This window comes from Falco peregrinus, chromosome 7 (genome assembly GCF_023634155.1).
Source record: "Falco peregrinus isolate bFalPer1 chromosome 7, bFalPer1.pri, whole genome shotgun sequence".
In the NCBI taxonomy this organism is placed as follows: Eukaryota; Metazoa; Chordata; class Aves; order Falconiformes; family Falconidae; genus Falco; species Falco peregrinus.
This window is the reverse complement of record NC_073727.1, coordinates 4,329,995-4,472,649: the sequence shown is the minus strand read 5'-3', so window position 1 is coordinate 4,472,649 and position 142,655 is coordinate 4,329,995. Positions and strand designations below refer to the sequence as shown.

The window sequence follows — 142,655 nt, the reverse complement described above, 5'->3', positions numbered from 1 at the left end:
GGTTGCTCCCAGCCCCGTCCAGCCTGGCCTTGGACACTGCCAGGGATGGGGCATCCACAGCTGCTCTGGGCAGCCTGTGCCAGCGCCTCAGCAACCCCACAGTAAAGAATTTCTTCCTAATATCTATGATCATAGAATTGTTTAGGTTCTAATTCTAGGTTCTAATATTACCTGGCAGCAACTACTTTTATCACACTTCTTTTCTCCATATTGTTTCTATTTCATCCTCAGAGCTCTGCTATTCCTTTTGCCCTTCTACCTTACGTGTCTGGAACAATTCTTTTAACACTGAAGGTTGGTTTCGTTTATCACACATCACCACAGGAGAATCAGCACTTCATCTTCCCCCAGGCAGAAATGTGCTGATCAGCTAAATCATTCCCAAATGGTCCTTAACCACGCGGTGGCCATGGCAGGCGTGAGGGACAGCCTGGACTGCTGATGCACATCATCTGTGTGCAGCCATTCCGAAGGAGCAGCACTGGGCATAAGAGAAAGGAAGAGCTGTGTTTCTTCCAGCTCTCCACAGAGGGGAGGATAAAGCTTTGTTTGGCAGAAAGTGGAAACCTGCTACCACTTACCCTGTTCACCCCATTTCTGCCTGAAGGAGGTAAAGGGGTGTGATGCTGGAGTAGCATCTGTCACAACAGCACAAGCTGCCACACAGCTGAGCGTCTTAGCTCATTTTACTGGTGACATGTATTCTTGTACGGGAGATCTTGCTGCTCTAATTCCTCAGAAAATTCTGGGGGTTTTCTGCTACTTCAGGGTCCACTCCTGCAAGCATTAAAAAAAAATAAATAAAAATCAACCGCATCTGTCTCAGCAAGGGATCTAGCTGAGAGACCGATGGGCGTTTATACCAAAAATTGGAACCATATCTTTGCAAATAAAATGTCAGCTGCGAGGAAGACAGTTTCTCAGCTTGTTACATCAGCTTCACTGCGCGCTCTACTAGCCCTTGCGTAGCTGTTCCTCAAATGTGTTTTCTGCACTGTAAATGCCATAAGCCCACTCCATCTGCAACAGAACACATGAGCTCTCTGTAAACATGCATCTTTCCAGCAAATCAAGCTGCATTTCCAGGGGAAAGTAAACCAAATGCTATATATTCAAAATTATTGTCCACAGGGGAAAAATTATATACACAAGTGATTTGCAAAGGTGATAAAGACTCAGTCCATCTCATAGTTCAGCCAAACCCTTTCTCACTTCTGCACAGAGGCAGAGGTCTCAAAAGAATTACGGTATTAAATAGAGCTGGCAGGCGCAAGTCTCAGCACAATTCACTCCATATGGAATCACGCATGTGGCTATTTTTAGCAAATGAGAGATTGTAGCTTTGCATCCACTTCTCAAAAAGAAACCGAAAACCCAGAACATTTCCACATTTAGCACTGCGTTAAGAAGGAATCAAAGAGGGGCAAGCGTGCAAAGGCTATTGCAGGTATTGTCCACGTCACCTTGGAATTGAAATGCTCTGGGTTGGCTGTCGTAAACGAACCCTCTCGTTCTGACCTCAAGGCACATTTTATACTTGTAGCTATTGTGGAGCTGTGCAGCAGGATTAGCGCATTAACTTGTAAGTGGGAAGGCCGGCATAAATGGTAATGCTGAAAAGCTGCCGTGGTCGACATATTATCATGCTGGGAGAGATCACATTTAGTGGATGCAAATCCATTTCTCCAGAATGTTTTCTACGTAAATTGGACCAGCACAAAGCACAGGCCATGGCTTATGTGCGTATTAGCTCTGACTTCTCATTGGATGGATCGCTTGTAACGTACTCACCTCCCCCACAGTAGTTCCCATCGGTGATATACGCAGGCAATGCAGCCACAGCAGGAAAGGCCTAGGCATGAGAGAGAGGTCTCGGAGGATGAAGCTGCAGTCTGAGAAGACTTTCCTAGTTCTGGGAAGAAAAAAAGGGACGAGAACAGGCGAGCACGCTGGCTGCAGCTCACTTGAGGGAGCTCACAACTCCCCTCAAAAGCACTAGGGGGTTGGCCAGGGCACAGGGGAGGGCTGCAGTGCTCCTGCCCCAAGGGAACAGAATTAGGTCAATGTACCTTGCTGACTCCAGGCAACAGGTTGGAAAGTCTCAGGTACCAGGGGAACAAAAGGTAAATTTGAAGAACTTAAAAAAAAAAAAAGCCAACAAAAAAACAACAAAGCAACCCCCCAAAAAAACCCAAAAGCAGTTTTGCACTTTACAAAGTGCAAAAAGGTTCCAAACCCCACCCCTCAAACCTAGGTGTAGAGAATGAAGGAATAGACACAAATTTATCTCTTTGTTCCTGGGAGTAAAATACTGCTGTGGCTTAGGAGAAATGGGACCTTGTCCCAAGTCTATGATGTTCTCTTTAGCTTTGGATCTTGTAAACATCAGCACATTCGCTCTGTGCTCCTGGCAAAAAACACGCTGGTTCCTTCTTCCTCCAGGCATTTTGCTCCCTACAGAACAGCAAGCAATTAATATCAGGTAACCATGCCACAGCCTGGGGGCTGGGACCCATAGAAAATCCCTGTGGGGACTGAAAGGGCATGGGTTTCCCTAGCCAGGGCCCACCCCACCTCCCTCAGCATCGGGCACCTCCGTGGGGATGGGCTGGGGTCAAGCCATGCAGTCAGCCTGCACGACGAGATCAATAGCACGCATGGCTAATACGTCTGCAGCAGAGACTGAAGGGCCAGGGCTGAGCTGGAACAGGGCCCATGGGCAGAGGTGTGGGTAGAGGCCTCAGGTGAGACTGCTCAGGGCCATTAAGGTGGGCAGCAGCAAAGCTAACCTCCCAGAAAGACTTAGCAAAGACAACCCTTCCTCTTGATCTACACTGATGAAGAGCATATGGCAGGATCAGATGAGTAAATGCATTAACACATGCAAAGTTATCAGATTGATAAAACAAAAGGCAATGCCTACAGTTAAAATTCCTTCTTCGTAAATGTTCTGTTCTCACCACATTTCACTTTCACATGGTAAAACAGTTACTCAGCCTATGCATACATAATCCATAACATGATGCTTTTTAGTCCTGCTTCATGTTTGCCACTTTCTGCCATACTGGTCTGGAATAAAGTCACAGCCTGGGCTGTGTCCAGAGAAAGATGATCATTCAGGCAGAAATAATAAGAGAAAAAAAGACTCGTTATAGATCTGACCTCTCATGTACTTGGGAAACTAATTGCAGTCAATGTTTTCAGCTACACACAATTTACTACAGCATAATATGCCTCGCCCATGAGGCGAGTAAAAGTGATCCCTGGCAATGGCCATTATTTTTCACGCACCACTTTAAGCGATATTATCAGATTCCCCATGTGTAAGGCCTCTGTGATTTCATACTGAATTACATTTAAACTTACAGAACTAGGAATCGCTGCAAGCGAAATGGCAAGCTACAACATGCAGCAGTTTCAGCAAAATATAATGAAAAATGAGAAGTCTCTTGCAATGAGTAAAAAAGACTGGGAGAAATGCACACGTGGAGCTGTACTGTTATTAGATACCTGACTATACATAGCAGCTGCTTCCTCATGTGAAAACCTGTGCATACCACTCGATTATCTGATAATTTCCAAGATATTTTCAAGACCATTCATTGCTGACCTTGACAGTGGGTGGAGGGATTCATTTTACCGAACTTTCTGTGACTGCTTTTGAGGACCTTTGAAGTTAGCAAAGATCTTGGCAACAAATCAATGGAGTTCAGTGTATGATTCGGGATCAAATGTTGTTCCCCACTGTGGGATGAGTTGCTCCTGCAACTTCATACTTGATTACATGCAACTATTCTTTGATTAGGTGTCTTTTGACAAAACAAGAGTCTTAGGTGAGTCACCAAACCCAAAGGATTCGTCTCATACATTAACATTGATAATGCTGGTACCTCATCATACACAGGGAAATGTGGGGGGGTTAAATAGCATTTGTTTCATTCTTGCTGTTCTGTGGGAGAAGTGATGACTGCACTGTGTAAAACTTCCCTACAGGGGAGTCCCTGCTGCCGGTGACTGCTGTTGAAGGTAGGATGTTCCTTACAAACCTCATCACACACGCAGTTTGAAGAGACAGGGATCATGGCCTGCTCTTACCTTTGTGCAAACCTGGCCGGCTGGACACATTATGAAGGCTGTTCTTAGCTGGATACCTAATCAAGGCAAATACAGTAGGATTACTATTATTTTTTTCCAGAGGTTAATTTTTCAGCAGAATGTATTCTTTTGCTTAATGTCCACAACAAAATTCGCTAACTTGCACGCACAAAGAAATGCAGCTGAATGATCCTGTATTTGGCTTATATACATTCACCCACATGTGCATCCAAGCTTTAGAAAAACAAAGAAAAGATCAGGTCCAGCACAACATGTAGCTGTGAAATTCTCCTTACAAAATCATTAACCCTGCCATGATGTCCATTAAAAAAAGATAATGTTTGTGGCCCAAGTCCCGTGTCAGCCATAAGAACACTGCAGCTTTAACAGCAAAGAATAATAAATAGAAAAGAATGGAAAGGACACACCAACCTGCTCCTGGGTTAAAAGCAATCTGTTGAACAGGAGAGTTGAATTATGAGATGATCTCACGTCAAAGATCTTTCTCCTTGAAGAAACGGTACCAGCTACAGGTAAAAAGTAGTATTAGACTTAAAGAAATGAGATTCTGATCTGATACTGCAATGACAAAAGGATTTTTGCCTATGAAAATAAGAAGATTGCAATAAAGTGCTTCTAAACAATCGCAACAGAAACCCCAAACCAAATATTGACGTGGACCTCAGGGAGCCGACCCTCGCGGTGTCCCACAAAAACCTGCTGCCGTACAGGGGGGGAGCGAAGAGCCACAAACCCGCACCTTTGCCTCCCACCCGCCTCGGGGAGCTCTGGCCCCTGCGTGCAGCGGCGCCGCTGCCCCGGCCCGGCGCAGGGCCCGGCCAGGAGAGGGGCCAGCGGGGGGGGGCTGCCCCCGCGGGGCGCTGCCGGCCCGGGCCGCTGTCCGCGCCCGTGGTGCTGAACGGCGGCGGCGCACGGTGGTACGGCACGGCTCGGCTCGGCTCGGCACGGCTCGGCACAGCACCGCTCGGCACGGCTCGGCACAGCACCGCTCGGCACGGCACGGCTCGGCACGGCTCGGCACAGCACCGCTCGGCACGGCACGGCTCGGCACGGCTCGGCACAGCACCGCTCGGCACGGCACGGCTCGGCACAGCACCGCTCGGCTCGGCACGGCTCGGCACAGCACCGCTCGGCACGGCACGGCACGGCACGGCTCGGCTCGGCGCAGCACCGCTTGGCACGGCACGGCACGGCTCGGCACGGCACGGCACCGCTCGGCACGGCACGGCTCGGCACGGCACAGCACCGCAAGGCACGGCACGGCTCGGCACGGCACGGCACAGCACCGCTCGGCACGGCTCGGCTCGGGCCCCCCGTGCTCCCTCCGGGCCCGATGGCGAGATTAAGGCTGCCGTAATCGGGGCCGGATTAACTCCCTGGAAACCGGGCGCAGCCTGAGCAGCTGTGAGCGCCCCCCAGGCCGGGCTGCGGGGCGGCGCGGGGGGCGGGAGGGGGGTGGGCAGCCACCGCCCAGATGCTGCGCCGCGATTAGGGGGAGGGAGAAACCCAAATATCCATCATCCGCGGCCTTTGGGAAGGGCTGGGCTGGCGAGGATCCGCAGCCCCTCCTCTTCCTCCTCCCTCCTCCTCTTCCTCTCCCTCGCAGCCTCGCTCCGTCCCGGCCAGCCGCCTCCCGCGGAGGGGGACGCAGGAGCGCAGCCTCCCCTCCCCCTCCCCCGCTGACAAGCCATGGACGACATCCCCGGCCTCGTGAAAATCAGCGTCTCCCTCAAGATCCAGCCCAACGACGGGGCGGTCTATTTCAAGGTGGACGGGCAACGCTTCGGGCAGAACCGCACCATCAAGCTGCTGACCGGGGCCAAGTACAAGATCGAGGTGGCCCTGCGGCCCGGCACCGTCCAGGCCACGTAAGTGCAGCCCCCCCGGCCCTCCCTTCCCCGGCGCTTTATTTTTAGAGGTTTAATATTTTTTCCTGGCAGGCTGACAACGCGGCGTTTCTGTCATTTCTCCCTCCCCGCCCCGTGTTGTGCTTTGGTGGCCCCGTTTCTGGGTCCCTGGCCAGCTGTTCCCGGTGCTCTCTGCCCGGCTGGCTCGGGGGAGAGGCTGCGCTTTGGGAACCGCTTCCTTCCCTCTCCCTGCCCACCTTCTCCCGAAGCTCTTCCAAGCCCAGCTCCTTTTCTCCCTCCTTCCCTGCGGTTTGCCCTGCAGACAGGGGAAGGGGCGCCTCTGGCCCTGCGTGCCAGGGATGCACCGAGCCCAAGCCTCACTGCACCACGGCAAAGCAGGGCCTGGGACCAGTGAGGATGCAGATGGAGAACCGGTGCTGGGTGGAGAGGCAGCCCTGGAGAGGAGATTCAACTCGCCTCTCCCCAGCTGCTGGAGATCAGATCCCTCCTGCCTTTTCTTTCTACACCTCCCCCGGGTGACTGCAGAGCCCTGACATTTTTCAGGAGCCCCAGTGAGTCAGCAGCACCTGCAGGTCTGCTAAAATCCCTGAGGCATCCCCCCGCACAGAAGCTGCCAGGCTGCAAGCCCACGCCGGTTCCAAGCTGCCAGGGGAGGTGCCGTGCTGGGCTGCTGAAGGTTGGATCCCATCCGTCTCTTTGCAGGACAATGGGCATCGGGGGTGTCAATGTCCCGCTGGAAGAGAAATCGAGGGATGCACAGGTGGCCTCTTACATCGGGATCTACGACACAGAAGGAGTGCCCCACACCAAAAGCGGGGAGAGACAGCCCATCCAGGTCAACATGCAGGTATGAGGTTCTCCCAGCCTGGCATGGGAAGATGAGGGAGGGCATTAGGGGCTTGTCTGACAGAGAGAGGTGTGGAGGTGAAATATTCCAGGGCGGAGCTGCTGCCCTCCTCTTTGCTTTCTGTCAGTAACACCACTGGTTATAACCTAGCTGGAAAACACAAGCTCTGCTTCCCAAGGGGAAGCCAAGAGAGCAGCAAGGGCCAGGATGCAGTAGGGGGATTTCTAGAGACGTGCAAAGCCCTTTGGGGTGCTGCAGCAGAAAGAAATGTGAGCTGAACCTCTCACCCCTTCTGCAGGGCTTCTTACAGACTTCAGGCCACCCCCACCAAGGTCCCTGGCTAGGAACCAGGCAAGCCCAAACCCAAGCCCTTGGTGTACAGCACCACCAGGATTTTTGGAGCAGAGCATGCCCCAAGCACAAGGGCTGATTACTCTCCCCTTCCACCTGTCATCTGCAGGATGCCAGAGGCCAAAAGCAGCCATGAGAACACGCACCACCCCACCCCAAAGGCTGTCTTCTCCCTTTCCCCATATGCTTCCATTACCACATGATCTCTGCATCCACAAACCTAAGTTCTTATTCAAGTGGTTCCTCACCCCAAGCTTAAAGAGAAGTTCCAAGGGCCAGAATCAGTATGTGCCATGGCCCCACAGTGAGATGGCAAAAGCTTCAACCTGAAAGGCAACAGAGCTGAGATGGAAGACAGGGAGAACCAGCAGTAAGATTTCCACAGCACTCTTTGGGTGGTAGGCTCGGGGTGCAGAGGGAGATTTGTTTTGCTTTGGCTTTGGTTTGGTTGTTTGCGGGTTTTTTCCCCCTCTCCTATTACTGTTGTGAGGGATTTCTGCTGTATGTTCTACACCTCCTGTGCCAAAAGGGGAAAGAGGGCAGTAAGCCATCTTCATCTGAAGCTCTCTTAAGGGTCTGTTCCAACTTACACAAGTTTAGAACCTTGCCAAGCCCACCAGATTTCAGCTTTCTCACTTTTGCTCCACTGCACACAAGACTTTATCTTGATCTTTATCTTCACTATTTTTTTCTGGAATCATCATTTAGCATGGCAATACCCTTCTGAATAAGAACTGTAATATCTCCATTTGGTGTTTCTAGTAATTACAGCATGCCTAACTTTATTTTGGAGACCTACATCTCATTAACACTTACCGCTTTATAATCTTACGTTAATAAGACTGCCCTGAAGTATTTGTTCACGTTAATCACTTTTCTATACGGTCATCTCCTCTTAACACCCAGGAAACCCAAACCCCCAGTATGACTTCTCAACCAGCAGAACAGGGCTGCTGGGTGCCGTTGTTTAGTATTACAGTTATATTTCACCATGTCCTTACACCAGGAGGTGAAAGGGCCGTGCTTCCAAAAAAAACCAGCTTCTTTGACTAAAGGCATCCCTGTTTTGATAGCCACCTTTACCCTTAAGTGTAGCACTGATGTGAACTCTGAAAATCTGGAAGTTTGACTTTTCTTATGGAGAAACCAAGTCAGTCAGAAATACAGTAATTCCAAGAAACGCCTGGAGGGTCTGATTTTCAGCTACAAGCTCTGCCGTGGTTTGTTGTGGCATCAGGAGGGGTAGCCACAATATTTGCCCAAAGAGATGTTGTTACAAATGGAATCCTGCGGTACTAACCATGAAGCTAATAGGATTTTCAAGCATTAAGCAGGTCCTCAACCCCTTTTAGGATCTCGTCTTGATAGAGAGGTTCTTCAGTACAGACTTGTACATCCACAATTGATACTTCTAAGTATTAAGTATAGGAAACTCGATAGGGATTTAACATGTTTAACTCATCATTTAGCTGCTTAGCCAGACAGAGCCGTAACAGATTTAGGGGACCAGCCTCAGATACCCCAGTCTAAAAACTGCTTCTAATACCTACGTCCTGAATCTTCAAAACTGGGCTTATCGCATACAGCTTTAAATTTTCCTATTTCCTTCAGCTATGAGGAACTTCTGCCTCCAGTTCCTTTTCTGGAAGAGGCAGGATCCCGATGCATCCCAGGGAAATAAGGACACTATTGAAGGCCTAAGATCTGAACTCACATTAGAAATAGATTGTGAGGCCAGTCTTGCAGTTAAAAACCAAACTGATACAGCCTGTCTAATGCTTGAAAGACAGAAGGTCCATAGAAGTCCATAATAATTTATTTCCCATCCATTTCAAAACTTTAGACAAATAATTATTTGTGGTCCTACTTTAACTGACTAGTAGACATCTGACCTATTACAGCATAGTTTATACACATAAAACAACAATCCTGTTTGTGAATTCAGAATCAGAGGATGCATTTCTGTTACCTGAATGCTCAATTATGCGTGTTCTCCAGAAACTGCTGAATTGTCTAACAAATACTAAGTTAGAAACCTCTCTTTGGGTCTCATGTTATTCTTGGTCAGTCTAAAGTAAGATTGAATAAAGACTTCTACTCCCAGTAATAACCAGACACCAAATCATCCTAGCATGCAAATTCAGAGGGAGTGATTAAATAACTATTCACACCTATAGCACTGGATGACAGAGGACAGCAGACAGGGAAATAGGCTTCCAAGGGCCATCCCCCCTCCCTGGGGAACCCCGTACACAGTCCTAGCGGAGAAGCCAGGATTCAGTGGCAGAGCCATGGGAATTCAGGGGAGCTCTAAGCATGCAGGATGCTCATTATGCCACAGAGCTGCTGTATCTGCTAAGTACTGGGCTGGGGCGGGGTGGGGGGGGTGGGGGCACAGGGTACCAGAAAAGCTCTGCAATTAATTCTTTCCTTCTCCTGGAAATCCACAGCAGTCAAACTGCTCAGGGTAGCTCAGCAGACTGGGTCATTGCGGGTAGATAGAATTTGTTTTCTTCCTCTATCCTGTTGAAATTCAGATCCTCCATACATTGATGAAATGCTGCTCTTGTACCATATCACCTTCTACAAATGCTGTTAGAAAAGCTTTTTCTTCCTCAGTTTGCACACTGAGGGTGGCTGATGCTCCTCTGACAATTGCTCTTTGTGGATTGCGCACCGTAATACCCAATGTGCTTAAGCTTTACTATCTTGCATTATGAGTGTATCAGGGTTACTAACAGAGATGTTTAATTAAAAAATATATCCTTAATTAAGCTTTTAGATTTAGGGAGAGATAAAATAGCCTGTACATCTCATCCTCTTTTAGTCAAAGGAAGCGGTAGAAATATTTCAGCTGCTCCTTTAAGGTAACACTTGGAACTGGAGATGAATAAAAACCTTCCACTAACAGCACACAGCAACTCCTGCTGTTGTCATGGCTAAATTTAACTTACCACAGTGGTCTGGGGGAAGGTTTAAAGCAAGGTCCATTATGCAGCAGCAGCTTACAAACCACATCTTGACTTAAAAAAAATAATTAAAAAGATGTCCTTCTGAGAAAACTGGATACAGAAGGCTCTGCTTGCAACTCGGGAAGAGTCACTTTGTAAAAGGGCTTTCATACTGACATTGCAAGTGTGATTAAAACGGGCAGATGATCAAAGGTCAGCTCCCAGACACATGATGGGAATGGAAAACAGTCAAGTGAAGAAGCTGTCATTAAAGTGAGTGATGGAAATATTCAAAAGGAAAAAATGTTGAAGAACAGTGCTCTTCAGTAGCGCTGAATCCACTGTGTAGTATCTTCTAACAACATAACACAATCAACAAGCCATACTACTGGGACCAACAGCAATATGTACAGGCTTCACACCCACACTTCAGAATCTCTGCAAGGTCTCAAGGCACAGAAACCCACATTTTACATCATCATTATAACTGAAATCTATCCTTGAAAGCCTCACTCATAAGGTTTTTCCGATATTCTAAGGGTGTCCAGCAGTGCTTAAAAAAACAGAAAGGAGATTTTATTCTACAGAACTTAATGTAACCATAGTCTCATTCACTTCAAAGTTGCAAGCACAATCAGATAACTTACCGTTAATGTCTACTCCTTCACTGTATTAGACAGTTACCGGCTAAACACACTGATTATCTCCTTCCTGGCTTCTGTTACTCCTATCTAAGTTTGAAAAGCTGCAGTATCGTAGTACAACTAGCAATTAAAGAAATGCACAAAGAACTTCTTTTGCGTAAGTTTCATGTAACTTGCAGAAGAGAATTCCAGGGAAGAAGTGAGTGGTCTCATAGCAGCGTGTCTCAATCAAGACTCTGCCAACGCAAGCCTACAAAATATAACAGAGCAAATAAAATACAGCAGAGAAAAAAAATACAATTAAGCAAAAGAAGGAAACTTACCAATGCTAACTGCAGCCTCTAGGTAGGGTATGAAGGTGAGGTGATGACCTGTGTCATTACAGATCAGTACTGATTGACCTACAGCATATGCAAGCCAAGATCATCAGGCCAGCTACTGCTGTGTCATCTTAAGAAGGATTGCAGCTTTGATTTTTGCTGTCAGTAACATTTATCCAGATGAGAACTTGAACATTTTTACTCCCTTGCCTTTCCCAGATATCAGTGCAAGAGGACAATACGTGGAGAATCTGATCCTTTATGTTTTACGTATGCCTAAACATAAAAGACTTTGTGACTGCTAAAGCAGGCTTTATGGGTCTTTGATTTATTGACTTGAGGAACAATAATCCTCCTGTCAGCTGCTTTACGTTCCACGGTTTCATAAGAGTGTTGTTTCTCATTAAGGGAGAGAAATCAACTAATCAGCTCACTAACCCTGCTATTCCCTCTTCCTTGCAGTTTAACGACATTGGCGTTTTTGAAACAGTCTGGCAAGTCAAATTCTACAACTACCACAAACGGGATCACTGCCAGTGGGGAAACAGTTTTGGCAGTATTGAGTACGAATGCAAACCAAACGAAACGCGCAGTCTTATGTGGATCAATAAAGAGACCTTCCACTGAAGAGAGTGAAACCAATACTGCTGGACAATCTCCCTAAGGAAAAAATCTACCTTTTTAAACCAGCAAGAAGCCTTAACAAAGGCATACCGTAACATTGCTGTGTTCCATAAGGTTCTGATGACTACGCTGTATATACAGCTGGTGCCATTGAAATCTTTGCCTATTACTGTATTTTAATTTACCATGACATCTGCAACGCTCTTTATCTATCACCCTGAGAATACTGAAAAGTTCATGGTAAAGAATATTTGATAGCTGGGTAGAAAGTCATACTGTCATAATACTGTTGTAAGTATTGGATTATTCCCACTAGATGTAACAACTTTTGTGAAGTGTTTTGCTTTATTGCTTAGAATTTGGATGCCACATCACATCAGTGATTTCTGTACTTACAGTTGTGTTTGCTCCTAAATCGGTGTGCACTTTAAGCATTTTGTGTTACATGTCATCCCAGTGGACAGCAAAAAGTGCAGATTATGGGTATGTGTAGGTTTAGCTAAATGGCAGCTACTGCACTGTTGATATTGTGCTCTCATACCGGGGGTTTGGAAAATCATTCTCCCTTTTGTTAAGTGCTGTAAGACATTCTGTGAAGTTTACTAATTTACCAAATCTCTCAAAATAGGATTCTTTGTTGTTAAGTTTCCCAGTCTCTGAAATAGCTTTAGGAAACTGTATAAAACGTGCTAACCTGAATGAAGGAAAAGCAATAAATCAGTTGTGGTATCCAAGACATCTAACAACACGGCTAATATCTATCTTAAGATCACATAGTATTCTTGAAAGATACAGCAGCCATACTTAATTTAGTTCTTAGCGTTCTGGTAGTAATCTACACATTTGTTTTAATGACACATTGCTCAAATCTGCTAAATCCTACAAATCAACTTTCTCAAGCCTGACCGCTGTATTATACCAAAACCAACAGGATTTCTGACCAACAAACACTCAGAAGCGTGAAGAGTGCAGATCCCAGCACATGTTTATATGTGCATTGCACTCTTTCAAATAAAGATAAGCATGTAAGCATTTGCATGGTTAAGATAAAGGTGCTACATAAACACTAGATAGTGTTTAACACGTACGGATGACAAAAAACAAACATATATTTTCTTCCAGTAAATAAAGCAGGGAAACAACTACACTGTCCCACCCCCAACTTGGGCTGAAGCAAGCTGTCAGTTCTTGCGTATCTGGTATTTCCTTTGTGTATAATTTGTAAATTGTGTATGTAAATGGTAACAATGACTTTTGATCTTTGTAATAAAGGACTTAAACAATTTCTTCTCTAGTCTGACCACCTAAATGACTTGAAAATACTGTATGAAAAAGGAAGCGGTTTTAGAAAGTCAGACAGCAGAGGTTATGTAGTCGGTGCTTTCTGAGAATCCAGTCCAAATTACCTTATGTTCTTTACCCAAAGCTACTGTTTCTAGGAAATAGAGATCCAATACACTAGAATGCAGACAGTTAATTTAATAACACTCAATAGAGCTTTTCAACAGAACTCAGCTGCATTTTGTTGCATTAACATAGTGTGGAACGTAGAGATTTAGGACAGAAGTGAGACATCAAAGAAATATTTTCATCCATTGACTTAGTAATCAAAAAGCTTGACTGTTTGCAGATTTCTACAGACAAAAGAGCCTGGCAGTAGCACTGAAACAGTGAGCTAGCCAGCTGCATCCCTGCTCTGAGGCAATGTTACACAGGCAGATTTAACTGCAGTGAAATTCTAGAAATAATCTTCTTTCTTAAGACTTTTCCTAGACTACAGAAAGAATTCTTCAAAATGAAAAAAATGAACTGAGCAAATTTGAATGAAGTCTGTACTTCAGACAGAAGTGTTATTGCCGGCACTTTAGCAGAAGTTTCCAGATAACAGGTTTCAATGATAGCAAACTTCCAGCTGTCAATCGATTCTATGTCTGCACTACTAGAAAGTGATTTTATTCTTCAACAATTGGCATACTTTGGTGTATTTTGTTTGTACACGTGAACTGAAAGCACATCAGCAAGAAATATGTATGATACATAACAGAGAAACTTCTGCCCTAGTAAAAACAAAACATCTAAGGTAGGCCTTCACTTTGACTTCAGCTTCTATGAAATCCTTGGCCCACAACATCTGAGCTCTTCAGCATTTAGGAGATGTTACAATGGATACATCTAGCCTGTGCTGGCACAGGAGGGCTGTTACACTCTGCTAGCTGGATGCACGCCCTTCCCGAGATAAATACTGGTGCCTGTATTAATGCCAAATGGGGCAGCCCTGTAGCAATTCAGTTCAGAGGGTGGTCAAGAAAGAGCCTGCAGATGGAGGAGCTGTTTTCCAAAGGAAGGAGAAGACAGCAAGCCCAAGCTCCATATCCTGAGCCTCAGCATCGCTGCCCAGGATTGCAGCACCCTTTTACAATGGCAATGATAGAAAGGATGGCTGGTTAACAGCTTCTCTAGGGGAAGGCGTAAATGGCATTTATCAGGTGTATATCCTTCTCCCCTAGATGAGGTTTAAACATACAGAAGTGTGGCTTGATGGCCTTGCATTGCTCCTCAATAGAAGATTATTCAAGTGGTGTTTGTTGCATATCCACACCACCAGCGCTGATGCTCTTCTGCACATGTAAAGCAAAATAGTCCCATCGGTTTCCCCTTGCTCAACAAGTGCTTTGCTAACAAAGCAAACATTTGTTCCTAATAAAGGAGACCCAACACTCCAGCAGTTCCCTGGAAAATAATGTTTTGAATTTCTTTCATCCAGGACAACTCTGGTAAATATTCATAAATCTTGAGTCACCAAAAAAACTGTTGCTGTGACAGTTTGATGCATTATTCAATCAGCAGCGTTTAATCTCCAGAGAAGTTTGTTCGTTACACAGCTTTTTCTAATTAGTATTTCCATCTTTGTACCGAACTGAATGTTGATTCAGAACAGGAAACAATACACTAAGCTTAAATATATATTTATTTTTATTCATTACAATGTCAGAAAATGCTGACAGTGTGTCAATCCAGCTAAAACCACAAAGCACTCATATCTGAAGGTTTTATACATGAGAGACTTGAAGATTTTTCTCCTGAAGTGTCCAGCTTTTTTTTTTAATAAGATTGAAATAAATATACTGAATCTTTCAGAGTCACTTTTTCATCTATATTTCAGTAGCAGTTAGCACTTTCAGACAGCTGAGTAACAGCATCCAAAAGCCAGTTATTAGTCATGATTATCACAGTTGCAACCCTGCACAGGGCTTACATTAGAACATTAAGGGTTTGCACAACGCTTTGTGTTTATTACAGCTACTACAGGCTTCTACCATCCAACAGTATCTGAAGAAGAAAAAATACTGCTAAAGTCTCCATGCCCTGCTAACATAAGGTGGGGAGGTTTCACTGGCTTCAGGTGAGGCTCTGCCCATTGGTTTGCGGTGCAGTGTGACCCTGACTGATTCCAGACTAGCAGAGTCTCAGAAAACCTTGTTCATTACAACTTCCTATAAAAGATGTGGACAGAATGTCTGTACAATGAAGCTGTAAGCTTTGTAATACAAGGCTTTTACATGCCAGCAGAGGTTGGTCTCTGCTGGGTTAAGAACACCTGTCTCACTTCCCATGTTAAATTTTGATGCACGTGTTATGTTGAACCATTCTACTCTTCTAGAGCCTCTCTGTAAAACTTTGATTAAATAAGGACATGGCATGTTTTAAATGCTAACCTCTTTTTGAGATCTGAAACAAGTGCTGTGGCTTCCAGAATTCAAAGCACTAAGCATTGCCTTAATAGCCGTGTCAACTCCGAAGCACAAAGCAGCAGTATAATGAGCCTTGCAACATTCATGCTTCCCCTTAGCTCTACAAAGCTCACAAAGCGCTAAGTGGAAAGTCCCCTCAGTGCAGCTACTCCAGATCTTTGGCTAGGAGAGACAGGCACTCCTGGCCACAGGCCTTCCCTGCTGCATGCTTGGCAGCTTTTGCCAGCATTCCTTGGACTGCTTCTTTTCCTCCTCTCCCTGAGACCAGCATTCAAGGCTTCAAACCCCTGTGAGCCCTGGCTTCCAGCCTTAGGAAGACAAGGCTGCGTCAACCCAGGAAGAGCCAAACCAGTCCGCTCTGCATTGCTTTTGCTGTCCCTACCTCAAAGTTGTTGATTATTTCTCTTATTAATCAACACAGCTTGTTCTGTGCGCTCAGGAAGGATAAACCCGTGACTGATCTTATACATGACATACAAACTTCTCTGCCTCTTCCTGCAGAAGAAATTCACAGGCATTCCAACTATATCCTGACTGTAAATAAGAAAAAATGTCCAGTTCCCCAAAAAATTAAAAAGTGACATTGGACTACAGAAAGCGCTGCTGATGGTCAGTGGTAGAGGTCCTGCAGCATCAGCTATTACTGTGCTGCAGAACTGAGACAACTACGTAGATTGCTTCTACAGTGCTCTGACACTCCTGGAATTCCTCTGTATAGTAATATATACACAAGTCAAGAATCGTGAGCTTTTGCGGGTTCTCTCGCTGTTATCATTGGAGTTTGTAATCTTTTGACCCGCAGTGAGCTGCACCACTCCAGTATGAGTGCATAGATACAAACAGATCTCCATTGGAGACAAGGCTTAAAAACAATGACAGCTTTTCCATCAATGTTGATGCCAAAAATCTTAAATTAAAAAAATAATTCATACCAGCACATCTGCATTGACCAAGTGTAAGGCTTTGATATTCTTTTTTTCCTTATTTAGACAAACTTGAGTCTCAGTGTTGCCATTTACAAGTGCTTCATGTGCTATCTGTAATGGCTTTCCCTTCCCCAGAGGACAGACACTTCTACTCCCTTTATCCCAAACAGCGAGGAACAGCATGGTATCCCATCCGGTAACTTCTGCAGCCTTCGAACAGTCCTGAGAGAAGTGACAATAAACTACCAGTTGATGATGATGGAGGCAAGAACCATACGACTGTGTCGGAGGTAGGATGGACCTTCTGCCCATTCCCAGCATGGTAACTGCAAGGTTAGGTGCCATCCTGCTGTTACAGGAGTGACTGTGGTAACACTGCTGGTAATATCTACATTAAGCTACAACATATGTGCTACAGGGACCAAATGTTCTCAGAAGCTCAAACTGAACCATTATGAGTTTAATGTGAAGCCCAGAGGGCACTGTCTGCAGAGAAGTGGTAGTAGCATGCAATAACATCACAACACACACTATTTATTGCTCAATCTAAGTCGCTGTGCCAATAGATTCAACCAAGGTACTTCCACCTTTCAGACTTATTGTAGAGAACAAGCCCTGGCCAATTCTACATATAGAATATATAGTCTAAAGCTGGTGTGGTTTGGGTTGGGTTTGAATTAACTTCATTATTTTTACTTCTGGCTTCAGAGACATCTCAGCCTAAATACTACACTACAGGCAAGCTGAGCAAATGCAAGAAATGCTACTGTGTGAAAATACAACTGCAGTCACCCCTGTTCCATATGAAAACGATGTGACTGCACTCCAAAGTTTTAAAAGCATTAAAACAAAACAAAAAAACTCAGACTTCATGTGTCTTTCAGTTCTGTCACAGACTGAACACTGTTCAAGAGGCTTGCAACACTCTGTCTATCAGAACAAGGCAACAGTCATATATAAATGCTGATCATTTCATTTTCAGATGCACAATGAACTTTGCTACCCTTGAGGTGGATGGCTAAGAAACCAAGAAAGGGTGCTAATGCACTCCTGGTGCAAAGTCCCACCAAAGCGTATGGAAGAACAAATTTGCCCCAATATGCTAAAACATGGATTAACTGCTCTTGCTTAAAACAGAACTGTAAGAATTTAGACCCAACCATTTTAATACAAATTCAGTATTTAATACAAACTCACTGAGGAAATACTTCCAGGGATGATGTTTGTTTTAAATACAGTGAAAATATTTCCTCTACAGATCATTTGCCCTAGCTTAGAAAAGTGCTTATTTTTCACTAGGGATCTAGAACTAACATTTTGTGCTTGCATACAGGTACAGAATCAGTTACATAATGAGCTAGCAGAGCTGGAAAATTTCTTGCAGGTTTGTTTTGGTGGGTTTGGTTTGGTTTGGTTTGGTTTTAATAAAGCAAGCTATCAATTATTCCTTCTGCTTCAGCCCTGAAATGCTAGCAGCAGCAGCCCTCAAGCACAAATAAGCAAGCAAAGAAGGAATGCTGCCACATACTTAGCTCCAGGATTAAGATATGATCCAAACAGCACAGGAAAGAGAGATTACTAGCCACCTTGTCAGTCTTCCCATAGCCTTTCCATTCTTGGAAAACCATGACTAGGACAGGTAAGTACACTTCTTCCTCCCATGCACTCCATTCTACAAATCCACAAGTGATCATGCCTGATCAGGGACACCAGCTTCTGTCCAGGTATCTAAAGGGAAAACAGCGGAGAGGCATGAGCTTGGAGCCATGGTACTATAGAAACAGCAAGAGAGACAGGAGAATCTCAAAGTGTATTCAAAGACACTGAGCTTTTGACACACAGGCAGCAGGGGAAACAGTCACTAGGAATCTTCAAATGAAAATACAATACCAGCGAACCCACAAAAAAATTCCTTTGGTAGTCTCTATCTCAGTCACCTCTTCTTCCGGGTTCTGCTAGAAAGATTGCTCCTAACCTCAAAAATCTCCTACAGAACTTCCTGAGTTTTATTGGTAAGTAGCTTTAAGCTTCTGGCTCACTAAGTTCAGCGTCAGTAACTTTCTACAGATTTCATACCAATCTCAGAACTTTCAGATCTCACTAGACCATTCTCCAGGCAGTCAGCAGTTGCTAGTGAATACTGTCATAGCTTATCTACCATCCCCTAATGTTCTGTCTCATCTGTAACAGAGAGAGAGAAAAGGCTTTCTCTTCTGTCTCACCATTTGCTGTTAATCTTTTATTACTCCTTTGCCTTGAAGGCTCTGCGTAAGGTCCCCAGTCATTCAATAACTTCTAATGTAATAATCCATGGGGATGGGGGAAACAGCACTATACTGCATATTACAGGATGGGCAAGGAAGCCTTGTATGTCCATCAATACCCTGCGGAGAAGCACCACTAAGAGATACAAGGAAGCACTCAAAGCAGACGTTGGCACAGCTCAGCCTGGCAGGGTTCATTGCTCTGATTTTGTGCCACTTCCTACTCTGTTCAAGTAGCAGTCTTTGAGCTGCATTCCTGTGAGGCACAGCTATGACAAAAAAGAACAAGTGGCTAAGGGAATCAGAGAGCACTTGTTATTCCCCAGGTCCAGGGTACACACCCCGTCTGAACCCAAATTCAACACCAGGATAAAGTGTGGACATAGAGCAGTCTCCTTGCCCTGACTGCTGCATCCTGTTTTCCCACATAAATGAAGTCCAGGTGTAAACCAAGGGACCTACTATATTCTTTTAAGGAATTCCACCTGGGTAGAACACAGTGTTTAACCTGTATCACACCACAGCCAGGCTAGCCTCTTAGCAATTGTCACCCATCTTTTTTCTAATCAAAATACAAAAATCTAGACATTAAGCACGTTACCATCACAGCCTTCTTACCTGCTCTGCCACTACTGATTCTCTTGAAGAGCAGACTATGAAAAGGATAACTTTCTACTGGGAGAAGAGGCACAGATCCTCCCTGGTTAGCGCACACTACTGGCTTTCACTTCTCTGGCTCCAAAGAAAACACGTATCTAAACTGTGTTTTCTTAGCAATCCACTTTCTGACAAGTACTTCATGAAGCTACACTTGACTGTGAAAAATCAAGAAACTGGAATCTTAAAATCCGAAGTGATTATTTCTTCAGACGGCATCATTTTTAAATTGTTCTCCCTACAAGAAGGAAGTGTTTGCTCTGTCAAGACAGTGTAAGGTAGCCCAGAAAAACTCATGGATTTCACTGTCACTGTTCCTGTTTGCTTGTTCTAAAGACTGTATTAATTTTCTTTTTATTTTTCAGATTCTTAATTTCTGCATACTACAAATCTTGATGTAAGCTAATAATTTGTGTGGATAAACAATGCAATCGCTTAAATAGCCACCTAGTTTTCTCTTTTACAGTACATCTGGTACAACAACCAGTTCTTACTTTCTGGAGAGAAAGATGAGAAGAACTCACATACTCATATGTATATTCACACACAGAAGCACATGCAAAGAAGTGTTTTAATGTGTTGAACATAACCCCAATTTTAAAGATTATTTTACAAATAAAAAGGGCCAAAACACAAGTTAACCACAAGTTCAAGTGCCAAATCCAGGAAATCTTTCTCCTTTATGTACTCATCACAAGTGCCATGCTAGAATTTTCCATTCCACAAGATTCAAGCTTGGTTTACCCCACATTTTATTTGATACTGGAGAACTTAAATTGAGGAGAAAAAAAGGTAGAATCAATTTCAGTCCATCTACTTCTATACTTTCTGGGCTTTTATTAAAAAGTCATAGAAATAAAAGATTAAGTGAAGTAATGGTCCTTAGGATGCTGTGAAAAAGTAGGCTGGTTCTATCAGCTCATTTATGAGTTACCTGCTGCATAGCCCCTTTGATGCAAAAATCCTGGAGGAGGACAAGGCTTTAGTGCAATCTGCATCGGGTAACCCAAATCAGTGTTTTAAACTGCTGCAAAAACACAAGAACATTTATCTTCAATTCTGTTTCATTCATGGACTACAAATTTTCAAGCAAAGCTTTATTTAAAATGAGCAGGTACAAATTATTAGTCATTACAGTCAAGAATAAATGCCCAGCTCTGGTAAGATTTCTCCTCTGTATTTTCATGATTATTTCAATTCCCACAGCTCCAGTAAAAGCAAACTAACTGCTGAGGATTCAGGGATTTGAAGCAATTTTCTTCCAGCTCACAGCTGCTTCACAGAAATCACTACCATGTGAATACTAAAAACAGTAAAACTTTTACTTTTGTTGTCAGTAGTATACCACAATGAACAATGGAACTTACAGAGACTAATTTCCTGTACATCTCCTATGGATTCTATGGTGTTTTAATATTATGGTTCAACTCATTTTGTAGCCCCTCTTGTCATTACGGACACTAATTTCATCCATTGTACTCTGTCCAGATATGTAATCTCATAAAACGCAAAGCAACTCAGTATGGGACCTCAGTCTCGATTTTCACGGAAAATATGTAACATTGGAGGTGGAGACGTGCAGAGAAGGAAGAAAAGCAGGACAAACATGCCTAGCACAAGCTTCAGTTTCTTAAGAAACCAGACTAGAATTGCCAGAGGAAAAAAAGCAGCAATGAAAATTACTCCAGGCAATCACTAGATGGTGCTACTAAGGGCAAATAGGCACCATGAAGGAGCTTTAAAAACCCAGGAGCCATCTGTAAGGTGTAAGCCTCTTGCAAAAGACTCCCCATCCCATTTGTAACTCCGCAGGCCACTTCTCCTCACATGCAAACACGCTACAATCTTGCAGAACCTAGTGCAAGTACTTATATGCAAAAGCGACTCCCCTTTGCTATTGATGAGTCTCTTTGAATTCAAAGCTGAAACTTCTCCTGAGGAGCAGCTGCCACGGAGCGCTCTGGGGTGCAGGAGCAAGTCAGAGGCAGACAGAGGTCTGGGGCACACACGGTGCTGGACCTCCTTGACAGGCCACGGCTGCCCGCAGCCCTCACCACCCTGCCTTGAGCCTTCGTTGTGTGCAGCCTCAGGAGAAGTTTCTGCTTTCCCACAAGTTCAGGAGCTTGCGTTTCTTGACATGCACAATCTTACGGACTACTCACCCAAACTACAACACCTTCACAGTTCTTATAAATAAGGATTCTTCCTTAATAGAGCAACTATTCCCCACTTCAGAGATAACTCCACACTGGACCAAAATAGGCAGGTATTCTGTAAATTTCTGAAGACAGAACTAAATCTCACTTCAGCACTAGATACTACAAAGAACATGCCAAACCACAAGCTTCTGTAATCAAATTTATGTCCATGTTGCTGTGTGCCAGAAGCTAGAACCGAGCTAGCTCTGAACAAGATAATAATCTAGCATTTTGCCAGTTAACAGGATTCTAATACCCAGTCTCAACACAGCATTTTTCTGCAGTGGGCCAGTGCACACTCTGCTGTCTCAGTCCTCTACCTGGCAATGAATCTGAGTTGGCAAATTTAAATCTCCACTGTAATGTTAAACGATCTGTCTCTCCCCACCCCCTCCAAAGTGCTTCATTCTCAGGGGAGTAACATTAGCATTTATGGAAGTAAATGCCTCAGGGTTTTGCTTATGTGCTAATGAGCTAAAGCCTTCCACCTTCAGATCACAAGCATGAATCCTATTCAGCTCAAAGGTAAAAACACCGTTTCTAGCAGAAATTCGATATCAGCATGAGTTCTAGTTCCAGCTCCTCCCTCACAAATTCATCTTTATGCTTTCTGTGCAGTTGTATTTTCCAAGTTAGACAAGGCTTTGAGCTCAGCAGAGCCTTCTGCCAAGGACCAACTGCAGCAAGATCCAAAGTCATTTTGATACAGATCTTCAGGACATACAGAACAGATTATCACCACTAGAAGGGGGGGGGGGGGGCAGGGGGAGAGAGAATTAAAAAAAAATATATATGTAATGTAAATTCTATGAACTGGAATTCAAAGAAGTGCCCAAAATACTGAGTTGTTTTCCTGGAAAACTACAGAAAGCAGTATTTGTATAAATACCAGCTGCTTTAGACCCCTTTAACACTAAAGATTCCGCTGTGGCCACACTATGTTATTTAAACTATGCAATTTTGCTTACACACAGCAAACAGCTACAATCAATATATTTTTAGAAAGATGTCATATAAAATCTGAAGAACCTGCTTTGGGAAAAAATAAACAGAAAAAAAAAGTTTTGAATTCTAGCATCTGCAAATCCTCCTACAGGGCTTGTGCCCCTTTATCCTGCTGATTCACAATCACAGTATTACGCTCCATCGCTGCTCCTAGCCACTGCAGAGGTTCTTCTCTTCCGCAGGAGGGAGCGTTTCTCTTGCAGAGAGGACTGAATCTCTTTCGCAGGTCTCATTTTGGAAACGTGTAGGAGCTCTAAACGGTTCTGGAGTGCCCCACGCCTGACAGCTTCCACACAGCATTAGGAAAGAGGATTCAGAAAATGAAGAAGAAAAAAAGAAAAAACTAGAAAATGAAATCAAGCATTTATAAGCAAAACCATTCTTGGACCTGGTGTTACCAGCATGCTATTACTCCTTCCCATCAACCCCTAATGCAATTATTTATATAGCAGAAAAACCTGAGAATATCAAGTTCAACACCATTTATGTCCAGACATATCTGACATACATACCTTCAGTCACATGAGTGAAGTTTATCAGCTATCCAGACAATACCAGAAGAGGAACAATAAATCACAGTAATTCAAAGAACATAACATTCTGAGAAGAAATCTGGCCTAACAGCTGAAAGAAATAACTGAATACAAATTTGAAAATATATTTTAGAGGACACAAATCAGCCCTCTCTCTGGACAACCATTTATTAATCCAGCAAGTGACAGTCAGCTTTTACTAGGGTTAACTTGGGTGGCTGCTTTTTCCAGAAAAACAGCTCACTTCCATCATTCAAGTTCTGTGCCACACTTGATCTGCAGCTCTGAGCTGCAATTTCTACCAAGGTAGCACTGTGCTATCATCATGTTTCACAGCTGCTACTTCCACTACTGTTTCCTTAGCAAAAAAAAAATCACAAAATGCAGAGGTGACAAGCCACGTGGGAGTGATGCTTAACCTGTGCTGTTCTCACCATCTAATAGCTGGGGGATTTCATATTCCCTGCTATCTAAGTTCTAGTCCAATGGGTATCTCCCCCTCCTGATGTGTATAGCTAATTGCCATCGTCAACAGTGGGAATAACATGTGCCCACAAAGGGGACAATGAGCCCTTGAGGCCTGTTGTAGCAGTAATTTCAAAATATCAGGGTAAACATATTTTGCATGTGATAGGTAATAAGCCTGGGCACCAGTTTCTGTGTTTAAGAACACATTATAGGTTTGTACACTCAGAGCACTAGGGATACCCTACTCACCTAGTTTCCAGCTTTGTGCAAGTTTCAAGAAACGGTTCTGCCATGAATAACTAACTGCTATATATACAGATTTATACACACAAATTAATCACAGATCAAAGGTCTGTGGAGCGAAACAGGGTAGAAAGGATTAGGCAAAATACATCTGCTCCAAAGGTCTTACAATCTTGATTTATGACTAGCCACACAAAAAATAGCTGCTCAGAAGTCTTTCCTCCTATTAAAGTCATAACAAAAAAACACTACAAGTCTTCCCTGTCCTCAATACTTGCTATTACTTCAAAGCCAACTATGGTATAAGCATGCAGGCTGTGTTTTGGCTTACACATAATCAACTCTACAAAGATAGATTCATCTGCCTGCCATGGTCAGCTAAACAGAAGGCTGAATGTTAAGTCAAAAAAGCCAGTTCTAGAGTGATTAACATAGTGGTGTTCAATTTTCTCCAATCAAAGCCCTATCTAACATTCCAGGGGAAAACAAATACATCCAAACAATCTGCAGACCACATCAGATCACACTCTATACTCAGGGTAATTTTTCAGAAGAAAACTCTCCCTGTTCACAGGTAATAAAGCCTGCCAAATTATCATGCTATATGGTACTAAGTGAATTACCAAAAAAACATTAATAATGAAACAAAACAGGCCAGACAGCATAGCTTGAGAAAAGACTGCAAGTCCCAGTACAAGCAAAGGCAACCAGAGAGTCTTGTTTGTATAACACTTAACAAGTCCCAGAGGGAAAAGGGACAGCTGTGTAAAGCTGCCTTGGTTGTCCCCTTTTTTTTTTCTTCATCATAATTACATCTGTTGCTGATGTTTTATAAAATGAAATATCCAGAGAGTCTCCTGAAAGTTCAGTGTGAACGCTGATATAACTTGAACACAGAAAACAGAGGAAAAAAGCATCCTCAGTGATCCATTTTAGAAGTTAGCCAAGATCATCTTGGAAGGTTAAATCTCCTTAGATCAAGTAAAAACATTTACTGAGGAACACTGCATTTTCAGCACTCACTTTACTTATTTTGAGTACAAGGACTTAAAGTGAACTTGACCTCAAGTTTCCCAGTAGGACTTGGAGCTTACAAAGACAGTATGTCAATATTTACACTCATTCCATGACTCCTGTCTAATTCTTTAAGTCGATTTTTTTTACTTTTTTTTTTTCCCCTACATTTGCAAGGGAAGTATGGACTTTTTAAAGATCCTGAAAAGAATCACTCTCTTACAATTTGAAACTGCAACTAGAAACACAAAACACCAGAGCAGATTTTACTCTAAGATAAAAAAGCAAAGGACAGAGTACAAGGTGGGTAACTAGAATTCAAGTCTGGGAAATAATAATTACTTGGTTTCACTCCAGTTCCCATAATCAGTCTTAGAAACTGATCCAGAATGTTTTAACCAAAGCTAGATACCTGGATATATAGCCTGAATTTCAGAATTGCTAAGCATCTATCTGCTTTACTTGACTTGAAAGAAAAAGGGACATGAGAAGCTGTAAGAATCAGAAAATTCTCAGGCAATTCTGAAAAGGGAATAACTGGCCCTTCTTATTTAAAGTGTTTCTTAATATTAAAGATCCTTCAAAAATTACTTTTCAAATAAAGTTTAGAAAAACACATGCCATGCAGCTAAAACCTTATCAAAACCTTTTAATTTTCAAGCATTTTTAGCAGAAATGCAATCTTTACAAACAAAAAGTTAACTGGAAGTTTGGGATGCTTAATTTTTTTGATCTAGTAGCTGAAAATTTTGTAACAGGAAATTTTCTACAAAAACCTGTTTTGGTCTAAAGAGCTCCATAAGTAGCATGCTGTAACTACAATTGTATACAACTAATATTACAGACTACTTACCTCTGTGTCATGCCTGTAAAATAACTATGGCTCATAGATACAAGACTAACAGTCACCAAGGGTGATGTTTTTTCCCCTTTTAAGTATTGCTTTCTAACAAGATGAAGGGTTAAAATAATCATTTGGCTTTCTAAGGTTCTCTTGGCCTCAATCCTTTCTCTTATTCCAAATTAGCAAAAATAAATGGTAGGGTATGATCCTTACTAAGCTACATATCTACTTAACCCTGAACATTAATGAGTACCAGGTCTTTTATCCCAATATGGTTCCTTTTTGTGCTACCCTTGCATAGGAGGCATACCACAATTTTAACTAAAGGGAATGTGACTGGAGAGTCCAACTGCAGTCTCCAGAGGGCATGATTTAACTCCTGCCTGGCAAAGCAAGCTCAAGCAGCAAGCGCAGAAAACCAGAACAGTTATCGGGACTTTTCTGCTTCAATTAGATTGCTATTTGAGTGTGAAATGAACTTGGGCAACTACAGTGCCTCCAGCTTAGAAGCAAAGTCAATACATTGATTTGGAAGCTCACTTTTATGGAACATGAAACACTCACATGATGCCTCGACATCCTTACAGCATATATGAAGCTTTACAGAACTGCTTGAATCCTTTTAAAAGTTTTACAGCCCAGAAGGGCTTTATTTAAGGTACCTGACCTGCCTGGTAAAACTGCGTTTACAACATTCTATGTGACGCGCTGCCATTTCTGAGTAATTTGCACCTGTAAAATATCAATGGACACAGAAGTGTTCTTACTTTGCATCCTTTGAATACAACAATTAAGTAAGAGCAGGAGCCCGCAAAATGCCTGCATTGAAGTAGAAGTGTAACTAACTAAAAATTAAAACTCTCCACAAAAATATTTGATATTTAAGAAAAAATATACAGAAAGCATATGGGCATCTTCACTGAGGTTTGAAACATATTGATCATATTGAAGCAGAGGAACCAAAACTGATCCCTTTTTGGTAATTCAGTTCCTCCTTGATACATGTGAGAGTACTGGGTTTAGAGTGGCAAGGTGTTGGTAGTGGGGGGAGCTACAGAGGTAGCTGCTAGAAGCTTCCCCCCTGTCCAACAGAGCCAATGCCAGACAGCTCCAAGACAGACCCATTGATGGCCAAGGACAAGGCAATCAGTGATGGTGGTAGCACCTCCGGGATAACAAATATTTAAGAAGCGAGGTGGGGGGTGGGGAAACCAGTGCAACAGCAACTACAGCTGGAGAGAGGGGTGGGAACATGTGAGAGCAGCAGCCCTGCAGCCCCCAGGTCAGGGCAGACGGAGGCAGGAGCTGCTCCAGGTGCCGGAGCGGAGGTTCCCCTGCAGCCCGTGGTGAGGACCATGGTGAGGCAGGCTGTGCCCCCAGCCGGGGGGGGGGGGTGTGTGCGTGGTGGAGCAGATCCCCACCCCCAGCCTGGGGAGGGACCCCACACTGAAGCAGTGGGATGGCCAAAGGAGACATGACCCCATGGGAAGCCCGTGCTGCAGCAGGCTCCTGGCAGGACCTGTGGAGAGAGGAGCCCATGTTGGAGCAGGTTTGCTGGCAGGACTCGTGACCCCGTGAGGGACCCACGCTGGAGCAGTCTGCTCCTGAGGGAGGAACCCACGCTGGAGCAGTGCATGAAGAACTGCAGCCCGTGGGAATGGCTCGTGCTGGAGAAGTTCGTGGTGTCTCTCTTGTGGGAGGGACCACAAGCTGGAGCATGGGAAGAGTGTGAAGGATCCTCCTGCTGAGGAGGAAGGAGCAGCATAAACCGTGCATGATGAACTGACTGCAACCCCCATTCCGTGTCCCCCTGCACCACGCAGGGGGAGGAGGTAGAGAAAATCCAGAGTGAAGCTGAGCCCAGAAAGGAAGGTGGGGGTAAAAGGCAGGTGTTTTAAGATTTGGGGTTTATTACCCTACTCTGATTTAATTGGTAATAAATTAAATTAACTTTTCCCCAAGTCAAGTCTGGTTTTGGCCATGACAGTAATCGCCGAGTGATCTCTGCCTGTCCTTATCTCGACCCACAAGCCTTTCATTAATTTTCTCTCCCCTGTCCAGCAGTGGAGGAGGAGTGATAGAGCAGCTTTGACGGACATCTGGCATCCAGCCAGGGTCAACGCACCACAATGAGTACTGCAAATTTTCCAAATTGTTTTTAATCATGTCTATAATGGGAAACAATACTAAAACAAAAATAGATCACCAAAGTAATTGACAGTAGAAAAAAGGGCTGAGTCCAGACAAAAGGTTTTAGACTCCATCAGGTTCACTGGGATTTGAGAGTACGCAAGCCATGCTGAGTCAGGCCGTAACTCTACTGTATCTCCAATTCTAACACTGTTCCATGAACTTCTGCACCTGTATTTGCAACACACCAGAAAGCTAGCACAATCATCCCCCCAAAGAACAGCTGCCTCAACTTTTCAGTAACTGAAAAGTGGGGAAATAATCGGTCCATAGCACCAGAAATAAAGAAGTTTTGTTTCCCATGCACTAATATTCTATATTTGTTTGACTGGTCTTTAAAAAGTTGAGACCTCAGTTGAAGCTTTTTATATAAGCGAGATAATAAGGAGTTGGGCCTCAGTGGATTTTTGGTATTTAACAAATATTAGGTTTATACATTTTCTCTCCTATAAGGATAATTAAAAAAAAAAAAAGTATATTTCTCCTCTGCTCTATGGCCTGTTTTCACACAGAGAACTTAGTATTTTGGAGAATTTTGCTTGTCAAATGCAGCTGGATCATCACTGCATACACCTTGTTCCTTAAAGCAAGCTATAAAAGGCTTTGCAAAGTGTCAGTGGGAGCAATACTTCTTCCCTTGGCGATGGGTTTTGGTTTTTTAGGTTTTTGTTTTGTTTTTTCTAAGCTCAAACAGTTACTGGCATTCACACCATTAAAGATGCAGCTATCGACAAGATTTTAAACCAAAAAGGGGTGTGTGGGTGTGGATGTCTAATCCAGAACACTTACAGCCATGATGTACGCTCCACTGCAGCTCACTGCTAGCATACCTTAGCCCTCATCTGGGAGGACCACATTTAGCCTTTGTATCCATTCCCTGGAAGAGTAACAGGAACTCAAATGTTCCAACAGCATTCTTTTCATCAGCAGTGCCAGAAAGTCAATGTGCACAGTTCTTTTAGGAGGCTACCAGATCACTCAATCTGGCTAATAGATGAAAACCTTGCACGGTACTAACACCACATATGGAGAGCTGCAGACTCCAGTTTTCTTACATCTATGTTCTTTTTTAAACAGTACTCAGAACACGCACAAAATGTTTTTATTAGAGCTGCAGTCAAGGACACATCAGCTATAATGAAACAGTAAAATTTAACTGCTGCCAACAACATTCTGCTTTGCTCTACAGTCAGTCTGAGCTCCTGCCCAACATCCACTTGCTATCAGGCTCCCACAGAGTGACACGAAGCTGCTTCTTCAAGAGTCCTAAAGTTTATTTTGCTTTTACTGCAACTCTTCACTATGCAGTTACGCAGTAGTAAACATGACCTTAACATCAAGTGGAAGTTTGGCAACAGCTTGATTGCAAATGTAATCTACAACAGCCACAGAAGTTAACCAAGCCAAAAGCAGATACAGCTCTTAAAACCTCAGACTATAAATGGCTATACAAAATCACATTTCACACTGCAGTTTGCTAGCGTGATTAACTGTAATTTGCGTTACACCTGCAAATCATTTATCTTTTTGCAAATGCTGCAGAAGTAACGTAGATGCCTCAGTACCTGATTGCCTTCAAATCAGGTAACAGTACAGGAAGAGGAATAATTCAGTGGTACCAGCTGAAATATGCATCATTAAACAAATGTGCAGGTCTCCATAGGATCAGGACCTTGGATTGTGAAGTGATGATCTAAAGTGCACTGGAAAATAGAATGGCACCATAATTTTAAAGACTCAAAATGAAGGCCTGGTTAATGTAGCAGATAAAAAGTAAAAGGTTTCATCTGTTTTTAGGATAAATGTTTTAAAAGTTGAGTCCGTAAAGATTTATAGTTATAAAACACATCCTATTGCAATGTTTTATAAGACAGCCAGAAAAGAAATATATGTCAGATTTATTTACAAATAGGCTACAGAAATAGCAAGCTACTACCCTTGCTGCTGTTAAAAAGAAAGCTGAAGTAAAAAGAGGAGGCTTCTCTGAAAGTAATTGTCTAGGTACAGACAAAAAGAAGATAAAACTGAAAATAAAGAGATGCAATATGCTGATTGTAACAGAACTCCTGAAGTGAACATTCTGATTAAATACTATGGCCACTTTTCAGACGTCAGCATATGAGAAGAGACATCAGTTTTCTCTCCATTTAGCATTTTCCTTTCTCAGAACAGCACTTTGGTATAGGCAGTAGGTATACTTGGCTCCGGAATATACTGCTGAACTCACAAAGCTACTTCAAGTTTAATACGGGTTAGATCATTTCCTCACTTGACCTGGTTTAATTTCCAACCCAATACCTGTTTTCCAACGATTTCAGCTACGGCATTGTCAGGCCCTAAACAAGCAGCTTTGTGAACAGCTTAATTGGTAGCTGTTTCTCCCCACACTTATCACAGTCATACATTCCTGACTCTTCCCAGTGCCTCAATAGTGCTCATGCAGTCACGTGGTCAGCCAGATCGGAAGGTCAATTTGGTGTACACTAATTTGGGGGAAGGTTATTTTTCAGTCACACTAGCTCCCTGTTTCCACCACACTTGCAGCCACAGAATACAAACGGTGGCACAAGGAAGAGGTGAAGAAGGTATAGCAGGGACTGGCTGTGCCTCAACCAAAAACGAAACCGTGCTTTCATACGGGAGCTCAGGCCTTGGCTCACTACAGTGTTTGCAACCCTGCTGAAAGCAGCACACTGACTTGAGACCTCAGTTACTATGGTGATGAGCATTGAATAAATGTTTATATATCATTAGATAAATCCTCCCTTCAAGAAAGCAGTAGTCCTTCTTACATGCAGCTACTAATTTTTTTAAATAAACAGATTTTAAAAAAGTATTAACATTTTAAAGCTTAACGATTGCTACTATTCAAGTTAATGGCAATTTAAACCTATGGCAAGAATTTTAAAAAGCACATGAAAAACTGGTCAATGAGAATCCCATTTCTTCCGAAGTCTAAACTACTAAACTCCCTAGAGATTAAGTTAATGCTTGTTTTTATACATTTTAGGTTTTTGCTTAAGAAAAACAGGAATGATTAATAAAACTACCTTATTTTTTATTATTGTTTAAGCTTATGAAATACTTACTCAATAAAAAATGAATGTATGAGTCCTTTTCTTCTATGCAATCACTTAACTAAATCACTTTTATTTGTAAAATACAAGCAGTATTTCCTAACTCTAAGCTTACTGTAAAAGGAGTAAGCCGATATAAACAAGCTAATTTAGTTGAAATGCTTAGTTCATAAACTCATGAGTAGCTTACTTCCTTTTACAAAAGATTATGAATCAGTAATTACAGTAGAACCATCTGCCACAAAGATTAATATTCTGCTCAGGGTTTTGAGGAACCCTTTGCCACAGCATTTATGTATAACTTAAGACTTTTTATTATTATTAAGAAAATCCAGTCCTAACACGTGATCACTAGTCATATTACGTAGCATCTAAAATTGCTTTAAATTTAAGGAATACTAAACTCAGATTAGACAAGATGATTTCCTAGAATCAATGAGTATAAAAACTAATGACAAAACTTAACCAAATGCTGAATTCCTACTTGAAGAAAAACAAATTGGCAAAATGCAGCAGAAACGTTGCCAGCTGATGAGCTGCCTCATTCTTCCCACTACGATGCCATCTGTTGCCAGCTCTTCCCTGTCCACATGCACTACGCTCCCAGCCTGACCCAGTTCCAGCCCTGATCTCAATTCTGATAGCAAAGTCCTGCTTTACCCACCTTACGGGTGTCAGAAACTTGACAGCAGGCAAGTAAAGATATTTCTACTCCCAGCCATTTATTACAAGCTCTTTTCTTTCACTGAAATTTTTCTCCCTTCTCCCCAGCCTGCCAACTACATGTGTATTTGCTCCCCAGGTCAATTGTCAGAGTAATTAATTTTAGAAAAAACTTCAACCACATAAAGTGTTAAGCTAAGAGGGATAGCATTTTAACTGAGTTAGGAAGCAACCACATGCAGGCTCATGCAAGTAGATCATATGTGGGAAACTTCCAGTAAGAAGGGCAAAACCAACACCGTATACTCTTCCTACAGCACAGCAGGAGCATATGTATGCACCTGGCACCTACCCACACACTACAACCTACTGAGAATAGTGAGATCTTAACCCTAAAAAAATCATTGACTAAATTTAGTTATCCTTTACATTGAGGCTGTAAATTCCTCCAAGGCAAACACTTGCTGTGCAAGAGATTAGTAGGAAGATGTACATTTCATCGTGAAGGAGAGTGTAATTTTGACTTGCTCCAAGAACAGGCCAAACCCTTCCTCCAGTTTGCACGCAAATTTAGTACTGAAAACAACGCAGGTATTTGAGGGAAGAAACTCAGCTTAGAATCTGAATATCTCCTCAGGGACCATCCAAATCAAAAACAGATCTTCACAAACACCAAGGTTTCCAGCTTTACCACCTTCTATCAAAGGATTTTTAAGTGACAAACATTTACATATTTACAGAAGTGATCTTTGTTTCAATTGAGTATTTAGCTCTAGCTGCAGCCAGCAACATGTTATAGCAAAAGACAATAACTAGATAATTAGGTCAAACTGAATCTCTTTTTATCCTTAAAACCCATTCACAAAACATTCATTTACAGTTACCAGATAATCCATAGCATGGAAGCAGACATCCCCAAACACTGACACTAGAGCTATCAGTTGTGCTGAGAGCCAGGTCAATTACTTATTGTTACAGCTAAGACATCTTGAAGTGGATTTTCTTATTTAATACCTTTAACATTTTAAACTCGTTTCAAACTTTAATGGCACACAGTCTTAAGAGATCCTGTTTTCATTTAAAGATGAAAGAGTAAAGAGTTTAGGTGAGTATCTTTACTTAAAAAACTGGATTCACCACAAATTTAGATTGTAGCACTGAAACAATGAAAATATGCAGCTTTTAAAGATTTTTCTCCCTTTTAATACCCAAAATTGTATTAGTGAGCTATTCTGTTTCTCTTTTATATGGATTTTTGCAGCTAATAAAAAACCCTCACCTAACACTTTGAAACTTTTATAAGGCAAAAAGACTCCTTTAATATTTTTTTCTCATTTTTGGTCTACAAATAGTATATAGGTTGGATGTGTCAAGCAAAGTTGGATTTACCATATTTGAATATCATGTACTTTTTTGTAAGTAATTATGGATTATACCACGCAAATATCAATGCACATATAAATATACCACACATTTGTGTAAGAATTTCTGAATCTTCCACCTAACTGTGCTATGGCCTTTCAAAAAGGACATTTCAGAACGGGCCTTAAATTTTACACACCCACCTGAGATACCTAGTGCGTATGGTCACACAGCAAATGAATGACAAATTTGGTGGTAAAAAAATCCGCTAAACTCAGTGGTGTGAGCAATATATTAGTGGAGGTGTTCCCAAAGTGATACCCAGGAAAGCATGTACGCTAGAAAATTTGTCTTAGACTTTAGAGTTAACACTAACCCACCTCATGGATGTTAAAGTGACTGATTTGTTAATAGCTGTAGCAAAGAATCACTGTGGTCCTGATCAAGGTTTGGCATCCCTAACTCTACAGTAAACTTACTACTTAAGTGCTTAGTAATCCCATAAACCAGAACAGAAATAACAGGGTGTAAGCTAAACATTATGCAGATAAGAATGTCTGGACCTGTTCTGTGGCCTTCATCACCGCAACAGCCAGCCAGGAGCACACTACTACACATTAGGAGACATTGGCCAAGGTGTGGCTCCTGAACAGGACCACACACCGCATGGAGACATTAAGGATGCCAAAGAGCCTATATGCTAGCATTACCGGAGTGGCAAGAGGGGCTGCTCACAGCAACAGCCTTCCGTTGGTCTGCTCAGTGATTCAGCATGCTTCCAGCTGAATCTCATAGCTCAGCAAAACCAGACAGTCACTGGGAAACTATTTTCATCTCTTAACTGGAAGTTATCTGCAGATTAGCCCCAACCCAAACTCTCTCAAAATATAATTATCCCAAAATCGTTATGAGATACACAGGAGAAGACTCAAAGCTGGCTTCTCATGAATGGAGATCTCAAGCAAACACTTAAAGTGGCGGCTATCATGCCAAGAACAGAGTATTTTAAGCTTTCATTACGTTCTATAGCATACATCTATGGATGAATGCAGCCAGAACGAACACCCACATATTCAAAAGAAGATAAATGCACATGTTCACTAACAAATTAACCATTTGAGCAGTGAAATGTGCACTGAATGTTACTACAGTAACAATAAACTGAAGGACATCACTGGGGAGGTGAGTTCTTCCTTAACGATTATACAAACCAGGTACCTAATTGAACACTGTTCAATAAAGCTCTTAATTCTTAGTACTTAATTAAACAAGCTATATTCCCAAACCTGGAATTACCATACTGCAAGTTCTTTTTTTCTTTTTTTTTTTTTTTATTCTTATATACATTTCACTCCACATTAACAGGAATTAGATGATGGCATAGCCCCTGGTTAAATTGTATTTTAGTTTGGTTAAAGAACTCCTAAGAATTTAGTGCTTGGTAGAGTACCATGGGATAAAGCCCTGAAGAGAAGAGGAGCCCAAGATGGCTGGTTAATATTCAAGAATCTCCTCCAAGCTCAGGAGCAATGCACCCCAACAAAGACAAAGTCAGGCAAAAAATCCAGGAGGCCCCCCGGATGAACACGGAGCTCCTGGACAAATTTGAACACAATAAGGAAGCCTACAAAGGGTGGAAACAAGGACAGGTAGGCTGGGAGGAATACAGAGAAATTGTCTGAGCAGCCAGGGATCAGGTTAGGAAACCTAAAACCCTGACAGAATTCTGGCCAGAGATGTCAAGGGCAACAAGAAAATCTTCTATACGTACACTGGTGATAAAAGGAAGACTAGGAAAAATATGGGCTTTCTCTGGAAGGAAACGGGAGACCTGGTTACCTGGGAACTGGAGAATGCTGAAGTACTCAACAATTTTTTTGCCTCAGACTTCACTAGCAAGTGCTCCAGCCACACAGCTCAGGCCACAAAAGGCAAAGGCAGGGACTGGGAAAATGACGAACCAGTCACTGTAGGAGATCAGGTTTGAGACCATCTAAGGAATCTGAAGGAGCACAACTCCATGGGACCTGATGAGATGCATCTGCAGGTCCTGAGGGAACTGGTAGATGAAGTGGCTAAGCCACTATCCATCATATTTGAGAAGTCATGGCAGTCTGGTGAAGTTCCCACCAACTGGAAAAGGGGTAAGATGGAAAAAAGGAAGACCTGGGTAACTGCAGGCCACACAGTCTCAGCTCTACGTCCGTCAAGATCATGGAGTAGATCCTCCTGGAAACTACGCTAAGGCACATGGAAAATAGGAGGTGATTGGTGAAGCCAACATGGCTTCACTGAAGGCAAATCGCACCTGACAAATCTGGTGGCCTTCTATGACAGGGTAACAGCATTGCTGCATCAGGGAAGAGCAGCTGACATCATCGACCTAAACTTGTGCAAAGCATTTGACACTGTCCCACATGACAATGACATCCTTGTCTCTAAACTGGATGTAGATTTGGTGGATGGACCTTTCAGTGGATAAGGAATTGGCTGGATGGTTGCACTCAAAGACTTGCAGTCAAAGGCTTGATATCCAAGTGGTGACCAGTGACAAGTAGTGCTCCTCAGGGGTCAGTACTGGATTGAGCGCACCCTCAGCAAGTTTGCCACCACCACCAAGCTCTGTGGTGTGGTTGACAGACTAAAGGGAAGGGATGCCACCCAGAGGGACCTGGACAGGCTTGAGAAGTGGGCCCATGCAAACTTCATGAAGTTCAACAAAGCCAAGTGCAAGGTCCTGCACGTGGCTTGGGGCAGCTCCAAGCACAAATACAGGCTGGGTGGAGAATGGATTGAGAGTAGCCCTGAGGAGAAGGACTTGGCAGGATGTGTGCACTGTGTTGGCAGATGAGAAGTTCAACATGAGCCAGCAATATGTGCTTACAGCCCAGAAAGCCAACCACATCCTGGGCTGCTTCAAAAGAATGTAGCCAGCAGGTTGAAGGAGGGTGATTCTGCCCCTCTACTCCACTCTCATGAGACCCCACCTGCAGTGCTGTGTTCAGCTCTGGGGCCCCCAGACTTTTTCCAAGGGCAGGTAGTGATAGGACAAGGGGCAGTGGCTTTAAATTGAAAGAGGACACATTTAGAGTATATATAAACAAGAAATTCTTCACTATGAGGGTGGTGAGGCACTGGCACAGGCTGCCCAGAGCAGCTGTGGATGCCCCATCCCTGCAAGTGTTTAAGGCCAGGTTGGATCGGGCTTGGAGCAACCTGGTCTAGTGGTAGGTGTCCCTGCCCACAGCAGGGAGGTTAGAACTAGATGATCTTTAAGGTCTCTTCCACCCCAAACTATTCTATGATATGATTCTATGCTTTATCCACAGATCCCAAGTGCTTTAGAAGATTCCAGCTCTAATTGCTTCAGTGATGGATTTTTTTTTTTTTTCTTAGTACCACAAGCTTTAATGGCTTTAGACATTCTCAGCTCTTTTTTAGCACCTTCAGAAGCCCTCATCAGGTAGCACCATTTCCTCTTTAAAAAGTCCATCTGCAGGGTCACTCAGACTTTGCAGGAACTGGGAGGCTCTGAAAGCAATACAGCTCTCAGATCAGGAGAATTTTTTTTGTTTTGTTTTATTTTTAAAACATTACTTACTCCACACAACTATTTCAAAGGCTTTGACCTCCCAAGGCTTGCAACAAGCAGTTTTCAGCTATATCCAAGCTGAAATGTTCTGAGTGTTGACAACCAGGTTATGCTGAAAATTATTTCCCTGGAGAATTCATCTAAAATATGCTCTATTTATTGCACTCAGAACAGCAGTGCTTAAAAAAACCTAACAGCCCACACAAGAAGAGCTGCAGGTTGTTCAACGTGAAAGGTAGATCTGCATTTATGTGTCTGAGGAAAAAAAGGAAGCCTCCACACACACTGGACAAATTCTCTGACTGTACCAGATGTGGGTACATCTGGCATGCTGTCAAGACTGTCCTGGTCAACAGAGGGAGAAAGGGGTTCACTCCCAAGAGGATTACATACATGCTTCTCCTCCATAAGAGCAGTCCTCCTCTCTTCCCTGACCCTAGGCTAAATCCAGTAGTAACTGCTGCTGTATTTGATCAGCAGAAGACTGACTGGCATAATTAGTCCCTTTCATCCCAGGGTACGATTACAGGATGCAGGCACAGGGAGTGAAAGCTTTCAGTTGCTTGCTACTGAGGTCTTGCTCAAAGTATTGCTAGAGCTGAAGAGCTCATATCCAGCAGGGCAAGACAGCATCAATTCCCCGTATTTATCCTTTGCTACGTATGCCAAAATCAGTAAGTAGCATGCTGCCTCACCATGCCACAAGGGGCGTTTCTCAGAATGGTTTCGATCTGCAAGGGGGCCACAATATAAACATTTCCCAGACACGTCCCACACTTTTAGCTCTGCTGGTTAGCAACAGGAAGGTAGCAAAATACTCCTGTGAGTAGAAGTCAGCCAGAAGACTGCAAATTACGTTGACCAAAGAGCCACCACAGCGTTGTTTATTCTAGTCCAAAACTGGCACGAGCTGTAACAGGACAAAGGCACTGACTGCAACTACACTAAGAAGGTTTCTCAGAATGGCAGCATTGCCTCATCCACAGGTCCAGCAGAACTGTATACATCTCAGTAAACCTTTGTCCAATTTCCAATCCATGCAGTTATAGCATTAGTCGGAGGCAACATGCTTATTACAACACTAAACAAGCTTCCATACTTTTTTTAATACTAAGATTTACATGCATTACAGAGCTCTCACAGCATTGCGAAGTACACTTGCGTACTTCGCCTACCTGTGCATTAACTCTCCATTGCAGTTTTACCAGCTATCCCTATGTCTATAGAAAGGGCCATGTGACAACTCTAGCTGAATGGGAGGAGATATAAAGTTGAAGTTCTTTACACACAGATATGTTTTTTTCAGCACAAATAGTCTCATCACATAAGTATTACCCTGATAACGAATAATCTGTACTATTCTTTTTTGTGTGATACTGTCCTCTTAAATCTCCATTTGTTTTTTTATGCATAAACATATGCACCCATGTCACAAAATGTTCTGTTGAGCTCCCCACCAGCTGAAAAGCATTAGAACTAGTACTACTCTTATTCTTCCTGCCACAGACAAGGCTTAGAGGAGCAGGTCTTTTGAAACTAGACTCTACATTGAGGAGTGCCTGGAGTATGTCTTGTTGTATGATATGTGGTGCTTAAACTAGGGACAGCACATCTGAGGAGATTATCATCCAGTGGTAAAATTGTTTGGGCTGTAGGAAAATTCCAGTGGTGGCACTTCATAGTACAAAATTCAAAGCTGTTTTCAGTGTGCAAAGCAGGCTGCAAAATAAAATGCACAATTTCCAGAAAGCAGAATTCTTTCTTGTTGACTGAGAGGGGAAAACTAGTACTGTATGACTAGCTCACCCGAAGTGTCATGGTATTTACTTAGGAACTTCACTTTCATTATGCATACCTTTGGTCTGCAGGGAAAGAGAAGTAGCGGGGGAAGTCTGATATGATAATATGAGCAAATGCCTTTATTCTGACTTTTGAAATCTCCTCTGGAAACTCTGCATGTCCTTCTGGAAAAGGAAAATCTCTGTTTTTTCCTTATGGAGAATTTCTTGTGGGAAGTTCAGTGACAGGATGATTGATGAGAAGCTAATGCTAAATCCACTAAAGTTATAAATCCATTCCACACCAGGAAGTAAATGGTACTTTGTCAAATAGGTATGAAGCAGAAACATCATGATTTACAGCATATCACAGTAACAAGTTGCACCTCGTCCCTGGCAAGTGCCCCTTTTAATTAGGCACTCTTTTGCAACCTGAAGGCCCAAAGATTTAAGTCACACAAAATCTTCAGATTACAACTTGGCTGGACTGGCTGTTAATCAGTGTTAATTCCTGTAAGGGATTCTTTAACCTCTGTGCAAAGCAAGAGCTCCCAGCAGCTGTATTGACTCTGCACAAAAAAAAAGTTGCCGTCTTTCAACTGTTGTTTCTCTAAGGAAGAGGAGGGTGCCAGGAAGCTACATCTTTTATGATTCCTTAGGTGACCATACTATGCTAAAAGTGCAAAGTGTAAGCATTCAGCAGCAGTATCTATCCCTTCTGGCATCGAGGGGAAAGGATAAAACCTAGGATGTCCAAACACTTTGGATTCAGGACTTGAACCTGCTTTATGGGAACAAAAAACAGAATCCCCATCCAGCAGCGCGAGAGTAATTTCACTCTTCTACTGAAAGCAACAAAGCAGGACTGAAACTTCACCCACCACCAAAGAGCTAAGGCAATTTTCTAGTCCTGTGCTGCAGATCCAGAATATTTAAAGTCTACCACGGTATGAAAAAAACAGTATTCAACAGTGATCCAAACACTGGCAGACAGGCACAGGTGACAGACTAGGTGCTTTGCACTTCAAGGAAACAGCATCACCAAAACCAGTTTCACCATGTCTAAAGTAGTAAAAACCTGTTATATACACACAGGTTGTATTCTGTGTTAGCATCAAATTAGTTCCTTGGCAATTCTTAGATGCACTTCTGAATTCCTGTGGCAAAAAAAAAAAAAAAAAAAAAAAAAAAATCACATCCTGTGGCAAACAGACCTAGTTGACATACGGGGTTACACTCTGTCCTGTGTCTCAAACTGAAACTACAAACCACATTGTCCTCAATATACACTCTGTTAAAGGCAAAATTCACACAGCCATGGGTATCACTAGGCTTATTTCAATCACAACTCAGAGTTGGGCCACCACCTCAGTGACTGGCAAAGAACAAAGGGATACAGCACAGCTTATATACACTTATCAAATCATTAGCCAACGTCTGAAGTTTTTAGAAGTTTCCTTTGGTCTTGTCAGTTCTGCAAATCCATCACCTGACCCTGTCCCAGTTGATTTATCTATTTGGTTCCAGTCTCTGCCTCAGTTCCAAAGTCCTCCTCGGATCACGATCTTCTTTCTGCCTGCTTTAACTCACACAATCCTTCAAGCACACCTAGTTTTTGAACAAGCAATTCCTACTTACATATACTAATTTTTTAAAAAACACCTGTGTTTCTGAAAGCACCCGTGTATACAAATTGATCATCTATTTTTTCTCTATTCTCCCACTGATTAACTTGGCTGAGTTTTAAATCAGCCTTGGATTAGGGCCATACAAGTGACAAGGCCTGGTTCTGCCACTTGGCAGCTTCAGCACTTTACATTTCTTCATTCAAAATACATTTTCTTTAACACACTCCTAAGAAAGTCTCTGCATGGAACAGAGGCACACAGTGGAGAATCACACACGCATGGTGCTTACCTCAGTCTGGTCTCATCTCCTCGGCTGAGGGGGCCTTGAACATTTACATGAATACATCTGATCATGCTGCATCATGTTTTCCTTGACAGCTCTAACAAGCTGCTTAATTTTTCACACAGATGACTGCACTGTAAATGAAAACAGATTACATGAGTACTGAAAGCACAGCAATCAAAGCTATGGAAAAATGCACAGCTAAGATGGATGCAATTTACCATATCACACCACAGACAGCATTTGTTAATGCAATTCTTTTTCTCTTACATGAAAACAAAAAGGGTTAACAGACACAAAAATTGATGCTACATTCATTAAATTCCCTGCAACGGATATTGATACATTAAAAGGTACTCCACATGACAACAACACCTATTTTTATTAGTTTTGAGTCAGGTTACTTACTGGTTTTCAAAATTTGTCCCCAGCTCAAACTGTTAGGGGATCAACAATCAAGCAATTCTCATTTTCTCTCTACCACAAGAAAAAAAAAAAAAAGAACTAGAACTTCTGGCATTGTTTCAGTTCAGACTCCACTGTTTCACTATTAAATTATAGGTCTAGTTTGCTACCTCAGTCATCATCTTCAGAATTTATACTGGCCCAAACCTGAACCTGTCAGCCAACATGTGACCAGTAATAAAACAGGTACCAACTTAAAATAATTCAAGTAATTGTTTCCACAAGATTGAAGTTACATACATTAATAGCTCATTAATATCTTGTGCAGGCCAATCTCTACTGCCTACTCAGTTACTGCAGGAAGATAAGAACTTCACAAGTCAGACTGCCACATGTGTATCTCTAGCAGAGTTAAACAAAAGCAGCAAGCCGTTAAAACAGTGGTAGGCAAGCACACCAGTGGAAGAAAAAAAACCATAAATCACTGTATTTCTGCTTGCAGCACTTACCTCAGTTGTTACAAGGTCTCTGAGCAGTCAGCCCACAGCTCTTAAAGGTTCCCCAGAACAAAAGTCTTCAGGAAAAAAATGGCCAATTATACCAAGCGTAGCTACAGCTGGATGCCATCAAGAAATCTTATCAGCTGCTAGGCAAATAAGATCACTACATGAAATTATTATGCAAACAGCACAGTCTCAAGAAAAATGTAACCTTTTAGTCTCAATCTTTCTTGCAAATTGTTTCCATATATTTGTTCTGTAGGGAGCTATCTGATATCTTCTGCCATTATAGGCACAGTGTCAAAGATATCAAATGCATTTTTATCCCCAGTTTATCCTAGCCAGAACTGGCAGTAAGGTTAGGAAATCAGAAGACCACTCTTTATAACCCAGTTAAAAAAAAAAAAAACCACCAAGTTTCATGCAGTGATTTTCAGTCTCTAGCTTCAAGTCTCTGGGGGCTGTTAATTACCACCGAGAGCTGAAAAGGGTACCCGAAACAATAATCCTGCTATCAGGACTTTTAATTCACGCCACCTTGGGCAGCAAGATCCACAGATCAGAAGTATTTACAACCACTGTCTCAGTAAAAGCACATGTGCTAGAGACAATCATACATCTGCACATGCTCTAGCAATTTAAAATCCAATATCCTGCAGTGATGCAAAATGAACCAACGGTTAACCCAAAACTACCCTATTAACCTACAGCTTCACAAGGCTTCTGTGACCCACAGCTTTCTTCTGGTCTTAAGGAGAGCCGTATTCTTTGTTTTCTAGGTAAAGTGAAAAGCCTTCTCCTGTGTCCCTACCCTCTCATTTGACCAGTTCTTTCAGCTGTGCCTTACTGGATCTGAAAAGCATCATCTCCCTCTCCTCCCAAATCCTGGCAATTTATACATACTCTCACAAATATGCAAGAAAATAAGGGCAGATTCCCTTTGATTTCTTTCGACTGAAACGACAGATGTAGGTGTAAAGGAGATATAATGAGGCACGCTTTATCTTTCCAACCATTTGTCAGTTCTACTCAGTATTGTATCTTCAGATTTGCTTATTATCCTACCTGTTATTACAAATGAAATGAGAGTAATCAATATGGTGCATCGCTTTTACAGACATTAGAGTTCAAGACCTGCACTAACAGGGCAATTCACAGATGCTGAGAAAGGACAGTTTTAATTTCTATCTAAAAAGGCTTCCTCTTGTGCTGATAAAATACTGCTTCTCCCACCCACTATAGATGAAAGCACTTTCCCTCAAAGCCAAAGACGGTGGTTTTCCTTTTCTCCTTCTAGAGCATCAAAGAAGTGAAAGAATTTACTTATTTTTATAACACACTACTGGAGCCCATGAGAATATGCACATGCTTAAAAATCATGTATTCTGAAGCTTTACTGCACTGTCCCAAGAGCCTACCTGCTTTGCTAGGAAAAGCTGCTTACAGTCTGTAAAGGGTTAGGGCAGAAGATTATTTAATTAGGTGGCAGCCCTCACCTTGGGTTAACAGAGGGGGGGAATGCTTCATTCAAATTGCATCCAGTTATGTTTCTGAGTAAGGGATGTTTATATGGAGACCAGCGCAAGGCAAGTCAAAGGAAGATATGCTTGGGGGATCAAAGAGACGTGCTATATTATAAAAAACTCAAAACTTGAAGACAGATAAGGCATCACAAATAGCAGTTTAAAAGAAGCGTGCTATCAAAAGAACTGCAGCTGTAGTCCAGACACATAAGCAGAAACACAAAAACTGTTTTCCAGGCATTAGGTCAAGCACTATGTAAGCCAAGTCATTACTGTTAATAACACTGAAGAACCGAAACAGGTACAGTTTACATACCTGTTTATTTAGCTGTAGCTAAACAGGCTTACAATTACATGAAGATACATATTTATCCTAGTTTGAATGGTTGCAATTATGTTGCAGATGAGCTTTACTAAAAACCAGAAACTGACAAAATACAGACTTGTCTGAAGCTTACTCTAAAAAAAAAAAAAAGAAAATTGAAATACCGGTATTTGCAAAAAGACTAGTCAGAAATATAGATAATATAATGCAAAGTGTTAAATGCAAGTCATGTTTTTATATAGACTCTTATCTATACATTAACACATGCCATCTTGCGTTTTTAACTTTTAGAAGTCAGAAAAGAAAAGCAACTTCAACACATATGCACAACAGAAAAAGAAATTAACAATGAATTAGCTCATCTTTGTACTGCATCTAGAGGTTCAAAACTACTAGCAATGACATAACTGCATTACAAGGTAAGAATTATATTTTCTAAGTTCTTGGCTGTCTCTACTTGGAACTTAAAAAGGTAACAATTAAGGTATTGTATTCCTCATTCCTGCTTATTTCAGTCCATTAACATTATGCAATAGAAATTCTAGCCATATTCAACTTAATTTAGTTGATTTTACTCCAGAATTGCATCTGCTAGATAAGGCTGCAGTGAGAGAGATGTAAGCAGCAAAACTGTTTTACATCAAAACTTTTTTTTTTTTTTGAGATCTTAAGTTATTATAATTTCATTTTTTGGCTAGAGTCCAGTTAGTTTTAATACAAGTTTTAAGTGAAATCTAGGAATGTTTTATTCCCACACATCCTAGCAACTAGATTCTGCAACCCCCACCCACCCCCCACCCCCACCCCAAAAAAAAGAAGAGTTGTCCTAGCCACACGTGTCTGTTAATAACAAAAGCCAGGAGATTCCTTCCTTAGATCAGACTATTTTACAGTTTATAATCTCTCACTGAGGCCAGGCAGAGGATCTTACCAACAAGGCCTTTTTTGCTGATTTGCTATTAACTCAAAGCTTACGGTTATGCATTAGTGGTTGGTTTGTTTTCTTCTGTTGAAAATTACCTTTTATTCATAACCATTTAGTTTCACTCATCACCATGTTCTTTTTACTTATTTTTCCCAGATTTTTCTGTGCAATGTCCCTAATCCAGTCTTACTTCCTCCTGGCCAGCCTCACCCCGTTCTGCAGACGTGAAGGCATGCTGAATATCAGTTTCCAAACTGAACCTGCATCAGTCATTAACAGTTTCTAAGATCTGCACATTTATAGCCATGCTTGGCTTCTATCTTTCAGATCAAAACTTCTAATCTGTTCTTGATCTTCACAGTCTCCCTTTATTTATCTAGGTTCCTGAGCAGGCTTCCCACGGAGTATAAGAAATTCCCCATTCCTCTTAGCATTTGCACATTAGCATTTGATTTCAAGATCCCAGGTTTCTCCAGGAATTCTTAAGGTAATTTTTGCTAGCCTTAGACCAGCTCAGACTCCCACAAACAAGCCAACAGTGACAAGGCAGTTCCTTTTACAGAAGCTGAAGAGAGAAGAAATTACCATTTTAGACTGGAAAGTTCATGCTCGGCTATGGTCCTAAAAAATTAACCTGGTTTTAAAGTAATAATCCAGCCTTCCCTTCCCCCACAAATGAGGTTGCCATTCACCTTGAACTTGGCAGGATTGATTTGCATTTCCCTGGCAAAGTTTCTAGCTATTGTGAGCCAGATAGCAAATGCCTGAAAAACAACATCAACATCAACTGAATCTTCTCTTTGGCAGTATTAACACAACAGTATTTTATATGTAATTATTATTTTCACATCACCACTTCATTTGTCAAGTGTTATGCGCTGTGTCATGGTGCTCCAAAATAAACACATTCAGCAGATCGAGCACAGAGAGAAGGGCAAAAACAGCAAAGGGAATGTGAAATCAACCCATCATTACTCACTATCTTTCTTTACCCTTCACAGAGATTTTCAAAGGTGTCATCTGGCCTACTTAAAACTTTACAATACAGAGATCACTCCCTGAGGGTCATCCTTCCTTATGCAAGCAGTTGCATTGCCCTAAATCTTGCTTCAAAGGGCTTACTAAGACCGAATCTTTCATCTTTGTTTGCATTCAACTGTTTCAGTCATTTTATTTTGTAAACTATCCAGGATACCAAGCACACAAACATACATGTAAATGCATTTAAAGAATAATCTAATTACAGCACAATTCCTTTCCTTTTGTGTAATTAGCACTACTGAAACACAATACCCTAAAATCTGTTAGGTGCTGGAGCACCTTCCAGCCTGGATGGCCTCTTGAGCTGTAAGGTTAAAAACCCCTGAGGGAAGTAACAACTAGAACATCAGGAAAGCAAGCACCACTCCCACCTATGCTGAGGTTTCTCCCTGTCTGCATTTTTTTTATTTTTTTTTTTTTTTAGCAAAAATAACCTGTGGAAGAAAGCTAGAGCAGCAAAGACTCCAGCAACACGGCTGATGAAGTAGTTGAGAGAGGCCAACCTAAGCAGAGGGCACGTAGGAGAACCAGGGCAACCAGCTGCTTGCTCTAATAGCTCCTGAACACCTGAGGGAACCTTTCCCTAGGAGGAGACCTGAAGAAGCTAGCACAGGCCTATCTTGTGGCAACAGATAACACTCAACGCCTTACAGAGGGGACGTCCTAGCAGCAGAGCCAAGACCCCACAACTCTGCCTTCACAAAGGCTTCTCCCCCACCCCGTACCCTTGGGGAACCCCGCAGAACAATCGAAACCGCCCCCACATCTCCTCTGGCCGCCATTTTGTCCTGCCCGCCTCTGCCTTCCCTCCCCCGCCTCGCTGCCTGACGTCACGGCCGCGCCCCGCCCCCGGCGAGGGCGGTGCTCGGCGCGGCGGGTGCCCGGATGTGGGAGGCCCCGCCCCCGCTGCTGAGCGTTAGTGCCGCTCGCGCCCCCTCCCTCGTTCCCTGCGCGGCGTTGCGGGTCAGCGCGAGCCACTGCCGCAGTGAGGGGAGCCGGAGCCGGCGGCAGCGGTGGGCCCGGGGCACGGCGGCGGCGACGACGCCGAACGGGCACAGCGAGGCCGGGCTTCGGTGGATTGAACTGCGGGGGAGACGCCTGAACGCCCACCCGCCGCCATGGTGAGGACCCTCCTTCGCTTCCTCTCCCCGCGGAGCCCCCCGCTCCCGCCCCGTCGGAATATTCCAGACCGGGCCAAGCCGCGGGGGTGGGGGGCGAGGCAACGGCCCCGCGGCCCGGACCGGCGGCCGCCCCGCCTCGCTGCCGCTGCCCTGCCTCTGACCCGTCTCCTCCGCCTCCCGCCCCTCACCGTCCACGTCCTCCCGTGGGCGAGCGCCTCGCTGGGCTCCCCCCCCGCCCCCCCCTCCCCGGGCCACCGCGCTGGCCACCCCGCCTCTCCCCGGGGGCCGGCACGGCCCCCCGCTTCCCCTCCGCCGCCCACGGCCGCCGCCTCGGCCCCCCGCGCCCCGCTGCCTCCCCGCCTCCGCCCCCCGCCCCGGCAGCGCTTCGCGGGCCCGGCCTCCCCCCCCCCCCCCCGCCGCATCGCTCTCAGGCCCCCCCTCCCCTCACCCCCGCCCCCGGCGCGCCCCCTTTCCCCAGGCCGGGGGTTCGCGCTCCCCGGCCTGCGCTTCGGCTGCTCCCCGGCGGCGCCCTGAGCGAGCCCGGCGTTGTGGTAGCGGTGTCTTGCGAGGGTTGTTCTGCCCTCTCGGGGGGGTGCCCCCCTCCCCCCCGCGCCCGCCGTGCGGCGGCGTTTTGCTGTTCATGTGCAGACCGGAAAGCTATAATGCACGTAGCCCATGGCAGGGAGAGGGGGCACATAATGCATACGTTAACGGGGCCGGGTTCGGAGAGCTGACGCCTCAAATGGGATGGGGATGTGGGCTTTGAGGCTGCGGGGAGAAGGTAGGGCCGTACGGGCAGGTGTGTGCATTTGGGTTGCTTTGCTTTTTAAATCATGATGGTTTAAATTTCCCTTCTACTGCCGTAAAATTCACCCGGAGATACAGTATGGAGTCCTGTAGTATTTTACGTCGACACTAGGGGTGTCTCCTGCTTTTCACCGCTGCCAAGAAATCTACGCCCTTTTTTAATAAACATTTATTTTAGCCTAAATTATCCAGTACCCTGGCTGCAGGAAGACTGGCAATATTTTGGTTTTACAGCGGAGAAATACAAGTGGTTTGAACTTTTTCGTTCTTAAACCTTTAAAAACAAGGCCAGCTGTTTATCACATTTCATGTCAGACCTCACAGGGCCTGGGAGCCAAAAATGGGTTTCCTTTTTGTTTTTAAGCAGGGAATTGCAGTCGTTCTTCTGAAAAATAAAGTTATAGCAGAAACCAATGCGCCGTGCTCCTACTGTCTTAGTTGTGTATGCTTTAATGTCTTGTTAAATGTGCATTTGGAGAAATACTTTGAAATGTCTACAGGTTTTGGTTTCAGCTGGGGACTAAACCAGCGTGTTTACTGAATGCCTTCATGCAGGCTTGGAGTATGTTAAGACTGAGAAAAGAAGGCTTGTATTTTGAGAACAAGATATTAATGAAGTGGAGACTTTGAAAAAAGTTATGATTAAAAATTACACCGTGGTTGCGATACCGCTAATTGCTGTCAATATATAGATGAACAGTGATCGCCTTCCATATGACAGTTGTGCTCGTGCTGCCATTAGGTGGTGGTTCTGTGAAAGTTTTGTTCTCAAAGGCTTGCCTGACAAGATGTGCTAACATGCATGAAAGGAAAGAAAATGTTGTTTAACCATGATGTCCGTGTGTGTTAGTGTCTTGTAATGAACTTTCATGTATGATTAACTTCAGTTACTTTTTCTTGATTCTGCTGTAACTAAAATGGTCCTAGCATATTTTAATGGTATAATCATGACTGATTTTGTGTATGATCAGTTGCAATGTGTAAATGCAGATGCTAGGAAAAAGTTATGCTGGATGTTATGTCTGCCAGTAAAGGTGTGTGTTTGCTCGCGTAAGCAGTAACAACACCAGGAGAGTTGTCACCCTAGCTGTATCAGTACACTGATTCTGATAACACCTGATCTTAGATGCCTTGTAGTCTGAAAACCAAGCTAAAACTAAACAGCTGGTAAACATTAAAAAACAAAACCCCAAACATTTCATTTCAGTTAATTTAGTTATTTTTACTGTCATTACCTTGTGGATTTTTCACTGAAGGAGTTGACTTTTAATGAAAGAGTAGACCTTGTTTCAACCTTTACTTTATTAAATAGAGCAATTCTCTTTCACAGTTTGGTGTAACATTTTTTCTGTGTTCTTACAGGGCCAGGGAGATGACAGTTACAGTGAAGAGAGATGAACGTATTGTTGTGTTCCTAGTAGGTAGCTTAAGATAACACATAAACGTCTAACGAGTCAAAGAATGTAGTTCTGGATGCTTTGGTATTAGCGAGTTCTAAAATAATCGATCAGGCAGAGCATAAGATGAGTCCATTACATAATGCTAGAAGTAATGTTGATAGGCTACTTCCGTCAGAGTTGACGTAGCAAGTTTTTCCTATGAGTAGTAATTTCTAGGAAAAGGTAAATAGCACAGATAGATGCTATTCAACAAGTTTTGGGTTAGGGTAGATAAATCTGTTTTCTTGGTATGGTCTGTATTCTGGTTTATATCCAGCTCTTGAGATTTATAGTTGTAGGACAGAAGACAGAATTCCACAGGAGTCACCCAAACAGTGTTATGTAGTGCACCTATCTTCTTAGACTATTCAGATATTTTAACTTGTTTTACTTGAGTGGTGGTGCTTCTGGTGCATTTCTTCCAGCTGAAGCTGATCTAACAGTGTTTCTAAATCACTGAAGCAAAGAACTACCAAAATATTTTTTGCAATAAAACCCTCAGAAGACCATTTTTAAGCATTGCTTACTATTTAGCAGGGAGGAGGGTATTAAATAAGTTGGTTTTAGCTGAAGATGACCCTAGTTTTACCATTAACAAATAATAATCTCACCGCTATCATTACAGATATCTGAATAGTCTATTCAGTGTTGTAACAGGTGGCAGGAACTGAGAGGCACTCACATGGTCCATCTTACAGCTTACTGATGGTCTTCTGCTGCAGGTGGAATGACTTGATTGAGGATTCAAACTGTGAAGCTCATGTGTTGGTCTTAAGTATTTGGTAGGCTTATTTAAGCCAGTTTGTTTAATAAAAGTTTTTATTTTGGAAGTAATTTTCAGAGGAGTAGTTCAGAGGCCAGTTTGAATATGGAAGTTTATTTAACTCTGTGATCTACAGAGGAAGAATCTTCCTGTTGGTGAAGAGAGAAGAGACTTTAAAAAGTAATCCTGTGTCACTGTGTGGTAGAAGTAGAATTCTGTATTTTTGTGGTTAAACTATTAACAATAGGGAGGATTGGAAGTTGGGTACTTCAAGAGAAAGTGGTTTGTGATGGGCATGCCTCGGGAGCTTCAGAACCACCCCTCTTCTAAGGCATGTGGCTTAACACGAAAGGGGAAGCATTAAGGGATTGAGTTAATAACATCTAAATTGAGAGTTTATTCATATTTTAAGAGATGGGAATATCTTCTGTTGATCAGTGCTAGAAAAGGAGCCTTCAGTAATTCTGGTATTTCTGGGGGGACAAATGAGGCAGAAATGCACATTTTAGTGACGGTTTCTCAATCTGCTTCTGCCTCCTTGTTTCCCTTCTTTTTGTATGTCAGAAAGACATACAAACTGATGTTGAGTTGTAGACCAGACTGCTATGAGAAAATTATTTATCAGTTTTGATTGACATAATACATACTTTGAAGAAGAATCTAGCAACGAAGCTCTTAACAGCTTTCTCGTAGCTGGATGTTGAATCAGTGCTTGCCTGACAGTGTTGCAGAAAGAGTAGCTTTTTTAAATTGTAGGTGTACTTAAATATTGTATTCTCCTACTGTAGTTCATAAATTACACTTGCATAAGATTTTCAGCATTGCTTTGATTTCCCTGCTAAAAAAAGAATTTTTGCTTTCCCTCCCCTTTTTTAACAAAACACAGCTAAACACAGGCAGTAATGACAAATATATCCGTATGGTAGTGGAGCATGAAAGTGTTAAGACTTTTTTGGTTTAGTTTCATGGAGTGGTGACCAAAAATTGTGTTCATAGGACAAACTTTTTGTAATTTGAGCTAATATATAACTTGAAAGCAATTTGCTCTTGTTTTCCTTGCCCCTCCTCTTTCCTCCTGAGCCTGTTCTCCCAGCTTCGGGTAGTATCATTTGTGAACTTCTGACAGGAGAAAAATTTCACTGCACTGTTCTTTGTTGATTAGCAGCCAATTCATTTAGTGACACATTTCCCTGTTTTCTGTCCTTTCCTTCTTCTGGCCTGTAGGTTTTTATCTTTTCCTAAGCTTGTTTATTCCTGTGTGTTTCCTATAGAAGGACCACAGGGGTAAAGCGGGCTGGCTGTTCCCACGCTTCCTACGTGCTAGTTCTTTGCCAGAATCATCATCAGAAATAGGCAAGGTGCTACTGTGTGATGTCCTTGTCACGATAAAACTCCTCTGCTTCGGGGAGAGCAAGCATGGGAGGGATGGGGGAGTAAAGATTGAAGTGATGGGGAAGGAATGATGGGAGGAATGGGTCTACGTCAAAAGAGAGGAGTGAAAAGTGCTTATGCTTAAAGGTTACACAGCTGGAACCTTCTGAGCAGGGTATTGTAAGAAAATTAGTATTTTGTTTTACTTGCATGCCTCTGTTAATTAAAACAGAAAAAAGTTAGGACTCCTGGAAGCTGTAAGAATTTTATTGGCTGACTTTATTATATAAATTACTTAAACATGTTTTTTCTTTTCCAAAGACCATAAGAGCTTGTCTTGCTGTGCTCTCGTGAAGCTGGTAAATATTGGCCTTGTTCTACAAATGAAAAAGTTTGAGGTCGTGGTGGGATAATAACTTATCCGAGGTCCTTTTTATTGTTTAGAAGTTAATGTTAGTATGTGATGTAGGAAATGGATAATGTGTTTGTAGCTCTGAAAATAAGTAAGTCTAAATCTAACTGCTATAAATTTTGAGAATTTGGGGCTGATAAATTGTTGGTGCAGCCACTAGAAAACGCGTTGCGTGTGTCCGTTTGGCTTAAGGCATGTGATGGTGTGCAGCGGTTGAAAGCTTGGTCATACACTGCCTTTCAACATCGTTGTAGCGTTGTGTTAGCCACTTAAAGTGACTTCTTTTAGAGATTAGACCTGGAAATGGGCCTTTTATATCTCATAAAAGCGATTCAGTTTCTTAGATGTCTTGGCTTAAACTAATCTTGACACCAGCACTTTGAGAAAGATCTGCTGCAAAGATTGCCTTCATGTGCTGAATGAAGTGGGACAGACTTGAATATGGACCAACATCTTTTAATCTGGAATGGATAAATCTTTCAGTGTACCAACTCAAGTATTTTGGGAATGTTTTCACTGCAGTTTCCCTGGATCAATGATCTTAAAAGACTTGAAATTCGTGATTTCTTAGTGATTTAAGTACGGAACTAGAAGCAATATATTCTGCTTGACGTATGATGTAGCTAGATTATTTTGGTCACTATGTGAAATACTATATTTCCTTAGTAATATTGAATATTGAGATGAGTTTAACCCAGGTTAAACTATGGCTTGTCTTCCTATACAGGTCTGTTCTACAGAATTGGAATGGCAAGTCTGTGGAGAGGTTTGTGTTTGGTGGTTTTTTTAAACTTGCAAGTGTTTCTAAGAATAAACCCCACATTTTTCAAGTGAAGTGATTTTTGGAGTGATAGTTCTTTTAAATAGGAAAATTTAATCTTGACATTTTATGTAACTTTCTGAATGTGTATCTTGAAAATTTTAATTTAGTAACTATTGTATTAGGCCTTTTCCACAAACAGAAAGACCATTAAAATGTTTTATATATCACTTTTAGATTATACCTAGCACAGTCACTAGGACATTGTTACTTTAACTGCTTGGGAAAATTAGGTAGTTGGTGCAAAATGGGCTGGAGATGATAGCTGACTTGCTTGTAACTTGGCAGTCAGTTGGCCCTGCTATTGATACTCCATTCCACAATTAAGAAGAATCCCTAGTGATATAAATAATCCTTAACTGCATTAAAGAAGTCTCAGAAACCCTTGAAATGCTTTGGATTGAAGGATGGCATTCCTCATGAACTGCCAATAAAAATCTTGGCATCCAAGCTGTGAACAGGTTGTGCCAGTTAATACACTCAGGTGAATATTTGTGAAGTTGCTGTTGATGGACACTTTTTAACAAACTTAAGGCAAAAAACCGGAACTCCCCCAGTAAGCTGATACCATGCCTATTTTAAAAAGCTTATGCAGTCAGATTGAAGTTCACAAACACTTTAAATCATTGTCTAAGGTGAAGTAGGAATTAAAAAAAACGTACCAAGACATTTGTTAGTTGAAGAACTTCAGTCAGCATTCAGGAGGGGCAGAGAGGAAGGGGTAGGGTCACAGATAGGAAGCCCGGGAAGGAGGGCCAGGGTTAATATGTTTCTGGGAAGAAACTCAGCTACTGGGAAAGTGGATTCAGCTGTGATTCTTACAAGAATATAATCTTCAGATCATCTTTAAATGCCGTGGAAATACTTGTCTTCCTCCAGTATATTTGTGACAAATGTGGAGGCTTTTTGCCCTTTATTTTAAGCAGCTGGAAACTTGGGAAGGAAGACCTCTACTGCTTCTCTGTTATCCTGTGAATAGCTCCTCTATGTATGTTTACCAGGTGTTTTGGGTTTTTTGTAATGGGTAGTAAAAGATAAAAAACAACTGTTGTTCCACTGCTGAACATGTAAGTTCTGAATAGCATCACTGAAGCTGAAAGAAGTCACTTGGAATTCCCTCTGCTCAATGATACTATGGCTAGCAGAGGGGACTGTTTTTTGAAATAGACTCCATGAATATGGCTTTAGGCCTGAGCTTATGAAGGAGAACATAACTATGTACTTTGCTAGCTTGATGACTGAACAGCTTTTTCAGTGTTGTATCTGTAAGGATGTTCCCTTGGGCAAGTTTAATTTAGTATTGAGCTGCTGCTTAACAGGCTTAGCACCTCGGTATCTGAGCAGTCATGGGTCCATTTTGTTGGTAACACCAAAGGAACACTTCAGATGTCCCAAATAAGTTTGATTGCATGTAGAGCTGCTAACAAGTCTAGAAAAAAGTCATGATAATCATGACAAATAGGAAAATGTTTAAATGACAGTAACAAAAAGTGCAGTATAAATAGAGACTTGATTTTTATATTTGACTTTAAGTAGGCTATCTTAGCACTCTAACCACTGTTCTTCATGGGGCATCTAGTGAAATATCTATACCTTGCTTAAACTTTTTCAGTGATTCTTAAAAAAAATGGTACTTTCCTGAAATATTTTATTGGTTTGGTTATTTTAATAATAAGATTAAAGCATTTGCATTGGGTGCTGCTGCTGTTAGCTTTTTATTTCAGATAGTGCATTGAAAAGTCAGATTAGTGATAAGTGCAATTTACAAAATATGGAAGGTTAGCGAGTTTGAACTCATGTAGTTTTGACTGTTAGAGTGCAACTCTGGTGTTGGTGCAGCTGAGTTTGCCCGAGTTCGATCCGAAAAATTCTCTTTTGAGAGGCCTTGAAAAAACGAGCTAGAAGGCGGCCAGATTCCCTTCCTTGGTGAGACACCAAAATTACATAAGTGAAAGACTAAAATTGAGGGGAAATAGAAGATGGTGATTTAAGATTAAGGCATTGTATGTAATGCTGTAGTAGTACTGTAATGCTCTGTAGTAGGGGACAGAGCAGCTGAAGATCCCGGAAGAACTGGTAAGAGTTGGTTTGAGCGGGAGTCAGTGGTTTTTAGTGATGGTTTTATCTTGGCTACTTTCTCAGAGGTGGTGTTTAGCCTATGTGTAGGGTCATAAATGTTTTGTGTAGTCAATTCATGTTACCTAGCATCTCACAAAGAATAGTTAAAACACTTTGCAAATCAAAGAACATTTTTAATTTTAGTTCATACTACAGACTGGTGTACGAACGTATGCATGTATGTTGCCTTTAAGGTTTCCAAGCAGTAAATGTAGCCTCTGAAGAGAGAAGATGGGAAGTAGCAGAAAGATGGTAGCCTGTGGTTCTGTGGTCAAATTGTGTGTACGTGCACAGTTGTCTCAGTCCTTGGGGGATGAATGCAGTTACTTGTGCTGAGTCTTGGACTAGAATCACTAGATTGACTGTGAGGCTCCAGAGTGACTGGTAATTATTACTGGAAGTCACCAAGGCTCTGCAGGGGTGCATCCACTTGACTTATTTTTGGGACCTGTGGACCCTATAAATAGCAGTAATTTTTCTAATGCTGCTTTGTGTGTACTTTTATGCTTGCTTTTATGTACGTTTACAACTCTGGAAAACTTACAGCTCTTCAGGACAGCTGGTTTTAATTTTACAGCGATTAATAAGCTTTGATTTCTGACAGGATGAAGGAATATTTTTTTTTTAGCAAGTGCTATTAGTCTTTACCAAATACAATGCTAACATCTATAAGTAAATGAGATGTAAAATGTTTGAAGAGTTATCCAAAATATGATTCTTTATAAGCTACTGAGACTGAGTTGGAATTCTAATTACTTTGAGTACCCTTTTATTAGCTTGTAGCAAAAGTGCTAGGTGTCTCTATGATACTCAATGTTAAATATTTGCATTCCTTTACATAAATACAAGAACCAAGTCAGTTCCTGCCCTAAAGAACTTAACATAAAATATTCTATCTTTTTAATTGCATTTGAATATTACTTCATATAAGCAACTCCCGAATGAAAATCACCTCAGCATTATGATTAAAAGAGTCAGTATTTTCTCCATGACACAGGTCACGTAAAGAAAACAGTTTCAAGATTTTGGAATATTCCATAGCAGTGAAAATCTTAATTGAATGCAGTGTGGTAGTTTTCTGTCTTCTACTATGTTTCATTTTGCTTTCCTTTGATGGGAAGTCTGTGATAAAGATACTCAGAAGACTTTGGAAATTTGCACTGCATCCTTTTCAGAAAAAAAAATTCCTAATTTGCTGTAAATTAAGTATTCACTTAGAATGGAAGCTGGTAATGCCCAGAAGACCTGTTTAATGTTTTGTAAAATTCTTGATATTTTAATTACAAGGCTTTTCATAGCTCTGTATTGGATCACAGTGCTGGTAGAGCCTGTTTTCAAACCTTATGACTCATCTTTATTCTTTGCTGAATTCTTCATGAGTCCTTGAGTGGCATAAAGTATCTCAATTTAATAGCTGTAAGTTCTGATGAAGTTTTTTTCTTTTGAAATAATAATAAAAAAGGCACTAAGTATTAAGATTAGCATTAACTATTAGAGATGGTTAACAATACTGGAATACAGTCTCTATTTTGCAGATTCTCTGTCTATGCAACAATTCCCCTTCTGTATGGTCTGCTTCTTGCTTCGATTTGCACATCTTGCCTAGTTCTGTCTGCATCTTTGCCTCCTTGGTTATCCTCTGTTCTGACTTTGTGAAATCAAATCCCATTTTTGAGCTGTCTTCTCTTTTCAGATATGTCCTTGACACAGTTATTTGCAGTGTTCTTCAGTCTCTTTTGTGACAGACCCTGAATGACATTTTAGTAATTGTCTGCTTTCATTTATGATTTTTTTTTTGTACTGTACTGTTTCCGTCTTCTCTCTTCTTGTTCGGCAGCCATAAGATGCTTATCTGCTTTGTTTCAAACTCGGCTTTCCCTTTTTCATGCTAAGTGGCATTGAACTGTTTGTAAGTTTCTTAAATGGGAAGAAGGGTTGGTGATAACATCTATTTATGCAACCTGTTTCTGTGCTCTTAGACCCTTTGATCAAGTAATGTATACTGACTGACCTGTGTGACTTCCTTAAATCTGTTTTAAGTCCTTGTGTTATAGCCCATGTGAATTGGCAGTATTTGCTGAATTGGCACTTAAACTTCCCTGCTCAAGGGTGTTTGAGTCTTTCAAACTGTTGGTAGACTTGTATGCCATAGAGCTGCATCAGCTTTCTTTTTCCTCTAGGCCTTCTCGGATCCATTAAAAAATATCTGTATAACTGTTCCCAAAGCCTTAACCTTTGCATTAACTCATTACTGAATACACTGTTAAAATCTAAAAACTTGAGATAATCAGTTGGTAGAGAAATATGAACTGGTCACATTGTTATTGGATATTTCCAACCTATTTCTGTGAACAGGGAATTATATTCAACTGTAGTATATAGCCTTGTGTACTTTATATGATGCAGTATAATGTATTTTCTTAATTTCTAGAATGTATCTCTACTGTTTGCTTCCCCTCTTCAAATACCACTTGCAGCAGTACAGTGCATCTGTTATGTTGAACCCCCCTGAAAAAATGAAACCTTCTAAATTACTTCCTAACTGATACTGATCTCCCATTCTTTGCTTGCACAAGTTGGCGAGCAGTTTGTGGCAAGGAAACTTTACCAGATACGTTGGAAACAAATAACATCAATTTGTACATTTGTCGGTTGCTGTCAGAGGATAACATGCTCCATTTCACTTCCAGCTAGCTTCTCACCTTTCATATTTGCCTCAGCCTGATAGATATGTGAGATATATCTGATCAGGCACAAGCAGGCCTGTAGCCATGTCTTAAAGAAGTTAGGGAGTAGGTTTGTTTTCTCTACTGAGGGTTCTGTGGCTACGGTAGGTCGTCTTCTGCTTTTGAAAAACCCTCTGCAAAGAGAAGTATTATTACTCCTTTCTAAGGCTCACAGCGTTGCTGAAGAGTAGTAGTATGAAACCTATCTAATGATTATCGGTTTTCTTCCTGCCTGTGGAGTCAGGGCGTTCAGTGTTATTTCTGATAATCTTGGTACAAGCAAAATAAGGAAGTTCAGAAACTTCGGAAGAGTGGGCTACTCTTCGGTTTACTTGCTTTTTGTATTTGGAGTGTTACAAATTATTTTTAAGTGGTACAGTTTTTGGTTCCACAGATGTTGGCAACACTTGCCCTTAGCTCTTTGAAAATTATTCAAAAAATAAGTTTAAATTTGCAAGCATGGTAACAAATACTATACCTTCAAGTGACAGTAACTTCCACAACATACTGAAGCATGTTTTTTAAACAATGCAGAGAAAAGAAAGCCTACCTTTCACATCCCTCATCAATCTAGTGGCAAGAGTGCTTGATGGGAAGTATTACAGAGAATATAATTAACTTCTTGACTGTTGCTGTTAATTTTGGAGGGAGGTATTGAACTACCAATTAATTTGGCAGAGTTTTTTAATGGGATTGTTCTAGAGGACTGTTTGCTCAAGCTTCCCAGTTCTTTTTTGTTTCATTGTATCTGGAAGTGCTGAGAATTAAATTGGCATAATTGAAAGCAGCCTCATGAGAGTATATATATATAAAATTGTATTTCAATATGGCTTTAGGTCAAGTTAATGTATTCTTGTAAAGTAACTGTTCTGTCCCTATTTCTATGTAGGTCAGCCAGTGGTTAATTCTCAGTTTTGCTGGATAACTTTTATTGTTTTGTGTTGAAGTTTTGAATGTTGTCTGTTTTCTGGGAAGGTGCTTTGGACAAAACCTGTTTCATCTCCAAGTTATTGCAGAGAAAGAAGAAACTGAAGGAGGCTTAATTGCCTAGTGAATCTTTTACCTGTAAAATGGGTGTTTGGACTCTTTTGGGGTAGTTTTGTCTTCATTTGACAGACTATAGGATGCTAAATGATAGTTTATGTATAATATCTTTTAATTACTGGCAAACACTCTGATTTTGTTCATAGTCCCTCCAGGTTCTCAGTGATGCTTGCATAATTTGGCTTAATGTTTTGAGTGAAGTTTTGTTTCTTTTGTTCTGTTATTTACTTTTCTAAATTTGAAGTTGTTACTCCACACAAGCATGACACGATTTACTGTTTGTTCTTGTTTGGATTTTCCATGTTAACATTTGCCAATGAAGGGAAAAAAAATCCTTATTAATGAAGTGAATAAATGAAAAAGATAAGTGGACGATATCCGATGTGTATCCATCAGTCTCCTGAAGAACAAGATCAGTACGCTTTGGGTTTAGTTTCCTTTTAGGTATCCCATTAAGTGTAAGTTGGTGTCATTTCTTTGTTATTAAGATGTTGACCCTTAACTGATACTTCCATGATGCTTTTAGTCATTGTCAGTCATGTTTTATGCTTCCTCCCATAAAGCTTTTGCACTATACTTACTTAAATTGTCCTCTTTGAAATGCTCTGTAAAACTCTTCGGCTCCTTTTTTGTTATGCATAAAGATCTATATTTTGTTCTGTTTAAAATTTGTCATTAATGATTCTGTTGCCTTGCAGTCTCCTCTTCTACCTTGTTTTGTGCTTGGATTACAAATTTTCTGCTTGGATAGCGTAGTCTTGTTTTCATTTTCCCTAGTGTGGTCTCTCTGTGTAACAGCGGAGTCACAAGGTGAACCTTTATTGCAGTTACCTTTAAAGTTGAGAAAGAAGGCTGCTGTGTTCTCTTCGCTTAAGTTTATTCAATTCCCTTAGCTAAAGAGGAGGCTTATGTAGTAAACCTAGAAAGAGGTTTTGTAGGTGAAACAGTATGTTAACATAAGTGAGTATCCTGCAGATTTTTTTGACTCTTCCAGAAGCCATGGAGGACCAACCTGTCCTACCCCAAAGACTTCCTAATGTGAATTGTTAATTGCATCAGAACTTACTTTGATTTAGTGGTGGCAGAACTTTATTGTTCACCTACTGAAGGCTGAGTTGCTTTAGAATCTTTCTGGGAAACTACTTTCCTTGGCCTTTGGAGAATTAGTTACTCGTTTATGCTTTTAAAATTACAGGGTTCTGAGAATTTTCAAGAGTGATGCAAGCTTTAGAAATGCCAGCTCTGTAGTGATTACATAAGTAAACTGGGTCGTTGCTTCTGACAAGGAGTAGCTGGGAACTGCCAAAAGTGAAATTATCTAATATCACGCAGGGAATTGTACCTTAGCTCATAAAGTTAACACTTCTGTTCCTATGAATGGTTTTCTCTCAAGTTTTATTTACAGATTGCAGTGATGCAAGTTTTTTCCAGTGAGAGCTCTTATTTTGTATGAGAGGTTATGGTTTCTCATACATATGAGGTTTTGTTTTTTTCAAATAACAAGATTTGTTAGTTTTTTAAATGTGGCACAGTCTTTTCACTGCCTCACCTTGTTTTTAAAACACTGCACTGTTTCTCTAGCACTGTTAATTATCTTATCTACCTGACATATTGCAAATTCCACCAGGGAGATAGTAAAATAGAATAGAGAACTTTTAATATTCACATATATTACAGGTGCAACAACTGAGATAAGTGTAAAGCAATCCAGTTATCCTTTTGTTTTTATTCTGTCTACATCAACCTTGTGTAAGGTGATTTGTGGGGATAGACAGGGATCTAGTGAATGGTACAATCAATGTATGCTCTGACTTGGTGGCTCCTTTTCTCCTCCAAATTCAGGAAGAGGACTGCAGTAAAATCATGTTCCACTCTGATCGTGCTTTCTTCTGAAGCAGCTTTGCAAATTTTTCTTCGGTGTTTCTACTGGGTCCTTATGTCTCACTCTGACAATTTTTTTTCTTGAAGACAACTTTAATTTATCTGCAGCTGAGTAGACAGTGTTGTGTGTTTGTATATATAGGTGCAGGATTAAACCAAGTACTTCACCGTACCATCAAGGTTATGCTCATTTAGACTTCCTGAAAGCTCTGTAATTGCAACTGGGTTCAGATAGGAAAAGCTATAGCATTTATGTATATGAATATAAATTGTAGAATCCCTACTATAATTGGACAGACTTTGCAGGTTGCTTTTCAGTCCTGAACACTTAGAATAAACCCATGCATTTTAAATTTTAATGTTTTGAATTTCATTTGAACATATATACTTTTTATTCCAATGTGTTCTGTAAGATTAATAAAGGTAAGGGGTGTTTTAAGAGGATTTGGCCTTTATCGTTACAATTACACTCTTGATTCCTTTAGTTTTCCTGTCTGGTGGAGGCTTTGGCAACAGTAGCTGTCTCTAATTTCAGGTTCGCTTCTTGCTTCAGTGGTTTAGGGCTTCCCTGTGATATCCTAGAATAGCTACTTGACTGTGAGATGGCCTTAAGCCATTAATATCTCATATTGGAGGAGACCCGTGGACAGTGGAGGATTTAAATAAAACATAGCAGAAGTGACTGGCCAACTGCCAGCCAGAGGCCAAGTGGCTTCCCTGAAAATGACTGACGGAGCTTGAGCAGAGCCATGACTGGATTAGGTGGTGACTAAGGAGTAAACTGCAGGCTTTTCCGAAGACTTGTGCAGTCTTTCTTGCATCCTGAGGGGCGAGGTGGTAGAACCTGATGTACGTATGAAGGGAGGAATCTTCTGAAGAATCATCCCTTCTCTTGTTATCGACAAACTGAATAAATGCATCCAAAATAAGGTTTTTGTAGTAAGACTTGTTCTTTTTTAAACGTGGTAGGTAGGGGGAATTATAACACTTACTCTGTGTACTTGCAAAGAACAACAGTGCCAGAATGCTGTAACGGCTTTAACCTGACTTGATCTCTACTGTAATCCCAAATCCAGCAATCCCCTTTGCCTTGGTTCATTATCTCTGATGTCTGCAATTTAAATGCCATGTTGAAGAATTAGGTATTAATCTTTTTTTTTGAGTTCCTCCAGCACTGAAGGTCACAGTGTTTTCTTTAGAGGCAGGATTAACAAATTTAGGCTGCTTTGGGGATAACACATTTAAAACTTGAAATGTTCTGCTTCCAAAGGTAAGTTAAAACAAGCTGTAGTTTGTTTGTTTGTTTTTCCGGCAGTGCCCTTTTTTGTCTACAAAATGCTTGTAGCCTTCCTTGATGATTGTGTTCAGGTGAGATACTGAGCTAGGATATTAACATCAGCTGTAAGACCTCTCTCTTCTACCTTTGTAGTTTCACCTTTGAGTTAAGATCATATATAAAAACTGAGAACTGATACGAGTTCAGTGGTTTATCAGAATTCTAGGAAAGCTTCCAAGAAGCGTAACTGAAAGTATTGGGCAAAAAGTTACTATAGCTTCAAGGGACAACGATTACACTCATCGGCAGGCATAGGGGAGAGCACAGTTCATGCTGTAGTTCCAGGATGGAGACTAACTGAAGATGGTGGAATGAAAGGCTGTCGGCAGCCTTATGTAGTTGGCCTTTAACAGCTAGGAATTGTAACAGGGATGCTGAGGAGCTGTGGGTGTATCATGTCTAGATAGTTGTATCCTCTTGAAAATCGTGGCTGCCAGAAAATGGGAAATGCCGCCACCTCCTCAAAGGAAACCATAAATTGACTGGACAAGTGTGTTAACTAAATATAACTAAGGGTTTTTTTAATCCCAAATGAAATTTATCTGCTTTCTCTAGCTTTTTTTTTAAAGATAAACCATTAGACTTTATAAAGCATTTGACACTTCAGTTACTACGTTATCTGGGCTATCAAAAACATGCCTCAGTTTTTTCAATTCTTATAGATAATATTTGTTTATATGACTAAAAAGTAGAGGAGAGCAAGTTAGCAGTCCCTTGGCAAATTCGGAGTTGAAAAATGTGTATGTGTTTGCATTAAGGTGCAAGAATTAGACGATAGCAGTTCGCAGTCTCTCTCTGTTTATTGGATAAGTTTGGTTTAGTGTCCTCAACGCTAGAGGCTTCGAGCGTGGAGTTGTAGCTGAGTCAAGGAAGTTAAAAATCATTAGACAAATTCCTAAATGAAGGAAACTCTTGTGCTAGAATAAATAGCTGCTTTTTTTTTTTTCTTCGTGGGTTTTCCCAATGATTAACAGTCATAGTTGGGAAAGCAAATGTGTCCCAGAAAGACATGGAATAACTTAAAAGGAAGTTCAAAGTGGAGTTCTTTTTTAATATTTGGGGTACTTTCTGAAACTTGGTGGATGTTTGATCCATTTGTTATCTCTGTGTGCCTAGGGAACTCTTAACAGCTTGTAGGAAGTACTAACTAAATACCAAGATTTAAGGTCAATACATATATTTTGTAGTCTGCTTCTATAGATGTATCTTGTGTTCAGAGGTCCAGAAGAAAATAACTGTGATCTATTGCTATGATATGCACTCTCTTTTGGGCTAACTAAAGAAAACAAATGGTGGATACTTTTCCATAGAAATGCTGTTTATTCTTTTGCTAACATACCATTGGAATATTTCTTTGGTAAAGACTATGTCTGTGTTTCTTTCATGACCCATGCCATTCTGTGAAATAGACAATGGCAATTCTAGCCGTTGGGATTTTGTTAAAAATTACTGGGTTTAGTGGGAATTTTTACTCAGAAGAGCAGGAGGTCGCAACTCTTCAACTACCAAGTGAATGACAGTAGTTTACTGTCCCATTTGTGATCTGTGCTACTTACCTGGTACAATTACTGCTGCTTCTATGTTTTTCCCTTGCCTTTTCTTTTCTTCCACCCCCCCACCCCCCCACCCCCCCCCTCCAGTAATCCCTTGCTTTTCTGGATAACCTGTAAAAATGTATTGCTTACTTGTAACCTGTTTAATTCATTCTGTTGCATGGCACCCAGATTTGAAGTGAAATGAGATGGTTTCCAACTTTTGAGTACTACATTGGGTTTATGGTCCGACAAAGTGATGGCTATAAAATGTGTGGCGGGAGTTTTTCACAGCTTTGGATACAAAAAATGAATGGGGCATAAGCAGAACTCAGATTGTGAACATTGTGTAATTGTGAAGGTTCAATAAATTGTTGACTTGGTTGGGTTCAGCTTGGAAGTCTTGCAGCTTAAACTGCTGTCATACTGTCTTAGGTTCGGGGTTAGAAAGGCAAGGACTAAGGCTGCCCCTCAGTAGAGTGGATGGATTTGTTGGTGGCCTGGAAAAATAATGTGAGATTGGGAAGTGTAGTACAGATGCTTCTAGAAGAAGAAACTTAATTTTGGAACTTACTGAATGTGAGGTGGGTGTCAGGCATTTGTATGTAAGTATTTAAATTCTGTGGGAATCCTAGAAACTAAGTTGAGAATTTGGGGTCGGCAGTGAAACTGTCACTGCCCTTAAGTTGCTCGAACTTCTACATGCCTTCTAATTTAATGCCCTCTAATTTCTTCGCTTTGCTTAACCTTAGAGGTAGATGTATTTTCTTAGTATTTCAGTAGAAGTCTTGTGCTAGACTGCTGCTTATTCTGAGGAGGTAGTATTTAGGGGAGTTGCACTCTGTGCCTGGAATACTTTTGCAAAGCAAGTACTTAGTAGTTGCTTTGCATAAAACAATGTAAAAGCCACCAAGTTGTTTTAAAAGTTAATTCTAAATTTTGGCAGTTAGTCAGCACTATTGCTGGCTTCTAAATTAATTATGGTCCTGTTTTCCTGTAACTGTTGTGATATCCCAATTTTAAGTAGACTTTTAGTGGCTGCAATGAAAAGCCTAAAGGTGACTTAATTACTCCAGAGTCAAACACATATGCTAGATTCCCTAGTGACCTTATCTGTGACATCTCTACAAGTTTCCTTTAGATAGTGTACAAATTAGGTATTCCTGTTAAATATACTGGAAGATAACCAGTAACATGTTTTTCTTGATTCACAGGCTAAGACACAACTTCTCTGTATTGAGTAGTTTGAGGGTGTTTTGTCTTTTTTTTTTCTAATCAGACTTAACCAAAAAAGGTGAAGTATATTCATGCTGTTGCCAAATGGGGTATATGAAGGTATTTTTCTTGCTGCTCTTTTCCACTGAAACCATATTCCTGTTTGTCTTGTCTTAAACCACATTTCTTGTACTGTCTACAGAAATTTTGGGCATGTCTTTCGTCTGTGCTCTAAACTCCTTTTAGGCTTTAATTGCTCTGGTAATTCACATATGAAATGTACAAATTACAGTAGGTGACATCTTGTGTATTTTTGTGACTGACATTTAATTCAGAAATTCAAACATTAAAGTGGCTTAAAGCCTCCTGACCTTTGTCTGAAATTCATTTTAAGACATTTAAACCACTGTGGATGTCTGGCATGTTCAATTGATGCAAAAGTTTTTTAGAGCCTTGATAACAAATGCCATCCTTTTTAGTTTGCCAACTTGCGTAGTGTTTGTTGATGAAGGGTACAGTGCCAACCTATGACAGCCAAAGCTCTAGTAACTTATTTAACAAGGGTCATTAGAAAAAAGGAAAAAAAAAAGAAAAAACAAACAAAAATCCAACCCCCGAAGTTCTCTTCAGCAAATTGGCAGTTCTTCATCATTAAAGCTTTGTGAAAATGGCAGTATATGGAAAATGAGCTTGAAGGAAATGAGGAGAAAGAAGAATTCTCTGCAGCAGGTAATTTTCATTAACTGTTAATTTTGGTGATATGGAGGAGAATGAGAAAAGATAAAGAAGCATTTTGTTTGTGGAAGAGGAAGAAGGGTCTTTTGAGCAGGTGCTTTTTAAATGATCGCTTGCCAGCTTCCACCATCTTTCTTAACACTCCCATTCTTTTCTAGTTATAGTAGTGGGTGATGGAAAATTAGCTTTTTGTGTAACTTGAGAATTGAAATTTATTATCTTAATAATCCCCGGTTCTGACCCCCAACTGTTTCACCTGCCCACTCTAGTTTCTTTCTTGTGGTAACAAAGATAATTAGTAATGTAGAAGGTGCAGGAGCAAATGCAGGAAGCACAGCATATGGTGTGTTGACAGTACCTCATGAGGTGCCTACATGTCAAAAACACAAATGCAGATACACTAATAATGTTCTGTTTCTGCGGAAAGCTTTGGTGCCTAGGTGTAAGCCAACTGGAGTGGCAAGGTGGTTTGTGTGTTTAAGGCCATTTACAACAAGGAGGAGCTTATTATGCTGCTTTCTATGTTGCTGCAAGAATTGTAGTAAATCTCAGACAGCTACTGCTTGGACATGTACTAAACAGATCTTAAGAGACCGCTCTTGCCACTTGTTAAATTAATCCGTTGTCTGGCTAGGGAAACAAATCAAACGCTTTGAAACAATCTAACTTTTCAACTCTTCCAGGAGTTCATTTGTATTTGTAGGCCCTTACAACACTGCCCTCTGAGGACTGAATTGGAACCAAGTCCTAAGCTGACATTGTGGCTTGCTGGCATTTAAACACATTTTCTGCTTTCTATAAAAGCAGAAAACTAATTGAAGACTGATACTGTAATTTAAGTCTCTGAACTATCTACAAAAAATGTTCCTTATGCAGCAAAGTAACATACAGTCAAACAGATCTAGAAAGTATCTGCTGATGTGTGCTGAAGGACTGCTCTGCAGTCTGATGTCTTAATGTGTACAAGCTGTTCTGTATGAACAACTTCAGCTAAAAATTTAGATTCTGTTGCTAGTTTTGCTAATTGCAAATTTCATTTTTATTTTCTATCCGCAGCTCTTCATGTCTTTTGCTGAGGAAACTTGTCAAGATAATTGCCTTTAACCGTTCTATCTTGGAGGAGCATGTACAAAACTGATCTTAAGAAGAGAGAGAGCGATTAGTGTTTGAAGTAACTGCCAAAGAAAGAGAAATAAAGAAACATGTTTTTATGGATAATCTACAGAAGAAATAAAGACTAAAGTCCATTAATAGGTTATCCTTAATCAGTAAAGGCATGGCTGCTGGAAGGAGAAAAGGAGAATAATTACTAGAGAATGAAGTTGCAAGGAACATTTTTATTCTTAAAGAAACAAACTACATGTCATATAACTTCAGAAATACTTTACTGAAGTGGTTTAATTTCTTTAGTAAACTGATATTTCTGCAGTATTCAGTCTGTTAGTAGACTCAGCTGTTCCTTGATCCATAAGTATTTCTAAGTCATGGTTTTGCTGCTGTTTAACCAGGAATTAACTTGCAGGGATCTAACAGCATTTGAGAAAACTTCCAAGATTTTTCCAAAAGGATAAGGCTATTCAAAATAGCCGTAGTATGCCAGCCACTTGTTCTAATTGTATAACTTGAGAGAAAAGAGTTGGAACTTGAGCAGAATGGTACTAATACCCAGATGCAGCTGAGGAAAGCATGTTTTATACTAGGCGTAGGTGCCAAGTAAATCTGTTGTGGAGTGTTGATGCTGTACAAGCTGCATTTCTTCAACCAAGCATGTGTCACTTGTTTCTAAATGTGCTAATATGGTGTATATGAGAGGATACTCTCACTTCATGTGAGGTATGCTAAATATATATCTGGCAGGAAATACTAATATTATAATGAGGTTTTTAAGTTGGCAGTCTTAAGAGTGGTATTGGAACCTTACTTTACACATTTGTTTGTATAAATCAACTTTTCTGCATCAGAGATGAAATAACATGCTGTTCAGAGATTTTACAGTAATCTATGTCTTCATAAATGAGTATAATCTTAAAATCATAAAAAAGTCAATGCTGTGTTATTTTACTGAATAAGGTTTATAATTATGATGATATCTTGCAGTAACTGTCAAATTTTCTTTCAGTGCATCTAGTCTTGAAGTAGTATTTTCCAGCATTCTTTTGAATGCTACCTGGTCCCAATGTTAAGCTTTGGTAGTTCTCTGCATTAAAACTGCACAGATGAAAATATGTACCTGGTTTTCTTCCCTTTTCTTAAAGGGCTTATTTGACACTTTGAAGTCTCATAGCTGGGCTTCCCTCCCTGCTTTTTTTCATAATACATTAATGTGAGTATAGCTCTAGACCTTCCATCTTACTGTGTGCTAGTTCTTACGGAGCAAGAAAATGCAGAATCTATTTAGCACTTGTGTTTCAAGGCTTATATTGCACCTTATAGCATGTGCACACATACTGATTGTATTTGGGGACAAAGAAGTGATGTTTTCATATTGCTGTTCAGAATAGGATGAAAAATGCCTGCCCCCAAGACCAAACCATTAATCATCATCTCTGAGGTTCAAGTCTCTGGTATAGAGGAGCACCTTTGTATTTGTCCAGGTCACAGCTGTGCAAACTGGAATCTTGGCGTGAGTAGCGTGAACATTTATTTGTACAAAAAAAAGAGAAAGATTAAGTCTTTGTAAAACTCACTTTTGGATTCTTCTGTGAAGATGAACACTCAGCACATCCATAGCAGGTAACTACTTCTTAAAATACCTTAATTAAATACCGTGTTGCAAATATTGAGCAGTCATGTAATTTGTACATTTTCACTTAATATTTTTTTCTGATTTTTTTGTAGATACCCAAGTTCCAGTCCTGGATAGGTAAGTATTCTTAACACTTCTTTTTAGCAGTAACAAAGTTTCACAGTAAAATTAAGCTGAAATGTATTCACTTTTGTCCTCTGTTCTCCAAATATTTTTTATAGGCTACTTCATTTAGATAACTTGATTATGGTTTAGCACGTGCATCTAAATGCATAGTAAGACTCCTTATAAACATTACACTTACTCAGTTCGTGAACTGAAAAAAGTTATTCCTGTTTTTGTAATTCTTCCTGCTCAGTTTTCAGAAGCCTTTAATGCAGCTTTAGGGAGATTGATTTTGGTAGCCTGTGCTAGAAATGAACTTTCTCCCAACACCTGAACAGGGATATAATTGCCCAGAACAGTCTTCTAATGTAGTTATGATTGTATATTTGTGTGTGCATGTGCATAAGTGCACTGGTTTTAATTCGACTTTCTCCTTTAATTTGCAGCCTTCCAGTCTGGTGTTTTTCTTGCCTCTTCATGACCTCGTGTCTTGAGCAGCCTAGCTGGATCCCCTGGTTCCTGTTTCTTCTTGTTTCAAAATTCTGCTTTCCCCCATTTTAAAACCCCTACCCTTTTATATTCATTTATGTACACTAGGCTTTTACTACCTGTTTTGATCTTCACTGTTTTTTCTAAGACTGGGTTCCATCCAAGATTTTCATGTGGCACTGTTCTCCTGGATTCCCTGCCACAGTGGGATAAGTTTCTCTTGTAGAGTGTCTCAGTCATGCTTTTGAGGTTTTAGGGACCTGATAGTCCTCATCCGTGTTTGTCTGCTACTTTGTCTTGCTATGAGTAGGCATTGGGGAAGAAGTTAAGGCTGTATCTTTTGCTGCTCTACTTCTAAAGCAAATGTATTAACCTTTTCTAAAGAAGCAAGAAACCTTGTGGATTGGGGGGATGAGCAAAGTGAATGTCTTCTGGAGGTGGGAAAAAAAAGGCAACCCCCTGCCCTGAACAACACATCTCAGACATGTTTAGATTCATGAAATGTTTGTTCTGCCCCTTTCTGTTCTTATTAGGAAATGCAGTTGCATGCTTCCAGGCTAAATGTAGTTCTTCCTTATTTTTTCCCCCCCTTCTGTCAAGTAATCTCTGTATTTCTGCTCAATTTTATGTAATTTTTTGAGGAGTCTTTCTGTGCAAGTGCTCAGCTATGGAATCCCTTATGCTCCACACAGTAAGAGAATCACTGCTGAATAGTGTGTGTCTTAGACTCATCTTAAATGTGTTTTGTTTTCTTGTTTAAAACACTCCCTAAAAAAATAATTCTCGGTTATGAATCGCTTCAGTTACCTGGTCACTCTTTTGCTGACTGATTCAGAAGAGGCATTAAGCCAGTGTGTGTTGTGATCTTCTCTGGCTCAAAGCGAGGCATTTGGAGAAAAAATACTAACTTCTAATACTATTGTCTTTTGGCGTTCGTGTTGCAGTAGTTGCAGATTTCAATATGTGCAAATTCAAAGTGACTGTACCCTCAAGGTTTTAATTTTTCTTGCTCTGACTGTTATAGTGCAGCAAGGATTTAAAATCTTGGTATCTTAGTTCAACTTTCCACTCAACATGTTCCTGTTTTGTAGCTACCATAGTATGTTACAAAAGTATTTAATTGTAAAGCTGTTAACATCTGAATTTTTGGTCATGTAAACCACTTTCTTGCATCATTCTTCCTGTGTGAATCCTTTTTTGGGGAGTGGGCATGGTGGCTTGGGAGAAAATAATGCTGATTTTCGTATGCAAAGTGAGTAATATTTGGCATGGTAATTCATAAGGACATGCTTGTTTCTGTGTATAAAATAAAATGGTAAAGCAGATTATGTGAAGTTTTGAAATTAAATACTATTTTTAACTTGAAAAGTAGCATTTGCACAATATATAAGTAGTGATTTTTTTTTTGAGTTTAGAATATGGAATTGAAGTTCTTATCATCGTGTGGACTGCTGATAAGTTCATGGGAATTCTCATCAGAGGAGACTCAATGGTTTTATATTTCTTTGTATGTTTTGGTAACATAGATCTATCCAAATAAAACATTGTCCCTGGTTGTTGGGTTTAAAATATGTGGTGGTTGTTTTTGTTTTTTTTTAAAAAACATATAACTGGTATTGCCTGAGATGTTTACAGTGTTGAAACTTAAGATAGTTCCCCTGAGCTAATTTGGGAATAATTGCAACTTTGTTCTTTTTTTGTCTTTCAGGGAAATGAGGCAAGCTACCCTTTGGAAATGTGCTCGCACTGTAAGTTAACTGCTGCATTATATTGTTAGATTAATCTTATTTGGAGAAATTTCATGTATGAATTTACTGCATGAAATTACGCAGTTTAGATACTAACCAAAAGAGTAAAACTAAAAGGTGAAAGATTACCTTTGGAAATAACGTAGCTTTTGCTGTTGGATTATAAAATAAAAAATCAGTCAGTCTTTGGGGGAGGGAATTGCTTAAAGATACTTTTTTTTTTTTCTCCCCATTAGAGCACAAACCAAACTTATGGTGGTTTTGCTGTCTAACTGGTAGTTCACTGATGGGGCTTTGCTGTCGGTCGCAGTGCCATTTCCTCAGAGCCGTGGAGCAGCTCATGGTGCAGCGTGTCCTGTGTTAGGAGCGAAGCGTATATTGCCTAAGCTGCCTTTGTGCCCTCAGAGGAAAGAGAGGTTGAGGCTAAAAAAGCGTTTTTTTTTCCTGTGTATGCTTGCAGCCAGGCATTTAGGTGAGAAGCCACTTGGTGTTACTTGCTTTTGGCTGCGTGCGCATAAAATACACTGCTCAGTCTCATGGGGTTAGTCTGCCCTGTAAAAATAACAAAAGTATTTCTTGCCGAAAGCTAACCAAAGAAAGGGTTGTCTTGTGAAATGGCCCCATGGTGGTATGCTAAGCGTACTTATTTTTAATTGCTCTTTTCCTTGAATGTTTTTCTCCAGCACAGTTTGTGTGTAGACCTGTGTGTGTGTGTATGGACTGATGGATAAAAGTCCTCCTCTTCGGTGAATCAGATCTTGTTTTTAAACAGGGTAAATAAATTCTTCAAGATAGGGACTGTCTTCTAGATTGCTTTCACAATGCTAGTCATAACTGAACTCCAGCTCTAAGTCAAATAGTAATATAAATTACATGGAGGAATCTTTCTAAATATGTTTTTCAGAGAAATGAGACTTTATCTAGTAACTTGCAAGACCTCTATGCCTCATACACATGACCACATGAATTATAATTTGAGTCATCAGTCTGTAAATACTTGAGAATTTTACCCACAGCACTGCATTGCTGTCTTACGCTCACTGTGTGTATTTTATTAAACATGGATGCGTGGGCAGAAGTTTCATATTTGATGAAGACTTAAGTCTTTTTCTGAATCATGTATATCTGTCGTAGGTTACTGTTCCATTGGTCAGTTTTTCCTTAGGCACAAACATGCTTCTGGAGGTTTTAGTTGTTTTATAGCTAGGTATGTCTCTGCCAGTGTTGTAAGCGGTGTGTTGCCATCCTTAACTTCTGATTCTAGGACAAGTTATGTTTATTGGTAGCAACTGTCATCCTGAAGGTTTACTACTGGGCTTGTTTTCCCCCTTTTATTGTAGAGAAAGAGAAGATTTCCACATTCGATTCTGTGTTTAAACTGTATGTGGAGGATGTCGGTTGTGTAAATCTGAGGTTTCCCAGATTTTCCCAGAAAAATGAAGCTTTTTCTGCTTTGATGGCCCTTCTTGAAGCGTGAGCTGCTTCTCTGGGCAACATAACTATGGGAAGACGTTAATTACCACAGATACTCCTTTGCTTGATTGTGCCTAATCACCACAATGATTGTGCTGTGCTTAAAGAACTTGCATGCCTGAATATCCTGAAGGAGCAGAGTTTTTTGGAGACCTGTGCAGTAGCATGCCTGTGAATGAGTCCTCTGAGTAGGTGTTCACCTTTTTCTTCCAGTGTTAAATGTTCACGCTGCTTCTGGGTAGTGGTCAGGAACAGGACAAAAGCCTTTCAGAGAAAGATGAGGCAAGGTTTTTGAAGATCATTTGATCAGCTTTTGGAATGGATAGATTTTTGGGAGGCTGTCAGTTGGCAATAATGTATTTATGCTGTCTGCACAATGGCATTGGGTCATAACTTCTGCCTGGTGCTGCAGTTGCTACTTCGGTGTCTTGTTTTATAAGAATAATTTTGTTTTAATCTTGGCAGTTACAGAAAGCAAATTTCTGTGCCTAATTAAATAGTCAAGAATATTCTTTTTACCCTTCATTTTAGAACATCAGTTCTTTTCAGTGGGTCAATTAGTGTTGTTGGATTCCTTAAAGCAGTATGGTTTTGTTTCTCAGCTATGCTGTGTCTGAGAAATTACTGAAATCTAGTGCTTTTTTTACATGGTGAAGGTTTTGTCAGCCAAGCTGTGTCAAATTATTCATAAGAAAACTTCATAGCAAAAAGCTGTGAAGAAAACTATTTTATAGATTAGTAAAAAATGTTTTATAGTGTAGTATTTTATAGTAGAGAGAAGTTCTTGGTATAGGATTTTGTAGTATAAACAATATTGTATAGTATGTTTTGTTTTTAGGATGAGGAGGCCAGTATCTGTTTTCTAACTTAGGAAATTGTAATTGATGCATCTGAAGTCATGAAAAGGATTAGGCCAGCTGTGTGTAAGCATATACAAGACAAGTGGTTGAATGTGTTCTCAAGGGCGTCATCTTTTTGAAATTGGATCTCCAAGACTGAAATGGCTGTCTTGGTTGCTACTCTGAAACACTATATTCGTGAATCAGACAAGACTGCAGATAGAGGTGAGAGCGTTTGCTGAAGGTCTGTTTTATTTTGAGATCTCTGCAATCCATTCTTATGGGGGGAGGGAAATACATTTTTTTTAAAAACCTGAAAACACTTAAAATTTTCACAACATGTTTTATTTACAAAACTTTTTTTCCAGTGCCTTAGCAATGTTCTTGTTTATAATGATCTCATATTTGAAAAATATGTGGAAACTGGACGCTCTGACCACACTGTGGTCTGGTTTTTGCTAGTTGTAACTTTGAGCAAGTATCTGAAATGCCAACGTTGTAAACAGAGGTTTAAACACTTAGGTAAACGCTTACTTTGCAGAAGTGCTCAGCATCTCTTTGCTGAGAGATACACAGCTTTTCTAAGGCTTGTATGCTTTGCAGATGCATACAAGGGTACTCTGCAGCAATGGATGTATGGTGCTTCTGAATACATAAGTAATTACCCTGTTAAAATACCACTGAATGTAGTGGATTTCAAGTATAGTCTTTTTATGGTGTTCATTACTTTTGACTATCATGTTAATAGGAAGCTAGCCTGTGTACCTTTATGTTGACTAGAAAAAAAAAATAGTTAAATGTTTTCTGAAATTAGTTTTCAACATAGAGCATACTAGACTCCAGAAACTTGGATTTTAATGTAAGGTTTTTGGGTTGCCATTTAAATAAGTTTTATGATGCCATCTGAGCACCAGTTATGTGAATAATAGCTTGAAACAAACAATTGTTTTAAAACGTAATGGATAATCCTCTGCTGTTGTGTTGGGGGAGAGGAGTGGGTTATTCAGCATAGGTAGCAACGTATCTCCCAGTTGGATGCTCGCTAAAAAACCTCCTGTACTAAAACATTACACAAAGCATTTACGTGTAGTTTCTTGGAAATATGGAGTCCTTGCATTTTAACCCGATTCATCACATTTTTAGAGATGTGCACATGAATTTAAGATACGAAGCAGATATTGCTGGCTCTAGAGTTTTGATGCTTGGATGGAAGAGGAATCTTTTGAAAATAATGATAATTCTTTAACAATAAATCCTTAGTACTGGAATGGCTTTAAACCACCTTGATGTGTTAGTTACAAGGTGAATGAAATTCAGAATGGATTATGAAATAAACATATATTACTCTGTGTGCTTTCAAACAGTGAGTAAATTGATGTTTCTACAGGGCTACCAACAAAAGCCTTTTAAAGAAAAAACATGTAGCAGGTGGTATTTCCAGCCAGGTAGTAAGTTTGTAGGCACAGGCATCTGTGCTAGGCTGATGGGATACTTTCAGATTCTGCTGAAAAGTGTAGGGAGCATAGAGCCTCGTGTTGGCTGGTGAGGAAAGCACAAAAAAGGCTAACTGGAGTTTGAGGTTGGAGGAATGCTCACTGTGACCAGAGCTCGAGGAAGCTCACACTGCTGGGATGAGTCACAGGCAAAGTCTGCCTCAAATGATGTAAACAAAGCTTGGTTCTCCTTATTTTGCTCAGTGATGTTACCACCCTTTTTACGCTGTTGTGGACTTGGACCTCCTTGGATTTCCTGGTGTTTTCATGTCTCTCCTGGTCTCCTGAGCTTGTCTTGGAAAACTTTTGTCTGCTACTGCCACCATCAGTCCTTCCAGCTTAAAGAAAGCTTCACTGTATCTGAACTGTCTTGTGCCTTACATTTCCAGTATAGCTTCGGGATGTTCATGTGGGCACTGGGATGGCTGTAAGGAGCATTAAGAGAAGAAGGAACACAGTAGTTTATCCAGGCTTTGAAAATTTAATTCAGTACTCTGTTCTTCAGTGAGATCTATGTGAAATTTTAAGCAAGTCAGTCTGTTGCTGAGTCCTGAGGAAAAAGCAGCCTTGTAAAAAGGGGGCACATCCATCATAGATGAGGACTGCTATATATGCACATTCAGGGAGGAAATCTGAACAAAAAATGAGCAGGTTGTTAATGAAATGTGCTGTTACATATAAATGTGTGCTGTTTTCATTTAAAAAATCAAAATCAAACCAACCCCAGAAAACCTATGTGGTTTTTAGGTAAGTTCAGCCCAGGCAGAGTTAGCAGAAATGGTGACTGAACAACTGAAGGAAGAAGGAAGAGACAAAGACTATGCAGATTTAAGGCTTATACTGTAATTGTTCCTTCCTTACTTCATACCCTTATTTTATTTATAAAGCTATTTTATGAAGACAAAGGTATTACTGAAATAGGAATTTTTAAGTGTCTAAGCTTTTTAAATTTTGGCTTGTGGAAAGGATTTTAAAGGTAAGTGAGGTGCTCGCAATATATTTAAGGAAAAAATAGTTAAATTGTTCTGATATGAAGTTCTCATACACGCAGTTATAAAACACTGATCTGCAGATGTTAGTTTTGTTTATATATGTTCATTATGAACAGAAGTTTTCATGCTCATGAGCTATTAAAGGAAGTTTTCCTATTCCTGTAATTACTTTGATTTTTCATTATTTCCTCCTCCAGTACTCTCATCCACAGCGTGCCCACTGCGAGAAACAAAACGTTGGACGAGATTGACACTTGGTCAGGTTTTGGCAGAGATGTAATTTCTTTGGTACTGGCCTTTGACTTGCTTTTTTGTCCCCTGAGAGTAGAACCTTTCTCGGATCTCTAGTGCAGACACCTTCCTTGAATGTCTCAAGGGTTGGAATGAGGGATTTGTCATCCCATTTCTAGTAGAAACTGCTGCTGAAGGTCTGTACCTGGACTGCTTATTGCAGCTGAACTGGAATTGACTGTATGAGCTATGAAACTGGATGTGTGTTCATGTGGAGAAAAGTTAATTAACATTTTCTAAGTGTGAAGACTCTGATTTCATAATTTAGACAGCGGTTGCTTTGCTACAATTCAGCAGAATACAAAAAACATTCTTGAGAAATGTTCTTTCATGCCTTTCCAACATCTTCCCCTTCCCGTCATCTGATTGTCTCTATCATCCATAGTCTTGACCTCCTTGACTACAATCCTTAAAAGAAAAAAAATAATTTCATGCTTTCATCTTCTCTTCAGCATCACTGGTTTGTACATTTAATTATCTGGCTGATTGTAAATGCAAGGCTGGGTAAGTGAACCGTGGTTCTGGGGCCCAGCAGATGATGGCAGAGCATGCAGTTTGTGTGGCATTGCTTGTTAACATTGCGTGCGGTGGGTCAGTTTCTGAATGTCCCAATAAAACGTTCTTTTTCAATTCATGTTGGTAGGTCCTGCTAGAGACAGATTAGCTCTAGATAGAATACCTCTCTGGCAAAAGATTTTCTTAGCACACCTTGCGTAGAAGATCTTACCTCTCCACTTCAGGCTGGCGTGGTGGCAGGGTTGCTCTTGCCTGACTTCTGTGCAAGCTGTAATCATTGAAAGCTGTCGCAGTGTTTGACTGACATACATGGTAACGAGCCCCACTTCATAGCAGAACATTCACGGAACTCTGGCCCTCGCTTTCAGTCTTTGCTTATATATTTGTGAGGAAAAACTACAAAGTTTGGCTCCCAAGACAGGAAATGAGCTGGAGTCATGAAATAAGACTTTTGCATAATGATACTTCTGGGTTCTGAGAAAATGATGCTCCTCGTGCCTGCGGGTCTCAGGCCTGGCTCAGGTATCTGTTTGATTACATTCTGATTTGTAAAAATGTCATTGCTCTGTTCTGATGCTTAGAGTTGTCTGAAGTAAGCTAGAAATGTTTCAAAGCTTGCAGTCTGTTACCTCATTGGTTTGTGTGGCAAGGGAGAGGAGAGTCAGCCTCTTTCATTTTCATCCGTGAGTTCTAGATGCAGCCGCAAACTCCCGGTTTCAAGAATAGATCATCTGTGCAGGACTTGTCTTAACAAAATAATGGCCAGTTACTTGAAAGACATTGTGATTTCTGAGTCCAGGTAAGGAAGCAGGAGAGTTGTGGTTGGACCAGGACATAATTTTCAACGTGACTAATAAAAGTAGACAGAGACCGATGTAATGGCCAGACAAGTCCTTATGTTATTGTAATACAGGTATAAATTTTATCTATTCATACATTTGTTTTACATGGGAAAAGGTATTCATGTATGTAGTGTGACAAGCCATGCTTAATGTTTTGGGGTTTTTTCAAATGCTTTTGCTGTAAGGATTTTTTTAGGATATTAACACTTCCTATGCAAGTTGCAAGTCTGGAGTAGAGCTTGTAGTAAAAATGAGGTTTGCGTGTTAACAGCTCACCAAGGTGCTGGCTTTGCATTAAGCTGTAGTGGGTCCAATAACTGGCGGCAGGGCAGGGAGTGAGGGTGGATAGTGCCAACCATTTCAAAAACTGACTGACTCCATTTGCAGTGGCAAGGTTTTGAGGAAAACGGGGACCAAGGAGTTTCTGTGGACAGAGGTGAGAGTTGATAAATGCCTTCAGTGTTTTGGTGAGAAGCAGCGTTTTGTGCTGGTGGAACTCCTAAGCAGCTATAGGGGCTAACTGCTGGTGGAACTCTGCTTTGCCGTTTTCTTTTAATACTGTTTTTTAGTCTCATGATTATGTACCACGTGGTGAGATGGCTCCTTTTGTGAGATCCACAGGGGTTTCTGTGAGCTACGCCAACAGTAATGTGCTCCTGACGCTGTGGTGCAGTGCTGTGCCGTTAACAGTACATCCTCATCGTGTTCTGGGCTTCCACGCAAAGGGTGGAAAAAGGAATGTGGCTTAATTAATAAGGCTCTCGTTTGCAATAGAAATAGCAAATTGCGTACTGGGAACTGAGGAGAAACTACTTTAAGCCTCTACCAACGCTGTTTAGCCTTATTTTTGTAGCCTTAGGGGCAGAATCAGATCTGTAAGTCGCTGGCACGGCAAAAGGAAGATCATCCTTTTTTGCCCTCTGCCTTTGCAGTTGCAAGCAGTCACCAAGACTGACAAACTGCGGAATGTCAGAACTTACTGTTCGGTAAAATAAGTCTTGACAGAAAATAATCTGGGCTTCTGGCATGCTCTCTCCCTTTCTTTTTGCAATAGCATGGTTTATATGTATGTGTGTTTGGATTTGGGGCTTTTTAGACAAGGATATCAAGAAACTGAGCTGAGAGTTTGTTGCTGCTTTGGTGGAGAATCAGGTCTGTGAATCGGCCACCGTTTCCAAACAACGCCCTGCACGTTGGCTGACCTTGTGTATTGGGAAGGCTCAGTGCTGGTCGTTTTTAGTGCTGCACTTCTACAAAAGCCTAAGAAGGTATTAGCGTGATGTAAAGTGGACCAGATGGTATGTGCCTTATAGAAAATAAGATACAATTTTTTTTTTACTGTTGGAGCAGACGCTCTAAATGGAGCTAAGAAACGTTGAGGAGACTGCGTTAGGAAGGAAATCGGTATGGGGAGTTCGAAAGCTTCAGGTTCTGTCAGGTGTTGGTGGTTTGCTGCATGCTGGCTGCTTCGAGGACTTCCGAAGAACCCCGCTTCCCCTTCTGTGCCCAGACGTGGCGAGCGATGTGTGAACTAACTTTGGGCTTGTAAATCAAGCTGCTGACAGGGAATTTTCAGGTTGTTGTGGGGAAAATTTTTCAAGCTTTTCAGCAGCAAACAGTACAAGACTTCTTTTAGTCATTTTTATGGCTTTACAGATTTAGTCCATTCCTGGCAAAATTAAGGTGTAAAGTAGGGTACTAAGTACATGTGTCATTTGAGATGCTCTATAAATTTGAAGAGGATAGGTGAAGCGGTACAGCTGCAGAACCTGAATCTGCTTTAATTTCTGGGACAAAAATAAATAAAAGTTTGTAGGTCATGGCTACATATCTGTTTGAGGTGGAGGAAAAAAATTTAAGTCTGTTCAGGTCAGGGGTCCTCAAACTACGGCCCGCGGGCTGGATACAGCCCCCCAGGGTCCTCAATCCCTCCCCTGGTATTTACAGACCCACCCCCCGTCGGGGGTTGGGGGGGGGATCCAAGCAGCCACAGATGACTGCCTGCCACTGCATCCGCGCCGGCCCCCTGGTTAAAAAGTTTGAGGACCCCTGTTTTGGGTGATGTTTTGAGTAGCTGCATGATAGCTGGTCAGCAGTGGGACTGTGTTAACCTGCTTAACCTGGCATGTATCCCAGGAGACCGCAGGTTTGGTGTGCTGAAGAAGCGCTAGTTCTGCTAATGTGTTTACTGATACAATCGTCTTTCTCACTTATTACATTGGTCTAGTGTAAATGTGTAATGCTAGCTCCTTTGAACAAAACTTGGGGCTCTTATAACTTTTTTCATACTTGGCATTTGTAAGAGCTGTCTGACTAAGAACTAGCTAAGCATCCTCAATCCTTAAAAATGTTGTGTCAGCATGTGGTATTCAGTGAGACACAAGACAAACTGTGTTATGGCTGGTGCAGGGAAGAAAAAAGGTAAGGCTTGTTTAAAATAAAATGTATTAGTTTTCAGAATTTGTTGTTACCTTTATAATCTTCCATGAGAGCATTTAATAGCTGTAATAAATCAGGAGGATGTTTTGGTAGGAAAGCAATGAAATATGCATTGTGCTGAACTGGCAAAGGGTTTACTGAAGCCTTTCCGAGAATAGATGTCGTTTTTTTCTTTTCCTTTCAGTTGATGCTGATGAGATAAAACGACTAGGAAAGAGATTTAAGAAGCTTGATTTGGACAACTCTGGTTCTTTGAGTGTGGAAGAGTTCATGTCTTTACCTGAATTGCAACAGAATCCGTTAGTACAGCGAGTAATAGATATTTTTGACACAGATGGAAATGGAGAAGTGGACTTCAAAGGTAAGACGTGGTGCTTTGTGACAGGTTGGTGGCATTTTATCAGAATTCCTGCAGCTTGGAATTCAAATTTAGCTTCAGCTGAGCAAGGAGGGGTGAAGAAGACTAGTTAATCAAAATAAGGTGCTAATTCTTAATGAAACTGAATACCAGTAAAACTAGTTTCTCTGGCACGTTAGGGCACTCCTGAATGAAATGCTTAAAAGGGCAGATTGTTTAGTAATAGCTTTCCAGGTCATACTGATTTGGGGCTACTCACTGAGTCTGTCGTAAGAGCCTGAATTAGTGTACTTTAATTGTGGTGCTGTCTGAAGTATATTCTTAGGCTGAAGAGACTGAAAAAAGTGGGATGGACTGCGTAAGTGGTGTCTGTGCGTAAGCTGTATTTATCCAAACTCTATGGGATCTGCCTTTTGTTGGAGGATTCTGAAAATAGTTTTCTGAATTGTGCAAGTGGTGCAAATTTTCTGTTGATGCTTCCTTTACAGGATTCTTTTGGTAGTTCTTAGGTGGGCGCTTGAAGTAAAAAACTAAAGTTCTGATTTAGTACATTCCTCTAAAATGTTAGACTTCCTTTGAATATTGATGATTAAAAGGGCCAGCAGGTGAAAAAAACCTCATTACTAGTTGATGTTAAAACAGTCTCTGACCCTTAGAAGTGATGTCTCGTAGTACTTAGAATTTCTTGTTGCTCCATGACTAGAAAAGGTTAAGCAGTTTTTCTTGGAGTTTTATTTAATTGGAGAAAGTTCTTAAACCTCACTTTTATTGACAGGCTGACATTTTAAATAAAATATTAACATACAAAAGCTGCTAACCTAAAAAAAAAAAAAAAAAGCACCTTAAATTTCTATAGGGAGAACTACGGTGTAACTGGAATGTTGCATTTTTGAGACTTTTTCTAGGTATCGGCAGTAATAGTTGTATGTAATTGCTTAAAATCCCCTTGTGAAAAAAATACTGATGAAAGATGACGGTGTAGTGTGTATGACATTGAGCTGTTTAATGTAATTAACAAGAGCTGTTCCTCTTGGGTGGGAAGAGGAAGTTGTCAGAATCAGTTTTCCATGGTAAAGTGATGCTGCCGCAGTAAGCGGCAATGAATTCTGTTGTTGTCTGGCCGCGTTTGGTTTTGATTCAGTTACTTTCTTTATATCTGTCTCGGAGGGAAGCTCAAAGGAAAGATCTGTAACCTGAAAGAGGGTAGATCAGTGCAAGAGATCTTTAACGATGGGGGTGGCGACATGCTGGAGGAGGCTGCCCACAGCACTTGTGGTACCCCTGCCCCCCCCCCCCCCCCCCGGCAGCACCCAGGGCCAAGCTGGATGGGGCTGGCAGCAGGTGTCCCTCCAGGGCAGGGGGTGGACTTGTAGGATCTTTAAGGTCCTTTCCAGCCCAAACTGTTCTGTGAGCCCATTGAAAAGGAAAAATACTGGTCTGAGGAAAATGGCATTCTTGTGTTGAAAGACCTAGATGGTTTTTTAGATAGATCTTTAAGCATAATGTGGTGGGTTGTTTTGGTTTTTTTTTTTTCCAAGTTAATAGTCGAGCAATTTATTGATAAATCATATAGGAATTGTTGACTTAATTTTACAAAACATACTGACACTGTAGTAGGCCTTGCAGCCTAATGCTATATTTCCATACCTCTGTGTTATTTCTATACTGCAGTTTAGTTCGTGGTTTTGCACTATTGTTGTTTTTACCACCCAGAACTCTTAAGAAATCTAGTTACAGGATCTCATCCAGACACATCGCATCCCAGGGTTTTAGTGTTTTGACAATGCAGGACTTTGCTCCTGGGATAATGACTTCATTGTTAACGGTGTAAACATATATATATTTTTTTTTTTTTACCCTATTTCTTACAGGAAAATATTTTTTTTAGGTATTTATTGTAGAGCAGTTCTCAGTTTAAATGTAACTTTGCTTTGAGAAATGCATCTCCAGGAGCTGTACAATTAAAATCCCCACTGGCGCAGCTTTAGTAGATTAGTATCAGAAGCTTGTGGAAGTCTAGCAACAAAATTACCTAAATACTGGTGTGAACAGGTCTGTTAGGGGAGTGCAGTATTGGGTTTGGAGTACTTTCTGCTAACGAACATTAAAGTATCAAAGTGTGTGGACACTTAAGTGTCTCAAGGCAGGCAAGATTTCAAAGTTTTTAGGGTAATTTAAAAAAAAAATTCTAAAAATTTTTTAATGTTGATTTCCTTGGTTTCTTAAAATATAAGCTTTTTTGTAAATGTTTTTCTTACTTTCTTCAGAATTCATAGAAGGAGTTTCCCAGTTCAGTGTCAAAGGAGATAAGGAACAGAAGTTGAGGTGTAAGTATTTTGATTTTCCTTAACAAAGATTTTTTTGATCCTCAAAAATACACTTTTGTTAGTTAACGTTGAGAAATCAACAGAAGTGGGAAATCACGAGGGGAGATTGTAAGCATTTTGCACGTGTTGTCATTTGTGTGAAGAATTTGCCACTGCTTTTCTCTGCCAGGAAAGTTTGAAGAGGTTGCCTTCTAAATATCTTCAGTTGCTTCCAATTTAAATTTAAAAAAATAATAAAATTAAGAATAGTTAATTCACAGAACTGTGTAGCAATGTGCTTTGCTTTATAGGAGCATAAGAATAATACAGAAGTTTTTGCTACTACAGCAGAACAGCACTAAATTCTTGTTTGAGGGCTGCATCTCAGGAACACAACGTGACCTAAGCTTCTTGAGTGGGGAAGGGATCCGGTTTAGTCATGGATGTGTAGCTTTTGATAACTAAGGCTAAAATGTTTCAAAATAAATGGCAGATTGTTTGTGGCAAAGTAACCAGGTGGGATTTTATTCATCTGTTCCCTGGAAGGCTGTAATTTTTTCTGCTTGCAGATGAGCTGCTGCCTGGGTGCTTTACTTGTGGTAGTGATTTTCCAGTTCATTGTTTATAGAATTCATTTACTGTTGGTGCTAAAACAATTTCAATTGAGATTATTCAAGAATTTTTTTCTTTAAAAATCGATAGAAACATTAGAAACAATACAATGAATGGTGCCGTGTGTTTTTCAGAATGAAACTGCGAGGCTGTTTGAAATCTCACTTAAAATACAGTGTTTTTCTCAGCTGTGTAGGATTCTGTCACCAGTTACTGTTAATACAACACACGTGAATGTATCTTGCTCTTTTCTGACCATAGTCGTTACGGAAGGCTTTAAGAAATATATATTTAATATATATTTTAATGTTATTAGATGTAATATAATGATATGTAATCATGTAATAATATATTATTTAATTTATATATTAATATATATTTTTAATATTTTTTACTTTTGCAGTTGCTTTTCGCATTTATGATATGGACAAAGATGGTTACATCTCAAATGGAGAGCTCTTCCAGGTGCTGAAGATGATGGTTGGGAACAATCTCAAAGACACTCAGTTACAGCAAATTGTAGATAAAACCATAATTAACGCAGATAAGGATGGTGATGGAAGAATATCCTTTGAAGAATTCTGTGCTGTAAGTAACCTCTAAAGACAACTTTGATAATTCGGAATTAAAAAAAAAAAAGGGAGGAAAAATGGTGAACAGTATAAAGGATAAGATTATAGAAGCAGACTTGTTTCGTGGTCTGACAGCTTTATTACAGAGGGCGGTTTTGTTGTACGGCTTCCAGTAGAGGGCTGTGTCTGATGGTGTATGAGCACGTCATGGGTCAGTTCCATCAGGGTGCAGACTTTCCTCCTGGATCTAGTGTGCCTGAGGAAGATTGCTTTGTTCAGAGCACAGTGACTTTTACAAAGTAATTTGTGTCATTTTATGACACACTAAACACAAGACCATTCCCAGTTACTTTTGCGTGTAGACAAAAATGCTGTCCTGACACACGGACGTATTTTGGATTCCAGCCTCTGTGCCAGTAGAAAAGGGCAGCTCTGAAGATGAGTTGCAAGTGACTGGCTTGTCATAGGAGGCTGGTTTTCCTCATTTTCAACAGTTATGTTTGATTAAAAAAGAAACAGCACTTCCAGTTGTTTTAAATGTCTCTAGCTGCTTAACAGAATACACTGAGTGAAAAAAAAAAACAAACACCAAACCACAAAAGCATGGTGGGCAGGCAGGTACAGTCTGCCAAGGCGGGTGAAAAAACCCAGTGTATGTTGTAGCAGCTCTTTCCAAAAGTGTCACTGTTGGGGTGGTGGGTGGAAGGTGTGTCCTGCAGAGGTTAACGTTGGGTTAATCCCCTGTCTCTAAACCAGGTGTCTGGCCTGCCCCAGATCACCCTTTAGAAAGGTTTATCTTTGCAGAGTGTGGAGATTATCCCCATCTGCAGAACGTGGGGATTTTACGAGGCCAGGGTAGCGGGATTTGTGTCAGTTACCAGGCGAGTAACCCCTCGAGTGCTGCCCTTGAAAAAAGGACAAATGGGCACATTGTAAAAACTTCTGGGTTGAGTGTTTAGTGCTTGAGACTTGAAATGGTTGATTTTCATCTAGTTGACAGAGTTTTCAATTCCTACTGTCTTAAAAAAAAGTAAATGACACATTGAAATGCCAACATTTGGAAATGCAATGATGAGTATTTACACGTGAATTGTAAATGCTGTATTAATGAGCATACAGCTGGCTAGCAGAGTTTGAGTTGACAGGCAGTCAAGCATTGTTGTTTCCTACTCTTTGAATTTACAACTTCAAATGTGATGTGTTCATGATCAATGTGAGTTCTAAAAAAACCAAAACACCCAACAAACAAACAAAAAAAAACCAAAAGGGAGGGAGGGAAGTAATCTGCCCTCCCCCAAACTATTAAAGCAAAAAGGTTCTATTGGCTGCGTATGTTTTGGTAGAGTTTAGTTATTTTCATGGCATCATGTGACACAGTGTGGTCATCTGCAAAGAATTACCTCGATTGGCGAGATACCCGTTCCTTTCTCGGATGGCAGGAAGGCAACAGGCCCAGTACATCACATACAGTGTTGCCATTTCTTTTGTCCTTGGGCTTCTGCCCAGGGTTCCTGTCTTGTACTATGTTGGTTTTCCTCTTCCTTTCTCTTAGTTTCTTCAATTTTTGTTGACTCTGACAAGACACCTTTCATTCCTGCAGTCTCTTATCCTCTTGTTCTTGTGTTTCACCTTTGAATTTTGTGCCATCCATCTACACAAACACTTTTTAGTCTGTGGCATTCGGCTATACCTTTTGGCCTTTGAATATTATTTCTGCATTACAAAAAGTGCCTCTGACATCGCACCTTCCCTTTGTGCTGTGCATGAATTGCTCGCCATTGAACACTGGTAATTCTTTTTTTTTTGAGTGTGTGCGGTTTTGTGAGAAATCCTGCCGCCTTTCCTGAGGCCCTTTGCATCTCAAAGGCACACAGTTTTACTGGGTGTTTTAGAAGTCAAGTCAGCACTTCACGTAATGTGCAGGAACGTAGTACAAGGCCCGAATGTGAGGGGGGGGGAGGAAAGCCAAAATGGTGTCATTTGTACTGTTTTTCAGACCCTTGAGTGTGTAAATTGTACTAACGTAATTATTTTGGTTTGTGTGCATTCATTGGTGTATATATCACAGTACTTGTGAAATGTAAATGAGTTTGGAGGGGCCAGGGAAGCGTGGCAGTTACAGTGGACCTGAATGTGCGTTCAGAATACAGTGTGTTCTGTGCATCTCGCTAACTGGCAACTCTCTCGTTGTTTGAACGCTTGTTTTTCTCCCAGGTCGTAGGAGGCCTAGATATCCACAAAAAGATGGTCGTAGATGTGTGACTCTGTAGGGCACCACCCAACACTTTTGCTTTCTTCTCCATCTCTGAAGATCTGCTCAAGACGTCCAGCAATGCTCTCTGTGTATTTCAATGGAAGTATTTTTCTCTGTGAAGCCACATTTTCCAACATGAGCCTCATGAAGCCAACTAAGTGTTATTGAACTTTTATTCTCTCAATAACTCAGTGTAGCACTTTAAAGTCTGAAGGACAGCAAAGATGGAAAGAGCATATCAGTGTGGTGGAGAAAGGGAAGGGGTTGGCTTTTTAATTTATTTTTCTTCATCTTTTATAACAAGGAAATATCTATCTATATATATGTGTGTGTGTATTTATATATAGATATATATGTAGCTTTCTATATGTAGTAGCTAGGTGGGCTTTAATTTAATATACTTGATTCAGAAACAAATCTAGAGTACAAAGTGCCAAGCAGAATATTAACAGTTCAATATATGGATATACATCCTTACTTTTATTTCACACAGTTTTATATATATAGTAGAAGAATGTAAAATTTTAACTGGGTGTTAGGTCAGCTCTTCCTTTTCCTGTGACTGTTGAGATGTTTCTATATATTGACTGGCTGACAAAGCATTGCTTCTTATTAATTCACCTTAATTACATTTTTTTTTTTGTAACACAGGAGACTAAGTTTATTTATACCTGTTAATATATTACCAGGGACTGTGTCTCTTTGCTAAATAACTTAGGACAATTCTACGTAATATGATAATATAGTTTAATGCTACTGCCAAGAACGAGCCCTCATGCGCATATAGCAACTGCAGAACGCTTTGGCCGCTAGATTTTGTCACCTAGGAACAGGGAGCAGTGACAGCTGTCCTGAAATTAAGGCAAATCTGCTGTTCCGGATTCGGTTTAGATACAGCTGCTCAAGGTGTTAGATGCATTCATCATTTCCTCTTGTGCTTAGCTTAATGAAATTAGGATCGACATAACTGTGCAGGAATTCCCATCTACTTATTTTATACAGTACTTAATTATAAAACGTTCTTGCCATTTAAATTCTGTTGTTTCAACCATGATGGTTTCCCCTCTGCATTTAAAGAATACTACAGGTAGCATAAATAACTGGTAATATTTTATATATATATATGTATATAGGATTCATATGGGGGAAAATCTTGTTAACCTATGCCATAGAGGAGGAAAACTTCACACTATCTAAATTTATACCTCTTGGGGTTCTCCAGTCCTTTGCCTGGAGAATTTTTTTCTTTTCTAGATTTGTCCATATCATAATTTGTAATGGATGGTAACTTGATATATTTGTGTGATATAAAAGTAGCGAGCCATGTTTTACAACTTTATATCATCCCTTCCCTTTTCTGCAGTGGTACTATTGGCTGGAAGAAAAACATTTGCTAGATTTTTTTAGGACAGTACATCTTTCCTGTATAGTGGTTTTTCTATTAAAAAAAAATTGTTTTATAATCAGCAGTGGGAAGTGCAGGTTGTCTGAACCTACTTCAGTCGAGCACCTGTCTGCCATAGCTGTTCCTTCAACTGAGTGCTGCACATCATGGGCTCTGTCTGTGAGAGAGAAATCCAGGTGCTTGGTGTCCTTGCATGACATGGAGTTTTGCATGTAGATCAATTTGAAATGTTCCTCTTGTTTACATAATTTGCATAATTTAAAAGATAATGTTGCCAAACTTTGGTAAATGTTAATGTTCAAAACAAAAATCTCCACTACATGTAACTTTTCTTCCTCTGGATCAGTACGTGGTTTATAATCCCAGCCAGTGGTTGTATCTGTTCCAGTGTCAACTGCCATGTGCTCTGCTTCAAGGGGGAACTAGTCTTTTGTGAATTTTTTTGTACATAAGTATTTGTTACAAACATTTTAGCGAACGCTTTCGATTTCTCTTACTTGCTTGTGCATATCTTGGCTGGCATTATAGAAATTAGTGCTAATGTTATTTCCTTAGGGGGACTGGAAGGGGAGGGATGAGGTGTTTTGGTTTTTTTTTTTTTTTAGTTTGTGTGGGGAAAAATGATTTGTTGAATGTTTAGTTTTTCCTCTGCATGCTACATCATATGTTGTGGGAACTATACGAACCTTCATACTATATGAATACAAAATAAAATATTTGAACCTTGGCCGGGGTGCTTCAGTACTTGCCTAGACCCTTCCTGTGTTCAACTTAGAGCAGCTTTGCGCCCTGCTCTGAAGAAAAGATGACTTGCTGCTCAGTCTTTTGTCCCTTCTTTGAATATGAAGATTTACTGAAAAACTGTAGAGGGTGCAGACAATCCAGAACACTTCCAAGTTTTGTTTCAATGTTTTGAGACCGCTTTGGTGTGTGGTTCTGTTAAAGGCACATCTGGATCTCCTTGCTAAACATCCCCAATTGGATAAAATACCTTGTTTTAAATCCTACATTCAGGATGATGGTCAAAGTGGCAGGCAGTTAAACACCCACCCCCACCCCCACCCCCCCTGCTAACATTAGTGCAGGTAGAGAATGACAGGCAGCTGCTTTCTTGGGGAAGGGTCTGAGACCTGCTGGGGCACGCAGCCCTCCCTGCGGCAGGTGCGGCCTTTGCAGGAGCCCTTTGCTGTTGCTCCTTGTGGTGTGGTTGTTCGGCCCTTCTGTGTGCTGCCCTCTCTGCTGCTCGTGGCTGGTGTCACCTGCCTTGGGATAGAGATCGGGTCACCCTTGTGTGTCCTCGCCTCGCTCTCCCCCGTTACATTTCACACTAATTGAGGTAAGTGACACAAGCAGCCAGCAAACAGAAAAGATGCCAACCAGGTAGGTGCGCCTTCACCTTGAGCCACTTCGAATGGACCTGCTCTTCCCCACTGTAGCTCAGGCTGCCAAGAGCTGTATGTTGGGGTCACTCAGCCAGTCTTAAATTTTGGTGATTGAAGCCTTGAATTTATTTGGCTATAATAATAATGCCATACTATAGAGTGCTGCGCTGGAATTGCAGACAGCGAGCAAAAACCACAAGTTTGCTAGTGGTTTTGATAATCTCATTTCAGTTTTTGTTTTCCTTCACAAACCAAATTATTTTGTGACTTGGCACTGGGTTTGGCTGGCAGGGTCAGGAGGAAAGGGCCCACATTTATGTCGGAGGGAGACTGTGACTGGTGTCACACATGTAGCATTTGAAGCAGACACAACACTCTACCGTTGTGCTCTGGTACTCTGGCAAGTTCTTAACCTGGTGCCTCTTAGCTCCATGAGGCTGCCCTGAGAGATAACTTTTGATAATAAAATGAAAAAAAACAAACCCATTCATATGCTATTTACTTCTGTTGTTTTACCATTTTCATGTGATGTTCCATCAGCAGCAGAGACCAGCTGGGCAGCCTGCTGCTGAACATCAGAAGATCCCTGATGAAGCACACTTTTGAGGTTAAGTTTAAGTCAAATGAGGTGCCTGTACTTCTGAGAGAGACACAACAGATTTAAAGTAACATTTAATGACTACACAGGAACATGAAGTGTGTTCCAATCAGACAGCACTTCTGAAGAGAGTCAGACTGCAGGAGTAGTCGTGGTTTTCTTCTGGGCATCCAAATCAAAGAGAAGACAGTGCTGCTGGCGCTTGGGCCTGGAGGACACAGGAAGCACTGCCAGCCCCAGCCCTCAGTGGTGCTCAGAACCTTTCTGCTGCTCTGCTGGCCACTGCCCTGATATTGCCATAAACTTTTGATGGAGGGCTTCCTGCAGAAGAAAGCACAAATGCAGTCAGCAAACAAGGTAACGTGTGTCAAAACAGGTGTTCTGCACTTGTGTCTGTGTTAAAGTGGAGAAATAAGCCCAGGGGTGAGAAGGATGGCCAAGATCAGCCACCTTCTCTGTTACTGCAAGTGCAGAGCTGAACTGCAGTGGATGGGGGTTGCCTCCTTCAGCTTTCTAGACAGTGCATTCACAACAGCCTCTTGGGGAATGCTGCAGCTAAATCAAAAGGCAGAAAGTGCTTTCTGCACCACAGAGAGGGGTTTGGAGCCAGAAACCAAGCTCTGGGCTCCCTGCTGCTTCTTCCCCAAACCCTTCTCTTTATATATATATATATAAATAATATATATGGGCAATGAAGCCAACTCCCAGAAAGCTTCCTGCTCCAAAAGCAGGTGTGGACGCACCAGGGGAGAAGGTAAGACCCACAGAAAGCAATCTCAAACTGCCAAGATCTGTTTCTATGTAATAGAGAAGATAACAGGACTTACCTAAAATTAGATTGCAAATTGCTGTTCGAGCCATTCTGATGTTCTGAAAAGATCCCAAAATATGAATTTTCCTGTAAAAAGCAAAGTAGCATCAGTTAGGCTTTTCCCCACTATCTGATTACATAATTGATGAGTTGGATGTTGAGAGGAATGTGGAATTTCAGACCAGTGTACTAGTTCCTATTCTGTACTTGTAAATAAATCCCCCCACACCTCAAAACAAGAAAACTTACAACATAAAATCTGTGCTCTCCTACATCCTTTTTAAAATAGATGTTAACTTTTTGTGAATTTAAGAGTGTAGCAGCTTTATGGAGGAAAACATTGCAGGGCTGGTGGGTTCAACACCAATTATTGCTAAGGAATTCTTCGCTGTGGGGAATTACTCAGTTCTAGGTGGGCTGGTGACATTGGCAGCATTCTCATAACAAAGGGTCAAATAAGTACTCAAATAGCAGTCATTAAAAACACCACTTCAATTTGTTTTACTGCTGCTCTCCAACGGTTTTGGAAAAACCCTCAAGTTGTCTTTCTTCCTGGAAGAGGATACGGATCAGTTATGGGATGGTGCTCTGCCTGGAAGAAAGTCAGTACTTACGCGTCAGCAAGAACAATTCGTGTCCTGGTTACGTTTTCTATCGTGAACTTTGTTTTTCCGCCTTTTCCTGCTATTCTCCCTATTGCTCTTGACAGATGATCTCCCTTCAAGGGTTTGACTAAAATGAGAAAAATGCTCAGTGTAACAACATGGAGTGTATTTTTGTAATGCTCCCCTTGTTCAAGTTACCAGACACAACCCATTTGAAGTAATACAAAAGCAACTTTACAATGGTGAATACAGAAGTGAAAACAGCATCCAGTGCTGCCAGCCGTGAGGTCTTTAGTATCAGCGAGCAATTCTCATACAGGGCTCCCCTTCGTTACTGAGCAGTTAAGACTGAGGAAAGAAACAGAGCCCAAGTACACGCAACACCAGTAGAAATGAAATAGAGCAGATTTAGGTGCTGCTCTGAGGAGTGCCAGTGATACATGAAAAATCACTTGGAGTGACGTAATTTTAAGGATGAGGGTTGGGAGCGGTTTGTTGGGACATGTTAGAAAAATGACCACCCATTCAAGCCACCTCTACCTAGACAGTAATTCTGTGTAACGGCACAAAGGTTTTCCTGATCCCTGAAGGTAAGTGACATGCATAGCAGGGGGGAAACAAGAAAAAAAACCCTGCAGATGGTATGCACAACTACTTCAATACTGCAGCAGAAACTACTCACCATCTGTAACTTCAAATGATTCTAGAAAAAGATCATCTAATCTGATGAGAGCAAGAGCATCCTGAAATATTAAGAGATTTGTTACTAGCATGAGTGTTACAGTACCACAAGAGTTGAAAGCTCACATTTTATTTATACATGTAAACAGGGGACATGAGTAGTAGTTCACCACTTAACGGGTTTGCCCACATCAAACAGGGCAGGCTAGACTGACTTTTTCAACAGCAACATCAATTTTTATTTCTGTGTAGAGAACCCTACATGTGCTTAGCCACCACCACCTTCACCCACCCCCAGCAGTACCAGTGAAGGCCGCAGGAGACTGCCTGCAGCAGTGCGCAGCCCCCGTAGCACTGCAGAAACGGGGCTGGTTTTCTCAAAGTAAAGCTTTGAGTTTGGGAAAGACTGAAGGGTCACTGGCTGGGCCTAACGCAAAATGAGCAGTCTGCACAGCTGCAGAGCATCTCAGAGCCCTTTACTGCTTCATGCTTGCCTCTCACATACAGTATTTCCTCTGTTTCGTCATTTTAATGACGTGCTGTTTGAAGGTTACTTTTTTTATCCTGCATTAGCCTAAGAAACTAGAATTGCATGCAGTCACAATTTCAAACAAATCTATTTCTAGAAGACCACCGAAACATTTTTATTCCTTTCTTACTGTAATTTCCAGAGAGGCCAAAGATGACATGCAAGTAAATTCAATTTACGTCATGGTCCAGCCACTGGGAGACTTACCTCTACTTGAAACCCAAGTATAAATGCTTTTACAAAATCAGCTGCTTTCGTTAGAGCACTGAGATCCTTTGTCTCTTGGCAAGTCTGCAAGGCAAGAAGTTACATTTGCAAATTAACTCTCTGCAGGCAGGATGAGGACTTGAAAAATCTAAGAGATAACAGTCTAACCATAAAAAAAGCCATATTCAGATCATGCTCCTACACCGTCTTTTACTGAAAGTCTCAAGTAACACACTTTGTGCCTTTTTATAACATTGAACCTCAAGAACAAGAATGCATCAACTACCACAGCCTGTGCCTGGAGGGGAGGGAAAAAGAGATGCTCCTGAAAAAACCCCACCACTGACTGAGGAGAACCCTTTTTATGGAAAAAACCACCCCCAAACCAACACAAACTAACCTGCAACACAGAACAGCTGGAAAAAGAGAAGGATGATGGCAGGAGGCAGCTTAAGGAGAGAAAGTTAATCTATTGACAATATCCTAAAGGTGTTTTAGCAGGTGAACAGAAGCCTGGACAGGCTTAATAAAACATACGGGATTAGAAAGATTAACAAGATACTTGGAACCAGGAACAAACTGACCCGACAAAGGAGCAAGTATTGCAGTGTTTAAGTTTTATATATGGTTTTTCCCCACCCTACCAGCAGAGGCCACAGGATTTGCTGTTTGGCACATTTTTTTCAGTTCATGTTCTAAAACCAAGCATTCCTCTGCTACCAGTGGAAAAGCTTGCACACATCTGCATTTACAAAGCCTAACGGGGGCAGCTTGGAAAAGAGCAGTTTTTGAAGCTGTAAGAAAAGAAAAGAAAAGCAGGAAACTCTAATTAAGGAAGATACATTAATGTCTGGAATACATAAAAAGTATTCTGAAATGCCATATATGGCTTCTATGCCACGTCAAAGAAATGACAGAAACTCATTCCAAAGTTTTCAATCATTTTACGTTCATGATAGATACAGACAAAATGAAATCTGCTTGATCAGGAACACAACCACCTCACTTTCCAACCAGACATCATTTTGTATCAAAAAGCGGTGTAAAATCCCAGCTTTTTCACCTGCACAGTTATTCAGTGGAACTGCAAGAGTTCCTGCTCTTCCTCACCTTTTCTTCCAAGTTATTTCTAAGTGTAAGTAAGGGATAGTTCTGTCACCTTTCCTTTAGTTGCTACCGTTGAACTGGCAGTAAGGTTCAAAGTTAGGACGCAAAATTCCTGTTGGTGTCTATATTTTCACTACTATGTTAGAAGATCTCATAACGCCAACGTTGCTAACACAGTAAGTTGTATGTCAAAAGCACAGTGTGAGCTTTGGATGTACATTTACAAACAGCTGGGCTCAATATTCCTAAGAAGGAATAAGGCTAAAGAACGAGCACCTACAAGATGTACAATTATGTATCGGTATCTGTACCATAAGCTATTGCAGCGCAATCCATTGAAGAAAAATCAAAAGCTATTAAATTACAGGCCCTTCTGCCACAAACAAGACATTTTTAGATTCGGTGGCCCCCTCGAAAGATGCTGTTAATTCAAAAATGTCAGTATTTAGGAGCATACCTAAGTGTTTAGTAGCCTTAAATATCTGGAGAACATTGCATTCCAAAACTCTTAACACGTAGCCTAAGATCCTTAATCCTCGAGTATGTCATTTTCTCCTGAGGAGGCAGGAGTGATGTCCCCCCACCAGCTTGTGCTGGCCCCTCCTGGAAGAGATCAACACTTCTGAGCTTTTCCTGCATCAGCTACTGGCTTCTAAGCCGTAACTGGCAGATTCTGATCCCCAGTGAGGGTTCTCTGGTCAGGTGCAACTACACAGTTCCCATTTTCCGAGGCGTTATCTGGGATTTCCAAGGCTCCTCCAGCACTGAGATCTGTATGAGCCTGGAATTCTGGCCTGCTGTAGATGTTTTTTTGTTAATCATCTCATTTATTTCCTCTAATGTCCCAGAACTAGACCAAGAATAACTCTGAAGCACCCAGGTGAGGGGGGGGCACCCCTCGGGGCCAGCCAGGGGGGGCAGGAGCCGTCCTTACCTTGATTTCAACGTTCCTCGTTTTCAAATTAAACCTGATTTGCAGCTGCAGATGCTCCACGATGGGCGTGAATATCTTCATCCAGTTCTCCTTCAGCGGCGTGTACCTGTTGGCCGGCACGGGCACCTTCCGCAGCTCGCCCTTCCCAACCTGGTGGGGGGAGCGGGCGCTGAAGCGCAGGAAGGGCCAGGAAGGCGCTGGGGGCGCCTCAGCCTCCCCCCTCCCCACGTATCCCCTCAGCCTCCTCCCCCCCCCCCCCCCCGCGTACCCCCTCAGCCTCCCCCCCACACGTACCGCCCCAGCCTCCTCCCCCACCACGTTCCCCCTCAGCCTCCCCCCTCCCCCGCGTACCCCCTCAGCCTGCCCCCCGCTCCCCGCGTACCCCCAGCGCCTCGGCGGCCACCGGCGGGAAGGCCGGCCTCTTGCTGGGCCGCGGTTCCGCCGTGTCCATAGCCGTGTCCGTGGCGGCCCCCCCGGCCGCCCGCCGCTTCCGCCGGCCGCGCCTGGACACGACGCTGGTGAAGCCGCCCTCGGCCGGGGCCGCCGCCGCCTCAGCCTCCATGGCGGCCGGCCCGCGCTCCCGCCGCGCCACGCGCCGCCTCAGCGCCCGCCGGAAAGGGCCCGCGCGCCGCCCCGCCCCCGCCGCCCTGCTTCCGCCGGTGCCCGCGGCCCTGCCGGCTGCGCTGGGGGGCGGGCGGGGGGTGCCGGCCCGGGGATGGCGGCGGCGGCGGGCCCGGAGCGGCCGCAGGTGGTGGCGCACGTTCAGCAGGCGCTGAGCTACACCCTGTTCGACTGCAAGTGGGTGCCGCGCAGCGCGCGGGTGCTGTGCCTGGGCAGCGCCGCCCGCGGCACCGGGCTGCTGCAGCTGTACGAGCTGCGGGGCGGCCGCCTGGCGCTGCTGCAGGAGGTGAGCGGGGGGTGGGGGGTAGGGACTGTGAGAGGAGTCGGGGGTGGGGGGGGGGGATAGGGACGGCGAGGAGTCGGGGGGGCGAAACGGGTCGGGGTGGGGGCCTGTGGAGTGAGAGGAGTGTGTGGGGTGAGAGGGGCGGTGGGGGGGTAGGGGTGTGAGAGGAGTCGGGGGTGAGAGGGGTGGGGGTGTGTGGGGTGAGAGGAGTGGGGGGGTTGAGGAGGGTAGTGGGGGGTGGGGTTGTGAGTGGGGGTGTGTGTGGGGTGGTGGGGTGTATGTCTGTGGGGCGAGACGGGGGGGTGTGTGGGGTGAGAGGGGGCTGCTGGGGTGCGTGGGGTGAGTGGGTGCAGGGCTGCGTGGCCCTGGCGTGGCGGGGTGTGTGTGGCTGTGGGCTGAGACAGGGGGGTGAGTGCGGGTACGTGCAGGCTGACAGGGGGCTGGGGGGGGGAGTGAGTGGGTGCGGGGCTGCGTGGCCCTGGGGTGGTGGGGTGCCTCACCCCCCGTGCCATCCCCTCGGCAGCACGAGGCCCCCAGCCCCACTCGGGACGGGCCCAGGCCCTTGCGCCACGCCGGCTGGCGCTGGGGGCAATGCGCAGCAAGGTGCAGGATTGGGCCTGGCTCCCCTCCTGGCTGGCATCCCCTCTGCCCTATATATGCAAATCAGCAGAGACAGCAGCCTCTAATGACTATCATTAACAAGCTAAAGTGCAAATACGTATTTTTTTTAAGACCACTGAACTGGAGTCTCTGCTTTTCTCTGAAATAAAGGCAAAGTGTGATTTGCCTGTGATAGCATTTTGATTGTGTTTTATGCCAAAAAACCTATGTACGTATTTCACTGAAACGTGCCACCCACGGACTCTCAAGAACTGCTGCCGCACTGGTGTCGTGTTTTCCCATGTACTGACACAGAATGTATCCTTTTTTAAAAGATCGAAAAGGCTAAACCTCTAAAATGTGGAACTTTTGGTGCTACATCTCTGCAGCAAAGATACTTGGCTACAGGAGATTTTGGTGGAAACCTTAACATATGGTAAGCGCGGATACTCTCAAAGCTTTTTTATTTGATGTTGTCAGAGTCTGTCTGATGTTTCTGTACAATGGCTGCCTTCTGTGTAAGATGCTCCTGGTGCTGCATATGGTTGGGACCTAGTTGTAAGCTTCGCTGGCTACTGTGTTTGGACCATGCCCGTTTTGTAAAAGCAATGTGAATTCTGCACAGTGGTTGAATTCAAAGCTGTTTTCACTTGCATCTTCTGCGTGCAGCTACAAAAACCTGTTAAACCTCTGCGAGGCCCTCTTCTGAAAAAAGGCTTTTGAATGGATGCATGAGTGCAAGTAAGAGTTTGTGTTCAGCCTAATTTTGATGTCTAGATTAAATACATACTTTTAATCTTGAAGTTTCAAATGTTGTTTTCAGGTCCCTGAACGATTTGTATAATTAACTTGTGTAGATAAATTGATTATCAAATAAAGTTACAGGCTGAAAAAGAAGGTGTTCATTATTATTATTCTATTTCCTTTGCCAAGGAACTCTTCGTTCTGTTTTGCTGAAACATGGATTAGTCACTAGTTGAAATCTAAAATAAAATTCTGCAGGATTCTCAAAGGATGAGAACCTGTGGGAAAGAACTGTGAAACTCGTAGCTGGATGCAACTTCCATTTGAAGAGCAGTAGTCAGAGCTGGGTGGGGATCAGTGAATAAGGTTGGTTTATATACTTACTGAAAGTAAAGTTAATTGGAGTATTTTGATCTGTAGTGTGATTAATTTTGAGCCCAACATAAAACCTGTTTGTTAAGGGTTTCTCTGGTGAATCCCACAGCTGCCTTTACAAACAGGGAAGTCCAGAACTGAGCAGAAACTTTTGCACTCGTCTAAAGCAGTAGCCAAAGAAGGAACAAAGACTCATGGTTCTTAATGGTGACATCCATATTTTGTTCCCACTGTTAATCTGAGCTTATATACTTTGTGCTCAAGTTTCCTCTCATTTTTATACAGATCTTGAGTGTCAAGGAAAATGCCATATTGTCTGTTCTTTTTCTTTCTTACCTAGGAATTTAGAAGCTCCTGAAATACCAGTGTATTCTGTGAAAGGTCATAAGGAAATCATAAACAGTATAGATGGTGTAGGTGGCTTAGGAATTGGGGAAGGTGCACCAGAAATTGTGACTGGCAGTCGAGATGGTGAGTTAGTGAACTCTGAAAGTCTTTTCAGTTACGCTGAGAAAGTAGTCTGTGAGCTTTGATGGCCGGGCTCAGTCTGCCATCTGAACTAGTTACAAATCTGTTGCAACTAGTTCTTCATACACTGTCTTTTGAATCTCCCTTGGCACCAATTTTCTCTAATTCTTTTAGAGCTGCAGATAAGCAAAAGATACTGTTGTCACTGAGCATGGGACAGAAGGGATACAAAGCAGAATAAATACAAAATATCAGCTAGAGAACATATATCCTTAACAAATACTTTCGCTTTATTTCTGGTTTGATATTTTTTCCCCCTCCTTTTCCTCCCCCTATCCACTAAATGCAGTCTGGCTTTCTGGAATTGAAAGAGGTGCTCCTGTGTTTTGAATGGTCAGGCTGAAGAGCAGAGGCCTTCCCTGGGAAGATGAGCACAATGTGACAGTGCACCCAGAATCCAAAATCCATTGTGCTTCTTTCACAGGAACTGTGAAGGTATGGGACCCCAGACAGAAGGATACTCCTGTCGCTAATATGGAACCTGTACAGGGAGAGAGCAAAAGAGACTGCTGGACAGTAGCATTTGGTAATTTATCAGATTATAACCGTTCCTCTAATATGACTGTGCTTTGACAATTTACCAGAGTATTTCGGGATGTTATGGAATAGCTTATTTTGTATGGACACATAAGTAACACATTGTGGTTTTCAACGTTGCCAACTGTAGGTGTTTTTAATGTTTTTGTTTGGGTTGGTTTGGTTTTTTTTCCCAAACAAGCCAATTTTGTTATAGCTGGGGTTTGGACTCGTTCTCTTACCACCTTTGGTCATCATCATCCATGATGTTGAAGGTCTTTTCCAACCTAAATGAGTCTGTGGTTCTGTGGTTTCACAGATAAGCTGTGCAAGCTTTATTTGTATGCCTAGGAACATAAAAACAGTATATCCAGCTGCGTTGTCCCAAGGACAGTAAATGTTGCAGTGCTCATGTAACCAATCACTGTTCTGTAGTTCCAACTATCAAGCGTTAAAGCGTTAATTTAAGAAAAGATCCTTGTAGCTGAGAGCTAATTAAAGACAACTGCGATGCTTGATGTGTGCTCTGCATTTTTCTTCTGGAGAGAAAAAGCTGCTTGGGTTCTACACAAGCTAGTATTTCTGGATTAGCTCTGGTTTTGCCTCCAGAGTTGGGGACCAAGTTTTACAACTGCTAATAAGCGCACGGATTATAATAGCAAATTTGATAGTAAGGAGATGATATTTCCTGGCAAGAAAGTGCAACTGTAATGCTTGTCGCAATTGATAGCTTTGTTTTCTGCTTTGATGAACAGAGCAAAAAAGCGTCCTTCAATTTTTCTTTTGAGTTACTGAAGCTTGAGCCAAGGCCAGGTTTATCTTGAACTACGTGCTCTGGGCTAACTGATTTCAGACACTGATGTGCTTCCTTGATCCTGTGAGCTGAGGGGTTTTGGAGGTGGTGATGTCTAGTGATGGCCATGGTAACACCTGGGGCCTCCCTGCGGCTGTGTCTGCAGAAAAGCCTTCTTGTCCCACTCACATTTCATGCTTGAGAGGCTGGTTCACGGGCTGCTGAACCACTTTCCGCTCCGGTGCCATGGTCCTGTCTGAGGAGTGTGGTTTATAGCAGATGAAGATTTAAGAGAAGGAATGTATTTGTAGAAGTTTACAAGAACAGTGTGCAGTACTTAGTCTGTGCGGTTTAGGCAGTAGTTGGCAGAGGGGATAAGAATTTTGTTCGTATTTTTAAAAGAAACAGACTTGTCAGTTTTGAAGCTGTATTTTTCTGTACACTTTAGGTTTGAAAACCAGCCGGTTCTTTAAATCTTAATATCCCAATAGTAATATTTCTGTGGCATAAATGTAAGTTGAAATTTCAGGCTTAGGAGGTCTGAAATGTACAGATGAGAGAGGGTTTCTCTGTTTTGATTAACTCTTTCTCTGTGCCCAGGCAATGCTTACAATCAAGAGGAACGTGTTGTATGTGCTGGATATGACAATGGGGACATTAAATTGTTTGACTTAAAAACAATGTCACTACGATGGGAGACCAACATTAAGAATGGGGTAAGGAAACCATAAAAGTATTTTTCATTCCAGCTCCTATGCAGGATGGAAAAATTAAAAGGACTGTTCGTCTGAAACTTACTGAGAAGACAGTTCTGCTGAGATTGTACCAAGGAATCTTTTTCTTTAGGTTCAGCAAATTGAACCTCTTAAATTCCTGGTCTGGATAGCATGGGGTGTTCTTCAGTTGATTTATGCTTTCAGATTATTTTTTTATTTCCAAATAGGTGATATCATTGTAAAAATAACCAATGATTAATATATATTTACAAATCACAAAACTCCCTTTTTTTTTCTCTTTAGCAGTTGGCTGAATTTCAAGCCTGAATGTTGTTGTTTGTTTAATATTTCCAGGTTTGCAGTGTGGAGTTTGACAGAAAAGATATAAATATGAACAAGCTAGTGGCCACATCGCTTGAGGGAAAATTTCATGTTTTCGATATGAGAACTCAGCATCCAACCAAAGGTTTTGCTTCTGTTTCAGAGAAGGTATGGGGAAACAGAATTTCTTAATAAGAGACGAACCTTTTGAATATAGGCTGTCAAAGTTCTACTGGTCTAAAGCGCTGTCTTTGATAGGTGATTAGATGCCCAGGGTACTGGGACGCTAACTGGTGTGGCCACAGGTGCACGCAGTGGAAGGGCTCCTGTGCGTCCAGCTGCCAGCGCTCACCCAGGTTTCCTCCCTTTTATAACCTGATATTTGGGCTTCTCCGGCCTTCGGGTTCTGTTGCAGTTGCACCTCTGTGCACTCAGCTGTGCCCCTGGTCTGGGAGTCATGTTATGGAAGGCCATATTAAATTGTGATGAGCATGCAGATTCAAATCTTAAATATATCCCCAAACAAAGTGAGCCCTCTGCAAACGCTTTTCATCCTGCAGTCATCACACCTCTTGAAAAATAGAAATAATTACTCTTCTTCAGAACCAAACTTTTTTGACTGGGATATTAAGAGTGAGTGAAAGGATATATAGGAGAGACTTAGTGGCCTGGAGGCTGTTAAATATAGAGAACTTTTATAACCTTGTTTTCTTCCATCTGTGACCACTGTGTTGGTTAGTTTAAGGTCTTTATAAAACAGTATTTTTTAAATTTTTTGTTTTTAAGTGAACAAAATCTGATGCTAATTAGAGAAAAGTTAACTTTTGTGGTGAAGTTGTCCAGGACTTGCCTAAACTAGAAAAAGCTGAGTATCAACTTAATATCTTTATAAATTAACATGTTCCAGATCACCATTCAAAGCAGATAAGATGTTGGAAGTACTTTGATTAGAGAACGCAAAAAGTATTTACTGAATTATTGTTTGTAATAATCAAAATGTGAAAATGGAATTTCTTACCTTTACTGCGTTTAAGCTTTTCGTTTTGAACATTTACAGACAAAGATGCATTAAGCCAGAGTACCTGTGTTGAGGTTTTTCCCTAAGAGGTTTCTTTTGCTGTCTAGCCTTGCTGTGCTCTGGCTGAGATGTAAATCTGAATTGTAGATTGCTTGTTGTTTTTGCACAGTGTTTGTAATGTATTCCCTTCCAGTCATGATTTTGAGAGATGTCAGTGAAGTGAACCCTGTGACCGGGTCATGTGAGAGCCTGGGAATCCCGTAGTTCTTGAGCAGTTCCAAAAGCCATGCTTATGCAGCCACGAGCAGTTTGCTCGTGTGGCCGGTCCCAAAGAAGCTGAGGTCCTAGCGAGTGGTAGCCTTGGTAGGGCTGCTGCCTTATCCCTCTGGAAGAGCGGGGCGGGTTGCAGGCCTGGCTTGGCTCCTCCTGTGTGGGAACTGGCTGCTCCTATGCCAGCAGGTTGCAAGGCTGGAGGAAGGAAAGGTACCTCAGAACGAATGTTCCAGTACCCATCATGGGAAGGCCAGGTTCTCTTCTTTTAAGATTCTGCATGCTTTCCTGTAAAGCTCATCCGTAACCGACTTTTATGTAATGCTGATTATTTTATTTTTTTTATTAGGCACAAAAATCTACCATATGGCAGGTTCGACACCTACCACAGAACAGAGATATATTCATGACAAGTGGAGGAGCTGGGAGCCTTCATCTCTGGAAATAGTAAGTGATGGTTCTCCAGCCTGCAACAGGAAGAGTAAGAAAACCATTTAATGTTTTAAGAAAGAATCTTCCTGAAAATGATGAGTGGGGTCCTGCTTCCAGCTTCAGAATATCTAGTTAAAATTACTGCTTACGAATGCAGTAGGAAAGGGTGATTTCAGTGTCAGTACTTGATCTGGAATCTTGAATTAATCACTAAAAGAACATAACAGCAGCACAGGTGAATTTTGCCCTTGTCAGTTTTCTTAACATAACCAAGAGCTAATTTTATCCTTGGTTAACAAGGTGATAAATGGAAGAAAGTGGATTTCTTAAAACTCTCATATAGTAACAGTGATGTCTGAAAAGAGTACTGAAAGCCTGAACTTTTAATGGTTCTAATGTTTACATCTTCTTCTGTTAGATGGCAAAATAATTTAATCATCCTGAACGCAGTGAAGTAGGTGCGTTAATTTTCAATGGGATAGCTGAGATGAAATTTTCTTGCCTGTGGTAAAAGCCAAACAGTTGAAACATGAGGGGCTATAGAAGAGAGGGGTAGGATTCAAAACTTCCTGCCTTGTTTTTTCTTTCATGAAATATTTACTAAGTATACAGTGTGAATATAGCTGGATGCGATCATTCGTTATTTTTAAGACATTTGTTTGCCTTATCTGTAGCACAGAGGAAACCCTTCTTTTGAAAATAAAGAGGATAGTGGTGTGTTTGTATCAGTAAATTCTAAGTGCGTGTTTTTGTGTACTTCTCTTATTGCCAGTGAGTACCCAGCTCAGCGCTCGAAGAAGGATTCTGAAGGAGCCGAGATGGGGGTCGCAGGTTCTGTCAGTCTCCTGCAGAACGTGACTCTGTCAACGCAGCCGATTTCTAGCCTAGACTGGAGCCCTGACAAAAAGGGACTGTGTGTTTGTGGTGCCTTTGACCAAACTGTGAGGGTGCTGATAGTTACGAAGCTTAACAAAGTTTAACAGGAAAACTAGAAATTCTGATGGAGAAAGCAGTATAGTTTGCAGTCTCTAAATATGGGAGGGAGAGCCCTCCTGATTTTAATTTAATTTCTCCCGTTCTAAAACTGGATTAAAGAAATAGAAACCAGATCTGTCTGTTGAAAGTTGAGAGACGTGCAGTTCGAGTTGTTTCAGTGATTGTGCCGCAATGGCTTGAAGTTGCCTGGGCACAGAAGTCTTACCTTCTAGAAATGTGAATTTACATTTAAAATAAAATGTGCCTTTGTGTTAGCACAACCTGTAATTTCAAAAATCACTTTAAATTGTGTTCAGTTTAAACACATTGCAAATCTGTTCACACTTGTTAAATGGCTCGACTTTTTTTATATATAGTATTGTCCATATGCATTCATGCAATGGAAGCTACTATATGCTCCCTCACAGAAACCCTGTGTTATTGGATACATTAATTAGAATGTGTGTTAAAGTGACTTAGGATTCTTTAATACATTACAGAAACTATAATGAATGCTGAAATATTCAGATTTAATGAAGTAAGCTTTTTTTAAAAGATCATATTAAAATTAAACTATTGAGAAAAATGCAGTGTTTTATTATTTTAGTTTGGTTTTGTAACAAGTTTTTATGTTCTGGTTTTGTATCTGTCTGCAACTTGGTATTCTACAAATAAAATTGTGTGGAGTGTTGTCTTAATAAGAACAAAACCTCTTATTCAAACATCTGGAGATTTAGAGAAGGAATGTACTTGTGTAAGTTTACAGGAACAGCGTCAGTACTTGGGTAAAACTTCACTAGTTTTGCAGCAAAAGTCACTAAAACTTACCTCCATCCTGAAAAACTTTATAAGGTAGCCAGCTTGCTGTCTCTTTTTAGTGGATTTGGTATTTCTTCAAAACCTGATGTGACAGGGTAGCTTTGTTACTGTAGTTTCACCTGAACTTCTCATTGTAATTCCTTTTATCTCCAGTGTGTTTCTTTTCTGATTTCACCAGCGTGTGCTGCTGGCAGTTCTTTTTAGAAGGCACATCCAGTGACTGTCCCCTATTTATGGATGTGTGGTTGGGGCTTTCATAATTTCAGTAAATGATGATTTTATTTGGCACTTCTTTGCCTGCTGTTGGCTTTCAGCTGACTCGTATGTGTTTATGCAAGTTTCAGTTTTTAACTATTGGTGAAACCAGATTGTCATAGGAAAATGTCGACTTTCTCCAGGTTAACAACGGGAAAGCCCCTGTGTGGCCGTTTTTGCAAAGAAGCTCTGATTTCTCAGACTTCGGGATGAGGAATGGGTAGCTGACAAATTCAGGCGAGTCACCTGTGGCACACCAAGCCTGACCTCCCAGGGACGGCTCCCGAAGGTGGAGGCTGGGCTGCCGGGAGAGACCTGCTGGGGCCTTATGTCTGTCCTGGGCCTGCCACCAGCTGCCATCCGAGCAAGGTGCAGCTGGAAACGGCCACGTACGGAGGGTAAGGCAGGGAAGGTGGCAAATGGGGGAAGCAGCGCGGAAGCCAGAGAGCAGAGGGGGAAACTGGCTTGAAGGGAGAGTTGAGGAGATGTGGTGGAAGGGCAGCACTAGGGCTGGGGTGAGGTATGGCACAGATGCAGACCTGGCACTGTGTGACGTCCTCGGCTCTGCAACCTTCCCCAAAGCTGTCTCTTCAGTTTGCTGGGGCTGCTGAGCGCTCTGCTGCAGCGAGTCACATGCTAGAGGCTGAGGCAGGGCTAAAAGGTCTGAATGTGCTGATGGATCCAAACTGGACCTGGCTATACTGCTGTGCTACTGCTGTGTTACAGTTATTTATAATACAAAAATTACAGCTTCCCAAAATCTAGAAACATTACCCCTCCAAACAGAAAAATGTTACTGGGATAGTGTTAGTAAAATGACACTGGGATAGCAAAATTGCAAACTTAAAAGGGAAATGGGTTGCAAATTTGCCTGTGTATTGTGTATTGTCCAGCAGCTCTGTTCTGGAGAGCACGAGGTGACAAGCTTTAGACTGAGAGACTTTGGACTTTTTCTCTCATCTAAGATTCCAGCTAAATACAATTATTTACATACATAAATACAATAAAAAATGAAATAAAATTGTCCTTACTAACTCCTGGGTTTCTTAATTGATTAAACCAGGTGAGGAAAGAGAGCAGCAGGCACCTGTGGGTAGAAAAGGCTCACAAACTATTAAACCTTAAATACTGCAGAACGGAGAAATCATTAATGCTTGTGTAGTAGAAGAGGGCCAGCAGGAAAATTGCAACAGACCGTAAACCTGATGCACCTGTGGAGGTGTATGCTGTTAGTAGGCTGCTGCTGGGCTCTAGCCTGCCTTCAGACACAGACTCTTGTGCCTCAGGACTAGCAAGGGCCAGCGGGGATGAAAGCACATTGATCAGACCGGGAGGTATCTGAAACAGCAACAAAAGCTTAGCTGCCAGGAGAGCAGCCCTGAGGTTTGACCGGCGGGAGCCCACCCCCCTGTGAAGGAGGCATTGTGCTCAGTGGCTTGGTGTGGGGAGGGTGCCCCGGCTGTGGCCAGAACCATGGGGATGCTCTGGTGAGGTAAGTTCCCAGTGCTGTGGGCCAGCACCGAAGCTGCTAAGGCTGACCTCAGAATTTCAAGACCCCTGAGCAAGGGCTAATGAGGTCTGTCCATCTGTCAAAAACGTGCCTCGCTAACCTCTGGTGCAGGTATATGTGCAGGTTTCACTTTGGCTTGGCAAGCAAATGGCAGGTTGTGTAGCACGCTAGATGTACGTAGGTCCGCAAGTGTTCTTTCAAGGGATGTAGGCTAAATATTTGGTGGAAGACCAAGATTTATGAGATCCAGCTGTCTTCCTTATGACTTGATGGTTTGCCTTGAAGTGTAATATTTAGTATATGATTTTTTTTTTTTTGACACAAGTAATCCCATCTGTTTGTGTGCATAGTGTAATGCTGAGAGCATATTCTGAAATTATTTTAAATGTTGTCCCTCTTAGGGTGCATCCCAGCAGGAGGGAATAGGGAGAACTACTGCTCTGCAATCTTGGCTGCAGCTTGCTTTGAGAAGCTGGGGGTGTGGGAGTTCAAAGAACCAATTCAAATGCTTTGAGTCTAAAATGCACTGCTCAAAGATGGCCTCCATTAGCTTTGTGCTGTAAATAAAATATACTCTCTGAAAGGCGTGCTAGGCAGCAGAAATTTGTGAAAATACGGTTTCTCTCTTTAATAGTAACTGAGTCAAGCACAGAGAAAGCTCTCAGTATGGGTTCCTGTGAGGGAAAACAAAGAACTCTTGAGTGCAGGCCTGGGCTTTTGGTGATATTTTTATTATGTACTTAGCCTAGAGCAAAAAATGTCCCTTCCTTATACAAACAACTCCAGGGAGCACTCCTAGCGAGCCTACATGATGGTGATACAAATTAGAGCAAGAACTAATAAACAATGCTTCTTAAAGCTCCATGGGCCTCAAAAAGATTGAACGTATGTTGCCTCTGGGTACTTAATTTTGGGATTAATTTTATTTGTTGATTTGCAAAGGAAGGAATGCATTTCCCTCATGAGTGGCTGGTTTCATGAAAATACGTGATGGCTGGCATGGCAAGAGTTTTCAAAAAGCTGAGAGCTGGAAGGAGGCACAGATGAAGGGTAGTGCCGTCTTTGTTCAGGAAAGGTAGTATCTGTAAGTATCTGTAGTATCTGAAAGTAGCTGTATCTCTGTGCCTGGAAAATGAAAGATGGTTAACTGGCTGGAGAGAAGGGCTGTTGCTAGTGCCTGTACTATGCTGTATCTCCTCAGAGGATTGGGTTTCTGCTTCTCCCAAGCCAAACAAGAAACTTAAGCAGACCAAAAGCTGCTTGTGGCAGCCTAGCCTGCTCTATTTATAGTCCTTCCACCTCTTGCTGAAGACTGGCACCTTGCCTCTGCAGCCTGGAGGCTGAAGAGCTTAAGTGTGTTCTAAATAAAATCATAATGCATCAGAGATTAAATGCACAGGGCCAAATCCTCTCTGGTGCAGCACGGAGGAGCACTCTGGAAAACCCCTGCCTAGCCCAGGGCGAGGGAATGGAATGTACTACCGAGTTGGATGGCTCTGCTGTGAGTGACCACATTTAACAAGTATATCTGCTTGGCAGCTATCGCTTGTTTCCTGTGCAAACTATCCCTGTATGCTCATCGAAGAGATTAATCTGTTTATGGGCATGACTGCAGCCAGAGCATAGGTACGTGTCACACAATTTTGCTGGGGGTTTTTCAGGTTTTTTTGGCAGGTTTTATTTTGTTTTTACCAGGTGCTGCCCAAATCCCTTCACATTAACATAGTTACTTCGGCCTTCACCATTGGTACAGGTCCTCGGAGATTACAGCCTTCCAAGGTTTCTGTGCAGGTAGTCTGTATTTGGCTGACAGTATATAGTTTTCATCACCAAAAAAATAATAATCATTAAAAAAAATTACAGCTTTGCCATGACTTGGATTGAATTTTAAGCGAAGTAGGGCAAGTTATGGCTGTATGGGAAGCTACAACACAGTGCACTGTCAAGGTGGGTGAAACATCACCTATTGTCTCTGATTTTAGCAAAGTTCAGCTGTGATATAGAAGGTATTCAAAACCAGAATCGGCAACAAAAGAGCCATGACAGAAGAAAGGAATGAGAAGAAAGTTAAGTAGCATGCCAGCATTTGAGAATTTACCCAATCAAGTTAGAAGGGCTCATGTGTGAATGGTATTAGTTTATAATTGCTTATTGCTTGTGCCATCCAAGATAGCAACTGTAACTCTGAAGGGCAGAGTTAAAGCAGGCAATAAATGGCAAACCTGTGCACTGCACAACATACACTAACATCCGGAAGTGCATGTGCCCTTACCTCTTCACAACCACTGATGGTGTTAGGGACATCACGAAACTGGTGCACAGAAGACGGGGAATTGTGTGGAAAAAAGACACCTGTCTTCCGGTAGTAACTTCAGACACAGCAGATAGAGCTTGGCAATACTGTTCAGTTAATCTTCTCTAAATTATTGCCGTCAAATATATTCAATAGCAAATAGGGATTGTTTGGCTAAGCCGACTGATTTATAAGTGAGAAGCTATTAATTTGTGCTCTGCATATTCATCACTGTAATAAACTTGTCTGAAGTTGGTATTGACAAACTGCCAGAAAAGATGTTGATTTACTACTCTTCCCTGCCCGCCCCCCCCCCCCCCCCCCCCATTATTAAGCCTGCATTTTCTTTCTCCTGATGCCGTTACTGCTGTATTTTCAGTAGCACATGCTCTGAACGCAACAACTGCTCACTCCTCAAAGAATGTCTGGATCACAGTCTGTATGTCTACAGCGTATTTAAAGCCTTTGTGCAGGCAAGATATTTTGCAGTAGCAAACACAAGGCCCAGCACTTTGGGCAAGGGGAACAGTTGGGCAGGAGCTGGGTGTGCAGTGTAAAGCGTGGCTGTGGAGCTGCCCGGGGCAGGGCAGGTTCAGCCCAGAGGAAAGACCAGGTGGGATTTCTGTGGAACCGGGCAAGAGCTGTTTGGTGACTCGGTGATGTGGCCAGTTCTAGCCTTGGCTGCAAAAGGTTTTCATTCCTTGCTGGCCTTTTTGGGAGGACCTGCTTTTCACCCGCATGGCCTCCCTTGCAGCTGCACAGTGTAGTCCACAGAAGACACTGGAAGGGGGTCCGTGTTGCTTGATGGTTGCAAGAGTATCTAGGGTCTCAAGGGCAGTGAGTAGCTGCCCCATGCTCTGGTCTTCCTCCTCCTCAGCCACCAAAAAGGTAATTGCCACCCTGCAGCAAAGGGGATTGCAGCAGAATATCTCCTCCCATAATACTCTCCAGTGTTACACTTTTAACTAGTTGATCTGGGCCAACTAATAATTGTCCCAGTAATTTGCTGGTGTGATTCAGGACTGTAGTGTGAACAGGAGCTGCTCCTGATAGGCAGCCTGTGTGTGGTGGCCCTGCTTTGGAGACCAGCTCAATTTAACAGTATGGTCACAAACTGTCTCTGAGCCTGAGAACAAGCCTGTCACTGTTTAGCTTAATAGTACAGCCCCAAGCTCTGGGACAGATGTGTCTGCTCCAGTTTTCTCTACTTCCAAGAGATCTCCTTCCCTTCTGCCTGTCCTCCCCTACCTCCACAATGTTAGTAAATCTTTAGTCACCGTCTCTGTGTCTGGGGATGTGCAGAGAGAGCTGAGCTGCAGAACCACATGAAGGCACCTGTAAGTTCCCTTCTCTGTTGAGGCTGGTGGTAAAAACAGCCTGTACGGAATGCACAGATTGGGGTTCCCTTCCCAAACCAGTAGCTGCTTGTTCTCCTGTCAGTGTGCAAGAAGCCACCCAAGGTTGCCAGCTTCTCAGGGTATTGCCCGATCAGAATGTTACACCTGACCTTAAGCATGGCAGTGAAGCTGAATATTTTTCATCACTGTAAAAAGCCCATCAGCAACATAAATAAAACAAGCACAGGCAAGCTCTCCTAGGTTGCTTGGGATTTGAAGGTTATGAAACATTTAAGACATTCTCTGAAGCCAGAGGACACATCGGTTGCAGAACGGCAGTAAGGCCCACAGACCTGCAGAGCAGTCGAGATGCGATGGGACCTTTTTGTGTGGTGGTCATTCAGAAATAGAAGCTCAGCCTGTTTACCAGCTTGCATTGTATCAACTGCCCAGTGTTTGACTGACTGTTACGGTCTTGCAGTTGAAACTACTCTTTCTTTCAAGTAAATTACTGTTAAAGTCTCCAAGTCCCAACTGCTTCCAGTTCCTTCTCTTACAGGCTGCTTACATTAAAACCCATCGCTGGCAGTATTTGTGTTTTATAAAATATTGAGGACCTGATTTTTTGTGTGAACATTTCCACCAGCACAGAAATGCTACTTACCCTCACTTTGCACAGACATGAATGGCTACATGTGGTGCAAAGCTGTAAGTTGTTCTTATTCATGGATTTGATGGGAGGGCTAACAGAGCTGCACCCTTCCCTGTGTCACAGAGCACAATGGAACCGTGCACCCCTTCTATTGCAGTAGTAGCCATTTCTGGCTCTGATGATGTGGGGATGTTGCTCCAGCCCATCCTGCATTCGCCCACCAGAAATAATCCGACAGTAGTGGTGTCCTCTGTATACTAAAGGCTTTTTCCTCCTGCTCTCTTCATCTTTTGTCTTTTGCTTGTTGCTTAAGATTTTTGAGAGTGAGAATCTTCTCATGAGTATTTCCAGCTTGGAAGCACCATGAGGCTCAGGTTTCTAGGTAGCACAGCAGCAACAACGAAAAATAACAAAAAAAGGTATGTGCAGCTAATGAAATCTGTTAAGTTCAGTTGCATGCCATGCTAAACCTTTCATTTTCTGAGTCATCAATCTTCCTGCAGAGATGACAGAATCTCTCCTTTGTGTTTCTTTCTGGCATAGCTCAACCAGGCAGGACTTTACGGCCTGTTCAGCAGATGTGGGGGACAGACCCTTCCTGCTGCCTTGCAGAAGTGCACAGTGGCACGGGCCTATGGCATCTTCATATCCGGCAGTGTTTTCCCTTCCTGACATTCACATTCCCTTCCTCCCACATCCTGCTGTGGTGGAGTGTATGAGAAACATAACAGCAGCCACACTGGGTGAGACCAAAGACCCTTCCAGTCCCATATCCTGCCTCTTCAGGGGCCACGTGCAGATAAATTAATATAAAAAACCCCTCTAAAATGACAACTGCAATTTGGGTCCTAAGTTTAATTTACTCCTAAAGTTGTCCTAGGCTTCCTGCTAAAATGAAGTTGGAGTATGAAATATATCGTTCTACTGAATTTAGGCACAGAAGCTAACCACTGAGAATGGTGGAATGCTAATGCATTTAGAAATAAACCTCAATTTCTAAGACAATTTACTTCCACAGTCTTAGTGAGAGAGACAGATATAAAAAATTACAGCTTTACATACTAATTGTAAGAAATACAATCTTACAACAGTATCAGAACAAATACTCTACACATAGTAGATTGCTTTCAATTTATTTCTACAGTTTCCATATATAAACATATATAACTTAATAGATATATCTACATTCAGCGAATAAAGCTTCGTATGTAAAGTAACCAGATATGGTACCCAGCACTTCACCACATCCTGTCATTTAATCTAGTTGGCATGAACACAAGTGCTTTTGATCTGTACTATCTTTATCTCAGTGTAGATCTCATCCCCCCTATCTGTTATGTTAAAAAAGCTTTAATCAGAGCGTTTAAGCTAGTTTTATTAAATTATATTATTTTTCCTCCTCAAAACAAAGGTACATCAAGCTCATTTCCTTCTTTCCATGTACTTTTACATCTGTGTTTTGATTAGAAATGTTGTTTTCAAAAGGGAAAAGAGTCTGCATTTAGTAGGTTTAAAGCCATTCTAATTTAATTTGAGCTTAGAAAAAAAGGTATTTCCAGAGCATTTTAACTGAAAGGTGAGTCTAAGTTCACCTGGGCTTAGGCTGCCACATACACTGTCCCCAAGCCCAGCAGACTGTACTGCAACATGGGAAACTTTGGAGCTTACACTCCTTTCCCACTGTCCTAAGTGTCGCTCTAGAGTTTTTTTAGTTCCTGAAGAAGTGAGGCAGCCCTGTGGGTTACCCTCAGGACTCTGTTCCCCTTCTTACCCTATCTAGTGGCTGGGCACAAACCTGGCAGCTAGATATCTTGCACTCTTTTTCTGGACTCACCATCTGCCTTGTAATAAACCACTGCAAGATCTCTCATTCCTGCCCTGCCTCCATGCTCTCTGCATATATCTGGCCTCTGTAGAATGCAGGCAGAGACTGAAGTTACTATAAACATGCCATTGAGCCAGGCAGCTGCCTGTAACTGTCCTTTTATGAGTGTTTGCCTTCTGATTTACCAGAGGAAACATCAGGTACTCACCCCTCTTCTATGGAGTTGCAAGCGCACGTAGGCAGGCAGGTACTGGCAAGCAGATGGGTGTTCATGCTTCAGTTTACTCCTGCTACACCCTCTTCTGGTAACTTGCTGGTGTGCCTACACATCAGATTGCAAATTCATTAGATTACACTGCAGAGAAACAGGCCTCGCAATCACAAAATGCCTACCCTAGCAACGCCCAGTGTGGCTGAGGCCCTTCAGACACAAGTGTACTAAACACACTAACATCTCCCAGACCGGTCTGCTCACTCTGACCTGGGATTTTGAAAGGTACCATCTCATCCTCTGCTTTTTAATAACTCTGGCCATAACTTGACTTTAAACATGCTAGGCCAGGAACTGTCATGAAATGGTCTGCAGCTCAGGGAATGCAGGTGCAGACTAACTCACTCTTGAAATGGTTTAAAATGTGATGTCGCACAAGTTTAGACAAACGCATCTTAAATGCAAGCTACAGACTGACTAGAGGTAACACAAAAATTCTCAGTTAATTTCAACACACAGCTTAGCTGTACTCTCACTGACTTAATCTCGTTTAAGTCTGTGTCAGTTTAGCATTTCCAGCGTGGTTGCTGAATCTCTAGAGGTTAAGACAGAGACCGACAGAATAAAAGGCATTCTCTCTGTGTTTGGATGTACTGGCTTTCCAGTAATTGCTAGAAAGGGCTTATGGTGGACACCTGATAAAAGTGTCTACTTATAAAGGTTGAATTATTTAATGAAGTAACTCTCCTGCTCTATTAAGACTCACATTAAAAGGCCAAAAAGAGCAATTAGTGTCAGCAGCAGCTGGATTTGCAGACAAAGCGATTCTATTGCTTTATTTTCTCCCTTAGGATGACTATAGATGCCTATTACAACCACCTTTTGCTTTTGGTCTGATTTTAGTGTCTGCATTTCTATCCTGCTGATGATTTGTTAACCCTTTTGCTACAAGTAGCTTCTAGCATCCTTCTTTGTATTCATACCAGATTCACAGCAGAAGAATATAGGCTATTTTTTTGTTATTTATCTTGTCTTCTATATGAGCATCTCCAAAGGCTTTTTCAGTGGCATTGCTTCTGGGAGTTGGAGTTGCCACAGTTGGTCTGTACATCAGACTGTGATGCTTTGCATGACCCAGCCTGTAAACATAATGTTTCCAGTGATGTCAAGACTACAGGATTTGGCCTCCACATCTGCTCAACAAAGAACATTGTGACTCTGCAGGAGGCAATATATAGTATATACAATGAATAAGATACATCATAATAAAGGAGTAATTGTGTTAAAGATGCCTGTCACTGACTGCTTTGGAGAAAATATTCAAGATTGTTTTCTGTTGTTTTGGGAATGATGGAGAAAAATCAATAATCATTCACAGGCCTCTCAAATGAAATGGCTTCCATTAAGTACTGGATGGCAGTATAGCTTTTTGTGGATAGATTTTTGTATAGATATCCATATATATAAAAAAATAATATATTTTCAGAGTGGCATCAGCATAAAACAATTGAATTATATGAGCTGTATCTCAACCAGATTTTGGCTAGAATAAATGTAAATCCTTAACTCCTCACTCTCTGCTCTTGAAAACCAACCAACAGCACAGCCATTTTAAGCAGAAAATGAATGCTAATATACCTAGTAATCCTCTGAGTGAACTGCCTCAAGAAATTCCAAGACTTATGGCGCCTAATATGGGAACTCCAGTTAACTGAACAAAAGTATTAAATCTGTAGTAGTTTGGAGCCAGTAGCAAATCTCTTAACAAACATAAACCACTAGAAGGAGACAGAGAGCCACACTGTATGATCATGAAATACTCTGAGTACAACCTGTACTGCATTAATGCTATACATGGTTACAATCTTCTACAAACAGAGTTGGCTGAATCTGAACACTGATCAGCATGCGTTGCATTTTCCTTTGATTTTGTAATTGAAACAAATTACTTGGTTTAGGAAGTAAGACTCTGGCAGAAATGTCTACCTAACTTTTGGTAAATCAATTAGTCCATCAGGTGACTTCTCTCTCTGCATTTCCCAACCTATGATGTGAATACTGAGGTACGGATGAACTAAACATACGTCAACTGTTCTAAGGTCCTTATAGACATTTGGCGCACTGGAAGCGCAAAGTATTATTTCATTTAGGAGTGCAAGTCTTGCTATTTCTCTGCTACCCTTCAGAGTGTTATATTTCTGATTTTTTTGGGGGAAAAAAACAAAACCAAAACTCTTCTAAATTCCTTTTTACCTACTGTGCATAATTCTGGAGTTGTACTAGTAAAAATGAACAAGATAAAATAATTAAGACCATGCTTTTTGAAAATAAGAAAAGGTCATGAAAATTTAGTGAAATGTTATATTATTACACTAAAATATTATGAGACAGTAAGGATACCATGCCCTACTTCAGTGGTTCTACTATGCATATTTTCACCCCACATACAGCTGAAAGGCTCTTAAAGAATCCCTGTGTTTGCTGGTTTCATAAATACTGTTTTTTTAAAAAAATATTTGTATTGCTTTTGCAGCCATTTTTGGTTGAAACTGAAAACCTAAACCTCTAAGTCTCCTGGAGGAAAAGAAGATGACAAGATGTAAACAAGTAACTGTTCCATCTGAAGATCTTTAGATATGCTTTCAACTGGGAGTAGGGAAAAAGACTCTCATTTGCAGTTCATACCGATTTAATTAGAACACAGTATAGCACTTAGATGTAAACCAACCTATTAAAAGGAAGCTCACTTTTGCAGTATTTTAAACTACATTGAAAGCACAGAGAAGTGCACTGAAGCTAGGTCAGACCCCAGACTTCCAGTCTTGTTCCCCCTACAAGTACACTCTTCCACTTTGCCCAGTCTCTACCTCATCCTTCATCAGACTGGACCTGTTTCTCTCTTCCTCTAGAAACACTGATGCTGAGAAAGCCAGCTCAGTACACTTCGTTCAGGCAACCAGCCATGACTTAATCAGCCACATATACTCCTGCATAACCTACAGTTGAGAACAGGCCCCCTTCAACCACCCTGAAGGATTCCAGTGATCCTATCTTAACCTGCCTTGGAGGGGACAGGCTGCAGATTTTAGTTACAATAAGCTTCAGATGAGGTTGTGAACAGAAAGGAGGCGAAAAAGGTTGTTGGCTAGGAATGCAGTACTTTTGATGCAGATGCTGACTTCTGTTTTACTGTTTATCAGAATGTAAATTGGTGAAACGTGGATCTTCTCTTTGGGAGCCACAGATGTGTTTGTGCAATATTCCAGTCAGCAAGCTCTCATGGTGGAGAAACACGCTGCATTTTGAACCCAGGAACCCAGATTTATTTGTTGAAATCGTGAGGAGAAACACAGCGGAAATTACAACCAATAATGATGTCAGAAACCACCCCTCACTCCGGGATGAGGTGAAGCAGTGCAGCCTCAGTCAGAACTGACACCACCCTGCTGGGCTGCCCCCGTGCAAACACCGCATCTCCGGCATTAAGGAACCACATCCAACACCAGTTTGTGCCTCTCTTTTTCCACGAAAAAACTGAAGTCTCTGGGAACAGCAGGAGATTTTATCAGCTGTTTACCTCCTCCACCTAAGCGGCCTGGCTGCCGAAAAACATGTTTTCTGCCCTAAGAAGAGCGGGCCCGGTTAATTTTTGTTACGGCCGGATCCCTGTCATCCGCGCACCCGGCACGTCAGCTGCGGGGAGGGGGTCTGTGGCCGCTCCCCAGGCTGCCATCCCCGCCGGGCCGCCACCCCCCACGGCGGAGACCTGCGCAGCGACGGCCGCGCTCCCGCCCGACGGCCCTGCCGCTGACGTCACTGCTGCGCGCCGGGGGAAGCCCCGCCCCCTCGCCGCTCGCCCGCGCGCGGGGCCGGGCCGCCTGCCACCCTGAGGTAAGAGCGGCTCCGGGCTCCTCGCCCCGCGGCGGGCCTGCCTGCTTCTCTCCCTTTCCCGCCGCCACGGCTCGGCCTTCGGGGCGGCGGCGGGCCCGGGCGGGGAGAGGCAGGTCTGCCCGTGGGGTGGGAGTCGTTACCCGGGCCGGCAGAGCGCTTCGTGTGGCGTGAGGCGTTTTCCTGAGGCGTTTGAAAGGAGCGAAGTGCGTGGTCGGGGATCAGGGGCCTCGATGGCCGTTCGCAGGTGGGGGTGGCTCGGCCCTGGGGGTTTTCGGTCCGCGGAGGTGAGGTCGGCGAAGAAGGGTCAGGCTTTTTGAAGAAGGAAGTGTCCGAGCTGAGCTATAAGCAGCGGTCCTGTGCGGGTCTTCGGGGGGTGCATCCACATCCACCCCCCGCAGGAGACGCTGTGCCCGAATGCGTGTGGGGAGTCGGGTCAGTGCTCCAGTCCCGTTATACCGTGGCTCTAAGGGATCCGTAATGCCTTTCGTCTTTCACAAAGTGGTGTTAGGACAGGAGATATTGGTTATAAACGATTGGGAAAGCCTTGCTCTGCATGAATCCTTACTTCACCTGGTATATGTGTGATCCAGGAGCCTGTGTGTGGCCTAAGAGCTAAACTAGGCTTCCAGGGGAGCTGTAAGTCAGCGCTAAACAGTGTAAATTGTTTTGTTGTCACCGTCCCAAATGTGTGGACAGCCCTACATAACCTCCCAGAACTGGGGGTCAAGTTGTGTGCGGTACTGAGTTTGTTACTGAGCGTAAACATGGTTTAAAGTATGACTTGTTTAGTTACCTATGAAAAAGAGAATATGCACTATAGGCTTTTTAGCTGGAGTCATGCCTGGAGGATGGTTGTACCTAGCAAAGCTGTGCTGTAGGCAGTAAATGGTTATGTTCCTATTAAAAGTCAGTTAGAGTTGCAACTCAGGGAGCCTTGAGGACTTGGTAACTGTTGTAAGAAGAGTGTGTTTTTTTCAAAGAGAAGATACGTATAGTTTGCATGTACAGGCTATGGTTAAAATAGTTCAGCAGCACTCTCTTCCCATAACGGAAAGTGACGTGATACTTCAATTTACAAAGCTCAAGTACTTTGTAATAAAGCGTATCACATTGCGGTTTTCTCATGTTGCTGCTAAAGTGAAGATGTCCCCTTCCTTACACTTTGTTACAGCTTTCTGACTGCAAGCTTAAACTGCTAGCGACTTAGAAGGGACTTTGGCTTGCAAATTAAACTTTAGATTATGCTAATTAGAAGGCCTCATTTTTGAGACAAAGAAGAAAGGAAAGACTTGATCCAGAGGGACCTTGAAGGTTTGAGTGGTGGGTCAGTGTGACTGTCATGAAGTTCAACAAGGCCAAGTGCAAGGTCCTGCACATGGGTCAGGGCAGTCCCAAGCACAAATACAGGCTGGGTGGAGAATGGATTGAGAGCAGCCCTGAGGAGAAGGACTTGAGGTGTTGGTTGATCAGAAGCTCAACATGAGTCAGCAATGTGCACCTGCAGCCCAGACAACCACATCCTGGGCAGCATCACCAGCAGCGTGGCAAGGGAGGTGATCGTGCCCCTCTGCTCCGCTCAGGTGGGACCCCACCTGCAGTACTGCATTCAGCTCTGGGGCCCCCAAATGAAGAAGGACACAGACCTGTTGGAGCGAGTCCAGAGGAGGCCACAAAGGTGGTCCGAGGGCTGGAGCACCTCTCCTGTGAAGACAGGCTGGTAGAGCTGGGGGTGTTCAGCCAAAAGAAGAAAAGGCTCTAGAGAGACCTTATAGCAGCCTCCCAGTACCTAAAGGGGGCTTATAGGAAAGTTGGAGAGGGACTTTTTCCAAGTGCAGTGGTAGGACAAGGGGCAATGGCTTTAAATTGAAAGAGGATACATTTAGACTATATATAAACTATATATAAGGAAGAAATTCTTCACTGTGAGGATGGTGAGGCGCTGGCACAGGCTGCCCAGAGCAGCTGTGGATGCCCCATCCCTGGCAGTGTCCAAGGCCAGGCTGGACGGGGCTGGGAGCAACCTGGGCTGGTGGCAGGTGTCCCTGCCCATGGCGGGGGGTTGGAGCTAGATGGTCTTTAAGGTCCCTTCCAACCCAAAATTCTATGGTTCTGTGTAAAATAAATAAAAATTGAAAGGTGTCTGACACATTTCTTGTTTTAAAAAATATAGAACATTACTTCCAATCTAAAATACTTGGATATTGCTGATCCTGTGGTTTATCCTGTGGTAGCAAGTATGACCCTTGCTAAAGAAATCAGAAAGCACTGAACACAAGGCTATACCCCACAATGTGAGAAACTTGAAAGTGATTGTTAGAATTCTTAAGCTTCCCATCAGAAATACGGTGCAGAATCTATGCAGACCTTTCTGATAAGCACATTTCTCTTTGAAGTGGCTTAAGATTTTTATAATAAATTCTTCATCTGTACGCAGTTGGTCTGCTTTTCATATGAACTGCCTGCATTTAGTAAAGATTGTTTGTTTTTAATGGCAGCAGTAGAAAACTGTAGAGTGTATATGGAATGGTGAACTGTGAAAAACGTAAATTTCTTTAAATAAATAAACAGTGCACTGAAATGGTGTTGGTCACCACAGCTCCAGATAGGTGTTGCAGAATCAGAGCTGGAAGAGGCAGCACAGAAAGAATAATCAAATGTGACTGACTGAGGGATAACAACGAGAATGAAGCTTGACATTGTTAACTTTAGAGATGATGCCAAGGGGATGTGATAACAGACTATGAAAGCTTTGAGGTTGTGGACTTTATTACCTTTGTCTGAGCTCTCTGTTCACTATAACTATTTGCTTTTCTCCATTCTTCCTGCGAGCTTGCTATGAGGCATTCTGCTGGGCCTCGGGATACACACCACATTTAGTTACCTCTTCATGCAGGCAGTGTTCCCTATGCATGATGCTCTGGGTTCCCTCTTCCTGGCTTCCTCTATGCTGGTTCTTTTTTCTCCCTTCCTTGTCAGGCTGTGGTTATTGCCATGCCCTCTCTTCCTGTGCCAGGCTAGAGTATGTCTCTGTTCTCCATCCTACAATGTTTTATTTCATCAATTTCAATCCCTGTGAAAACTCCATGTCCCCAAATGAGATTTCCCTATTACTCCCTCACTTCTGTGATTTCACACATCCCTTTTCTTTGCTGATAGTAGTTGGTCTTCTTTTTGTCAAGTTATCAGCCCTTAAATTCTATTTAGGGGATGGGTAGAAAAGATTGATGCAGGAAAAAAACAGGGAAAATAAGATTGATGCTTAGAACATAATGCTCAGAACACAACAGCCCACAGTTACTGCATTATGTTCAATCAAAAATGGCTAAATATGCTTCTAACAGTTGAACAGAGTCTTGTTAGCACAGTTAAATAATGAACTGCCAAAAAGAGATTTGGGTCACTATTCTAAACAGTAGAGAAAGGTACTGCATGAAGTACAAATACAGGAAATTGAATTCTGATGAAAGCAAGTACTTTTTCATGCCTTGTGGAACTAGTGGCTAAAGGAAAGAAAGGAGGTCAGCAGTTCAAAAGGATTTTTAAGCTCCTTGGCTTTAATTCTGGATGTTCATGCTCCTGATACCAGTGGAGTGTGGCAGCAAATTTTAGAAGATGTAGTAAACTCCATGGTTTAGAGTATACAGCAACTATCGACTGGAGACAGGTTATTTCCTGTTAGCTGCAAATTTGGTAGAAGTATTCAGGACTGATTGGTTTCACAAACAAAAGCCCTCTGTGTGTAAAATGTTTTGTACAAGGAGACAGTATTTTGCTGTATGAGAAGTTCTTGCTAGGTTCAGTGTAACCAAAAGTGTATGTTTTAAAGACCAGTTTAGATGTATAAATTTAACATCACTTTAAAGCCCCAGTCATGAACTGAGCTGTGGTAGCATAGTCTGAGTGTGAGAGCTTTTATGAAAACCTCTCACTGAGAAGTCTTCTGGACATACCTAAAGAAGGCTGGTTTCATTGTTGTATTTACTGATGGGTGTACTGACGGGTTGGAGCTGAATGAGAGCCTGGGTATATTTGATTTGTTCAGAAGAGGAAACAACTGTGTCATCAAAATGTGGAATTTAGGACAGCTGATTACAGAGAGTAAAAATGTTTTATGAATCATGCAGATCAAGCTGAAGGTTTACATCAAAGTTGGTGTGGATATAGATGGGGCCGTAGTGAATATGGGTTGTTTAATCCAAGTTGAGATACCTGTTTTCTCTTGTGATACCTACCATGGGCTGAAGTGTAAGTGAGCCTTAGAAGTATTATTCCCTCCCTTTAAATTTGAATATTTTTTAAAGACAGATCAGAATAAACTTTGCAAATCCTTTGAGGCTCGAGAGACTTTATCTCAGTGGCATCAGCAAGAGCCTGATGGCTGTGAGCTGTTCTGTAGGGTTCTTCTGTGCATACTGGAATGCTGACTGGAGCCCAGCTTTGAAGGCAGGGTTAAAAATGATTGCTCGGCTGTTGCCCGTTTGTAATATAGTACAAATTGTGCATTGGGTAACTACTGTGGGTTGAGTTGGGATATTTTTAGGGGATCAAGATAAGCCTGTTGATGCGTACTTCATATTTCATGGTAGGCTTAATTACTTCTGCAATGGAAATCTTTCTGGCGAACAAGATTGCGAGTTGGCATTGCAAGAGTGCTCTGACTAATTGTACTTGGATCTGCTCTCCAGCTGCCCCATGCTGGCTTGAAAGGCGGTAGTAGCAAAACAGATCTGTGAACACAGTGACGACTAGCAGGCAACTAATTATTTATTATGCAGCAATAATGCTGAGCAGTGTCTGTCACAGCTTAGAGCCTGTCGTACTTAAGAGCTTTGCAGACATTGAAATAAAGTGGATTTCTGTGCCCAAAAGAGGTTTGTGATCAAAGAACTTAGTTGTGATCACTTGTAGCTTTAAACTTAAGATGCTTGTTGCTCCGTTCTCCTACAGCCACAGCAGTGAACTACAGCGTTTGAGCAGAAGGGACATCACTGCTGCACTTGTGCATCAGCCACATTCACTGCAGGTTTGTGAGTCAGAACTCAATGAGAGAGAGGACAGTGTCAGTTTTTAGGAGTGACAGAGATGGTTTGTGATACTGATGCTGCTAATGCATTTGTTTTGAATTGGAGAGCTTTTTTATATGCCCTGACCAAAAGGTGTTGGGTTTGTTTTGGGTTTCTCCATATAATATGTAAATATCCATGAAAAGAAGGAAAGTCTGATCTGACTTTTGTTAGGTGAATAATCTGAAAAACTGAAAGATCTGAGCTTAGTATGAAGACAAGGTCTTCTAGTGTTTTAAGAAATAGGTAAGAATTAAAATGAAGTGTGAAGTGACTTGCAATATTAAGCAGAATGGTTGCTAAATTGCTTTTGTCTTCTCTGTGCATGTTACAGAATATTACAAATACACCATGTTTATGCTGAACTTGCAGATATAATTCCAGTTGAAAACCATGTGCATGATGCTAACACGGAGCATTTTTTAATTCTGTCTTTTGGGGTTTTTCCAATTGCCATGTTGATATATGCATGTAGCTCCTGTTACTTTCACCATGCATCTTCAGCAAAATCTCTTGTAGAGGTACCCAGGGCCTAATTAGAGTTTGTATCTGTCAGTATGACAAATTCAGTTTTGCTGTGGAGGTGGGCAGGAAGGGAGGTGTGGTTTTGCTTTTTAAGCCAGCTGGCAATTACTTTCCAAGGCTTGTGTTAAAGCACCAGATATATTCAAAGATTATTCATAAAAGCCACCAGCAAATTGTCTGCAGTTTCCCTTTTTCATTTTCTCACCTTTCTATGCCAGTCATGGGTGTGCTTTTCTTGAAAGGAGTCTGCAGAGCTCTTCTTGTCATTCTCCTGGAAGATAAATGGGAAGATAGACGATTTTGCTAGTTGTATTGTGCACAATCATCTGTATTTTGTTTTTATTTAAACTTCCTTAATACTGCATTTAACTCAGTCTGATCTTAGATCAATAGCCACATTAGCACTACAGTAAACTGCTTCTGTTTGTCACCCATTTAGTCTTTATACCATCTGCAGAAGATCATGTATTTTCTCTTGCTTTCTCCTTTTCATATTTGTGTCTTTTCTGTGGCTCATCATCTCTGATATTTTCTTCCCTTCCCTTTTTGCAGGTTGAGTGTATTACTTGCTGTGGTTTATACTGTGTTGTCTAAGTAGAAGTTTACACGAATGTAGTCATGTTATGTAGATGAGAATTTATTCAGAAATTTTTAGAATATTCAGAAATTTTTCACCTGTGAAAGCTCGTAAGACAATTTTTGATTGGACTTAAATGCAGCGAGTAAGTTTTCTCATGAAAATGGTTTACTTATTTAAAGTTCTTTTCTTCCTCAAATATATTTCTTTTTTATGCTGTTTTCTCAGAAACTACATGGCAGTTTTTAATGTTCAAGGTTAAAAGGGAAAGTTGTTTCTAGTAGATTGATGTTGTGAAGTCATACCACATTTTTTATTGCTATTTATTTGCTTTGTGTCCTTAATCAAAGTAGGCCTTTTCTCTCCTATTTTATGTTTATGGGTTGTGAACTTTCCTGTGCATTCTCAGAATTAAAGCTCTTACGAAGTATTATCATCATGCACACAACCACAGATTATGTGTTCTCAGTTACAGGTGTTATTACTTAATAATGAAAATGCTGCCTTATCCTTATTTCCCTTAGAGTTCCCCATTATTCACATACTTACTTAGCAAATATTTTCATCATCATTTCTCTTATCTGAATATTTTTACTGTCCTTAATTTTTTTAAGCAGGATCTCTGTGCCAGATAAAATTTCACTGAAAATCAGCAAATTCAACAAGAGAAGACCTGTGCAGTAAGCATTGACTCCAGGAACTGAGTTAAATTTCTGTATGTTCAAAATATATAGAGAGGAACACTTGTAAAACTTTGAGGAAAATTTTCTTTGTGGTTTAATAACTGAAACATAACTATTGAGGGCAGTATAGCCTTTAGGTATGTTTAGAGAATCACTGATGTGGTCTTAGTTCCATCCTTGGCTTTGTCATTCTGCAGGTGCAACTGTGCAGTCTTTGTGTTGATTTTGGCAGAAAAAAATTTGCAGTGTTTCCAGCGTATGCTTTTTGTAATGTAGTGTAAGTTTTCTCTTGTTGATTTAATATTAGCAAAACTATTTTAGGCTGTTGACTGCTGCCTTATTATTGGCATGCGCCAACACTGTAACATATCCTGCTTAGAGATTAGTAATGCTGAAACAACAGCCTGATGAAAAGAGAGAGGTCCCTACTCAGCAGGAGTAGGAACTTACTAGTTCCTGTTGAAATGAAAAGAAAACACAAGTTCAACAGATTCTTCCCTCTCCCTGGGCGGAAGGAGCGGACTTATCAACGAAGGGTGATGTACACAGGCTGATGTACAGCCTTGTTTAACTGAGGGCTATGTATTTCTGTCCCCCTCCCCCGGCTTTCCTTGCTAATTGATAGTGTCAAAATTCTCTTTCATGAGACAGCAATCATAGAAAAAATATCTTTTGGACTGTATCTCTTATCTTTCCTTCTATCTTCGTATTCTTTCTCTGTTTCATTCTTTAAGTCTAGCTTGGAATATTGGAAAGAATATCATATATGCTCTAGTGACTGTTTATCCTTGCAACTGCTGTAAAGTAGCTTAAATTAGTTTTAATTGATAACACATTACTGCAACTGGTTTTTGTTGCTGGTTTTTTATTCCTGCAGTTGCTGCTGCTGCTGGATGCCCTGATAAAGGGAGAGAGAAGAGTTGGAATTTATCACTATGTTTATATCTGTCTATCAAATTAAGACCATAGTAGATTACGTATTGTAGTGATGGTAAGCTCTGTAGATGATTGTTGGACTGGATTACACCTCTCTTCCTGTATGTGTAGTAAATGTGTATTGACAGACACCTTCTAACCAAGCTTAACTGTATTAACAGCTGGGAAAATCTAGTTTCTTCTGTAGCTTTGAGTATTTTTTTATGCTGTATTATATGACTAAAAGTGAACAGCGAACATGGTTTCTGGATTCTTTTGATCAGCCTGAGAAGGGAGTAGGGAGGGGACCTTCAACATGTCATGGTTAGCATTGTGATTCTGTACCCAGTCTGAAAAGCAGCTCTGTCCAGGATGAAAAGTCATGCAGCTGAGTAGGATTATAATTCTTAACTATGCAAACAACAGCAGTGAAACTGGACTTGTTAACTGGCCAATCATATTTCTGGAATCACACTGGTGCGGTTAAAACTGGAGTTGCAGACAAGCTTGAGTAGCTCCACACTGTTTTTCCTCCCAATCCTCCTTCTGTTTGACCTCCAGGAGACAATATAAATAAAAAGAAACGTCTCTCACATGTACCATGCTCTTGCCAGGAAAAGGGAAAGATCAAATCGTTACCTAAAACAAATGCCAGTGATGTGACAGCTGGTTGCTGTTTCCTTGCTGTTTGCAGTGACTGTGTGGCTTGGTGTTTATGGAGAAACTGCGCTTTATCTAACTTATGTTCCCACTCTCTGTACTCAGTGGCTGGGTAGTGGGATTATTACACTGATCCTAAGTAGGAAGGACTGCAGTGATCCAGGTGGCCCCACTGTTCATGATGCAGCTCATCAAATGGGCAGGAAAATTATATATTTCTTTTCTTCTTTCCTTATAACATTCCAAAACTTGTTGCTCAATCAGTAGAAGTTGTAGAAAATAACGTAGCTTTAAGTAGCATTAACTCCCCAAGATAATATGTGATTTTTTATTTGAGAAGAATTAAAGGTATTGATTGTAAGCCAGCAGCCAGGTGGCTCAGCAGTAGCCATGCCATGTAACCATGAATGCTGGGATCAAAAAAGGAGTGCTTTGGGATTTTTCACATAGAATTGTAAAATCTTAAATCGTTTAGGCTGGAAGAGACTTTAAAGATCGAGTCCAACTGTTAACCTGGTGCTGCCACGTCCGCTGCTAAACCATGTCCCTAAGTGTCACATCTACACTGTCTTTTAAATACCTCCAGGTATCAACTGCTTCCCCAGGCAGCCTGTTCCAATGCCTGACAACCCTTTTGGTGAATAAAATTTTCCTCTTTGCTTATCTCACAGTTGCTGTACATAGCCGTGTCTGCAAGATTTCCAGAGTATTTTGCAATGGCCAAATCAGCTCTGCTTTGTTACTGGTAGAGTTGTATCACAGATTAGAATACCCCATAGAGAATTCAGAAAACTGGATACAGCGTTCACAAGAAGAATTTCTTGGACCAACTCCTAAATTTAGCATTGGAAGATGTAACTGACCCTGACATAACTGGTGCTGCATAACCGCTTTAAAACTGAAGTAATGCCTGTTCCTATGACAGGCTGAAGCCATATTCCTGTTTGGTTTGGTTTTTTTTTTTTGTTTGGATTTTTTTTAGTGTCCTCCCTCTTGCTTGGTGTAGCTCTTTATATACAGTGATTTATGGAGCAGTTCTTTTAAACAAGCAAATAATTTCTTTCTATCACAGACTGTAAAAGCTAAATACTGTTTTGGGACTCTTACAAGAATAGGTACTACAGTCGTGTCATTTGTAATGCTCCTTCATGCCATTTTGCACAGCAGTTACGAGATACCCCTGAAATTATACGACCTTTAACTATGTCACTATTGACATTACCTGCTAGAACTCTTCAGAAGTAGGCATTTCTTATAATGTTTAATGAATTAATGCTAATGCTTTGTATTGTAAAATACAGTCTTTTGACTCCATAGAGACTTAATGAAAAGGATTATGAGGTTGTTTCCTCTTTCCAGATGGAAATGTCAGAAGATGATACTAATACGGAAGACTACCCCACTGAAATTCATGATTATCTTGCAGCATTTGAAAAATCTCTTGGTTCTGTAGATGAGATGCTGAAGACAATGATGTCAGTTTCCAGGAGTGAGCTTCTCCAAAAGGTAAATAATTTTCCCTTTGACAACCTTTTTGTTATTAATACAAGAACACTTGGGAACCCAAACTGAAATAAAAGGGTCTGTTAGGCTAGCAGCCACACAGAAATAAAAAATATGATGCTTCCTACCCTTGATACCTAATATTTGAAATTCTTACGTTTCTAAGATATCCAGATGGTCTTACAAAGGAAACAAAGCAATATATGCTGCTCCAAGCTGAAAAGTGATGATCTTACCAATGAGTCATTAGGTGGAGGACATTCTGGCTTATTCCTGGCCTTCCTTAAAATGCACACTGAATGCCTTTCATAACAGAGAGGTCATTCATGTTTTTTTTCCTTTTCACAACAAACTTAACGGAACATGGTATACCCAGAAGGATGTAGAGGTGGATTGACAACAGTGAGAATTGATCTGATTCTAGAAGTCTGGACTTGCAGAACCTGATGTTTGAAAAACTGAGCTGTCTCCTCTAGCTATGTTATAAGTGCAAGTCTGTACAACGTGGGTTTTTTTCGGGACATAAAGACAGAGCAAGGTACTGCCCAAAGACTTCATACAAGCCTCTCTATCTTTTAACATTTAAAGCCTAACATGTAATTTCTTTCTGTAGGGCAAGAAAAAGCTAGCACATGGGGGAACTTCTTTATCCTCTGAGGATTTCTAACACAAATAAATTATGAAGAAAACAGCCTTGACAACACTGATCTTTTGACAGTATCCATGTTAGAACTAGTGAGCTGTACAATGGTGTTATCAGAGTTTCTGGAAATCCTATAGAACTAAAATAATAAATTGACTCTGACAGTCAAGGAAAAAAAAACCCTCATTACCTTTATTCTTCCTTTGCTTTACAGCCCTAAGTATTCCAGCATGCGTTGAACACAGTCTACCATGTGTACTGTTATGTTAATGTTCATTGATTCTCTATAGCATAATATATTCACATATGGGCTTCAGCAACCTTAAGACTTTATTTATTTATTTTTATTCCATTGATAGCAACAACTATTTTGAATTACGTTTCTGTGGAAAAGCAGGGATTTAGTTCTGACTATGGCAACTGTAGTCAAAGAGCTATGTACCAAGAGATTTTTGTGTTTTCAGCCATATGGGACTGGCATTTAACATCAGACTGGGAAAACGACATGAATACTTGCAGAGGAAAGAACGGTTCTGTGATGGCATGGAAATAGGCATAGATATGGTCTCGGTGAACTGGTGGTACAGAAATGTGCTCATTTAGTGTGGGTTTGTTATGAATGCATTCACAATTATAAAATGTGCATATTACTAAAATTGTGCATATCTTGTTTAAAAATGTGCAAAAGTGTGTGGTTTTTTTTCATTCTAGTTAGAGCCTCTTGAGCAAGCAAAGCTGGATTTGGTTTCGGTGTACACATTAAATTCAATGTTCTGGGGTAAGTATGTGGTAGGAGGAAAAAGTAGTGTTTATGATTGCCATTTGAACACCTTCTAGACAGCTGCAAACATTAAATAATCATATTTCATAGCAAATAATCAGAAACTTGTAATTACTGTGAGGACCCAAATCATTGCCATCTGTAGGGTAAATGATGTCCAAACTCCAAATCAAAAATAGGTATTTACAAAAGCTGACTTTGGACATGCATTAGGATGTTTCTTTCTGGGCCTTTTGTGGCAACCTTTCCTGCCCTTTTAAGGACAGCAGGTTTAACCATGTTAGATTTTATTATTTTTTTTTAGCTGCAATACTTGATGATAATAGTTCGTCAGATACTTAACAACACAGTTAACTTCAGTTCTTATTAATGGTTTTATGTGGAAAGTACAGTTTTCCTGTGTGACTGATTGATTGGGTCTGTAGTTATGACAGCCTTCAGTTTCAAAAAAACATGTATTTTTCTTGTAGTATACTTGGCTACTCAGGGAATCAATCCAAAGGAACATCCCGTGAAACAAGAACTGGTAAGATTCTAAGATTCTTACACTTCACGCAGCGCAGTATCTTACTTGCCCAGGACAGTTAACTCATTTAGAAATAAAATAATGTTTCTATCTACATTTAAAATTGGTATGTTGCCATAATAATATGGATATGGTACATGGTGTTGTGTAATGTTCATATGCCCTGCTGGGCTCCCTAAATTAAAAAAGTTGTATTTGTAGTTCCAAACAGTACTGTTTAAAGCAAAGAAAATTGTAGAGCCTGCTGAAATTAGAAAAGAACAAGAAGATGAATGATGTCATCTTACCTTTTCTTTTCTCCACCTTTGTTTGAGAATTGGATTCTGAACAGAGCAGCTTTTCACTTGTATCTGTTAAATGGAAAGATGTTACATATCTGATAATAATTTATAACTTCCACTATGGCATTTTTTTCTTATAAATACTTGGAATCATGTTAATCTCTGAGGCTGCCTTTTCTTACTTTTGTATGACTCTAAAAGTATAGTGTGGTTGATTTACTAGTGAAGACGGGAAAGAGCCCCCCTCCCCTTTCCAAGTCCTCCATTAATTCATTTTCTCAGCAGTAAAGAATCCAGTTCAGCAACAAAGCTAAAAGCTTTTTTGGCACCAGTTGTATGTGTATTGTCCAGTAATTCTGCATTAGTGACATATTTACAACCTATAATAAATCTTCTAGGTTTGTCTTTATATTCCATTTAGATGCACGACTACAGTATAGAAGGCTGGCTATCTTGAAAATTCTGCTGACTTAAAAAATCAAATAATTTAGCCTAAAGAAAAAATACCAATCAAAACTTATAGCTATCCACTTTAATTCCTATATAAATGAAAATATTAAGTCTGGGCAATCATAAAATACTTAGCTTATAATGTAATACTTACATAACCAGTAGAACGGAAGATAGGACTGAAAAATGTGGAAAGCTAGCCTGAATAACAAGAATACTTCTATTTTTAATTTTGTGAGCTTTTCAGTAGTCTAGACTGTATCTTATTAAAAATGAATCAGTTAATATTTCATGAGCTTTCAGTCAGTTTCTTGTTCCTCCTACATTATATAGTGTCTGAATGTTGTGTTAATTTAGCAATGCTAAATAATAAATTTTATCTCTTCTGCTGTGGATATTTTTTGCTGGTATTTTACTTCACAATTGCCAGTCATTTAAACTCTGAAGAATGAGGGAATCATCATAGTCTGGGTTCTTATCCAGTTCTCTTTTCCTTTTACAAGTATCGAGGTGAATGAATGCACATTCCTTCCTTCCAAGAGCACTGTGATACTCTTATTCATGTTGAAAGGGAATAAAAAAAAGACTTATATCACAATTGTTTTGTTTTTAGAATTGCTCTTCTTGTGTACATACAGGGAATACACAGGGCTTCAACCTGTATTAAAACTCACATTCAAGTGATCAGAGTTCATTTCTTTTGTCACGTTGACATTTGTCAGCTCCTTTTTCCCATGCTGATATACGTAGGTTTGCCATCTGTTCTCATTAGCCATCTCAGGCACCAAAGAAATATTACAGTCTATCATGTTTTCAGACCCTGTAAAGCTCTCCTCATTAAAGCTATGTTTTTGAACAGCAAGAGCATCCAACTTTTTGTCAAATCAGTTGCTTATAATGGTCACTGAAGAACTGAAAATAAGTCCCATAGTGTAGGTCTTGTAACTTTTGTTCCAGATTCAAAGAGCTGTCAATGGCTGTGTGATAAATTGTGGGTTACATAACATCAACATTTATTTAGTTAGCAGTATCCAGAAATGTTCTGTTAATCCACATTTATAATTCAGCTATTGAGTAGAATGCTATATATATGTGTGCGCATATATATATATATATATGTTACTGGTTTTTGTATTACAGTAACACCTAAAGGCCCTAGAGTTGAAGGCCATATTAGGCTAAATATGTAGACATGAAATCTATCAACCAAACTTCTGTGTATGTTACATCAATCCAAGCCATGCTTTGTTCAAAAAGAACCTTAGATACCAAATGACTATGGTAGGCTAAGATGGCAAGAAAGTATCTCCTTGCTTTGTGGAATGGCAGTGGAAACAGAGTTTGTTATTTATGGTCATAAAGGAACTTATGGTACAGCTGGAAATTCATCAGGCTGCCTTAAATTGATAGGCTCCCTTGACCATTTCAGGATCTTAACCATAAGACTTCTGTGTAGTTGCATGTGTAATGCTTGGTTTTGTGTAAGATGCTTTTTGGTTTTACTTGGATGTGCTGAAGGTTTTTTTGATTTGTTTGGTTGTGGGTTTTGTTGTAGACAGTAGTCAGGCAGTATAATTCATCTATAAATATGTCAAATATTTAAATATTATTTTGCCCTCTTTATGTAGGCCAAACTCTAAATTGAGTTCAGTATTTTGTTTTCTGACTTTGCTTGCAAGAACAATTCTCAGCTCACTGTAAATTAGATGCAAAGTCTTCATCTCTGTAGAACTTCATGTTCCTATGACAGTGGATGTCACACAGATATTAGTATGGTAGGTGCCTGTGATGGAAAACTTGCTAAAGGGGAAAACTCAAGTTTGCAAAGAGCCTGGTATATATATTCAAATGATGCTGGTTTTCTAGGTATTATAGTTATAGAAATGTACAGTGTGGAGAGCTTCTACTTACTGTTATTTTAGCAGCAATCTTGGGAGAATGGTGTGAAATATACTACTTATTTTTTCTCCCCACCCTCACCCCCCCTTCTTCCTAGGAGAGAATAAGAACATACATGAACAAGGTCAAAGAAATAGCAGACAAGAAAAAGGCTTCCAAACTTGATAAAGGCGCTGCTTCTAGATTTGTAAGAAACGCACTCTGGGAACCAAATGCTGAAGATGAACATACCTCCAAAACTCCTGCTAAAGGAAAAAAGAGAAAGATGGACTAACTTTTTGTTTCCCCTTATATAAATCAGAGACTCCTAGAACTTACTTCAGAATGTGTTTTGCATACTGCATGCACCTTGCAGAGGTGCTTAATCTTGATTAAGTTATACTTAAGAATTTTATAGGATTGTATTTTGTCCAGAACACTTGTCACTGAGGTGATTGAATTGTATGTGTATCTAGAAGTCCCATTTGGTGCGAGAAGTAACATTTCAGTATTCAAATGATAATGACCTGACACACTCTTGCTGGTAACAGACACTAGTGATGTTTTGCTCATAATGCCTAAGAATTCCTTCTTTTTTTTACTGCTGAATGATTCTTTTTTATACGTCCTTAATCTTCTGAATATTAAAAAGTCTCAAAGAATGCTATCCAGGCTGTGGTGTTTATGAAAGAGCCATGTTTACTTTCTCATTACATCATTGTGTGAAGTGCTGTATTTGTAGTTAAGGTTTATTCATTGTGTTAAACTGTTTCCTTTCCAGCTTCTGAACTTGAACATATGCCACATTCCCCTCTGTTGCCTCTGAGAAAATCAAGCTTCAAGGGCCACAAGCAAACAGCCTGAATTCCACTCTAAGCTACCGTGTCTAGTCAATGGAAAAACTAGGTAACCCCAAAGGGAAATTTGTAGGGTCCAAAAAAAGGAGCAGGCTAGGGACAGTTATTAGGAAACAGCACGTGCAGGAACTTGATTGGAATTTTGGCTGCAGTGCTTATCCCTTACTGCTGACACTGTGAGAGAAAGAATGTGCTCTGAGGTGGTAGGAGTGTGGTCATCCATTGCTATTTCTCAGATCTTCATCGGGAAGAGTATTCTCTGGTGCAATAAAAGCTGTTGTTCTGTCTTGCAACCATTCTATTTGTTTTCAACACGTGAAGCTTAGTCATTTAGGAGAAGAGGTGTGTTACTTTCTTCTGAAGAACCTCACTAGTTCATTTTTCAATATGCTACAAAGCAAAACACAATTATCTGCCCAAAAGCTATTTAACAATTAGCAGTAACCTAACTACTTATGAAGGAAAAATAAACAATTAAGTTCACCAAAATGCAGTTTGGGTAGCAGTCTACAAAACTGGTTGGGAAATATTGTTAATATGAAAGACTAAATGATAAGAATGAGTGAATCCAGTATCCCTGTAGTACTGCAAGCTGAATGATGTGTAGTGGATGGTTACTGTCCTTCCAGAGTTGTACTGTTATCATGCCATGCAAAATATGGACTAAATTGAATTACATGCTAAAATGAAGGTTCTCTTGTCATTGACAATCTAAAAATATATATTTAAAAGTAAAAGTTCAATACATTGACAAGCATGCAGCTTTTTGCTGGGGTAGAGTTAATTTTCTTCATGGCAGCTGGTATGGGGCTGTGTCTGGGATTTGTGCTGGAAACAGCGTTGATGACACAGGGATGTTTTCATTACTGCTGAGCTGGGCTTACACAGAGCCAAGGCCTTTGCTGCTTCTCACCCCACCCCACCAGCCAGTGGGCTGGGGGGGCACAAGGAGCTGGGAGGGGACACAGCTGGGACCGATGACCCCAACTGACCAAAGGGATATTCCATGCCGTATAACATCATGCTCAGCATATAAAGCTGGGGGAAGAAGAAGGAAGCAGGGGACGTTCTGAGTTACAGCATTCGTTTTCCCATGCCACCATTCCATGGGATGGAGCCTTGCTTTCCTAGAGATGGCTGAACACCTGCCTGGTGATGGGAGGTAGTGTGTTAATTCCTTTTTTTGCTTTGCTTGCACGTATGGCTTTTGCTTTACCTATTAAACTGCCTTTATCTCAACCCATGGGTTTTCTCACTTTTACCCTCCCAATTTTCTCCCTATCCCACTGGGGGTGGGAGGAGTGAGCAAGCAGCTGTGTGGTGCTTAGTTACCAAGACACAAGTTTATTAAACTGAAACAATTGTTGCATATCTCTAGAAACTTCTTCAGTGGCTGGTATGAATTTACACATTTTTGTTTATGATAAACTGAATCAATAGTAGTTCCTTCAATCTAACAAGAGAATTTGCTTGTATATATATTCATGTAGGTGCCTAACTTTGCTGCCTCAAATCTGCAGAACTGCTTGTGCAGTCAGAAGCCCTCAAACATTTGCCAGCTGAAAACTAGAATGAGAATGCTTTATTTCTACAGGTTAATGTCATGGTTATACCAAACAAAAGAGCTGTTGGACTTGGGAGTCTTTTGTGTGTGTGTGTGTGTGTGCAATTAAAGTTACAAATGCAAAGGACCCAGAGTGTGTTCTTGGCCAAAGACAGCAATACTTGTGTAAAGCGGTTCTTCCCTTGGTGTACTCTGTAGATCTGGAGAGTTTGGAAGTATGTGTGTCCTGTCTTGTACCTCTTTCAACCTGATAGTGCAGGTGACAGCTGTAGACTGTTATAAACAGACTTCGGGACTTTGTGTGGATGTAGAGGTCTGCAAGTGCAAAGCGTGAATTTTAAAACGTTAATCTCAAAACCATCAGTTTAAAAAAAGAGAAAAGGCCAGGTGTCCTATGATCTACTTGGGAAGACAATGTGATAGAAGCGATCTGAAGTGGCACAAGCCAGAGCGCTTTATTCTATACTTTGAGAGGCATTGTCTTGAGGAAATTAGTAGCTCAGCTTTTATTTACACACAGTGCTGTTAATTAAAAGGGGACCGAAGGACATTTCCATTACATGATTTTCCTCTTAAGCTTCAATTACAGTTTTTGTTTTAAATGGATCATTTCTGAAAAGGATCATAAGTCATGTCCAGTAAAGTACACAAGTTTCATTGGTAAATGTTTAAACAAGAATAATGCAAGGCTATTAGTGAAGACTTACTGAGGTACAAGTCCATTTGGTATAATTAATTATATACAGGTCTTTGGCATTTGCAATAGGGCAGTTTAAATAGCTGTAACAAATGCAACTTCATAAACTTTTTTTTTTTTTAAGGCTTGTATCATTCAGTATGGCTGTTCACAGCCTGGATCTGTGGCTTTTCTACACAAAAGAAAACAACTGAACAAATACCCCAATACCCCACAAGCTAAATAGTATCACCATGTGTTTATTCACTAACAGCCCTATTAGAAAGAGGCTTGAAATACAAGATCATGAACGCTAAGTGTTCTTTATATCACTGAAGTGTTTGTGGAACATCTAGACTTGAGGACAGGTATAACTTTACTGAGGCCTCAAATGTGAAATGACTTGACTGAACATTGTTCATGAAAGTTCCTCCCTGGAAAAGCTATGGCTATTGGAATAAAAAATAACTTTCCTGTCTTAAAATAGGAGGCTGGCAAGAAGAACATTTATTGCAGTGGTTGTGTACATATATCTGTATCAGCCATAGTTCATACAATGGTTCTACAGGGCCTGAATAGGAAGAAAACATCTGGGAGACTTCTAGTCCCATTGCTGTATGTGCTGAATCTGGTGCAGAAATACCAATTCTGCATTAGTTAATGCCAATGTAATGCAAAGAGTTGCTATTATAATGGTAAGTTATAGTGAATTAAAGTATTAATGAACTTAAGATATTTAAAGAGAACATTAAGGGGTGGTGTGTGACATCTCCCTGCTTTGTCTTGATTTTGCTGTAAATGTATTATGGGTTATTAATATGTTAGCCATACCAGCTAAGAGAAGCACTGGCAAAATTGCTGTTTCTGAGAATGCTTTTAACTATGAGAAATGAGAAAATTACATAAAACTCTAAGTTAACGGTAGAAATATACATGTAGTTGGACTAACTAGAGCTAATGGATGATGTCAAAATTAGGGTTTATGTTAATAGTGAAAATAGTCTTTATTTTATTAAAGACTGTGCTTTGATACATGTATTTAATGTGTTACCTGTTCTTGGAACTTTTCTTCCTTTCTAGTCTTTGCACCAAGAAAGTGATGAGGCTGGCAAGAGCTTGTGAAGTTAGCAGCTCTGACTAGAATTTGATACGAGTTTGCATGGGGACTTTTCCAAGCTTACAAACAAAATACTTCAGAAGAGAAATGAAAACGCAAGTCAAGATCTTAAGCCCCACTATTGTTAGTGTTAAATAACTACATTACAATAGCAAACAGCACTTGGGAGCATCCATGAAGCTCTGCTTGGCAAAAATTGGAGGTCATTGGGTAGTTGGGACTTGACCCATTGACTTTAAATTTAATGGGAGACTTTCTAATTGGTCCTTACAGACTTTGGTCCTTGAATTAGCATAGCTTCATTGAACTGCTACAGTGGGACAGGAAAAGTAAAATATTTGGTTATCAAATCGATGTCTCAGGGCTTTGTAGTAGATGTCTGGCCACTACTCTGCGTTTTTTTCAGTTGGTGAAATATCTTTTTCATAGATGCATCTTTAAATGTCTAGTGAAAGAGTTGCTCCCCACACCTCCCACCTATGCTTCTCAAAAAAAAAAAAAAAATATTGCAGGGAGAAAACTCCATGTCATTAACTGTCCCAGCCATGCACAAAGATTTTTAGAATAACAAAATGGGCATCTTTGACTTGAGAAACTAGGTCTTCTCTCAGATGTCTAAAGTCTCTGCAGATGTAGATGCCCTCTCTCTCAGAGTTTACTGACTGCAAACACAGGAATCTTACTAGAACTTAAATTCCCACCCTTATAAATGCTAGCCATGATTTGGGAAGTCAACCCATCACTGGTGCTCATGTCTACTCTGACAGTATTTTTATTGTTTGAGAACTGCATCCTCAAGAGTGAATGTTTTATTAAGTTATCCTATTTTTTCCTGGCCCTGAAAATCAATACTAGCATGAAGCTTTGTCAAAGAGTATTAATGTTGCGGTGTCATTGGAAGTCTCAAAACACAGTTATATATAAACAAAGTTATCTGGAATGGTAAACGTCAAACAAACTTAAGTCTCTTGCAATTAAGAAATTTCTTGGGTTTAAGAGGGTAGACGAATTCACTGGGGCTGGGACCATTACAAATGTAAAGGGAAATCCTGGTTTCCATAGTAAATGACATACTTCATGCAGGGATTGATGAAGACCTCGTTCTGCAGACCCAGAAGGATGAGACCTTGGTTACCTGGATTAAGGCTTCTATCTGCTGTTGGCCACAGGAAGGCTTTCAGGAATTGTGAACAGCAAACTCCAATCTGTAACTGGAAACACAGGTGGAAGTACATTGGTGTAAGTGGCACAGGGTTCCGTCTGGCAAGATGTCTCTGAACTTTTGACTCAATTCATGCAGATTCTCCTCTACTGCAAGCAACTCCAAATCTCCCTTACACAAGAAAAAAACACTTTTCTCTGTTGAACATTGCTACAAGTTGGGATATGTGCCAAGTTATGCATAAAAAAACATATGAAACAACTTGATTGGAATGTCAGTTCTTTCTTCCATCAGACATGGCTGGCTAGTAATGTATAGCTGCTTTAGAGAGTTGGAGTGTAAGGAAACAATAGCAAACTATTTATTTTTGATGTAAATCAGAAGCTGAAAAAAAATTTAGCTAAACAGTGACATGCAAATCAGAATATAATTGGAGAAATGATCATAAGGCTTTGTGGACATGTTCTGCTTCTGCAAGAGTAAGTCTGACAAGCTTAAAGCCAAAGAAACTTTCCAGCTTAGAGGGCCAAAATAATTGAAACACGTTGCATCCCAAATGTGGGCAGGTTATTCCTTTGTCATAAACTCAAATTTAAAGATGCCAAAACAGGGCATTAGTTAAAAAGACTATATATGTTTCTCAAAAGTTTACTTGCCAGTGATTAAAAGAAGTGTTAGGCTACAGCAGTTTAGGGGAAGTAATATAGAAAGTAAATAATGCAATTTGTCATTTTAGAATCACAGGTGACACATATTAGGAAAAAATGCATTAAAGTTCTGCACTGTGACAGTGTAATTTTTATTTTTGCTAATTTGCTTTCAGTGATGCTCCTTGCAGAGAGTTCCAGAAAGTCCACATGAGCCACATGAGTGCTTTCGTTTTGTAGATGACTCTTAGCACCCTTAGCATTAGTGGTATTTAGGGTTTTTTTCTTCGATTTCTGCATTCCAGTATGATGCACTTGTAATATTTTACTGATAGAACAACAGTTTGCCTTTTTGCTGACTTTTAGCCTTCCCTGAAGGAGAAGATTACACATCTATGGAATACTTAGTGCCGGTGATCTAAGAAGCAGACCTTGACCTGCTCAGTTTTCACCGGCTGCACCAAAGGGAGAAGAGCAAAAGCTTGTTTTTACTACTAAGCTGAGTGAATATGGTGTGGAAATCTTGTAATGGCAAGGTATCAATTTTGTAAAGTGATATATTTCAGAGGGGATACTAAATCTGACTCTGAATAAAAAGCTTTATAAATGGAACATTTAAGAGGCTATCTTTTACTTTTCAGTGTAGGGTTGCCGTGACATGCATCATTTCAATTTGGCAGCCCCAGCAAATGGATGGAAGCAATTCAGTATGATAATTCAGTATTGCCAAGAGGCTTCTTCTCGGTCTAGTGTGGACACATTCCATGGATGAATTTAAAGCCTATATTAAGTGAAAGGAAATGGGTCCAATTCAGCACTGTTGTTCCAGCTTTACATCAAGACAATCTTGATATCAAAGGTATTTACAGGGTATATCCAAAGAGTACATGAACAACAAAATAGGCAGAAAAGAAACAAAACTCAGCTGTGCTTGCAAATACACTCTTCTAAAAGTAGTAATTCTAGGGGCATGTTCTTAGCTGCTGTTTACTAGCAGAGTCTGTTAAAGTAAGTGAGCAGCTGCTGAGTTAAGTGGAAAAGTTGTCTGAAAAAGCAGTAGTTTCTGATACTCTCACATTTGATATGAATGATATGAATTCATTTTCATGAATATGTTATAGTCTTTGTTTCCTAGAATGTTTATTTTTTCTTGGTCCTCTCTTGAGTGTTTTTTGGCCTCACAGGAACAAATTAGTAATTGTTTAAAGCCACAAAGTTACTGTCCCCGTTATTAAAAGGTGAGAAGGAGAAATGCCAAGTAACAAACACTGTCAAGTTGATAGCATAAACAATCTTTTTAATTTGTTGCCCTGGGCTGACAAATCTACTCCCTAACTCACACACAAGACAAAACATGTTTTCTCCTATGAAGTTTCCATGGAGAAAGAGTTTCCTCAAGGCAGTTAATCTCATGAGGTGCTGTCTGTGAACGTTCACATCACCCATCCACCTGTATGGTATATTTCTCCTGACTGGCAGTGAGTTCTTCTCTTGGTGTGTAATAGAATACAAAGCGCCTATTAGTGAAATGCTATTGTTGGAGACTGTGTATAACATCACAAGCTTAATTCTGCATTGCTTTAAGTCAGTTTAACTTCTGATTTTGTTAGGGCCACAGCTGCAAAAATCCAGCACAAAAGAACAAAGAATTTGTCTTTATGTAGGTATGAATGTCTTTATGTAACAAAAACAGCACTAAAAATCTAGCTGATTCTAAGTCACTGACTTCCAGTGAAATTTACTTGTCTGTTAAAGCCCACTTCCTTGATGCTTTGACAGTATTTCTTAAGCTTTGTTTACCTTTTATTATATACTGGGCTTGCCACTGATACTTCCACACCAGCCTCAGCTTCTTACGGTAACGTTATGTACCCAGATGTTTATAATTTCGCCAGCTTTTAACTACATGTATTGGACTTCTGAACGCTTGGTTGCTGCCATGGATGAATTCCCTGCCCCCTTCACTACCCCCTCTGCCCCAGAAATGGTGAGCAGTTATTCTTAGAGTTAAGAACATGGTTTGTAAAGTATAGGCCACATTGGCAATGTTAGCTAATGTTAAACATTCTGACCATGTTTTTCTAAAGGTTGTAACTCCCCTTCATTGAGGTACAAGTTTGAAATGCACTGTCAGGAGATTAAAAAGAAAAATTACCCCAGTGAAAATCTATCCAGATTCAGGCTCTAGAGAAACCTCAGAGAACTGCAGGGTAGATATTGACTCTTAATTTGCTTGTATTCCAGTTTTCCCATGCATGGTCATCAGCATTACTGAGCTCCCAGCACAGTTTTGAAGCCACAAATAGCTTAAGGAGGAATATGGGCTCTGCAATTAAAGTCCAATTTATCTCATATAATGGCAGGGCTCTGTAACATACTGTATTTGCAGAATGGCAGATCTAGTACAACTTTGCAACTTTTAATAGCATTGTTTTAATGTGGCTTTATATGGATTCCAGATTTTTAAAAAGTTAATTCTTAGAAAAGGATGCTCTTGTATCTGATTAATTTACATTATGATCTCACTGGAATTTAACATCATACCAGTTGAACTAAAATGGAATTAATTCACGTCACCTTCCTAAGAGGTAACTCCAGTGTGAGTGTACTTCTTTTCACTGTTTAAGTATGCTGAATGTATTAGAAATCTGAAACTTAAATTTTTGTCTCCACTCAAACCATAATGAAACGAAAGGTTGCACTTGTCATACTGGTTTTTTTTGGTTGATTTTTTTTTTTTTTTTGTGGGGTATATGTTTTTAAGCTGTGGAGCTGCTCCAAATCTGAGCTGATAAAATGTCCATTTAATGTATTCTTTTTAGTAGGTGTTCTTGGGATATGTAGAAAGAAGTATCCTATTTTCTGGAAGACACTCAGATCATTAAACACTAAGAATGTGACTTCATCCCTTATATACAGAATTACACAGAAGAATTTTGGTAGATAAATTGAGTCATATTTGGGCATAGGTTAACATTCCAAGATGTACCTGTACCTTGTAGTGACCTTTTTTCCCCTCCTTCCTGAAACCAGGAAAAACTGACCAGATGGAGTCTTGGCCCACTTAAAAAGTTTAGCAAGAACAAAATAAGGTTGTAAAACATTTTTTTTTTTTGTCTTCTGCCACCTAGGTAAGGTTGTATGAGAAAAATTAAGGGCCAGATTTTGCCTTTGGATTTGTTTGCTTAGGTTTTCAGAAGGCAAAGAGGCCAGATTCTGACGTTAACTACTTTAGCTTCTGACTTGAGAGAGTTTCCTGATGCCATGGCACTTCCATTCCCATAGCAAAAAGCCAAGATACGTAATTGAACCAAGCCTTCAGTTAATGTATAGTTGGAAAGCTCATCTGTGTCCCAAAAGAATCTGAGGTTTTAAGTCATTTAAGACAAAGCCTGTATTGGGGTAGCCTGCTGGCCTCAGGAACCTCAGTGGCCATTACCTCAGCTGGCAAAGATTAGTAATGATTTACTCTATTTAAGCATTTGAGCCAAGGTCCCACCAACAGCAGGGAATAAAAAAACCCTATGCAAAACCCAAAAGCTGATTGTCAGCTGGTGTTAACTAGAGTGACTTTGCTGGCAGTGTCTGTATTAACATATACGTGGCCCCCCATGTTTTTAAGATGACTGAATATTTCTTGGACATAACTGAAGAACACATCTTAAAGCTTAGGTTCTGAAAAGCATCTGGAAAATGAAACAGCCAACGACAAGCTTAGAAATTTGCCATTTTTCCCTGCTCAGTGCATCTGATACTTCCTTATTTCAGTAAGTTAGTTTACTTGTATAAGTTTGAGAGGCAAGCATTTTTCAGTTTGATTACACAACACAGAAGGTGTGCAAATAATCATGTTTAATTATCTTTGTACTTAAAGGCCATTTAATCTCTTTTTCAGTCTTTCAGCTGCTTTTCCTATGTCTGCCTTCAACATAATTCAATTGGGTGGCTCGCCTTCTGCCTCTGAAATTAGACCAAATGAAAGAAATACTACCAGAAATTCTTCAGGGCTTCTCACAAGTTTGTGCTCCTTGGGCACATCTGTGCGATATTACCTAAATGACAGTAATTGTAACAAAACCAAGATCTATTAAAACACAGAGAACATCTTATAGTAGTTTAAATTAGTTCAAATTAAAGGGGAAGGTGAACAGCATATATATCCCTTGAAACCAACACGCACCGTTTGGTTCTTTTGCAGCATCTGGACAGAAGTCTCTCCCTCAGAACTCTCCTCAGAGTCCTCCACACCCCTCCAGAGTGGGCAGCACTCCTGCCTCCAAAATATCCATAACACAATAAAGCAGATGCTTGTTCCTTTAACCACTGGATTCATCTCAGCAAGAAGCGCTCGACTTATCCAAGTAGGCATACTGTATCTTGATTTTATCCTTCACAGAATATAACCACTGATGGTATCTGCCCTGGCATGGGTTACCTTGTTTAAATACACAGGTGCATCATGCATTGTTTAAGCAAACACAGCAGCCACACTTAATGGTTCACCAAAAGACTTATTTTCCTCACTCCTGCCCTTTCCTCTCTTTGAATGTCACAAACCTCATTCTGCAATGGGACTGTTGCTTCAATTACCAATGCACTTCCAGGCCCAGGAGCTCAAAGGAGGCCATTTTCCTGTACCTCACAAAAATCCCCTCAGAGGCTACAGCCATCACCTAACCTCTGCTCCTTCCTCCTCAGCAAAGCCCTTCAGAGAGAAACGCCAACATCCCTTGCACATTCTGAAGGCAAACATGGCTCATCCTGAACTTGGTAGGTTTCATGTGTGGCCTTCCCCTCGCTCTCTGCACTCACCCAGAGAGCAAAAGCCGCAGCTCACCCTACTGCCCTGCCCAAGGTAGCTGCAGGCTCTGTGCGCCATTTTGTGGTCAGTCACTGCCCAGCCCCAGTGCTAAAATGGCGACGCCGCCTGGAATGACACACTGCCCTGAGCAGGGCTGTGAGGTGCCGTGTTTGCTTCCCAGCGTGTTTTGACCTGTTCTTCGGTCCCTCTACAGGAAGAAGTTAGAATTTACTCTTCCTTGTAGATCTTACACCTATCGAGTGCACCTGTGGCACTTAATGGAGGAGCTGCAGCTCTCTAAGGAGGCAAAGTGGGGCTGTGTTACTGAGAAAATTAATGTAATGCTTGAGGAGCTCCTTCCTTTCAACGTTTGTTAGAGGTGCTGTGTGGTGACACTGTGTATTTGTTATTTCTTTACAGCTTTTTCCTCAGTGTATGCCATGGATGGGAGTGCTGTCGCAGGCTGCTCAGGGTGGCTTTGCTGGGGACGACCCTGTGGTTAACATGGCGGTAGCTGCCATCTCCTTCTCCCTGCAGCAGCCCCGGAGGAGGCAGAGGCTGAGGCTGAGGGAAAAGCTGGCAGAGAAAAGCGGGAAAGCAAAATTTAAACGAGGCCTTTGACACATGGCGTCAGCCAAGGGCTTTTCCGGCAAATTTTAGCCTTACTCTTTCTTTTCCACTTGGTGGCAGCAAAGGAGCATCAAACAGGCGGGAGGCAGCGGCGAGAGGTGTTTTTTTTTAGAAGCCTTAGCAATCTGCTCCTGAGGTTCAGGGACAAAAAAAAAAACACCAAAAAACAACCAAACCAACCCAACCAAACCAAACAAAACAAAAAACCAGAAAAAGAACCCAAGCTTTCATTATCTTTAAAAATACAGAAATGCTGCATTTCTAAGACAAGTTAAACTTCTGTGCCACCCATCAGGTAGTCATAGTTTAAAATGTTTTTCTTCTTCCCTTGCTTTTTAACAAGCCTGTGTAGTAGACTGCACTGTGTCTGTGGCAGATTTTAGCAGCTTTTTATGAGCAATCAGTTACATTTCCATACCTCTGCTTTAGTTTCTATCTGATTTCTTGGAGAGGTTTTAAAAATGGTGTGTGAATATGCGTGTGTATGTGTACACGTAATATAATCTCTGCACGATTCGAAAGTAATAGGTTGACTTCTAAATTCAGATGAGTTTATAGACCTGTTTCTACTCTCACACCTGTTATAAAACATGTGTTATACTCATGGAAGGCTGCTAATGCTGATGGGTTTGTTTCTAATTTACAATGGTGTAAGTAAGAAGCAGATCAGGTCCTTTATACTTCCTCTCAGGATCCTGATAGATTGCAAATATTGAGTAGGAAAGGGCAGCCTTTCTCAACTGCAGACTGGAGGACAGGACCCCAGCTGGTGCAACGTGCAATGCGCGTGGACTCTAAAGGCTTTGCCTTTCTTTGGGAATGAAGTGATGCAGATTTGCCAGGATGGCTAAGCAGGTGTTGACTGTCTTACCTGCTAACTGCCTATCAGACCTAGCTGGCATGATGTGTCATGCTAGGTGTGTTGTTTGAAGTTAGCACATCTGTGCAGTACCCCATTCAAATTGGAGTTGCGTCCTTCCCAGTGGGAGGGAAAAGATGATCAAGGGCTGCAGCCCTAGCCAGCAAAAGTGGATGTTCTTCTACTAATGGAATGATGCTGGTTTTCCTCAGCAAAGGTTGGTAGCCTCAAATACCTACTTTTAAAAAATAACTTCATCCAGGATTTTTTTTTGAGGTAAGGTCTAATTTTCACAGTGTTTATTCTCAGCTTAGCATCTGGTCACCAATGACTTTCATGCCTGTGCTTAAACCAGCAAATGAGCACATCACATGTCCAAGAAACTTCTATATTAAGTTTTGAATTTTGCTTTCACTCATACCTCTAAATCTTGGATAGCATGACTGATTCCTGTGGATTTACACCAATAAAATAATAAGAAATTAGTAAAGACTTATTTTAAGGGCTTCCTTAGACCTCAAGTTTGATTCTGGTTTTTAATAAATCAGGGCTGGCTCTAATGAAATCACCAGTATTATATAGTTGTGAAATCCCAAGGGTGGCAATAGACCTTGTGTTCCGGTTTGAATTCTTTGAGCAAAACTTCTGGTGATTCACCCCTCCTGCCCCAGTTTCCCCACTGAATTTAGGAGGAATGCAAAGTCAGGTCTTTTAGCTTCAGTCACAGCCCATTGACACGTGCAGTTACTTGCATACTGGTCATTCCTTTTTTTCTCTCCAGAATTTCATCAGTATGAGTCTCTTTGAAGATTTTGCTCCTGAATCAACCCATTGGTATAACATTACACTGGCTGAGTCGCAAGATGAATTCCCTGTTCGTATCTCGCAGTGTGAATGCAAAATACTCGGCTCCCAGAAGAAACCCAGTAGAGAATGAATACTAGCTGCCAAAACCTTTAGCTCTTTAATTATTTTTTTTTAAGAGGTAAACCAGATTGTGTGTATTTCTTGAGAGAAAGGTATTTTTACTCTTTCTCCCCTTAGCTTTTCTTCATAAACAATGTGTCTGTACCTGTGCTGCCTTCTGTAATGCTCTACATTAAGACAAGAGAGGGCATTAGTCTAACAATTAAGATGGATTCTAGTACAGGGATATCAAGTCCTCCACTAGACACTGGTGTTTTCTAGTCCTCTTAAAAAATCCTGTAAATATCCTTAACTAGTTATGTTTGTTGGCCCTGAGAAAGTTGATCCAAAATTGTATTCCTGTATTTAAGCTGTTGGTTTAATGATACCTTTCTTACTTCGAGTCAAAATGTGCCCATGAGCAACTTAAAAGCCATTTTTTTGTGTGTCGAAGTACTGCTTTAGTTTAAATAGAAAACTCACTTTTGCTCCAACTGAAGTGAATTTTCTCTGGTTTTGATTGATTGCAATCTCTGTTAATCTTGGATTTGTTTTGTGATGGAAGAACTAGGACTAAAACTAGTAGAAACTGGTCTGTAGGTGCTGCAAATGCCATGCTAACACTCCTTTGATCTCAAGAACCAACCAAAACTCCCAGTGACTTTGGCTTAGGTTTTGCCGTTGTAAATTTCAATTATCACTCTAGCTTCTCAATCTGGAGGTGCGTCTCTGCCTGGAATGCAGAACTGAACTTACCTTTCTACTTTGTAGTGGGTGCTGTTCTCATCTAGTGGAAAAAGTCATTGGACTTTTTGAGCTCAGCAGAAAGGCCCAAAACTTCAGTAAACACTGGATTGGGCCCATCATTGTGAGTGATTGGAAGAAAGGGGCAATTAAAAAGCAACACTTTTGAATGAGGCAAATAGCTGAAGGGAAATAGCAGTTTACCATCTCACGAATGTTACAAAGTGAGACTGCAATGTTATCTACAGGTGCAGAGACCTAACCCTCCTAAAACCTCCAAAGTCTCCTGAAATGACAGCAAACAACCCTTCTGGGCTTGGATTCCAGCCAGTGGCAGATAAAATAGAATCGGGAAAGAAGTTTAACTCTTTTCACTCCATTTCCCTGAAAGGGCAGTTAAACTCAATTCTGCCCTGCGAGGTGAAGTCCCTTCAGCCCTGTGGTGTCCCAGTAACATCCGGCAGGCAGAGCACTTTGTCACTGTGGAATAGGTTGGAGTTTTTTCCACAGTCCCTATGAGGCCATTGTTACTGTTTTTGTATACTGTAGGCATACATGGAAAATTTTTTTAAAATTTTATTAAATTAAATTCGTTAAGGAAATATTGGCAGCAGAGTTGAAGTGATATAATTTTGATTATAAGTTTATTAT

General features: G+C 41.3%; 5 protein-coding genes and 1 long non-coding RNA gene across 12 annotated transcripts; 4 read left to right on the top strand and 2 right to left on the bottom strand.

Annotated features, from left to right (window-relative positions):
- Window positions 1-5,428: 5,428 nt before the first annotated feature.
- CNRIP1 (cannabinoid receptor interacting protein 1) lies at window positions 5,429-13,007 on the top strand. Its single transcript, XM_005232995.4, has 3 exons — window positions 5,429-5,984; window positions 6,687-6,831; window positions 11,560-13,007. The coding sequence occupies exons 1-3, from the start codon at window positions 5,806-5,808 to the stop codon at window positions 11,722-11,724; spliced, it is 489 nt and encodes a 162-aa protein (XP_005233052.1). The 5' UTR covers window positions 5,429-5,805; the 3' UTR covers window positions 11,725-13,007.
- A 24,584-nt stretch (window positions 13,008-37,591) lies between these two features.
- Window positions 37,592-45,718, bottom strand: LOC114010939 (uncharacterized). Its single transcript, XR_008748051.1, has 5 exons — window positions 44,569-45,718; window positions 42,943-43,085; window positions 41,113-41,249; window positions 40,205-40,332; window positions 37,592-39,444 (listed from the first exon to the last, which is right to left on the bottom strand). It is a non-coding gene; the product is annotated as an uncharacterized LOC114010939 (long non-coding RNA).
- A 93-nt stretch (window positions 45,719-45,811) lies between these two features.
- PPP3R1 (protein phosphatase 3 regulatory subunit B, alpha) lies at window positions 45,812-86,444 on the top strand. Of its 4 annotated transcripts, XM_055810004.1 has the most exons (8): window positions 45,839-46,038; window positions 66,734-66,970; window positions 67,076-67,100; window positions 69,286-69,325; window positions 78,395-78,571; window positions 80,836-80,895; window positions 81,890-82,074; window positions 84,273-86,444. In XM_055810004.1, the coding sequence occupies exons 4-8, from the start codon at window positions 69,313-69,315 to the stop codon at window positions 84,318-84,320; spliced, it is 483 nt and encodes a 160-aa protein (XP_055665979.1). In that variant the 5' UTR covers window positions 45,839-46,038; window positions 66,734-66,970; window positions 67,076-67,100; window positions 69,286-69,312; the 3' UTR covers window positions 84,321-86,444. The 4 variants fall into 4 exon arrangements, with proteins under 4 accessions (XP_055665978.1, XP_055665979.1, XP_055665980.1 ...); XM_055810005.1 differs by lacking the exon at window positions 66,734-66,970; XM_055810003.1 differs by lacking the exons at window positions 66,734-66,970; window positions 67,076-67,100 and having other exon boundaries at window positions 45,812-46,038.
- A 1,309-nt stretch (window positions 86,445-87,753) lies between these two features.
- On the bottom strand, window positions 87,754-93,208 carry PNO1 (partner of NOB1 homolog). The gene is made up of 7 exons (XM_055810006.1): window positions 92,954-93,208; window positions 92,572-92,721; window positions 90,531-90,614; window positions 89,796-89,856; window positions 89,123-89,240; window positions 88,525-88,595; window positions 87,754-88,018 (listed from the first exon to the last, which is right to left on the bottom strand). Exons 1-7 carry the CDS (start codon window positions 93,131-93,133, stop codon window positions 87,951-87,953), a joined length of 732 nt encoding a protein of 243 aa, XP_055665981.1. The 5' UTR covers window positions 93,134-93,208; the 3' UTR covers window positions 87,754-87,950.
- Window positions 93,209-93,286: 78 nt separating this feature from the next.
- Window positions 93,287-101,811, top strand: DNAAF10 (dynein axonemal assembly factor 10). The gene is made up of 8 exons (XM_055810002.1): window positions 93,287-93,478; window positions 94,411-94,511; window positions 95,535-95,665; window positions 96,147-96,248; window positions 97,632-97,747; window positions 98,102-98,236; window positions 99,706-99,803; window positions 100,561-101,811. Exons 1-8 carry the CDS (start codon window positions 93,287-93,289, stop codon window positions 100,766-100,768), a joined length of 1,083 nt encoding a protein of 360 aa, XP_055665977.1. The 3' UTR covers window positions 100,769-101,811.
- An 11,612-nt stretch (window positions 101,812-113,423) lies between these two features.
- On the top strand, window positions 113,424-128,708 carry C1D (C1D nuclear receptor corepressor). Of its 4 annotated transcripts, none has more exons than XM_055810638.1 (5): window positions 113,424-113,556; window positions 123,339-123,485; window positions 124,837-124,903; window positions 125,377-125,432; window positions 128,160-128,708. In XM_055810638.1, exons 2-5 carry the CDS (start codon window positions 123,339-123,341, stop codon window positions 128,334-128,336), a joined length of 447 nt encoding a protein of 148 aa, XP_055666613.1. In that variant the 5' UTR covers window positions 113,424-113,556; the 3' UTR covers window positions 128,337-128,708. The 4 variants fall into 4 exon arrangements, with proteins under 4 accessions (XP_055666613.1, XP_013151067.1, XP_013151068.1 ...); XM_013295613.3 differs by lacking the exon at window positions 113,424-113,556 and adding an exon at window positions 113,563-113,759; XM_013295614.3 differs by lacking the exon at window positions 113,424-113,556 and adding an exon at window positions 113,563-113,800.
- The last annotated feature ends 13,947 nt before the right edge of the window (window positions 128,709-142,655 follow it).

Coding starts and splice junctions, on each gene's coding strand:
- CNRIP1 (XM_005232995.4), top strand. CDS start 5,806: ATGGACGACATCCCCGGCCTCGTGAAAATCAGCGTCTCCCTCAAGATC. Junction 5,985..6,686: donor CCCGGCACCGTCCAGGCCAC/GTAAGTGCAGCC, acceptor GTCTCTTTGCAG/GACAATGGGCATCGGGGGTG. Junction 6,832..11,559: donor CCATCCAGGTCAACATGCAG/GTATGAGGTTCT, acceptor TCTTCCTTGCAG/TTTAACGACATTGGCGTTTT.
- PPP3R1 (XM_027780464.2), top strand. CDS start 78,132: ATGTGGTATTCAGTGAGACACAAGACAAACTGTGTTATGGCTGGTGCA. Junction 78,572..80,835: donor TGGAGAAGTGGACTTCAAAG/GTAAGACGTGGT, acceptor TACTTTCTTCAG/AATTCATAGAAGGAGTTTCC. Junction 82,075..84,272: donor CCTTTGAAGAATTCTGTGCT/GTAAGTAACCTC, acceptor TTTTTCTCCCAG/GTCGTAGGAGGCCTAGATAT.
- PNO1 (XM_055810006.1), bottom strand. CDS start 93,133: ATGGAGGCTGAGGCGGCGGCGGCCCCGGCCGAGGGCGGCTTCACCAGC. Junction 89,241..89,795: donor ATCATTTGAAGTTACAGATG/GTGAGTAGTTTC, acceptor TTCTCATTTTAG/TCAAACCCTTGAAGGGAGAT. Junction 88,596..89,122: donor CGAATTGTTCTTGCTGACGC/GTAAGTACTGAC, acceptor TGCTTTTTACAG/GAAAATTCATATTTTGGGAT.
- DNAAF10 (XM_055810002.1), top strand. CDS start 93,287: ATGGCGGCGGCGGCGGGCCCGGAGCGGCCGCAGGTGGTGGCGCACGTT. Junction 93,479..94,410: donor GCCTGGCGCTGCTGCAGGAG/GTGAGCGGGGGG, acceptor CTTTTTTAAAAG/ATCGAAAAGGCTAAACCTCT. Junction 99,804..100,560: donor AGCCTTCATCTCTGGAAATA/GTAAGTGATGGT, acceptor TCTTATTGCCAG/TGAGTACCCAGCTCAGCGCT.
- C1D (XM_055810638.1), top strand. CDS start 123,339: ATGGAAATGTCAGAAGATGATACTAATACGGAAGACTACCCCACTGAA. Junction 123,486..124,836: donor GGAGTGAGCTTCTCCAAAAG/GTAAATAATTTT, acceptor TTTTCATTCTAG/TTAGAGCCTCTTGAGCAAGC. Junction 124,904..125,376: donor ATTAAATTCAATGTTCTGGG/GTAAGTATGTGG, acceptor TTTTTCTTGTAG/TATACTTGGCTACTCAGGGA.